The following is a 144179-nucleotide window of genomic DNA, read 5'->3' on the forward strand; positions in this document are numbered from 1 at the left end:
CTTTATAAATGGAATAATTAAATGAAAATTTAAAGGCATATCATTCAGATGAATATTATTTTCTATCTATTGCAAAACAAGAATGTGGGGTGGCAGTGTGCTAACATACTTAATGGAGGAAAAAAGATGAACAGCTGTGAATAAGTCTATGATAAAAAATATGCAAAGAAGGCAGAGTGCGTTTAATTCAGACCTAAATCTGCCAATTTTAATTCACAGAGAGCACAACACTAAAGGCAGCCAGTTAATGGGAGCGTTAAGTGAAGTAACACTTCCAGTGTTTGCTTACTTTGAAAAAGGCATTCTGTCTATTGTTGAAGGATATAGTGGTTTGACACATGGCTAGGTAAACATACAGCAATTCTAAACAGAGTAGACTAGTGTAAAATCAAGGTCAATTTTTACAAATAAGGAATATCTATAGTCTGTCTAAAGTGGCCTTATTTTAACTAAGTTGAAAAGAAATCAGTGTTAGGGGCATTACAGATATTCTAGAACTTGTCCTACTAGCCTGAGAGCAAGAATTCATTGGGCATACTTTCTGAGCCTGGAAACTAGTGTAGGCTCATTTTTCTTGCCCTTTAATTAGAACAGGACCCATGCTTTCTCCATTGGTTACTGTAACCCTGCGATCTAAGGGCTAAAGTGTCAGATTACAGATTAAATTCTTAAATGTCTGGTTGAATTGCCTCAACATTCAATGTAGTTAAAAAATAAAAGAATATGAGATACTTATGATAGAAGTAAACTTGTGAACCTGGTAATGATCTTAGGAGTTAGTTGGACACTTAGGTATCAGGGCCAGTGTCCCCCGTAAGAAAACATGGAGTTGGGACAGCTAAGACAAAACAGCACTAACATCCTGTTTTGCAGTCTAGACAAGTCCATCAGCACATGAACATTAACCTAAAAGGTAGATGGATGTGTGATCAAAGCCCTGATTGGCACGCCTTAGCACACCCTGGTTGCTTAAGAGCTCATAAAAACCCTTAGACCCAGAAACTCCAACAGCAACCCTCTTGGGTCCCCCTCCCTCTTTGGGAGCTTTGTACTATCACCCAGTAAACTTTGCTTTGCTGTCCATCACTCTTCATCTGGTCTACCTCTTCATTCTTTGAAGCTGCATGACCAAGAACCCCAGGCACTAAAGGAAAAGAAATTCTGAAACAATGTGAGGGGCATCAAAACAAATGTTTTGCTTGCTTATTTACTTACTTACTTATTTATGACCTACATAATTGGATTGTACAAATCTTAAAGTTAGGTATTCCATCTTATACTTTTGATTTTATGTTTTCTTTACTCTAATAAGAGGAAAATCATAGAGTAAGAGTTTACTGAACAATTCATTCAGAAGATATAAGAATTTTTCAAATCAATTTATACTTAGAGAAATACTAAAAGGGTTAGTTTTTAAGGCCAATGCATTTAACTAAACACACGTACATGGAAAGATCAAATAAAAAATATATCACGTATTTGCCATTCAACCCTTTGATTCTCAATCTTTTAGTAGTCTTTACATGACTGTTGGAACCTGCCAGAAACAGGGGCAAGAATAAAATGCTATGCCAGTGTTGTTATTTGTCAAGATACTTATCCAGAGGGGCACCTAGGTGGCTCAGTCAGTTAAGCATGTCTTCAACTTAGGTCGTGATCCCAGGGTCCTGAGATGGAGCCCTACATTGGGCTCCCTGATCAGTGGGGAGTCTGCTTCTCCCTCTGCCTCTGCCCCTTCCCACCACTGGTGCTCTCTCTCTCTCTCAAATAAATAAATAAAATCTTAAAAAAAGACAGATACTTATCCAGAAAAGTAATTAAATAGGCCAAACCTAGTGACTTCCATAAAAGCTTGAGAGATTCATGTTTAATTATAACACCCCAGTCTTATTGCCCAACAGAATGCATCATTATAACTTATTCATCCCTTTGTCGAATAGTTGTTTTAAAGGAATGTAGATATTTTTCCTGAATTATGCACAAAATATTAAGTAATCGTACAGGATCTTTAAATGCTAAACATGAACAGACATTTTTCCAAAGAAGACATCCAAATGGCCAACAGACACATGAAAAAGTGCTCAACATTGCTCGGCATGAGGGAAATCCAAATCAAAACCTCAATGAGATACCACCTCACACCAGTGAGAATGGCTAAAATTAACAAGTCAGGAATTGACAGATGTTGGCGGGGATGCGGAGAAAGGGGAACCCTCCTACACTGTCAGTGGGAATGCAAGCTGGTGCAGCCACTCTGGAAAACAGTATGGAGGTTCCTCAAAAAGTTGAAAAGAGAGCTACCATATGACCCAGAAATTGCACTACTGGGTATTAACCTCAAAGATACAAATGTAGTGATCCGAAGGGGTATGTGCACCCTGATGTTTATAGCAGCAATGTCCGCAATAGCCAAACTATGGAAAGAGCCAAGATCTCCATCAACAGATGAATGGATGAAGAAGATGTGGTATATATATACGATGGAATATTATGCAGCCATCAACAGGAATGAAATTTTGCCATTTGCAATGACATGGATGGAACTGGAGGGTATTATGCTGAGTGAAATAAGTCAATCAGAGAAAGACATGTATCATATGATCTCACTAATATGAGGAATTCTTAATCTCAGGAAACAAACTGAGGGTTGCTGGAGTGGTGGGGTTGGAAGGGGTGGGGTGGCTGGGTGATAGACATTGGGGAGGGTATGTGCTATGGTGAGTGCTGTGAATTATGCAAGACTGTTGAATCACAAACCTGTACCTCTGAAACAAATAATACATTATATGTTAATAAAAAAGAAGAAGACAGCAGGAAGGGAAAAATGAAGGGGGGAAATTGGAGGGGGAGAAAAACCATGAAAGACTATGGACTCTGAGAAGCAAACTGAGGGTTCTAGAAGAGAGGGGGTTGGGGGAATGGGTTAGCCTGGTGATGGGTATTAAAGAGGGCACATATTGAATGGAGTACTGGGTGTTATATGCAAACAATGAATCATGGAGCACTACATCAAAACCTAATGATGTAATGTATGGTGATTAACATAACAATAAAATTTAAAAAAATGCAAAAAAAAATGCTAAAAATCAAAGTCCTCTCACAACACTGTTTTTAATTGAAATTACAAAGAAGTTGAGTACCAGAGATTTATTGTGTTTACTTTCATATAATTATGCATAGAGGTACTTACCGAAGGAGAAAAAGGAGACACTAGGACAAAGAAAGAAAAAGGAAAAGAGTAAGGAGAGAGGGAATAAAAAAGGGAAGAGAGAGAAAATTATGAAGTAAAAATTATTCAAATTTGCAATATCTTTGTGTTAATAAGAATATATATTATAGGAGCTTCTGGGTGGCTCAGTCGGTTAAGCATCTGCCTTCAGCTCAGGTCATGATCCCGGGGTCCTAGGATCAAGTCCTGGGTCGGGCTCCCTGCTCAGCAGATAGACTGCTTCTCCCTCTCCCTCTGCTTACTGCTCTGACTACTTATGCTCTCCTATCTCTCTGTCAAATACATGAATAAAATCTTTAAAAAAAAGAATATATATTATAAACACAAATATTGCATACAAAAATTAGGTAGCTCTAAGAGCTAATTCTTAGATATTATATTTATTTGCCTAAATTATTGAATATTAAAAAGTGTCAGGATTTATGTGAATCAATAAAATAAACCCCTTTTCTGCATCCATTCAAATCTGATTAGTATTTAATAACAGATAGAAAACCAAAATATTAAAAAAAAAAAGAAAATCAAAATATTACACTAATTTTTGGTGATGATATTTTGGTTCTGATACCAAAAGCAGAGGTAATAAAAGCAAAAATAAACAAGTGAGACTATATCAAACTAAAAAGCTTCTGCACAGCAAAGGAAACCATCAACAAAACAAAAGACAACCTTCGAATGAGAGAAGATATTTGCAAGTGATATATCTGATAGGGGGTTAAAATCCAAAGTATCTAAAGAAATTACACATCTCAATGGTAAAACAAAAGCAAAAAAAATTCAATTAAAAAATGGACAGAAGATCTGGGGCGCCTGGGTGGCTCAATTGGTTAAGTGACTGCCTTCGGCTCAGGTCATGATCCCAAGGTCCTGGGATCGACAGTTGCATAGGGCTCTCTTCTTGGTGGGAAGCCTGCTTCTCCCTCTCCCACCCCCCCTGCTTGTGTTCCCTCTCTTGCTCTCTCTCTCTGTCAATCAAATAAATAAATAAACTCTTTAAATAAATAAATAAATAAATAAATAAATAAACAATGGACAGAAGATCTGGATAGATATTTTCCCACAGAAGACATATAGATGGCCAACAGACACATAAAAAGACGCTCAACTTCACTAATCATCATAGAAATGCAAATCAAACCCACAGTGAGATATCACCTTATACCTCTTAGAATGACTATTATCAAAAAGGCAAGAAATAACAAGTGTTGATAAGGATGTGGAAAAAAGAGAATTCTTATGCACTGTTGGTGAGAACATAAATTGGTGCAGTCAATATGGGAAACAGAATGGATTTTCTGCAAAAGATTGAAAATAGAACTACCATATCATCCAGCAATTTCACTTCTTGAAATGAAAACACTAACTTGAAAAGATATATGCACCCCCATGTTCATTGCAGTATTATTTATAATAGGCAAGATATGGAAACATACTGTCCATTGATGAATGAGTGGATAAAGAAAATGTGGCATATACATACAATGGGATATGATATTAATTAGCCATGATAAAGAATGAAATCTTGCCATTTGCAACAACATAGATGAACCTCAAAGGCATTATGCTAAGTAAAATAAGTCAGAGAAAGACAAAAACTGCATAATTCCACTAATTTCACAATAATTATTGAAACATGCCTTAAATAGAAAGAACATAATATTCCTAATACTGAATCACAGAATTTATGGAACCTGTTTTGTTCTAATGACAAATAGGGATCATTGCAGCTATCCCTTCCCTTCTTGCTGAATGTGTATAAGTCAGCTTCTTAAAATTTAATAGCTTAGAGAAAAGCAATAGAACGATTCACAGATCTTCTTGCTCTTCCTTGAATTTCCTGGCTAGGATTCCATTGTAAGGCCTTTGTAATTGTTCTTTCCTTACCTGGAATATTCTTCCCATGGCTATACATATAATTTGCTCCCTCCCCTTAAACTTTTGGCTCACATACCACTTTTTCAATAAGAATTTTCCCAACCATCGTATTTTCTTTTAAAGATTTTATTTATTTATTTGACAGAGAGAGAGCACAAGTTGGGGGAGCGGCAGGCAGAGGGAGAGGGAGAAGCAGGCTCCCCACTGAGCAGGGAGCCCAACATGGGGCCCAATCATATGACCCTGGGACCACGGCCCGAGTTGAAGGCAGATGCCTAACTGACTGAGCCACCCAGGTGCCCCCCTAACCACTATATTTAAAATAGCTACAAACTCTTCACATGCATGAAATCCAATCCCCCTTCCTGCTTTATTTTTTTCCATTGCATTCATCACCATTTGAAATAGTTCATATTTTACTTCTTTATTTTGTTACCATCTTTCTAACTCTACTAGAGTATAAGTTCTATGAGGAGTAGGATTTTTGTCCAATTTACTCAGTGCAGTATTCCCAATAATAAGTATAGTATTTGGCACATTGTAAGTATTAAATAAATACTTGTTGAATGTATAAAGGCTTTCTGAAGGCAGCCATATCTGGAAAAAAAAAAAAAAAAGAAGAAGAAGAAAGGAAGAAAGAAAGAAAAAATAAAATGTCATGGTTCTTTCCTCACATGAACCATTAGGGTAATTCATTCCATCTCTACAGAAAAGAGAAATAGTTCAGGCAAAGTTCCAGGGATGTTTAAAGAAAATCCCTCTTCCCAGAAGCCAGAAGAATTTGAAGTGTTCCCTTCACATTCTCCACCTCTTTGTTCTCTTAAGTCATTAGGCTTATCAATTGGTATCTTAAACTATTTTTTTTTTTTTTTATGTTGTTAATCACCATACCATACATCATTAGTTTTTGATGTAGTGTTCCATGATTCATTGTTTGCATATAACACCCAGTGCTCCATGCAGAACATGCCCTCTTTAATACCCATCACCAGGCTAATCCATCCCCCCACCCCCCTCCCCTCTAGAACCCTCAGTTTGTTTCTCAGAGTCCATAGTCTCTCATGGCTCGTCTCCCCCTCCGATTTCCCCCCCTTCATTCTCCCCCTCCTGTTATCTTCTTCTTCTTCTTTTTTTTTTTTTAACATATACATTGGGCAGGGTATGTGCTATGGTGAGAGCTGTGAAGTGTGCAAGACTGTTGAATCACAGATCTGTACCTCTGAAACAAATTAAACTATTTGGTTTAATGGCAGAGGGTTTTTTCTCCCTCACAATCTGGTGGAAGATACAGTGGTACAATAACTATATATATGACACTCAGCTTTCCGGCAAATCTTCTAACTGAAATAGAGATGAAAACCAGAAAGTTATTTTTAAAATCTTCTCAACTATTCAAAATGTGTCACTAATTTGTCCTGTAAAAATAGTATTTTGTCAAAAGTGAGCCTTCACAGAATATCATTCATCGATGTTTACTTTATACAGCATTATAATGACAGTGTTGTTGATTTTACTCATCCAGAGCAAATTAGAAGTAGCACAGTTGAAAGAGTAAGAATAGCTGATACAGATCAATAAACACATTAAGGGTGACAATAAATGGCTCCCTCCTTCATGGCTCTACTGTACCTTGTAATTATTTCTTTTACAACAATTATTTTATTTGCTTACCTGCCTTTCCTCTGCATTAGACTGAGTTGCTTCAGTAGAAGGGTGTATTTTACACATTTTGCCTATAGTATATTTACTGCTTAGCCAGGTGCTTATCAAATGGTGCTTAGTATATTTCATTTAAGTGGGTTTTAAGTAAATGAATACATTTAAACTGTAAATTGATAATTGTCTCTGCACAGAGACAAGTTGATTGACCTGACAGAATGAGAAATACTTCAAAAGAGCTGCTAACAAATGGGTCGGCTGTGGGGCACATTTCAGTGGAAACACAGAACCTTAGAAAAACTGCCCAAAGGGACAGACGGGAAAGAAGTTACCAGCTTTCATCATTGAAACTTTTCCTTGTCAAGGAAACATTCTCTGTCTCTTGAAACACACACACATACACACAAATTAACTAGAATTACTCATTCATTTCTAAGTGCAATCCTGATAGATGTGAAATTTAGACCAACTGGCCTCCAGTCATGAATTAACAGGACCAAAAAACACCTTAAGTTTCAAGTTATTTTCTTCCAAAAAAGTTGATGAAGGTTACTTATAGTGTTCTTTTAAAATTTTTACTGAAAGTAAAAATACAAAGTACATATCTAAAAGAAAATTTACAAAAGCCAAGTAAAATACAGTAATTATCTTGTAACCTCTGTTTCTTTCCAACTCTTTCAAGATTGTTGATAACCTTTTGCTTTATAATATTAGAGAAATTTAATGAATATGTATAGATGCAGATGTTAGAAAATTTCTGCAGCAGTGGGAATCAGATACATTAGACAAACTAATTTGCTTTTTTATTGTCAACTGAAATGTTGTTATTTTACAAGAGGATGTAACTATATAAATTCAATCAATGATTGCTTTTTAAAAAGAAAAATGAACTTGCATGTTTTGATTAAAAAGAAAAAAGGAGTTTTAATGAGTAAATAAAATATATCAGGCAGGAGGCAAAATCTAATACATACCTATTAAGTTTTTCACCTTGATCATGAAAAATATTTAAATAATATACTTATAAACAAAATAGCTATTTATTGAAAAATTAAACTCAAACCTTCAACTTTAAAGTTATTTACATGGCATGGGTGAGGTATAATTAACCATAGTGAGTCAAATTGAAACAATGTAAATGCTGAGACTCAGCCACTAGAAACTGGGATGGCATACTGGTTGCACTCTATTCTGATTGGTCAATTCACATACTGCTAGTTGCTATCTATATGGTATGTCATCTGGCTTACAGAATTTAGTAAAAATGGACTGGTGGTCTGCCATACTGTCTGCTTGAAAAGGAATTCTGAATTGTCATAATATGCATTGACTAGATAGAGAATTATAAAATTTAAATCAAGAAGATTTTTAGTATCAACCAGTCTGGTCATTAATTTGTCATATTTATTGAACCATATAGTTTTCAGCGTACTGTAATAAGTATAGCTGACTTTTTTCTTTTTTAATGAGACACTGTGAGAGAGAGAGAAAAAATAAAGCATTTTTTCACTGGGTAATTTATAATCCACTACAATGAAGATGACAATGACAAATAAATACTTTATTCAATTTTTAAAATCAATCTACTATGTATGTACTATAGTATATCTACTGCTTAGCCAGGTACTTATCAAATGGTGCTTAGTATATTTCATTTAAGTGGGTTTTAGGTAAATGAATACATTTAAACTGTAAATTGATATGTATGTACTATAACAGAGACAAGTTGATTTTGTTATTTGTTAATTGTTAATATTTAATATTCATTAAATATTAATCAAAACATTACTTTTAGGTAAATGCATTCAGTATGGTATTAGGGAATAGAGAATAAAATCTAAGCTTCTTAATTTTATGTGAATTTTAAAAATTATTTGATATCAATCAGATCCTCATGGGCCATCAAACTGAATAAATAGTTCATTTCCCCAGAATATACTCTACGCTGTCTTGCCTTTCTGTCTTTTTCATTCCAGTTATTTTTGTGCACTGAACTGTTCCAATGTCTGCTTTTTCTCTACATTTCCAATCTTAATTATTCTTCAAAGGCCAGTGGAAATGCTGCTTATAAAGGTTTTCTGGTCCCTCAGCTGATAATGCTCTCTTATAATTTTGATCATCCAACCCACTTGTACTCTTATACTATCTACTTTACACTAACTAAATTTTTTGAAAAGTCATCTTTCTTACCAGAATATAATCTCCATATTGGCATGAAGAGTTTATTTTCTGACTTTGTCTCCTACATAGCCACACCACAATGCCATTATCCGTATTTAATGAATATTTACTGGAAGAATATCAAATGAGTATTATGATATATAACCTGAAATTTAAACTCAGATTCATTTATATACTGTCTTCTTTAATACCTTATGTAAGCTAACCTCTGATTAGATTTCATGGAAAAGAGAGAACTAGGATGAGCATCTACATATACATTGCACATGCAGTAGACATATATTTAGCCTCAGTATCTTTAAGTGTTCCTATATTTAGTGTTCTTTATAATTTAGTAATTCAATTAACAGATCACAAATATCCATAATCCAGTTAACGCCATGCACATAAATAATAAAAAAGCACTATTATCCTGAAATCCTTACATTTTTAATATTTGACATTGAGTGAATGAAATATAAGAACACTAATCAAGGACTATATGTTCTGACAAATGAGACATTCATGTGAAAGAAAAAGGAGAAAAATAATTAAAATGAATAAATACCTATATTCATTTGGAAACCAATTACTTTCAATCATTGTTTTAACACAAAAGTCCATATTAAAAATTAAAAACAGTACCATACACTCTTTCTAGGAATTTAAATATTTTAAAATCTGCAAGTCTTTGAGAAGGAATTCTATTTGCACCTATATCTACATTTATACACACACATAAACATATATATATTTACCTCATTTATAGTAAAATATGTTTTAGATAACTTCTGTACTATAAGAAACACTTGGTTATAGGTATTGTGAACTAACAAAATTGAAAGATCAGTTCAATTGTGAACAATGTCCAGAAAGTTGGCAATCAATGGAAAAACGCGCCCTAATGAAAACACAAGATAGTTATCTAACTAAGATAGTTCTGACTATATCTGGGGATCCAGAGACATTTCATAAACTAAAATTCATGTGCATTATTAATATTTTGATTTACAGAACTCATCTATTTCCCAGGCCCCCAGGCACACGTAGTACAAGAACACCAATTTAATTAAGATAACGTTTGAAATTCAAGAGCTAAGTTGGTCCCTTTTACATTAATAAGTTTTCCTTAAATAGATGCTATATATCAATTTGTGAAGGTTTACAAAGACAGAATTGTAAATGAGTTGCAAATAACTGAGCCTGGGATGAAAAACATCATTGTCTTTGGGTGCTTCCTAATACTCTCATGGAGGAAGTTTCCTTTCTCTCAGGTGAGATGTATCAGAGGTTTAACATCCTATAATAAAACTACCCAGCCATAGTCACTCATAATGAAGGAGAATACTTGGTTATATAAGAATGATTAAATTATTTATTTGCCACTTGGGTTTTAGCTGTAAAATATGACAATTCACACATAATCCAATGCAAATGGTTAGTTGGAAGGTGAATTAATATTCACTAAATTCTTTGAGATTCAAGAATTATGTTTTCAAATAATCTATATGTAATATATAGTATGTATTTATTATATATTTTATATATGTATATAACGTTTAGAGAATATGAACTAGGGTTAACAAAACTGTTGTATTGAGTCTTTACTTTAAAAGTTCAAATGAAGTCTTCAGATGATCAAGACACCAACAGTCTATAACACATTTTGTCCAAAAAGTGATGTTAAATAATACTTGAAATCTAGGAAATATAAACACAACAGTCTTAGTGATACTTTGGTACACACAATAGAAATTAAAAGTGGAATTAATGCTTAATAGACAACACAAGATTAATTTAAAATACTCTATTTGTTATGTGGCAGATACAGTTTTAAAGAAGAATAATCAAAAACTCTCAGAGTAGCAATCCATATCATGATAATGCAAAAAAGCATTTAAATGAGAAAATTTTATACAAGCAGTATATTTATATTACTAATAGGAATAAGCAGATGCTTTAAAACATAAAGCATTTACTAAATTATGGTTTCACTTACCAGTCAATTCTAAAATCAAACACTCATAACCTGATTCAAAATTTTATTATCAATATTCTTAACAGAATATCAGAGAGCAAAGACAAACATAGAAAGACTTTAAAACTGATAAAGGCAATAATCAGACTACTTTATTTTTATTTTTTTTTTTTTTTAAAGATTTTATTTATTTGACAGAGAGACACAGAGAGAGAGGGAACATAAGCAGGGGGAGTGGGAGAGGGAGAAGCAGGCTTCCCGCGGAGCAGGGAGCCCGATGCGGGGCTCGATCCCAGGACCCTGGGACCATGACCTGAGCCGAAGGCAGACGCTTAACGACTGAGCCACCCAGGCACCCCTAATCAGACTACTTTATATCTCACTGAAAGTTAATAGAAGTCTTTGTGTTTATTCTGGTATATCTATCCACTAAAAAGAAATGAGCCATCAAGCCAGGAAAAGACATGGAGGAAATTTAAATGTCTATTACTAAACAAAAGAAGTCCATCTTAAAAGACTACATACTGATGACTGCAACTATAGAAATACTAATCTTTTTACTGTTTCCATAGTAAAAATAGACCCATTGAAACAGTAAAAAGACCAGTGGTTGCCCAGACTTTGGTGAGAGGGAGGGAAGAATCAATAGAGCACAGGGAATTTTTAGGTCAATGAAACTGTTTTTTATGATACTATACTGGTGGACAGACGTCATTATGCATTAGTCAAAGCCCATAGAAAGTACAACACCCTAATGTAAATTATGGACTTTGGGTGGTAATGGTGTGACGTTGGTAGTTCATTGATCGTTAACAAATGTTCCACTCGTATGTGGGATGTTGATGGTGAGGGAGGCTGTGCATGTGTGGCGAGAGAGGGTATATGAGAACTGTCTACTCTCTGTTCAGCTTGCTGTGACTCTAAAATTTCTTTAAAACATAAAGAAATTATTAAAATAAATAAGCAAAATATAATAATTAAAGCCGATTTTACAAAGACATGTAGCCAGAAAATGATACTGCCATCAGAGCTACATAATAAAAATTGCATGTAAATTTATTGATTCATCTTTCCCTGATTTCCTATTTTAAGGTATACACATAGATGGTTGGTAAAATGTATAGTAGGTACTTTATAATTTACAAATCCTAAATTTGGTGGGACAAATGTATATATATTTTAGGTAAACCATCCAAGCAGTTTTTATTCATTAATATTTATAAATACAACAGTCTCATCAGAGATTTCAGTTTTCCTCTTCTGTTCAAAGGTGGAGTGTCAGGACAGCCTTTTGCATGCCAAGGTAGAGGAAGCAGAGATCACCCCTGCACTACCACCTACATTTACCTGCTAGAAATAAAAATTAGTTAAGTGTTGGGGCGCCTGGCTGGCTCAGTCGTTAAGCGTCTGCCTTCGGCTCAGGTCGTGATCCCAGGACCCTGGGATCGAGCCCCACATCGGGCTCCCTGCTCTGCGAGGAAGCCTGCTTCTCCCTCTCCTACTCCTCCTGCTTGTGTTCCCTCTCTCGCTATGTCTCTCTCTGTCAAATAAATAAATAAAATCTTTAAAAAAAAAAAAAATTAGTTAAGTAAAAATGATTATCGTATATATCTTCTCTCTTTCTTTTGAATGAAGACAATGTAACAAGAGTGACATACCTGAAATTACAACCTCCAAACGAACCCAAGATAGTTTTTGCTCACTTTCATTGGCGAATACAGCATAGATCACCTTGTGAATCAGGATGTCATCAAAGTCAAGGTGGTGGAGGCTCATTGCCTTGATGACTCTGTTTTAAACGTAGGTTTTCTGAAGCAACATCTAAAGGTACAAAATCTTCACAGCTCGGAGCACCCAAATCTGCCGTGTCTCTGCATTCATCTTCCTCTGACGACCAGGTCTCTTTCCTGGCGGAAGTGGACAGAGGAGCTCTCGGACCACCGCGCTGTGGTCTGCACGCTCACTTTCTTTTTTTTTTTTTTTTAAAGATTTTATTTATTTATTTGACAGAGAGAGACACAGCGAGAGAGGGAACACAAGCAAGGGGGAGTGGGAGAGGGAGAAGCTGGCTTCCCGAGGAGCAGAGAACCCGATATGGGACTCGATCCCAGGACCCTGGGACCATGACCTGAGCCGAAGGCAGTTGCTTAACAACTGAGCCACCCAGGCGCCCTGCACGCTCACTTTCTGTGCACTGGCCGTCTGTTTCAGACATTTTAGAATCGTTCAACTTTGTTAAAAGAAATTGGGCATTCTGTAGTTTCCTGACTGCTTTCCATGTTGGCTGTGTTGGTTGTCGCTGCGGGTGGCGTGATGGCAGTGGTGAGGCTGCTTGTGTTACTCTGCGGGGCTGCATTGTTGCTGTTCCAGCTGCCGCGGGCTGAGCAGGTGAACCTGAGAAGCGGGAGAATGAAGCTGTCCTCCTGCGAAACTGACCAAAGGGCTATAAATGGTATCAAGAAGGCATTAACTCCAAACATTTATATTCAGTTAAGGTTATGGCAAATAAATTATAAAATATACTCTCTATAATTTGTGGAGAAACGTCATGTAATTTCCAAATCTACATGTGTTTAGTCCAGGAAAGTATTTATTCTCCCTTTAAGGAATCCCGGAAGAGGGTCATCTCTCCCTGAGAAGAATTTGCTGTAGTGGGGAGGTATGGTCAGTAGGGGAGGAGGGAACTATTGATATAATTAATACAGTTATCCCCACATAGTTTCATAGCTCTTATGGATTTTGAGAAACGCTGTAGTCAGCTAACTTGTACAATTACGAGGAAGATTGTCTTTCACTGATACAGGGATAGCCTCTGAATTATTTGTAAGAAAGACTTAGCCAAATTGGAACTAAAATCTATTCTTAAATGTTCTGTTAATTCTCTGTCCAAATTAAATTTTTATATGTATATAAAGGTATTGATGTGTATTGTGTGTGTGTGTGTGTTTCTCATTAGTCCTAGGAAGACATGAGTAAATATAGAGAAATTATTTGATGTCTATTGTGTAAAATCCCACATATATTAATACAGCTTAAAGGGCAATTGAAAATAAGTAATTATGAATAGGCAAAATTAGCAATATCCAAGGTAATCCAAAATTATATCCGTGTTTTATGTTCAGTTGATTATTAGTCTTAATTGCATCTGAGAAGCATTTACAGCAGTACATAGATCAGTGTTTGACTGAATTATGGTGGGCAGAATAATGGCCACCCGAAGGTGTCCATGGCCCAATCCACAGAACCTGTAAATTTGTTATCTTACATGGCAAGGGGAATTTTGTAGATGTGATTACATTAAGGTTATTGAGAAGGGGAGATTATGGTGGATTATCTGGGTAGGGTGAGTATAAGGACAAAATTCCTTATAATTCAAGGAAGAAACAGAGGGTCAGAGTAGGAGAGAGAATGAGAGGTGCCACACTGATAGCTTTGAAGAAATGCCAAAGCCAATCAATGCAGGTGGCCTCCGGAAGCTGGGAAAAGAAAGGAAATGACTCTCTCAAGGACTCTCTCCTGGAATCTCCAGAAGGAAGGCAAACACCTAAAATCAAGGTCCTTAATTTTAGCAAGTGAAAAACATTTCATACTTCTGATCTCCAGAACTATAAGGATAATAATAATTTCATGTTGTTTTAAGCCACTAAATTTGTGGTAATTTGTTACAGCAACAACAAGAAACTAATACAAACGTCTTTAGGATGTTGCCTCTACAACAATGCTGCTCCCGTTCCTCAAATTCATTCCTGGTGGCCAGTGATCTTTTTTCTGCAGATGATCCAATATGAAATACAGCAAAACAAAATAAATCTAGTTATTAACACAGTAATGGCAAATTTAGTGTTCCAGGCACTGTACTGAATGTCACATGCAATATCTCTGTAAATTATAGGTTAATTCCACTTTCACATATGAAAACTGAGGCTCAGTAACTAAGCAGTTACTCCTATTCACACAACTAATAAGTGAGGGAGCCAGGATTTTTAGCTCAATGATCTAGCTCCACATCTAAGCCGTTTTAATTATGTAGCATAATCCCTGTGGCTCTCTTGCTTTAGACACTAACCATTTTTGGCGGTCTCTTGAGGAATTTAAAAATATGCCCTTATGTACTAGACAAAAGCAAACATGCATATTCCCTTGTAGACAAATTAGAAATTTAACATATACATGTCTAAAAAGAAATTAATTGATATTGTTGTCTTAGTTCTGCTTTGATATCTATCAGAGACTTCTGAAGGGGATGGTAGGACTGAAAATAATAGAATTAGTTGAAGTTCTGCTTAATGAATAGTTAGATAATCCAATGCCCTCCTTAGGGCAGTGCAGTCAAGCAACATGCCTTTTTACTGGACAGACAAAAATTGATTTACCCTGGGAGGATATTAACCCGAGAGGATCTGAACTTGGGGCATCAGGACCAATCAGCCTCAGGAGAGAAAGGCTGGGCTGGATATCCTCGAGGGTATCCATTTTCCCAGTTTCCTCCCTTCTGAATAGTGACCAGTAGCATATTGACCACTATGGAATGGATCTTTCCATTCAAACCTGTTGGGGTTAATGTAGAGCATGAAATCAGCCATAATACCTGGCTTGCTAAAATGTAACACAGAGGCCACTGGGGGTGAGGGAGGGTTTCGGAGAAGGGTGTGGGCCTTTGGAATGCCGAGGCCTGCGTGACCACTCTGCCGTTGGAATGCCGCAGGGAGTTACCTTCCCTGAAGCTCTCTTAGCCCAAACACCCGCCATGTGATCTAAGAGATGGATGCATTGTCCCTTAGGCTCTGTTTAGTAGAACTCGCAGATTAGCATTTTATCTTTCCCTTAAATCCCCTCAGTTTCAGTAAGACCCCTTGTCACACATCACGTGCTTGAGAAACAGTGATAAGGACATCCTGAAGGACCAATAAAAGCGGGAGCAAAGAAGAGCAAAGGGTCTTCGTCTCTGAGTGTTGACCCCCTTGCCTTCTTCTCTCTTTCACAGCAAAGTTTGGAGTCATCTCTCATCCGTCGGTACAGGGATTGCTGGCCATCCCAACACAAACCTTCACGTCCGAGTAGCTGCTCTCTTCCCTTGCACACTGAATCCTAGGGCTAGTAAAAGCTCTCTACTAGCCACCGGTTATTTGCTTTTCTTTGTTTAATGCCTGTAAGCCTGTTATGACAATGTAAATAATCTCACTATTGAACTCTTTTTAATTTATCCAGTTTGAGTGCTCCATCTTTATTTCTTTTCCCCAGAGCAATGACTGATAAAAATTTACTAAAGGTATGAAGTTTAAGTCAAAGTCAGCCTGCTGTGAATCATTTCCAAAACTGCCATCAAGATCTACCAGAGACACTAATAAAAAAATAAATAAATTTGTCACTTACATACATGTACATTTATTTAAATCACCATTTAAATGACCACGTAGAAATTTTTAAACTTTGTTCACATTCACACAGCATAGAGAGTAATCAGATTTTCTGAAAGCATATCACTTTCCGAGAATATTCACATCCTGGGAATGTGATTCTTATTAGGTGAAATTATATATAAAGAAGTATATATTTATAATGTATATAACTACATATAAATATTTGAGGTTTAATTAAGGTTTAAAAATGCACATCTTTCAAAATTGTCTTTTTTTATTTTTTTTATTTTTTTTATTTAAATAAGAGATTTTTTTTTTTAAAGATTTTATTTGACAGAGAGAGCACAAGCAGAGGGACAGAGAGGGAGAAGCAGGCTCCCCGCTGAGCAAGGAGCCCGATGTGGGACTCGATCCCAGGACCCTGGGATCATGACCTGGGCCGAAGGCAGCCGCTTAACAGACTGAGCCACCCAGGCGTCCTCAAAATTGTCTTTTTTTTTTTTTTAAAAAATATTTTTTATTAAGTCACTGTCCAACCTTGAACAGCTTACTAGTTTTTCTGATTCTACTTCCTTTTACCTGTGAAAGTGAAATAATAACGTGATTTGTTATGGAGACTTCTCTTGTCCAGGCAAAACCTCCATTTCCAGGAACACCTCCTCATGCTTTATAAATTAACTGGTTAATGGATGATGAGAGTAAGGCATGTGGTCACTTCTGACCCAAGCATCTAATTGCTGGTGTGAAATGCTAAAGCGCTCTATTATTGTGCTGTGGCACCAGGAAAAGCACTTCCTGTTGAGATTTTGGAGTTGAAGATCAAAGTAACTAGGTTCTTGGAGCACAATGGCCCTAGGGAATCACCTGGATCTGTGTCAAACTTTATGTGAACGGGCAGTAGATAACAGGGCTCATAGAGCCACTATGATTATTTTTACCATTACGTAAGTTAGCCAATATTAACTAAAAAGTTATCATATTTCATAAATTTATTCTATAAATCTAGTTTAAATATTTACCTTGATTTCTTGAATTCTAATGGAGTACATATTTTCCTAAACAAAAATAGAATTACTAAACATAAAGAGGAAGATATTTTCATTAGTATTTCGTCAAGCCTGTCTACTTCATAAACAAGAAAACTGATGTTTATACAGGCAAAGGGATTTTTCCAACTTGGCATAAAAAAAAGAGACACGCAGGAAGACAGGAAATAGAGACAGAACATGTAATGTCATAAAGGCTGTTTTATAAACTGGACCATGTCAAAATTTCTCCACATACTCCTGACATTTATAAACTTTTCATTAACTTCTGTAATTGGTTTTAATGCGATGAAATGAGAAAAAAAAATATGTACTATGTATGGAAATATGATATATATTTTAGTTATAAGTATAGGAAATGTATGGTCATTATCATAAATATAAATTTTCATTATAATTAGATGTGAATTATTATTATTTTGTATATCAGTACTGAAGGAGGTTGAAATGATCAAATGAATAGAAGGAAAGACTGGCATATTTTTTCATATATTGTTGAAAACATACTAAACAATATTCAATGCAAAATATTAATACTCATATAATTTCTGTCCAATCCATTTTTATTGTCAAAGAGTAAATTGAATTACATATGTAATATAAGTTTGCAGGATGTTAAAGTGACTTGCTAGAATGCTCATTAAAATGAAAAGCCAAAATGAATTAGAAGACATTTAAAACCCTATTTCATCAATTTATTTTAAATTAGGTCTTGAAAGCTAACAATTAAGAAACTTTGGATCAGAGGTGAAGGAACTATTGTTGTTGACCTTGATTAAGTTTGAAAATATTTACTGGGGTTAGGAATAAAAGTTCTGAGACTCTTTCTGAGCAACTGATTATTATCAGTATTTTTATAAATATTCTCCATAAAATTAGACAGATTAGATATGAGTTTAGCATTTCACATAGAAAAAGGGCATTTGTAATTAAAATAAGTGAGATTCTCTATAGAACAATTGGTTTAATGTCAAAGAAGTTTATGGAAAATTCATTTTTTCTGTTAGAATTAAATGAAGTTGACATTATTCTTATGAATTTAGACAATTATGTTCCTAATATGAAAATGATTGAATTACATATTTCATTAGTGACTTTTACTAAGTACCTTCCATATTGTAGTTTTCTGTTCAACATTATTCTCAGGAAAGTCTTGAAATAATTCTTAATCTATGGGTTCTTACAGTTCATCAAAAACTGGTAGTAATATCCCATAGAAAATAGCAAAAGGAGTTTGCTTTTAAGAAATCCAAGACCAAGGATGAAATTACTTTCTTAATGCTTGCTGTTGGAAAGCAGCCTGAATTTTTCCTAATTCAATTTAGACATGAAACAAACATTGTTCTGGGCCTAAGAAAAAAATAGCCTGGGTCCAAATGAAAATCCATTTTCTTCTAAAACTACTCTTCTACTTTTAAAATGATTTTCCAAGAAGCATATCTGTTTGAGTGAATTTTAAAATGTGCTACTGTATCAGAAGGTCTGGTCATTATTTTAAAATCTCCTTGAAAATTAGACACTTGGAAAAGACCAAATATAATTGTGAAAAATCATAGTTAGGAAATTCTACATGACAAATTCTTCTCTGCAGTTCAGTAAATTAAAACATTTACATTAAATACATAATTGTATTTAATTTCCAAAGTCATAGAGGTAAATAGAGAGACGCCTGGGTGGCTCAGTTGGTTAATCGGTTAAGCCTCTGCCTTCGGCTCAGGTCATAATCCCTGGGTCCTGGGATAAACTGGAGGGGCTCCTTGCTCAGAGGAGAGCCTGCTTCTCCCTCTTCCACTCCCCCTGCTTGTGCTCAAGTGCTCTCTTTCTCTGTCAAATAAATAAATAAAATCTTAAAAAAAGAGAGAGAGATAAATAGAAATTTAATTTTAGTATGAAATTTTTAGATCCTACATTTAATAGTCATTGGATTTTAAAAATATGTATTTACACTATTAAATACTGTGTTTTTAATTTTTAGATTCGTAGACCCCCAAAATCTTCATCATTTTAAATAAAGTATATCAGTGATTTACATTCATATTTTTCATCAGACATATTTACATGTAATATATTTCTTGTTTCAGGTAAAGGAACACAGCATGTTTGTATTTTTGCTTGGATGATTCTATCAAAGTACCACAAACTGAGTATGCAGCTTAACGGAAATTGATTATGTCACAGTTCTTGAGACTTAAAGTCTGAGATCAAGCTACTGACAGAGTTGATTTCTACTGGTGGCTTATTAGGGAGAATCTCTCCATGCCTCTCTGCTAGCTTCTGGTGGAATGCTGGAATTTTTTGGCATTCCTTGGCTTGTTAATGTATCATTCTGATATCTGCCTTCATGTTGACATAGTTTTCCCTATATGCATGTTTCTCTGTGTCAAAATCTTCCCCTTGTTTGTAAGGATACAGTCTTACTGGATTAGGGCCAATGTTAACGGCTCCTCTTAACTTGATCATTTGCAAAGACCCCATTTTGAAATAAGGTCATAATCACAGTTACTGGGGGTTAGGACTTCACATCTTTTGAGGGGGGCACGATTCAACCCATAGCAATATTTAAAAATGACTAATCAAGCAATCAGTTAGGAACACTGTCTTTAAGAGCTCTAGGAAAAAGAAAAATATATATAAAATATGACCTTATCACTTAGCACAATTATAATCTGAATTTGAAGGTAGGAATTGTCTGCATGTAAAATGAGAACTCAGGGCATAATGACTTAAAGTCAGTGGGAAAAAAAGTTGGGGGTGGAGTTGCTTCTGTGTCTTTCTACCTGTCTTAGCTTCCATAAACTTATGTTTACTTATAAATGTAATGCAAATAATAAGAGCACCAGCCTTATTGTGCTGCTGTGATATTCAAATGCATTAAGCATGCAAAGTTTTTAGCAATATGCCTGGGACATACTAAAAGGTTTACTAAATAATAATAATAATAATAATAATAATAATAATAATGTAGTAATAATAATAAGTAATGTTAAATCAAGAGCAACCCATGAGTACCAAATTTTAGGTGGTTAAGTCATTAAAAATTAGACATCAGTGTGCAGTGGCATATTTCACAAAGACTTCAGAGTAAAAGGGGTTAGGGTATTAACTGTGTTGATAGTTACTAAAATCAATACAAATTCAGAATCCAGCCTCTCTACTTGGTTTTTCTCACACCCTCTGCTTTGCTTTTGAGTGCAGCAACCTATGAATCATCCTTACAAGTTAACGAGGTTTTCTGATAAATCACTGAGGGCATATTCCCCTTGAAATACCGCTGCTCATATATGCAGCTAGTTTATTTGGATCACATAAATTCCTTGGTCTAATTGGATAAAGGGTGAAATATTACTCAAAATCAGAAGAAAATATGATTTTTTTATGCATCAAAGAACAAAATTCAATGTGGTATTCAATATAATGTTTAAACCAATTTTACTGATAATTTGAAAGAATATTGAATGTACTATAGGTGAAGAACTCATTAATCCATCAGTTCTTTATCAGAGCAATATTATAACTTTCCATCTGTTCAAATTTGTCTTTTACTCAGACATATTATCTAATTAGTTAGCAATTACACTCTGGTCTGTGGTGTCTAAAAGTGCCCTGAAAAAAGTTTAAATAATTCAAGTTCAGTTGTAAAATTGCAATAAACCAGGGTAGATTTTAAATTTGAAATTCAATTTCAACCTGGTCACAGACTGTAAGAGAGCATAATGGAAGTGCTATGACACCAGAGATGTTTTATTATTTATCATGGAATGTAAATGACATGCTGCACACCATCAACATAAGCAATTCACAGAAACTGTATTATGGGCTTGAGAGTTATTTATTAGAATAGGTGTCGGACTAGCATTGAAGGGTGAGAGTTTGCACTGCTCTGTGAAATTTTATTTACTCTTTCTATCCACAAAGGTCACTCCACATGTTCACTGTTTTCAAATGACCTGTTAGTATATAATATACACATTTCACTAAAAGTTGATTTTCCTCCTGCCTCTCCTTTGTACACATCCCTTACGATGAAGTTTCTTACAGTCCTGGAAGCAAGTTCAATGAACCATCCCTGGATCTAGGCCACCACATTGAAGTTTGAAAAGGCACAGTAGTAAGTTTAAATATCTTGTGAGGAGGACTACAGAGTTCACTCCAAATATGACACAGCCTTTGTACATGTATCATTTGTAGTCTGAACAGTAGTATTTCTATAGTCTAGAAATGATTATGCTTTGGGAGGAAACATAGCAATAGAACACATTAAGAGACTAAAGTACATAACTGTAATTGGTATTTCATTCATTTAGAAGTAAAAATAAACTTTTCCACAAATTGCAATTCTTATATTATCTAAATTGGAAGATCTTTCTAATGTTCCTACATACGGAAAACCAAATAATAATTAGCAGGATTCTTACAAACCATCAATCTTACAAAGCATCAAGGGTAAGAAGAAATGACTACTTTAGAGAAATATTCCACTCAGGCAATTATGAAGCTTGTAGAAGTAGTTCTATCCTTTTTCCTGAGAACACAGTGTCTCTTTACCCTGAATTTTAATGAATAAATTGTTCACTTTTGACCTGAGCCTTCCATTTTCTGATTCATCCTGACAATCTCTTTTAATCACATATTAATTTCTGAATCAGGGTTTAATAGGATAAATTAAATTTCCTCTTATGACATTATTATCATACTCTAATTGTACATTTTTATGATTAAAATTAGGTCACTTTGACTAGAGTTTTGGGAATCCAAGACTTTAAAATTTCTTTCATTTAGTCAATTGGATGGCTAACCACATTGGTGCATGGACTTTAAAAGTTTAAACCTCAGTGGTCATCTCTTACCTATATAACAATGAAAATATTTGTCTGCAGGACCACAGATTGAGTAAAAACAAAATGTATTAGTAGTCCAAAACCTTAAACATAATGAAAATTTTAATGTGTCCTAGGATACCATAAAAACACAAAAGCCCATCAAAAGACTAAAACAAAGATGAAAGAAATAAGAATTTACAGTGCAAGGCAACACAACCTCTATAATTATAAGATTTAAAATATCCAGCAGTTTATAATGAGTTACAAATTAAATAAACATAATTTCACTTCTGAAATAATTTCATAATGGAAATTCAGATTCAGTCATGTTTGGATTAGGAATAGAGAAGTCACTCAGAAAATATATCCACACATCAGAAAATGATTATTCCTTAGGATATTATATATTAAATTTGTAAATTACTAGATCTGCCATAGTCTTTAGGACAGATTAAGAAACAAATTCTTACTGCATTGGATAGAAGCAACAGCTAAAACATTTTAATTTAAAACCATCTTTTTCATCATTCTTCTGAAAATTTTCTTAATGTTTTAGACAAAAAGACTTCCCACAGTCATCATATACTCTTTTTTTTTTTTTTAAAGATTTTATTTATTTATTTGAGAGAGAGAATAAGATAGAGAGAGAGCATGAGAGGGGGGAGGGTCAGAGGGCGAAGCAGGCTCCCCACTGAGCAGGGAGCCCGATGCGGGACTCGATCCCGGGACTCCAGGATCATGACCTGAGCTGAAGGCAGTGGCTTAACCAACTGAGCCACCCAGGCGCCCCATCATATACTCTTTTTTAAATTAAAGTTAAGCATCAAAATAATCTCAAATCTTTAGCTTAAATACCCTATTATATATACTACATTATTTACTACATGCTCATGCCAATGCACATACTTAAAAAAATTATATAATATTAAAACATATGTTACAGTGAATATTGTAGGCGTATGATTATGGAACAGACAAGAAAGTAATAAAAAATACAAGGGTGGGTTTTTTTAAAGATTTATTTATTTATTTGAGAGAGAGACAGCGTGAGCAAAGGAGTGAGCAAGGGAGGGGCAGAGGGGGAGGGAGAGAGAGAATCTTAAGCAGGGTACACACTCAGGGCAGAGCCTGACATGGGGCTCGATCTCATGACCCTGAGATCATGACCTGAGCCAAAACCAAGAGTCAGACCCTTAACTGACTGAGCCACCCAGGTGCCCCACATGTGTGTTTTAAGGTAGTATTATATTTAATATAAAGAGAGGGGACATTCTACTTTAGAGAAAACTGAAGGTAACATTTTATGGCATAGACATTTGATCACTTATAAATAATACCAAATGTAGTAGTAGCTGAGGTTTTAAAAAAATTGTATTCTTCAATTTCCCAAAGCAGTCCTTAAGTCAAGCTCCGTCTGTGTATACATAAAAAAAATTTTGACGTAGCAATATATATGTGAATATATATATAACACAGAAACACATATTTATAACATAACTATATCTATATGTTAAATATAGTTTATTCTCTAAACATTAATGTGGAATAGTGAATTGATTTAAATAGTTCTACCTCCCTACCTCTAATTCCTATGCATCAATTTGCTATATAGATAAACCGTGGATGGTAAACTGAGTCTACTGTTTTGAACTGGCAAGGATGCTAAAGAATATTTAAAAGTAGATGCAGTGCAGAAATAATCTTTCTTAATTTGCTCCATCACATGTCAAGTAGGATTAATAAGCTATGAGCCTTTGCATTTATTATAATGCTCTGACATTCCATCTATCACATTTGAGTTTCTTCAGGAAGGTGAAAGCGCATCTCCTTCAATTTATCTTGTGATATAGTATAAGATGGCAAGTTGCTATTTTGTTCATTAATTTATAAGAGTTAAAATTTCTGTAAATAGAAACTATAATGAATATTCAAGATCATTTCCCGTGCTGAAATGAACCTACATCCCAATAGCTGCTCCGCCTCCAGATATCACTAAAACTTTGAAGATTGATAAGGGAAAATACTTGAAGTTTTTTTTAAAGTATTTTCTTCTCAGGTTAGGACGTACCTATTAATTAAGAGCTATGTACCATGCTCAGTATGAAGTAAAAATGATAAAATGAGTAGTAAAAGAAGCTGGTTTGGGGCGCCTGGGTGGCTCAGTCATTAAGCGTCTGCCTTCGGCTCAGGTCATGATCCCAGGGTCCTGGGATCGAGCCCCGCATCGGGCTGCCTGTTCAGCGGGAAGCCTGCTTCTAGCTCTCCCCCTCCCTCTGCTTGTGTTCCCTCTCTCACTGTGTCCCTCTCTGTCAAATAAATAAAATCTTTAAAAAAAAAAAAAAAGAAGCTGGTTTCATGTTCAAGTAATTTATTCTGTTTTTATTTCACTTATCTCAAAGTTTAAAAAAAAAAATACTATATTCAGAATTAACAAAGAATAGAAACAGAACGATACCAACTTTTGTTTGTAAACGGATTTCCAACTTTTCTTTTTAACTAATTTATGTATCATCAAACATGTATTAAGCTTTTATGATGTGTTAGGACAGAATCTGGCCATACACTGACACATGCAATAAAAAAGTATAAAGCATGCCCGGGAGCCAGAGAGTGACCAGAGGCTGTGGGTGACCCTGTCGTTAAGGTTGTCAGAACAGCTCACATTTGAGCAGAAGCCTGACTGGAATGAAGGAGTTAGAAATGAGACTGTCTGCCATGAGAGTGTTTTGAACAATAAGAAGGGCAAGAGCAAGGAGGGGGTAGGGGCATAACTGACACATTTGAAGATCAGCAAAAAAGCCAATTAGGGCAAGAGTGGGAAGGGATTAGATTAGAGAAGTGGCTTGTGTTTTGTTACCACAAAATAAATTGTCTGTCAGATTTTAGTCAGAATTACTCTTTTTTTGTATCAAATAATTTTCCATGTCAGCTAGTTTGGAATGAATAGGACTGTAGATAAAATATCCAAAAAGTAGATCGTTATAAAATTGCTTAACCCAAACAACCTACCCATTCAGTGACTCTAGGAAGCTTGACAATTGATCTAATAAACAAAAAATAAAAGTGGAGTAGGATCAGATCAGTAAGAAATGAATTTTGCTTCATTCTTGAACTAGTACAGTGTGAAATGTCTGAGTTTTGGGGGGAGCTTATAAAATTATAAAAAGTCAAGAGCAATCATCGCACTACCCTCCTTAAAATCCTTCAGGGCTGGCATTCTCCTTTCTCTCAACTCCCTAATCTCATCTCACACCTCTCACACCATTTTTACAAAATGCTAAGCTCAAATATAAAAGATATATCAATGTCCTTAAAAAAAGGGATTATGAGGAACACCTGTATTTGAATACAGTGATGTTTGTTGATTCATTGCTATGAGGCTGAATGCACACCTTTCCAGTAACAGTCTTTGCTTACATGGTAATTGTTTTGTGTTGTGGGATTTTTCTGAAGATTTAAGAAAGTGGGGCTTTGCCCTAGATTAAATACTATCAGGAAGTGGAGATAATGTTATTAATTGGCATCTTAATATTTCTTATCTAGAAAATAGGAAGACCAATATGAGGCTAAATAAAGATAAAGAAGCAGCAGTAATTTGTATTAGCCAGAAATGGGACTGTTTGGCTATTTTTGTAGTTTGGACAATATTATTTCTTTTTCTAAATTTATACATGAATAGGGAGTGGTCTTGCTTTATCTTGATCCATTGAATTTCCAGAGAGCCCTCGTCTGATTTTTTTTTTTTTTTAAAGATTTTATTTATTTATTTGAGAGAGGGAATGAGAGAGAGAGAGAGAGAGAGAGAGAGCACATGAGAGGGGGGAGCATCAGAGGGAGAAGCAGACTCCCCGCTGAGCAGGGAGCCCGACGTGGGACTCGATCCCGGGACTCCAGGATCATGACGCCAGCCGAAGGCAGTCGCTCAACCGACTGAGCCACCCAGGCACCCGGCCTCGTCTGATTTTGATGTTAAATTACTTATGAAGAAGAGCGCCATGGTATAGCTGTGGGTGCCATACAAGTTCTCAGCAACGCCAAAGCCTTGGTGAATGTACGGGGCTGGCTCCGGGACAGCTCCTAGCTCTCAGATGCTACTTCTCTATTCTTTTAATGTACTTGTCAGGTTTGGGAAATAAAAGTGTCTGGCTTCATGGAAATCCTCAACAATTCTTCTTCCTATTTTCTAAGAGACTATTTAAGACCTATATTAAATGCTTAGAAGAAATCATTGAGGGAGACATCTGGGCCTGGATATTTATTTGGGGAAGGTTTTTTAATTACAGATTTATTTTCTTAAAATTAGTATTGAAAACTCAAATTTTCTATTCTTTCAGTTTTTAAAACATGCATTTCAATAAATGTGTCCATTTCTTCTAAATTTTCAAATTATTGGAAAAATTGTTTCAAACATACTACTGTATTTAGTACACATTTGTTATATTTTGGTGATATTTCCTTTAATATTTTATATCATTTTTTTTCTTTCTTTCTTTCACTTTTTCCTCTGATCATTCTATTAAATAATGTTTTCAGTCTTTTCAAGGAATCAGCTTTGGCAGTGTTGTTACTTCATGATATGTTTGTTTTCTATTTTATTATTTCCTTCTTCTAAGTTCAGTGGGTATAATTCTCAGTTTTTTTGTTTTCTAACTTCTTGAGATGGCTATCGAGATCATTTTTCAAGCCTTTTGGTTTTTTTCCATCTTATGCATTCAGGCTATACATTTTCCTCTCAGTTTACCACAAGTTTTGATTTAATTTTTATTACTTAATTCAGAGTAGTTTATAATTGCCATTGGGTTTTCTTCTTTGACTTTGAGTTATTTAAAAGTGTTCTTAATTTCAAGTATTTGGTGATTATTCATTTAGCATGTAATAAAGATCTGGATTAATTTCTCTATTGCCATTGACCATTTTGTCTTCAGGCTTCAGATTTGTTGAGCCTTATCATCTACTATGTGATCACATGAACATTGCCAGTTGCAGTGTTTTACATATGTCAAATAGAGTTTGTGTTATTCAGAACTTCTATAACTTTGATGGTTTTTTTTGTATTTGTTCTATCCCTCCAGGTGTGATGTGGATTTTGTTCTTTTTCTACTTTTATTTTTATTGATGTTTTTTTCTTAAATATTTTTGAGATTGTGATAAGGTGCATGCAAATTTTAAAATATTTTCCAGGTTGATTGATTCTTTTGCCCTCAAGCATCTTTCTCTACTTCTGCCATGCCAACAAGTGGTCTATTTCTAGAAATACATTGTGCCTTAAAGTCTTTATCAACTTTTCTGCATATAGTGATTTAAAGAAATACATTTCTCTGTCCTTTATTTTCAAACATTCTTTATCTTTACATTTAAGATATGTATCTTGTAAGTAGCATATATCTCTTTTATTTATTTATTTATTTATTTATTTATTTATAATTTAAATTCAATTAGCTAACATATAGCACATCATTAGTTTTTGGCGTAGTGTTCAGTGATTCATTAGTTGCACATAACACCCAATGCTCATCCCATCACATGCCCTCCTTAATGTCCATTACCCAGTTACCCCAGCCCCCAGCCCCCTCCCTTTCCACAACCCTCACAGTTTGTTTCCTGGAGTCAAGAGTCTCGCATATGCTTCTTTTAAACCAGTCTGAAAATCTTAGTTTTATAATACCTGTTAGTCCATTTACATTTAAAGTAATGACAAATATAAATGGGATTTATATCTATCAATTTACGACTGATTTTTATTTGGATCATCTATGTCTCATTTTCTTTTCTCTCTTAACAACTTTGATTAATGAAGTATTTAGTTATTACCAAAATTACCAAATCATGCTTGATTTACTAAAATCAAATGCATAATAGATTGTGGTTGATAGAGTAAAAGATAGTAATTATCAATTCATTTTCTTCTCTTAAACACATGCCATTCCACACATCTAAACGTCAGTTTAGCCTGTCCTAGTGACTTACCTTTACTGTACAATATGGTGGAAGTGACACTGCAGTTTCCAACCTAACTCCTAAGAGCACTGTGAGATTATACATTTTTCTCTTAAATCTGAACACTGACAACACCAAATATTGACAGTATGTAGAGCAACAGGTATTCTCCTTCATCACTGGTGAGAATGGTCCAGCCACTTTGAAAGAGAGTTTGGCGATTTCTTACAAAACTATATCTACTTTTATCACATGATCCAGTAATTATGTTTCTTGCCAGGGGTTGAGGGGATGGGAGGGATAAAAGGGCAGAACACAGAGGATTTTATTATAGTCTGTATAATATTATAATGATGGATATGTGTCATTATACACTTGTTCCAACCCATAGAATGTACATTATCAAGAATGAACCCTAAGTTAAATTATGGACTTTGGATAATTATCATATATTAATGTAGGTTCATTAACCATAATAAATATAGGACTCTGGTAAGTAATGTTGATAATGGGGAGGTGCAGGGGCAGGGAGCATGTGCAGGGGCAGGGAACATATGAGAAATATCTCTACTTTCCTCTCAATTTTGCTTTGAACCTAAAACTGTTCTAAAAAAAAAATAAGGTCTTTAAAACTTTTTGGAATGTCTATTAAAGAGAAATGGTTGAAAATTAATGGTGGGTCTTTTTTGGTACAGTAATCAACACAGTTAAAATATAGGAAAAAATTCCCCCAAAAGTAAGACAATCTCGTCCCCTACGTATTTTCCATCAGACACTAAATGAATGTCTGTCTCTGGTATTGAAAAGGGATCCTATATTCAGTGGCCAGAGGCCAGAGGGGTACCAGCAAAATCCTTAGCAACACAAACAGACCTTCTCAATATTGAATTATCTCTATATAACAAATGTGTAATATAATTCTTTCAGCTAGAGTTTTTTAATTTTGTCTGGAAGAGACTGGTAAGTAAATAAGAAACCATAGCAAAATGCAGAATCATTTCTACAAATGCATCGCTGAGATATTTTTAACTGTGACATTTTCATTAATCTATGCTATAAATTAAGCAAAGGTAAGGTATAATGAATTTTATACAGCATGATTAAGTACCAGGATTCAGGATTAAACTCATTAAATTAAACTAATAATTTAATAACTGTTAATATAACTTCAAAAGAAAAAACTTAAATAAGATTTACAATTTTAGCAGCACACAATTTAGAGAATGTATTTTAATACATTAACATTTTCTTTGTAACAGTTCTAGATATTCATTTATATACTTTTTCACATAACACACTGTAATTATAGTAGTTTGCTTTTTGTCTTCAATCTGTTCTTTCTTGTATTTTCACCAAATATTTTTAATTGAAATATAATATATAGAACATTAGTAATCATTATTATGTAATATTAATAAAGCAAAAAATGTTCATAATGTTTTATCAACTATCTACATTCAATTTTACATTCAGCTTAAGCATAGGGTGAGTTCCACATTCAGGTTTCTATTTTTACTTATGATTTATATTTAGGATATAGAAAATCTTAACTCACAACTTTGGATCACTGGTAAAGATAGAAGAGTGAGCTGACACCATCAGGGGCTCTGGATCTTTAAATCAAACTGATAGTAAAATTATGGAGAGATTTGTTCTCACTTTCATCAAGTAGTCAATCTTTAATTCAAGCAGTATGATTTAAGCTTGAATGTTTTGTTGGGAAATAGCAGGTAATGGATTTTTAATTAAATTTTTCTTTGGATCTAGAAAATATTTATTTTCTTATACTTTATTGTAGAAATAGCATATATTTGTTTAAGATGCCTGAGAACATATTTATGAGTATATATATGTTTTGTTTTGTTTTTTTTACCTCCAATGCAGTTAATATCAAGTACTGGAAACATTATGTGTTGTATTTTGGATTACTACCTAGTCTTTTTTTAAAAAAAAATCCTGATATCTTAAAAGTTCAAGTTTTCTAGATATCGAATATATTTCTGAGATAAGATACTTGAACAAAATTACCTGGAATCACATTACATATATCAATTTTCAGTCACAAACTTCTGGTGTGTGAAATATAATTTTATTTTTCTCTCTACCTTAAGGTGCTTTCTATCTTGAGCTCCTATTTCTCCTAGTTTGGTATTTAAATGATTCACTTTCAGAAAAAACAAAACAAAACAAAATCTGATTTCAGTGATTGCAGTAATCTTAGGTTTATAACTGAGTCACATTCAGGTATAAAACTCATGTTTTCTGGGCACCTGGGTGGCTCAGTCAGTTAAACGGCTGCCTTCGGCTCAGGTCATGATCCTGGGGTCCTGGGATAGACTCACACATTGGGCTCCCTGCTCTGTGGGGAACCTGCTTCTTCCTCTGCTTCTCTCTCTCTCTCTGTGTGTCTTTCATGTCTCTCTCTCTGTCTTTCATGAATAAATAAAAAATCATTTAAAAAAAGAGAGAGAGAAAGCCAAAACCTGTTATTTAATTAGGACAGGGGTTTCTTTTCCTTGAATAAAATGAAATCAGGAGAAAGGCAATACAGGGCTAGCCTGGGCCTTTCATGATGTCTAGGATCCAACTTCCTCTAGACTTGCTACTGCGCCATTCTTGCTGTGTGGCCTTCCACGCTCAAGGCGGCATCCTCATAGCTGAAAATAGCCATTATGGTTTTTGCTATAATGTTCGTATTCCAGGCAGAAGAAGAGAAATGTGGAGAGGAGAAAAAAAAGACCTTTATATAAATAAGTAAATCCTCATTTTTAAGGACATTTGGAAACCATACCTGACTGCATCTGCTACATACTATTGACCGGAACCTAATCTCAAGGATAACCACATATTCTCAGAACCTCGAAAATCTTCATTTTCCAGCAAGGTACGTTGCTGCCGCAGATGAAGTTATGGTTCTGCTAGTAAAGACTTTTCTCCTGAATGCCATACTTTATATCCATCTGCCTATTTGACATTTATCCTTAAGTACAGTAGATATTACCTTTGCACATGTATTTGTAAAACAAATATTTAGTATTTATTATTTGATTAATATATATCACTTAATATATCCAGAGCAGAATTTATAATCTTTCCTCCCAGGCTTCTGTATCAATAGTGTTGTATGTCTCATCAATAGGAAACACCATTATTCTAATTGCTGAAATTAAACAATGGGGAGTTATGACTGAATTATTCTTCTCACATGCTACCTTTACTGTGAACCTCTTGTTTGCTTGACCTCAGTATATATCCATATTCAAATCACTTTCATGAACCCCAATGCTAATGCCCTAGCCAAAACTACACCTGGATTTTACAGTAGAATTCTAACTGGTCTATTCTAACTGCTGTATTAACTGGTTTATTATCAATAGAGCAGCCTGACTGTGTAATCCTTTTAAAGTGCAATTCAGATTATGTCATTGCACAAGCTCTCTCTTACTACCCTCCCCTCACTCATTCTGCTCTCAGCACTCTGTCTTCCTCGAAATTCTTTCAATAGGCTTTCAACAGTATCTATAGTGGAAGGTCTTCATACTGGCAATCCTTCTATTTGAAGTTTTTTTCTCTCAGATAACCCATGGTTTACAGCCCATATTCCTCAAGTCTTGGCTCTGATTTTAATTATCCAGTGAAGCCTTCTCTGACCACCCTATTATTTTTTTTTCCAGGAAAAATACAGAACAATCTTATTCATAATATGTTCCTCTAGATTGCTGTACCTTTTTTTCCCAGATCTCATTTTACACCTAGGTTGAACCATGTGAAATTAATATTTTCATAGTTCAAAATGAGTCAATTATTGGTAATTTCATATGGCTCAATTTATTTTTTATTTTATTTTTTATTATGTTCTGTTAGCCAGCATATAGTACATCATTAGTTTTTGATGCAGTGTTCGACGATTCATTAGTTGCGTATAACACCCAGTGCTCATCACAACATGTGCCTTTCTTAATACCCATCACCCGGTTATCCCATCCCTCCACTCCTCGCTTCTGTAACCCTCAGTTTGTTTTCTGGAGTCCAGAGTCTCTCATGGTTTGTCTCCCTCTCTGATTTCTTTCCATTCAGTTTTCCCTCCCTTCCCCTGTAGTCCTCTGCACTATTTTTTATGTTCCACATATGAGTGAAACCATATGATAATTGTCTTTCTCTGCTTGACTTATTTCACTTAGCATAATCCCCTCAAGTTCATCCATGTCGATGCAAATGGTGGGTATTCATCCTTTCTGATGGCTGAATAATATTTCATTGTATATATGAACCACATCTTTCTCCATTCATCTGTTGAAGGGCATCTCGGCTCCTTCCACAGTTTGGCTATTGCGGACATTGCTGCTATGAACATTGGGGTGCATGTGCCCCTTCTTTTCACTACACCTGTATCTTTGGGGCAAATACCTAGTAGTGCAATTACTGGGTCGTAGGGTAGCTCTATTTTTAATGTCTTGAGGAATCATCTCTAAAGGCAAGAGAAACAAAAGCAAAAATGAACTTTTGGGACTTCATCAAGATAAAAAGCTTTTGCACAGCAAAGGAAACAGTCAACAAAACTAAGAGGCAACCCATGGAATGGGAGAAAATATTTGCAAATGACATTATGGATAAAGGGCTGGTATCCAAGATATATAAAGAATTTCTCAAACTCAACACTCAAAAAACTAATCCAGTCAAGAAATGGGCAGAAGACATGGACACTTCTCCAAAGAAGACATACAAATGGCTAATAGACACATGAAAAAATGTTCAACATCACTAGCCATCAGGGAAATACAAATCAAAACCACAATGAGATATCACCATACACCAGTTAGAATGGCCAAAATTGGGACACCTCGGTGGCTTAGTCGGTTAAGCATCAGTCTTCGGCTCAGGTCATGATCCCAGGGGCCTGGGATGAGTCCTGCATCAGGCTCCCTGCTCAGCAGGGAGTCTGCTTCTCCCTCTTCCTCTGTCACTCCCCCGCTTGTGCTCTCTGACAAATAAATAAATAAATAAATAATCTTAAAAAAAAAAAAAAAAAAGAATGGCCAAAATTAACATGACAGGAAACAAGTGTTGGCAAGGATGTGGAGAAAGGGGAACCCTCTTACACTGTTGGTGGGAATGCAAGCTGGTACAGCCACTCTGAAAAACAGTATGACCACCTCATTTTTAATTATAAATGGCATGCTATTTCCCTGAATGACATTCTCAATTCCTCTCCCTTTTTTCCCTTCATTTCACTTATCACTATTTTATACCAAAATTCATTATTTATCCAGTTTCGAGTATGTCTACTATACTGAGAAGTGAGCTTTATGAGGGGAAGGGTTTTGTGTGCTAGAACCTCAGTGCCTATATTGCTTATCCCAAAATATGTGTTAATAAAATAGTTAATGAATAAATGGATAAATGAATAAAAGTGAACAGATAAAGAAGAGAGGAATAGTGGATATTGTATAACAGCTACCATTCAATGCAACAGTTGGAAATGTATTTGAGATGCCTGTCAGACATGAAGACACTGATATTCTAAATATGAGCCTAGACTCAAGGGGAAAATTGGTGTTGGAATATTTTAGTGCATAGTAATTGGTTAATAGTAAATGCATGTAGAGTAAGAAATTTTACTTTTAAAAAATCTAAACATATACAGCACCCCATAACTCCTGAGAATTCTATTTAAAATCACCTATGTGTACAAAGGCAAATATATATAGTTTTGTGTATCCAGGAAAGGAGTTTGAATCAGGTTATATGTAAGTTCCCACTCAAGTTTCTAAGTCTGTATCTCCAACAAAGACAAATCATCCTCTACCACCTGGTACTGAGGCAATTCTAATCTCTTAGAGACATGTTTTAAAATTCTTATTATTGACAATGTTTAAAGAATATTTTCTTGGATCTTTTCCAAATCTACAATTATATAGATGTGAAGTAATAACAGAATCTTCCAATAGTTGGTGTTTTATCTTTCAAATTCATTCATTTGAAAATGAATATAAAATCAAAGTAACCATTTTTAATTCAGGCTTCTGAGGAGTAGTCTTATCTTTTCTAAGAAACTCCTTAGAGTTAGAGGTTTCATAGGCTATGCGACTATGGGCCCACTTTCTAAAGTATTTATTAATAGAAGTACTTTCACTAAGCAGTAGATATAGCTTTTTCTCTGGCCAGTAGGCAATTTTTATTAAAAATAAAATAAAATACAGAACAATTTTCAGGATTTCTGGCATATGCTAGAATAACCTTACTGATTTTACTAAATTTTATTTCTCTTTCCTTCCCCTCGGAAATACAGTCTGATAAATGCTGGTTGGATATTGCTCTGCCTCATATATTTGGTTTGGATAAGTCTGTCAGTTGACTTGTATACTACAACAAATGGCTGCAAGTACTGACCTGGCTGATTCAGAGAAAATCTTCCACATTTGTGATACTTCCTCATGGCAATTTAAGCTGCTGGATTCATTTAATCAAGTTCTTTACTATTTCATCTGGGGTTGTATTAAAGTTATTTCCCTCCCAAGATACTCTTCGTGGGGCTCTGGTAATTTTTCTAATATCATCAATAACAGTTTCTCAAATATAACTAAAGGGACCCAGAATCAGGATCTTTGTTGGATTCCTCTATCTATCACTGGGAGTAGATAGGTATAGTACATTTTCAGGAGTGAAAGCAGAGCAAGAGTGACAATGGCCCGGGGCAGCTCTAGCTGCATCCTATTAAGCCTGCTTTGTGTATATGTAAATTTAGCTTTGATTGACATTTTCAAAAAGATTTTATTTATTTATTTGACCCACAGGGAAAGAGAGAGAGAGAGAGAGAGTGAGCACAAGTAGGGGAGTGGCAGGCAGGGGAGAAGTAGGCTCTCTGCTGAGCAGGGAGCCCGATGTGGGGCTTGATCCCAGGACCCCGGGATCATGACCTGAGCTGAAAGCAGACGCCTAACCAACTGAGCCACGCAGTGACTTGATATTGGGTTGACATTTTTGATCGACAGCTAGTGGTTATATCATATTTTGGCCTCTGTGAATGTGCCTACCGGTGATGCATTTTGTGATAATTGTATTTATTTATATATTTTGTATTTATGAGTGTCTAATGAGCTTTTGTTGTGACATTAAAGGTAGTTAAGAACAGGTTGTTCCCTTTGTGCATATGCTCAACTCTTGAAAGTCCACATGTGGCTTTTAAGCCAGCTCTGTGGCCAGGCCTTTGCTGTTCTGTTAGCTCTCAGAGGTGAAGGTGTGGCTGTTAACCTTCAGGAGTGTTAACCAAGGGTGTGGCCAGCACCTGCTTTATCCCTCCTAGCTCATGCCTAATTAACTGCCTAACATATCGATTTCAGATTTCTTTATCAGTCAAAAACTGTCCAGAATTATCATTCTTAAGCTGGGAATGTTGAGTATTTTTTTTTTAATTTTTTAGAATACTATCAATAATTTTGAAAACTTCGATTTTTTTTTTTTCTGGTATCTTGTATGTATATTAAGATCCCAAGTAGCACAGAGAAACATAATTTAGAATGTATAATGGTGACAGGGTTGGAAAACTTGTAAGTCATTTAGTCTATTATATAACTGAATGCAGGCATCATTTCCATAACTTTGCAGACACTAAGAAATCAGCTTTTTTTCCCCCGTCATGAGAAACAGATGGTAACAATAGATTTTATGCAATGAAACATCATTGCAAAACGAAGCACGTTTATCAGGGTAAGATCGTAACAAGTGTGTTCATAATATTGACTGGACAATAAAAAAGTAGGAGCTTGTGGATCTAAACTATTTCCCTCTTATTTGAGTTTCCATAAAACCATTTAATTAAGTTATTTGAACCTGAATCATATGTTTGTGCTATACACTTGCACTTGCTGCTGATACTTGATGTTTCATATTTTTCTACTCCAGTTTAACTTTGTATCTTGTGTATGTTCATTTTATTATTACCAATGTAAATGCAGAATTATACTTAGCCCCCGAATTACCAAAATTCCACCATTATTACCAGTCTTCCATTTGTTTATCCTTTGATTTACATGTTTCAATAAAATTTATGTATAATGTTTATTAATGCTATACCTTTATTGTTAAATTGATAGCTTTTACGACTATTCGGAATGGAGTTTATTTTCCATTTCTGTTTCAAGTTGGTGATTGCCAGAATAGGAATAAAATATTGATTTCTGTGTTTTTCTCTTGCATCCAGCCATTTTATCAAGTTACTTTATTTATTCCAGTAAATTTTTAAAAGTCTCTTGAAATTTCTATATCTCATTAACATGCAGATATATTTTTATTTGTTATTGTATAATTTTACCATCTAAATTTTCAAAAATTCATTTCAATATTGAACTTTCATTTCAATATTAAAAACATGGTAAGAATACATGTCAATGCTTATTCCACATAATCTTGAAAATGATTTCAGAATTTCACTGTTCATATTTCTTGCTGTTCCTATTGCAAATAGTCTTTATCATTTGATAATCCCTTCTGTTTTACTTTAACTTAAAATTTTTATTAGAATGGCTGTTGAAATGATTCAACTTACATTTTAGCACCCATTACTAAAATGATAGTTTTTATTTAATGTGTTAATATAATGAATTTCCCTTCTACATTTCCTAATATTGAAACCTTTTTCTGTTTTTGTATTGTTGATATAAAAGTCTGCTTGGTCATACGGTAGTTCTTTGAATATATGACACTAAATTTTCTGCATATCTAATTGTGGCTGAAAGCCTTCGTTTTTCTTGGGGGAGGGAGTTATTAAATAAACTTATTTTTCAAGAATTGAGGAAAGGCTATAATTTTTTTTAGTTAAAACTAAAAGTTGGCAATCATTTCCAAAAATCCCTTTACTAATACCTATAGTAATGTTTGAGTAAATAGTCCAACCCAACCCTATGTTTCTACATTTGAAACCATATAGTCACATTGATTCTTTCTATAGGCACAGACCTCTAAATCTGAATACATACATCAAACTTTGTTTTCTCGTAAATTTTTAGCTGAGTCTGTATACTTGAAATATTATTAATTAATTACCTTTATTCCTTATATTACAGTTTAAACAGTATATTGATTTTTGGTGTACATAAGTATAGTTTATCAATTAATGAGTTTTATTCTAAAATATTAAAAGGAGCCTTACAAAATATGTGGTATGAAAAGTAGCTGAAATAAGTTTTTGGGAAGAAGGGAGTTGAACACATACAAACACACACACAAACACACACAAAACCACACATATATGGTAGTCACATATAGGACTTTTTAAAACAGTTTTAGAATTAATATTATTCTAATGTTTAAAAATAATTGGGGGAAGTTTTCATTTTTCTATGCTCTGAAATCATTTAAATAATTTTGGGAAAAACCTTCTTTTCTCAGTTTTAAAGCATGTGGTCCGGGTGTCTTTGTTTCAGTAAGTCTGTCCAGTCTCTTTTGTTTTATTTGGATGTTAAAGTTTCTGCTTCTTTGGGGATTAATTTTAGTGATTTACATTTTGCTTATAAATATTTATTTTCTCTAGATTTTAAGAGATGTGCCCTGATAATGACATGAAGTATTTTCTTATAATCTTTCTAATGTCAGTTATATCAATGGTTATATTTAATTTCTCTTTAGAAATGAACTTATTTTTATCTTTTATCTTTCATTGATCTTTTTAAATATTTTCTGATTTTTTCTTTTCAAAACATTATTTCAAAAGTAATATACAAGAGGAATAGAAATTTCTAGAATGTTAAAGAAATGGTTTTATTACTAGAAAGTCTAATCACAGCCTACTTAAATTTATTTGCACTCTTTTGTTCAGCAGTTAATAATTTTCCTTTTATCTTCTTTCCATGGAACTTTTGACTTTATATTTCTAGTTCTCAAGGGAAATGCTTTGAGATAACAAAAACTTACAAGTTCAAAAGGAACTGACCACAGGGTCTTTTGTTTTGTTGCTCTAAGCTTCTTTATTCCTGTTTCTCAAAGGCACAGGATAGGGGTGTGTGTGTGTGTGTGTGTGTGTATGTGTGTATTTCTTAACTCAGACACTACTTCTTGCGACTTGTAGTGCAAATTGACACTGAAATTCAATAACCATCAGTTAGGTAATCATTTAAGCAGCAGAATATAAAATGCTTAATTTGAGGTTTATTTCATTCCATATAATTTCAGAATCTGCTAGCAATTATTATATTCTGAAATTCAGATGAAGGAAAAAAGTTATTTTCAATAATCTTACATTTACATTTAAATCTATCTTGGATAACATGGTTTCATTAAAAATGGCAATGATTTTAACTTCATTTTTGTTTTTGTTTTTTATTTTCATCAACATAACTAGTACCTTACTTTTGTGTCCTTGCAACCAGATTTGATATAATGGCATAAATGAATGTAAATCCACCACCAGATTTGTTTAAAAAGTGTTTCAGTACATTGGAAACTAATGGAATTCTCCATGATGTGTCTTCTGGGTGACATTTTAAATATTGACAAATAAGGATGAAGTAAAAGAAGGACTTAATTTAGAGCAATTGGATAAGTTGATCAGGGACTGGCAATCATTTTCTGTAAAGAAATATCTGAAAAATATTTTAGGTTTTATGGGTTTTAAGGTCTCTGTTATAACTTCTCAACTCTACTGCTATAGGATGAGAGCAAGTATAGAGATCACTTAAAGAAATGGTGGGCTGTGTTCCAGTAAAACTTTACATAAAGAAACAGACTATGGACCAGATCAGATGACCCAAACAACCTTATTACTGAAACAAATGAATTGCTGGATTAAAAAGGATGTTGAACAAGGACAACAGGATGGAATTACAGAACACCAGTTCCCCAAATTAAGAGAAATCAGAAATCCTGGAGATAAATGTTAACAGAGGTTTTGTTTTTGAGAATTTCTGAGAAAAAGCTATTGTCCTAAATCTCCCTGGACTACTGATCCATTTTTTTGTTCTATTTCACTTCCTATATTCTAAAGAAAGTTTTCTATTGTCTTCATTATATACTTACCTATTCTCATAGTCTCTCCTTGAAATATTTCAATTTTTTTCATTCCATTATGATGAATCTCCCCTTGTGAAAGGCAAAATGACCTTCATACTGTAAAATGCAAATGCCATTTCTCTGTTCTTATCAGACTTTTTATTTTAGCAATATTTGACAAGAAAGATTCATTCCATTCTTATCCAAGCACATTTTCCCCTTCCCCTTGGGACATCCATGCTCCAACATGACTGGACTGTCATTGTCTTTTCTTCATGATTCCTCTGGAACTTCTGAATGTGGTTGCCTGAGACCTCTTTATATTCCTTATCTTATAAATTATGTTGAAGAAATCCCACCTAATTTCATGGATTTAAAATGCTATATACAATCTTACAAATGCAAATCTTTGCTTAGATGGATTTCCTTGCCTTGACTTTACTTTCTACATCTAGTCAATATCTCTGTAACTTAAATTCCTAATAGGCATATTAATTTTACATGCTCTAACTATGAAAGTTTACTCCTATGCAGTGCATTCCCACAGACACTCACTTACCTTCCTTGCTGTTCCTTCAGTCTTCCTCACAATAATCTCCACTCCTTAACCAACCAACCACTCAAACAAAAACATAAAACATATTTTTGATTACCCTATTTTCTCATACACATACCTGTCCATTAGGTTTGATTAATTTATCATATGCTTGGGGCACATACTATTCTGTCAATAAATATTGGCAGTATTATGTATAATAATCCCCAAAATTGATCAATACAAACCAAAAACTTAATTTAATAGATATACCTAAGCAAAGCTTTAATCTACAGTAAATTGTAGACATATTCACTTAACTTTGTATTTGCCATTTACATATCCTCCCTTTCTCAAAAATAATCAGACTTAATTAATTTTATAATTAAGAGAGAGAGCTTTTATAGTAACCTGAAGAGCATTTGATTAAGAACACACATTATGACACAAAATGAGTCTAATTACATGGATTGTTTCATAAAGAAAATATCCTTAAGCGCTTACATGTCTACACTCAGCTAAGTATAGGAGGAATACTTTGCAATCACTTTAGAATGGACACACATTAGTAGACAAAAAGTTGAAATTACAAAACCCAGGTTAACCATAGGTATTTTTCTTAATATATATCCTTAATATATTTATGAATACAACAATTTTTAAAGATAGCAAAAACAAATACATTTCTACATACTGGTTGAAATTAATCACAACCTATGTTAAATACAGTACTAATGACCAGTTTGTCTAATACTGAAAATATTTTCAAAGTATGAGGCAACACTCTGCGAGGTAGAAGATTTAATAATTTATTTTATTTGAACTATTGCTAAAGGCATTTATTGACATTTGAATTGTTGCATAGTCCAATGAACTAATTGGTAGAATAAACTACTCCTTATAGAATGCTGACCAATTACATTTTAATTTTTACATTGAGATTACAATTTTAAAATTCGTTTTTGATTAGTGGCTTTTCAATTTTCTTTCCTGTGTAATAAGTTGTTTTTGTTTTTTTTTTTTTAGAAAATACAATATCTCTTTAAAACATTTTTAATTTAAAATATGGCCTAGTTAATTGAAGCAAATTATAATGTCTCATGATATTTATCTATGCTATATGAAAGAAATTATTTTTATTTGACATAATGAGGGGCAAATTAGAAGAGCTTTTTTTTGTCTTTAAAATTTTTAAACAATATAAAGATAAAATGTGGAATTTTCATACCAAACATAGAGACACTAAAAAGAAAGTGAAGGATCATGAAAACAACATATGAGGTAAAGTCAACAACATTATTTTAAAACTCAGCCATTTTCTACAAAACTTCTCAAAACTAACTGTTAGTTTAATTTTCTTCATATTTATTTGCTCTACACATTTCCCCCCAAACTCTCACAGATGCTATCATCTTCCCAACGTTAAAGCATTCTGCTCAATTTAATTGTTTCAAATATTCCTCAGTGCTTTCCCAAGTTTAGCTCAGCTAACTTGTGAATCAATTATCTAATGTTTTCTAATGTGCAAAACAGAGCTTGGAATTGAGACAAGCGATCTCTACACCATAAGGACAAAATTCAGCTATAAGAGGCCCTTTTAACCAAATGAAGTTTTTGATTACTTTAATTAGAAAAGTAAGTTGGTCCAAATTTATGTATACCATGCATTTGAAATACAGATGTCTGTTTCTCACCAATGTGGAAAGATTTAGTTTCATGGAAAGCTCCCATAAAAAAAAGTAAATTCCAAAAAATAGTAATCATTTGATGATTCTGTCTCAAGATTCTCAAATTATCTGAACCTCCCAAATATTATTAAAAATTAAAAATGTCACTTTGGAAATGCTGGATTTAAGCAATATCAAAATTATAGTCCAGAAAAATTATCAAAGTTCAGTTAGAAAAATGGGAGAAAGAATGGGGACAAAACAAAAACAAATTATTTCACAGTACTAAAGAGTTTCTCTAGCTCTGTTAAATTTCCTTAATATTTGAAGGAAAGAATCAGCCCATTTTAGAAAAAATAAAACAAAAAATTTTGTAAACTAAGGGTTTAAACAAAAATACCTCCCAAAGACAACAGATTTTGATGTCATAGCTTAGATGAAAAAAAAATTATTTTTATAAATCAAAGGAATAATTATCAGAAAAACGTCTTTTAATGCATACTGTAGAAGGATAAACACATAGCCTTCTTTAAATGAACCTTCACCACTTCTAAATTACTTTATTTCTAAGGATTTAGCACACATAAGTTAAGTGTTTACTATGTTCAAGAATGGGAACCAAGTTCAAAGTAAATAGAAATTTCATATGGGAGAGAAACGAGCAGAGAAAATAAATGGTATATGTTGAGATAAATTCAAACTAAGGGATGCCTGGGTGGCTCAGTTGGGTGGGCATCTACCTTTGGCTCAGGTCATAATCTCAGGCTCCTGGGATGGAGTCCCATGTCGGGCTCCTTGCTCAGCACGGAGTCTGCTTCTCCTTCTCCCTCCATGCTCTCTCTCTCTCTCCCTCTCTCTCTCAAATAAGTAAATAAAGAATCTTTAAAAAAATCAAACTAAGAAATTGCAGCAGTAGTACAAGAAAATCATGAATAGCCTTTATACACATTCACTCATTGTTCATATTTGGCCGTCCAAATGTAGTATAGTACATATATAACATAAATAGCCCTTCTAGTTGAATCACAGCATAGAACCTTAGGATTTGGGAGCAAATCAGGCCATTTTCTGGAGATAACTACTCTCCTTTTGAGAAACAGCTTTTGTCCTCTGGGCCTTAGTAGAGAATAAAATATTAACTCTGAGCCCGTTACCTTGTGATCTGAGCATTATGAATTGTGTGCCATCTGACACAGCTAGCAATAAAGTTTGGGCATGCACAGCAACACTTCACCAAATACAAGGGGGTATAATATAAAACTGGACTACAGCAGGCTCTGAAAGCACAAGTCAATTACTAAGAAAGTGGCCCAAATGTCCATGTCATTCCTGCTACATTACCTTCTCTCTCCCAGCCTGCACATATAGCCTCAAGGAGAACTCCCTACAATCAATTGACTGAGGAAGAGAAAACTTGGCAGTGGCTTCCAGGTAGTTCTGTGGGTTATGCAGGTACCACCTGAAAGTGGAGAGCTCTAGCACTATAAACTACTCTGGTGACATCCCTGAAGGACAGTGAAGAAGGAAAATCCTCCCAGTGGGCAGAACTTTGAGCAGTGCACATGATTTCTCGTTTACTAGCAAGGAGAAAATAGTCAGATGAGCAATTGCATACTTACTCATGGATTCAGGCCAAATGGTTTGGCTGGATAATCAAGGTCTTAGAAGGAAAATAATCAGAGATGACAAGAAGGTCTAGGGAAGAAGTATGTGGAGACACATCTCAGAATGGGCAAAAAATGGAAGATATTTGTATCCCATGTCAATGTTCACCAAAGTGTGACCTCAGCAGAGGAGGATTTTAATAATCAATTTCATAGGGTGACCCATTTTGGGTATACAAGTCAGCCTCTTTCCCCAGGCCCTTGTATTATTGCCCAGTGGACTCAAAAACTAAACGGCCATGAGGGGAGGTTATGTATGTGCTCAGTAACAGACTTCCATTCACAAAGGCTGACCTGACCCGATAGCCACTGCTGAATAACCAATCAGCCAGCAGTAGAGACCAACACTGAGTCCCCATTATGGCACCATTCTTCAGGGCAATCAGCCAGCTACCAGATCTACAGGTTAATATCTTTGGATGGTTTCATCATAAAAGAGACTAGTTCAATCTCGATACGGTTTATCTTCCCTACGTGCAATGCTTCTGTCAAGACTACTGCTTGCTTACATGCAGAATGCCTTATCCACTGTCATTGTGGCACTGCTTCTGCTGAAAGAACTCACTTCACAACAAAAAAGTGTGGCAAAAGGCCTATGCTCATGTGATTCCGTGGTCTTGCCATGTTGCCCATCATCCTGAAGCAGACGGTTTCATGGAATGGTGGAAGGGCCTTTTGAAATCTCAGGGCTAGCATTCCTAGCCTTCTGTGAAAAAGTAACCAATTTAAGCACTAATGTATAGGGGTCATTTTTGGTCATTTATATAACAACTCCTACCTGAGTTTCCAGGGTGTTGGATTTGCCTTACAGATTTTAAACCTACTAGCGCCAGTAATTACATCACATTAGCCACATGTGTGCTTGTGTGTGTGTGTGTGTGTGTGTTCTTAAATAACCTCTAAGGCCCTTGTGTCCTATTACCTGCCCTGACTTTAATCAAACATAATAATTTCCCTTGATCCTTTACCTAAGTAAACTAGCCTTCTTGCAACTTGAAAACATGCCAAATCTGATCTTGCCTTAGGATTTTGCACATGCTGTTCCCTCTGCTAATAATGCTCTTTCTACATATATCTGTATGGATCATGTCCTCACTTCTTTCAGCTCTCCCTTCAGGTCTTACTAAATGTTTGCCTTCTCATGAAGTCTTCTTTCAACACACTCCCAAACCTTATGCCTTTTCCTTGCTTTATCTTTTCTTCCTTAGCACTTATGTTATTACCATAAAATTTTCTAGTTTGTCTCATTTATCATGTGTCTCCCTCATGAGAATACAAGCCCAGGAATCTTTGTATATTTTGTTATTTTCTGTTTCCTAGACCCTTGAAACGTGCCTGATACATAGTTGATCAAAAATATTAATTAAATTGTACATTTTTACGACACCTTGCTGATTCATCAAGAGTTGGTTATTTACATGCAATTGTAACAAAAAAAGAGGGAATTAAGAGGGATGAGTTAGTTGTATGGAAATTATTAAGATGAGAAATCATGGAATCTGTAATAAATAAGAAGAAAAATGTTCTCAGGGAAGAGCTGATAGATAGAGTGTCATAGAACTGAGTTGCTATGAAATCCCTGAATTTTATGTATGAGGAGAACCAAGGTCCACAGTTTTATTTCCTTGCTAAAGTTTATAGATATAAGTAGGGATAGCGTGGAAAAGTGACTTTTGTATCCTGAATCCTAGGACTAAAACTTAAAATGTACAACCTCTTATTTTCCATGCTCAATCAGCTCTATAAATATGAGCGATGTAAGAGAGAGAAGGTGCCAATGAGAAAGAAATTTCATTCAGGATTTTACTCCTAAAAATTAATAATAAAATCAAATTCTCTTGCTATCATATGGGCTTAAATACCAAATAGATATTTTATATTAACTTTTAAGTCAGCATCAGTTCTTAGAGGATAATGTCCATATGCTTTTATTTATTTAGGATAGTAAGAACAAGAATATGGCATTAAAGTTACATAAAAACAAACGAATTGTAGAATTTTTTATTTCCTTTTGCCCATGTAGGCAGATGCAATATGACATACATATGCTTCACCTTTATGGGTTCTCTGTATTCTATATGTAATGAAATTTTCTTAAGAAAGAAAGTAAAATTGCAGGATTTTGGAGACGGAGAGTAAGTTCTTTGTCCTTCTTATTTTTTAAAACATACATCCCAGGAGCATCTTAACTGCTGTGGAACAGAGTACCCTCTATGTGTGGAGGGGTAGAGGGTCGGGGGGAGAGGTCATCTACCATATCCTGGATTTCTGCCTCACTTCATTAGAAGGCCATATTTTCCTTGAATGATAAACAGAGTTCATTTTGCATATTTTTCGCCTTGTCTTTAAACCATTTACATACTCTAAAAAGTAGTGTGAGGAAATAGTGGTTTGACAGAGAAGTTCTTTTAAAATTGACAGCTTTTGGGCACCTGGGTGGCTCAGTCAGTTAAGTGTCTGCCTTTGGCTCAGGTCATGATCCCAGGGTCCTGGGATGAAGCCCCACCTTCAATGGGGAGCCTGCTTCTCACTCTTAAATAAATAAATAAAATCTTTAAAAAAATAAAATAAAATTGACAGCTTTTTCTCAATAAGAATATTGGACCATTGGTATAATATTGGCTCTTTTATTTTCTATTCTACTATATATTAACATGAAATATTGTTTATTCAAGTGACAGTTCAGTATCCTAAACTTCCTTAATAAACATATGATCACTAGTGCCTAAGTGACTTGTAGTAATTCAATCTCTAAAATACGAATGGTTCCATTGTGCACTGGAAGAGTTAATATGTCTTTTCAACTGAGTTACTTACTCCCAGAGAGTGACTTATGGGGTCTATTAACTTCAACGAGATTACAAATGAACAAAAGGAATTGACCTGCCTTGTTTGAAATATATCCTAATCTGTTCCATTCAAGTAGGAAGCATGAAATAGATTTGTATGTAATTTATAGATCTCAAATTATCTGCATTTAATCAATAGTTATAGAACACCTACTATGTGAAACACATGAGATAGTCACATTGGAGATTACAACTATATAAAACACACTGTCATTCTCCTGGATGATTTATACAGTTAGATTTTTTCAATAATGTCTGGGAGTTTACTAGAAAGGTGTAAGAAAACATTAATTCCAAAAGAAAGAGAAGGGAAAAAGGAAATAGACAATGTTAAAAGCACTGAACTAAGTATTTTAATGAACAAAAATATAATACATTTAAATATCCTCACATTTTATGGTATGCTTATAATTATTCAGTACTGTTTAAGTTTGTATACACTACTGTAAAGCATTGAACTATATGCATTTTCCTAACATATAAAGGGTACAGATAATGTAATGAGTTTTTTGGGGGGGACGTGAGGAGGAAAGGAGGTGCAGGGTATAGTATAATGAATTTTTGATGAAATTTTATTTTCTCTCAAATCATAAGAATAGTAAATAAGCGCTAAGTGAATTTACATCTATTTTAATACACATTAATATTTTAGGCAATTCCTAACTGTGTAGATTCCAATATCTTGAAGAATAGGTAGCAGTTAGGAAGTTCTGTCTGAATTTTTATTCCATCTTTAAAACTGAATTTATACTATGATAGTACATCTCCAAATAAACTATTTTTTCCTTCTGTATCTCTGGTATTAATTTTTAATATATTTTATCATGTGAGACATATTCTAATTTCAACCTTTAATGATTTCAAATATCTTATTCTTTCTAGAGATTGAATGTCTTGCATACTATATATCTCTTTTCCCTGAATTTGAGCGGAGTATACCAGACCACCCTGAAACGTACAAATGTAGTTAATTTAAGAAACTGTTTAATTTAGAAGTTTAAAGATCAATAATATTACTAATATTGAATTATAGTTATTTTAGAGCTCCACTTCAGGAAATAATATTAATACAAGTTGGCTGTTGAAACTGTAGGAATTATGAGAATGTTTAAACATATAGAAAAATATTCATAAGTCAACAAGCTCAAATTATGAACATTTACACCTTTCATTGCAAGTCTTTTTTATTTTTTATTTTTTTAATGATTTTATTTATTTATTTGACAGAGAGAGACACAGCGAGAGAGGGATCACAAGCAAGGGGGAGTAGGAGAGGGAGAAGCAGGCTTCCCGCTGAGCAGGGAGCCCGATGCGGGGCTTGATCCCAGGACCCTGGGATTATGACCTGAGCCGAAGGCAGACGCTTAACCGACTGAGCCACCCATTGCAAGTCTTTTTTAAAACAATTTATTATTAGCATATTTAAGACCACCATAGAGGTTTATAATTGTGTTATATCATTTGATCAGTTTTAATGGTTTCTAGTCATTAGCGTGCTATTTCATAATCACCTTAAGTCAATATCCAGCATAGTACTCATTGAGAAAACATTTATATCATCATTTATGTAAGAACCAAGTAAGGGATTATTGCTTTTATCAATATTATATAATATTTGTTCATAAACTTTGGGTTGAGAAGACTATTACATCCTTCTGGTTCAATTTGGAAACTGCACATTTAGAAATAAATCCATAGAAAGTAATCAGGGATGTGCAAAGATGGTTTATCATACGTACTAATTCAATCTAGATGGATTGTCAAAGAACTTGTTTAGTCAGACTATGTAATGACAATTATGCAACATTAAAAGACTAAAGTCTCAGAGCATATATATTAACTATTATATATTAATGTTTCTATATTAATGTATTGACCTTGAGACATATGAAATAATGTGATTAGCAGATTATCAATTATAATAAAAATAACAAAGCTTTATTTTTAATATAGTAGCAAATAGTTTGATAAAGACAATAGCTCACAAATTTAATGTATTTTAAATATAGTATATTAGAAATAGATTAGTTACTAGGACATGGCAGATGCGATTAGAGGCCTGCTTTCTTTGTGGTAACAGTGTATTTCTGCTTCAGCTAGATTAGCCATTGACCACACAATGTACTGTCTTTTCCTGGAATACTGAAAGTCTTGGGAAGTTACACTAAAAAAGACAATGCAGGGCATGAGGTCTATTACATAAATGCAATATTTGCATTAGGAAAATACTGGAGGAAAACTGTAGTAGTCAACTCTGTGTTATTTGTATTGATGTTTCTTAGGTTTGAGGTGCTTTTTCATATTTAATATCAATAGGATTATGTGTGGCTCTTCTTTGAATTAAGTTATTTCATAATCCTGTTGTGTTCAGGAAATTAATATTACAGAGAATACTAAAAATAAAGTTAACTTCTTATGTGCATCTACTAAGTTTTACTTTACAGATTTTACAGAAATAATTAATATTTTATTTATCTTCATTATTAAATTTGTTTATTCTAGGATTTATTTGGTGTGATTTCATTTTAAAAGAAAAAAATGGACTTTTTTCTGTGATTTGGAGATTTTCTATTTGCACTCATTTGTTCTCATTTTTCTCAGACAATTCCTTTTCCATTATATATTAAATATTGTCATACTTTTTTCTTGACGAATACTCAATACAGATACTCAAGTAACTTATCTTCAGCTTCATCATTTTCTATTTTTATCCCCATGTTTTATCTGTTTATTCTGGGAGGGATTTATTTTCTGGCTTAATTTTCTTCAAGCTCCATTATGAACTTCATTCATACAGTGTATTTTGTTTCTACATTTTAATTTACTGTCTCTCTTATTTATCTTCCTTTTGATTGATTTAATCCCCTCTTTGTTTTACTTAGAAATTAACACTTCTGCCACTCAAATTATAATTTCCTATCACTTCAAAAATCTGTACTGTGTTTGCCTCCACTATTTGCTGTAAATATGCTTTAAAATTGTATCACTTCTAAATCATTCTATGTTATCTAAGAATGTCCCTCCTTACCCAAGGAACACCTCCAAAGTCTCCGTTCTAATGCTCACCATGGATAGCTGGTGCCCAGTCCTGTTGCACTTTTCTCTCCATGGAAGTAACACTGTCAGCTCTCCAGGGCTGGAGTCTTCATTTTCTGAACAAATTATATATTTTTCCTGTTTTATTTCCCAATTTTAAGGATAGGATGTCATAAATATGCTAAAAATATTTGCATCTTTAAAATCTTTACATGTTTAAACATATACATGGGCTGAAATAAGGTTTTTCTCCAAATTTGAAAAGTAGGTGAAAGGAAAAAGGATTCTACCTAGACACATACACATTTTAAAATATTGCATGTATAAAGAAAGTAACACAAAAGCTTTTAAAGTAAAAATTTTAAAAATCACATAAAAGGGAATGGGAATTACAAAGGCAATGAGAACAGTCAATTCAAAAACTGTAAACGTTGAAACATTCTTACAACCAAATAACAAAATAAATTGTGCACTGAATGATGAGGTTAGAGGCAGAATTTGTATTCCGGTCACGAAAGATGATATGTATACTCCACTTTGTGTATAATTTTAAGATAAGATTGACATTTAGTTCCCAAATATAGTGCACATATTACACAGCTTACTCTACATGGGGTCTTATATAGAGTTAAGATCTAAGAGTAGTTCACAAATCCTCTCCTAATCTCTTGGCATTATAAACTTTCCCTCTTTAATTCACTGCTCCAATTTAACATCCCCAGTGCTTTCTCCAGCCAAGTCCCCTGAACCTTGACTTGGATAACCATAGTCATCATACCGAAAAAATTATTTTCAGCCTGAATGCTTTCAACGGCTCTGCCACATTCATCAGTCCCCCTGTGCCAGCCTTACTTCCTCTAACATATTTCAAATCACTAGAACATAAGCATTTGATTCAGAAAACAAAACTAATAATAACCAACAAACTTGCATGAAATCTAAGCGTGGCAAAGCCATTAAAAAATGACAGTTTCTAAAATATATTCCATGAATTTAACACAAATTTCAAAAATTTCTTTAGTAATGTGTTTGTTTTGGCATCATTGTTTTTTGTTCTTTGGTGTTTGTTGTCTTTTATACCTAGAGTAGATAATCCATCGCCTAAAAATTTAACAAAACCACTCTGTCAAATAGTCATACACTCTAATGACCTCCCTTTGATTGAATTTTTAGAAAAGGCTTTTCTCTAATTAGAGGTTACTCATTTTTACAATCTTTTCTTGTGTGCAAAGTATAGACAAGAGTACCCTACTGGATACATTTTTATGAGTATTCATTAATTTAACAAGTAATAATTTCAAGCCTTTCCCTTCCTGAAAGGTTTGATGATATAGCAATCCAAAAAAGTACACATTTTAAAATAATTCATAGCATTTTAAAAACAGGAACTACGCCACTTGCTGGGAATATTAATCTGAAGTCTTATCAGTCACAGCTTATTCTCCTCCCTTCATTCCCAATCCTTTCCATTCTTTCTCTTCACCCCCTTCACTTGATTCACAAACTAATCAAATGCAGCTTTTCATCACAAACTTGGGAAACTCAATTTACAAGTTTTTATATAACGGCATTCAAATTCCTAAGCTTCAGTCTGTAACTTATAATTATCTGCCTATTCAGAAAGTATTAACTAACATCAAATTCAAAGTCATCTACATCATACCCGATCGTCACTCCATCAGATTAGACTTTTGTATATGTAAGCTTAATTTTTGTTGACAGGGCTAAATTGGAATTTAACTTGTAGCTGTAGCAGGAGAACATTTAAATGTAAATTTACTTTTTCAATGATAAATTTTGAGAACTTAGCCTGAGAATGTGAATCTAATCAAGGTATCTGCACACACAATTTCCTGTGCAAAACAATCATGGGACTAAATTAGCAAGCATGTAATGCCATCAGGTTGCAAATACCTTTAATACTATGTCTATAGGATTCACATGAAGTAAACTTTGAATAAAGAAACATGATAAGGAGAAACAAATGGGTATATGATGCAAGTGTCCTGGAGAAAAAACAATTGTTTATTTAGCTATATGTATAATATAAACAATATGCATATATACAGTATCAATCCCCAAATACAAAGCCACCATCAAGTCTGTAACAGATTAAAGAAAATATGACTTGCATTAATAAATAATATTTTCCAAAAATATTAATTTTGGTGTTTAGAAACATCCAAGTAAAATGAAGGGATACAATCCCAATAATGATTATATACTAATGAATTCTCTGATAATTTGCCATTTAAATTTCAGCATACAAATTAATTCAAAATTATGAACTATAACAGAAACAATAACACAAGTTAATACGTTTCTATACCACCCCAGATGATTAATCTATACAAATTTAGAAATAAACTATTGAGAGGTGCCTGGGTGGCTCAGTTGGTTAAGTGTTGGACTCTTGATTTCGGCTGCGTTCATGATCTCAGGTTGAGAGATCCAGCTCCACATCAGGCTCCATGCCTAGCATGGAGCCTGCTTGAGATTCTCTCTCTTCCCCTCCCTATGTCCCTCCCCCCGTGCACATGCACTCTCTCTCTCTCTCTCTAATTAAGAAAAAAAGCAAGAAAGCAATATTGAACACATCATGAATGGTTTTGTCTATTGAATATGAGTAAAATTATTTGGATAGAAAATGCATATATGGTTTATTAATTCCAGGTTTATACTGAAATTATATATTGCATTTCTATTTTAATTTAAATATAGGATTTTGACTTTTATCAGTTTAGAATAAAAATAACCAGTGATTGTTCAATTAAATAAAAATTAACAAACCGAAGAAACTACAAATCTCATTTAATGTCACAATGACCCTTCACAAAATACTAAGCATTTTTAAACTCTTGAACAGGTGATTCCTTTTTTTTTTAAAGATTTTATTTATTTATTTATTTGACAGAGAGACAGCGAGAGAGGGAACACAAGCAGGGGGAGTGGGAGAGAGAGAAGCAGTCTCCTCACTGAGCAGGGAGCCTGATGTGGGGCTCGATCCCAGGACCCTGGGATCATGACCTGAGCTGAAGGCAGACGCTTAACCGACTGAGCCACCCAGGTGCCCCGAACAGGTGATTCCTATGACAAAGATAATTCACACCATTTTATTAAAATATATTTGAGAGTTACACTAAAATTTCCAGCTTTGTATAGTTCTATCTAGCTTAAAATAGAAAAAAAATTCTCTACTAATATTCATTAATTTTCTATAGCTTTTTCAAGAACTAAAATTTAAGTTTAGCACACAAAAGATGACAGTAAAATCTCCAGAAAATGATAAAAATAGTAAGTACTTCTTATCAAGAACTTTCTTTCACTAGATCTTACACAAGATTTATCAATAATTCTGTTCAATCTATAAAGACAACAGTCGATCAATTTTGAATATTGAAATTATGAAAAGTTTCCTGCCAAGTCAGTTAGTTTGTTAATATCAAAAGAACTCTTTCAAATCATTACCACAGATAACGTAATGAAGGCAAAGGGCATGGATGAACAATTTATAAAGAAGAAATACAGTCAGGCAAGTGTGTTTATTTGTATTCAAGATAAAAAGAGTAAGTGGCATGTTAATATTTTGGAAATATTGAAAAATAAATGCTTATAAAATTAAGAAAGATGGTTGATTAGTCTTGAGCACAGCTTTTGGGAGCATATATTTCTAAAGCTTTTAATTTGCGAGTGTACAGAACATTAAAAATTAAAACTCATAAAAAAATTAAGAGGAGGATGAAATAATTCTTGTTCGAGCTATTAATCCCAAAGAGATATTTTTTTAAAAAATAATCTATATTTATAATATTCTTCACAGTAGTGTACAGAATGGTGAAATCTTAAAATTGTTCAACAATAAAGAACAAGAGTAAATTATTTCATATCAGTATGGTACTAAATAGAGGTACTATTCATGGTAAACTGTGAGGGTGGAGCTTACCTGGTTTCTCTACTTCTTTTCTTGGTTTTCAAAAATATTTCTCTCTTGCATCTATTTACTACTTTTCTCCTGTGTATGAGCCATACATTCTGGGTTTTTGGCATCTCTCATAAGTGTTGTGTTGTGGTTGAATACTGTACATTTTTTTAAAAAGATTTATTTATGAGAGAGAGAGAGAGCATGCAATGGGGGGCGTAGGGGCAGAGGGAAAGAACCTTCAAGCAGACTCCCCACTGAGCAGGGAGCCCAAGGGGGGCCTCCATCTCAGGACCCTGAACCTGACCTCAGCTGAAACCAAGAGTTGGCTGCTTAACCGACTCAGCCACCCAGATGCCCCTTATTGCACATTTTAAATAAAGTGGCAAACTGTGCATATCAGACTCTTCCCACCCTTAGGTTTTTTTGTTATTGTTGTTGTTATTTTGTATTTATTTGGTTAATAACTTCCCTGACCTAATTATGTTAAGTTTATTTTTTGTCATGTGCAGCCACTGAAGTCTCAGAGGAGGTTAATGGTCAGCTAATGGCTGAACAGATACTCTCTAAATGTGATTTTCTTTCCATGCTTTAAATACATCTTCCCAGCATAAACCAGTATTCATTCTCAGATTTCAGATGACTTTCTCTGTATTCCGTCCCAAAATGACTTTATGGAGCACAATTTTCCTTGCCACTGTGATTCCCTCTAGGGCTTTGAAAAGAACTGGATTGCTAAAAACAGGGTAGAAAATTGAACCAGTAGCTTCTGAAGACTGTGCCTCCACCATCCAGCCCCAAGGAACAGAGCAAAAACTGAAGCTAGGGCCGAAATGAGGCGCGTTCTGGGCCATCCACAGTCGTAGCACCCAGGCAGGAGCCTCAGGAGTCCCAGCACCCAGTTTCCCAGAAACCTCCCAGGGCATCCAAATTTCCCGGCAATAGTAGTGGTGGACCCAGCTGACTTGTTCCCTTCACAACCTCCCATACCTCCACCCTTCCGCACCTCCCTGCATCTAGAATAGTCCTTTGGAAAAAAAAAAAATCATACCACTGTCCTCTTGATTTAAATTAAAATTGCTTTCCACTAAACTTAACCAAAATCTCTACCAAAATAAAAATGACCTCTATGAAGTTTTCAAGTTCTTCCTGTTCCAACTTTAATATATGTAAATCCCATTTCACTTCCCCTAGATTCTCCTTAATACTGTTCCTAAAACAACCAATACAGTGCCTTTCTTAGTGCATTTCCACTTGATATTCCTTAAGCCCAACATCTTCATCCCACTACCTTTCCCAGTGCTGATTCCATTCATTGATGACTCACTAGGCCTAACTTACTCTGAAAATCCTTCTCTCAATGTGTAGAGGTCTCTTACCAGCAGTTATTTACATACCTACACATAATCCTGCATGATTATGTGTACATATTAATATTAGGTAGGTATTAATATGAATATTATTCAAGCACATACTGCTATTTATTTATTTATTTATTTATTTAAATGTTTTATTTATTTATTCATGAGAGTCAGAGAGAGAGAGAGAGAGAGAGGCAGAGGCAGAGGGAGAAGCAGGCTCCCCGCCTAGCAGGGAGCCCGATGCGGGACTCGATCCCAGGACCCTGGGATCATGACCTGAGCCGAAGGCAGACGCTTAACCATCTGAGCCACCCAGGCGCCCCAGCACATACTGCTATTTAAAATTATTTTGGTTATCCTTTTGCTTTTTCACTTAACTTGCCTTTCTAGTATATGTATGGTTATTTAAGCAGAGAAACTGCTTTTATTCCACTGCTTAATCATTAGAGTCTAGTTCATAGTAAGAATTCAATGATTGTTGGCTAAATAAATTTGAACAAAGTTTATTAGAAAACTACATATTGGAAAGATTTCTGCATGGAGCACTGGGTGTTATTCACAAACAATGAATCATGGAACACTACATCAAAAACTAATGATGTAATGTATGGTGATTAGCATAATAATAAAAATAAATTAATAAAAAAGAAAGATATTTGTTGATCTAAGTGATTTTACTTGTATGTTTATTTTCCATGTATTTATAGCTATGTTTAAAAAAACACTATAGATTTATATTGAAGCAAGTGTGATAAGCGGCAGCCTTCTACTCAAAAGTATTTAAAGAAAATATTAAATCCAACGTTGTGTAAATAAGAAATAGTATGTTACAATATGCAGAATTTTTAGAAAATTCAGAAATATAATAAGGATATGGGATGAGCTCCATAGATACACATAACTAAAGTAACCACAACCTAGTAAATGTTCTCAAGAGAGAACTACGGAGATTAGAGTTGGTTCCATTGTTAATATTAAAAAATCAGTAAGCAAGAGTACTTACTGTAATACATCAGTAATATAAAACAATAGGTACAAATGGATAGAACACAGCACAACATTATGGTGGTAGTGAAGATGGCACTAGAGATATTTTATTTTCTACTCTGTGTTCTGTATTTTAAAATGTTTATCTTTTATAATAATTTATAATTTAAAAATATATTTATGAAATGGTGCTATGTTTAAACTATTTAAATGACATAAAACAGAGAAAGGGCCCCTTGAACTTGACCAATTCAACAGTGTCACTAGTAAACTATGTCCATCAATCCATTTCAATATTATGTGGTATACATGCCCCCAATAAATGACAAGAATAAACAACCTGTAGTCATTTGTCCTATAACGAACAACTCTTTAGCTGAATTAATGTTGTCCTCATAAAACAGATATCACTCCTACATCCTGATCAAAGAAAAATGAAGAAAATTTAAGGATGCAATGAACCTTCTGCTGTAGTGTATCTTAAGTCTAGAAAACCAGTAAATAAAATTATAGTTAACATTATATAGAATATTAACATTAAAAGGAAAAAATGGTTGTTTATTAAGTGGTGAATAAAACCATAGTTAATATTATATAGAATATTATAGACTATGATAGGACAGTTAATGCTTTATAAAATATAGCTAATATGATAGGGAAAAAAAGATTTTTCTTTATTATTAATACCTGTAAGAGAGCCATCAAAGGTCAAATTCAATTTATTAAAAAAGTAAAACAAATGATCTTTTATCCTTGGATTTTCATCCAAACTTGGCCAACAATAATAAAGCATTAGTGTAATCATCAATAAAAAAAATAAAACAGATACCTGAATTGTTTCAAGGATTATTAAAACCTGAAACTTTTAATATACTACTCCCACGCTATTTCTCATCAATTCTTTTTTTATTATTTATGATGAATAAATTTTTTTTGATGATGCATGAAAAACAAAGTAAAAATGTTTCATTCTATTATCATAGAATTTAGATGATTTTAACATAGATTTTTCATATGATTTTGGTATTAAAGAAAAATACTGTTAAATAAATTTACTAAAATAAAAATTTTACTGAAGTAAACAATAGTTTATCTATCCCTACATTTGAAATGGCTTTTTGTTTGTCCTTATAATGGTCTAAAATTGCTTATCCACCATTCAATTCTGTTTCAAGTTTCAAAGCTACTTTAAATCCTACTTTACTTTGGTATTGATAAAGGAGGAAACTGAACTTTCCTTTCATTTACTTATCTGTTGAGTTTCAAGAATGTAGATACAACAAAAATTGCATGGATTTATTGGGTTCATTTGCTAATACTATATCAATAATGACTCTACTTTACTTGTTATAAGCCAGAACAGCAAGTTCTTTATTAGTCTAGCTTACATTTAAATGCAATGAGATAAATATAGCTGTTTATTCTAAAGGGTGTCTGCATATAATTCCATAGAAACTAGAAGACTTATAATGATATTTAGAAAATATATTTTTAAAGTTTTATTCATGTCATTCTTTTAACACATTTTATTCATGCTCAGCTTTTAAAACATTAAAAAAAAAAAAAAAAGCAAATCCTGCCATTTCCAACAACATGGATGAACCTGAACCCGGAGTGATTTTACTTTATATTTATTTTCCATGTATTTATAGCTATGTTTAAAAAAACACTATGGATTTATATTGAAGCAAGTGTGATAAACTGCAGCCTTCTACTCAAAAGTATTTAAAGCTAAGTGAAGTAAGCCAAACAGAGAAAGACAAATACTGCATGGTCACTTACATGTAAAATCTAAAAAAAAGTAGAAAATTGTTTCCAGGACAAGAGAGTAGGGGAAATAAGGAGAGGTTGGTAAAAGGAAATAAACTTTCAGTTGTAAGATGAATAAGGTCTGAGGATCTAATGTATAACATAATGACTATAGTTGATAACACCATGTTGTATAATTGAAGTTTGCTAAAAGAGTAGAACTTAAATACTCTCCCCAAAATATATAGAGAAATATATATAGAGAGAGATATAGACACACATATACATATGTATGTGAGGTGATAGATGTATTAACTCAATGGGGAGAATCCTTTCACACTGTAAATCAAATCATCACATTTTATACCTTAAATATTTTATAATTTTATGTCAATTATACCTTAGTAAAAAATGAGATAAATACATAAATATATGAACTTCATGAATACATACAACATAAATACATTTTATATGTGTATTTGAAGGCCATATAGCAGTTAAGATTAGAGGCTTGGGAAAGACAGTATCTAAAATATCTTGGGAAGCAGAATATCCAAAATACCACTGTAAACTGGATTTAAAAGAGCTATAGGTGCTCAGGTTGAATTACCAGCACCATGAACTGTTAGAATCCTGAATCTGCCATTTCCTAGTTTTGTAATCTTGGCATATAGCTTAATGTCTCTATTCCTTAAGATTTTTTCAGATGTCAAATTAGGATGGCAACAATGCTTATATCATAGGGTTATTTTGAGGAGCAATGAATTAATAGAAGTAAAATGACTGGAACAAATAATAGCAACTGGTAATTGCTCAATAAATGTTAGCTGTTTTTGGTATTAATATCAATATTATTATTACAGAATAGCTTTCTTAAAAGCAATTCAAATAGCTTTGACTTCACAAATAGGTGGAATATGTGAGTGTCTAGTGAAGGATTTGCAGCCAGGAGTAATGACTCCATGACAAGTCTTGCAATTTTACCCCAAGAACTTGTTAGTCTGGATTTGAAGCCTCCAGATCTATATTTCCTTAATAAGATGTCATGTATAAAACAACATAGAAAATTATCAGTTATGCTTTCACAGGGATGAACTGAACAAATCACCCAAATCCATACGTGTGCCAGGGGAGGACAGGCATATTGAGTGCCTTGAGGCAAGAGCCCTGAGGAGTGAAAGGGAGCTAAAGACAAAATTAATCTAGTTTTCAATTTTGATTTGAACTTTCTAGGATGGGTAGAGTTTCTCTAACATTGTATACTTTTTTAAATGAACCTGCAATTGTTCAAAGTACCAACAGCCCAAGTTCATATTCGATTCTCCTTGGGTCAACATCGGTGAAAGATCCCTAGGCTTCATTACACTTATGAGGGCTAAATGACAATTGGCCAAACAATAATTTCATTAATTATCTGGCATCATTTGCTCACAGAATTCCAGAACAGCAATTTCCTTATTAGTTTAACTTATATTTAAATGCAATGAGCTATATAGCGGTTTATTCTAAAGACATGGATTTCTCAGATAATGCTTGAGTTTGCATTTCAGGAAAGAAATGATGAGTAGGAGTGTTGGTATTAATGCAGTGTGTAAATCTCAAAGTCCACCTTATTTCTCTTAACATAGACCTACTTCAGGCATTGTGAAGTTCCTTTTCCTTCCTGAAGTACAATAGTAAACATTTAATTTAATCAAATACTCAATTATTTCACTCTATGTATTAACTCACTTTGATTGCCACTCATCCCTGGAGAAGCCAGTCCTCTGGATATATAACACTTAAAAAACAAAAACAAAAACAAAACTGCTTTTACTTTGAAAACTTCATACTTTCTATCAGTTCGTGCTAAGTTCACAGTATTTTTAACTGAACTTATTTTTTGCAGCAAGCTCATACTTCAGGGCTATGACTACCTGCCTGGCATCAAAAGCTTAAGTAACAAGTAATAGTGGTTGAGTTGCAGAAGCAGAAAATGAACATAGAGCAGCTAAAGTATTAACATAAGCTGCGGGTAAAGAGCTGAACGTGTTCAAGTTGAATTACTTGTATCATGACTTAGAGCAGAAGGATAAATCCTACCTAATTTTCACTGAAAGCAGCAATGGTAATATATGACCTGTATTGGAAAGAGTCTGTAGTTCTCATGAAAATCAAGCAAGCACAAGAAATTGAAGGAATTAACCAGAAAAAGAGAAGAGATATTTCACTTCTACCTTATAAAAGATTGTTTTCTCTATTTGAGCAATTAATGAAAATAAAATAATTTAAACATTTTTACCAAAATAAGGCAAGCAAGAAGAACATGTCTGATTATTCTTAACCAGGTTGGGAATCATATTATAATCATGCCTTCAAACTCTTACTTTCCTCTCATCTGAAAGAAATTTAGACAACTTTTTCTCTTCCTTTTTTATATCTCACACATACTTATAGAAAGGAGATTTGTATAATTCTCAGCTGTGCTTGAATGGGAAATATATTAAGAATTATTCATTAAGTGGTAAGATCTGAACATAAACTCTGTGATGTAATAATAGATTTTATTTATTTATTTATTTATTTAGACGTTATCTAAATAAGAAAAATCTTAAGATAGTATTAAATTTCAAGTTGAAAATTTCCTTTGATAATTCTTGTATCAAAAACATAATTTTCATATAGCACCAGTATGTATATGCATGGGTCATGTCTGTTTTTACATATAAAAACAAAAAAATAATTTTCAAAGTAGAACAATTTATGAAGCAAAATTCTCCATTGGCATTATAAAATGAAATCTGTTAACAAATAATGTTAATACCAACACAAATTAATAACCATGCATTGATATAAATTACTGATATTCTTTACAATGACTTACTTATTACTTATAATTACTTTCTTATTTTCCCTTTCACACAGCTTACCCTAAAGACATTTTAAACAGCCTCTCTGACCATACAGCAACCAAACTGTGCTTTTCTAAGGTCTCCATCTCATTGGCATAACCAGTAAGAATCCCAGCCATCATCTTCACCATCATGTTTATTTTTTCTTAAAAGGGTATCATACAAGGGTCATATTCCTTTTAAAAAAATTTCTTTCACTAATATTATATACTAAATCATGTCCCCTTCAAACTTGGATGTTACAGCTCTAACCACTGATGTGACTCTATTTGGAAAAAAGGCCTTTAAGGAGGCAATTAAAGTTGAATGAGGTCATAAGAGTAGGACACTAATCCTATGGAACTGGAAGAGGCACCTAACATTTCTTTGTCTTTCCACTGGGGAAGAGAGGAAAGACGACGTGAGGATACAGTGAGAAGGCTGTCATCTGTAAGACAGGCCATACCAGAAACCAACCTGATGGCACCCTGATCTTGGTTTCGAGCCTCTAGAACTATGAGAAAATAAATTTCTGCCTATATGCTTCAGAGTGTTCACAACAGCCTTAAAACCAGTAGGAGAATGATGGATTCGAAAAGAAGCAGTGATAATTGATTTCACTACATGTACTCCTATATTTAAAACATATTTGAATTCTTTTTTCTTTTTTTAAAATTGTTATTATTATTATTATTATTATTATTATTATTATTAGTTTTAGAGAGGGAGAGAGAGAGAGAGAGATTTGAGCAGAGGGAGAGGGAGAGAGAGAGCCTTAAGCAGACCCCACACCCAGCAGGGAGCCTGATGTGGGGCTCAATCTCATGACCCTGAGATCATGACCTGAGCTGAAATCAAGACTGTGGTGCTGATGCTGCTTAAGCACAGCCATGTTTTCTGATTTTCATATGGTTAGTGATAGCACTATGGTACTCAACAGTAAATAGTAGTAATCTAGGCAATTGTGAGCAAACATGTTTTAAGTTACATATTCACCAAAAACTTTATTGAGCAGTGGAAATTCAGGTCTTAGTTTTTGAATAAAGATACATGTTTCTCTTTATCAGCTCAGTGATAAAAAAAAATGGCTTACTGCAAAATAAGTGAGCAAACAATAAAATACCCCTCCCCCAACACACACACACACACACACACACACACACACACACAATGCACAACTGATTGCTACACCAAGTGGCCAGATAAGAAAGAAAAGTGGAGATTTCAAGAAGTCTCCAGCCTCTGTTGGGGGCACTTTGTTTTACCAGTAAGATCCGTGCATGCAGTGCTGGGGGAGATGGCAGTTAGGGTGTATCTGGAAAGGGTCAGAGAGAAGGTTATTCCTGTTGGTCTTCCTGTTTCAGTCACCTGTCAAAGTTGAGAACATTATGAGCTTTGCACCTGCATTCCTACACCATCAGAAACTGGAAGCAAAAATGGAGCTCTATCTAACTCACTCTGATTTATTTTAAGGCAACTCTTAATAGCAGTAACAGTAATTATAATAGTAAAACACATTAAAAAATGACAAGCTTGGACTTGGGACACCAAGACTAGACTGGCACTGCCCTGGACAACTGGAGAAATATGAGCATTTTATTAATAAATGACATTGTATTTTGCCTTACTGTAAATGGATTCCTTACATTGAAATCCAATAACTTTAATAGAATTTTTTATGTATATCATTCTAAATTATTTTTTCTGCTGAAAAATACTTTGCCCTTTCAAGTGTTTCTAAAATTTGATTTAAATTTTAAAAATGCTTGTATTATAACATGTAAATATTTGTTGTTTTTCATTTTTAAGTTTTTATTCTTTGGGAAACACCTTGGTAGGGATGTTGGATGAAATTTTCATGTACATATATTTGTTCCTTTACAGAGTTTATTTTGTTCTTTATTATTCTTCCTTTTCCCTGTATTTTTAGATTTCTCTTACTGTGTTTTCATCAGTACATGTTTTTCCTTATATACCAAATTTTTCCTTTATTTTTATATTTTAATTATTCCTTCCATCTTTTCTGCACTCTGTTAAGGCCTGTATCACCCTGTTTTCCTTTATGTTGAATCTTACAACATAAAAAATTTCATAAAATTTCATGAAATTTTTAAATAAAAATTAAAAAAAAAATAAATTTAAATAAAATAATTAAAAAAATAAAAATAAAAAATTTTAACTATATAGATTTTTAAATATTTTTTTTAAAGATTTTATTTATTTATTTGGAAGAGAGAGAGAGCGAGAGCAGGAACACAAGCAGGGGGAGAGGGAGAAGCGGGCTTCCTGCCAAGCAGGGAGCCCGATGCCGACGGGGCTCGATCCCAGGACCCTGGGATCATGACCTGAGCCGAACGCAGACGCTTAACGACTGAGCCACCCAGGCGCCCCAATTTTTAAATATTTTAAAGTACTAATTGTTTTCACTGAACCAGTAGCAATATTTGGGGAAGGGTAAGGGTAATGCTTTAGCATTTGCACCTTCTGTTAATCCTCCATGTTTTTCTCTATTTTTGCATACATACTGTTCTCTTTTCTATTTAATTATCTTCTTAGAAGAAGGTGAGCATGTTTGTGTTCTGCAAGAGTGATTTAGAGCAAATTTATTTTGTAAGTGAACACACACAATACTGTTCAAAACTATATAAACTGTTCTCCAAAACTCAGGGTTTTTTTTTTAAATGTGAATTTCTTTAACTGTTGTATCTCACTACCAAATGGAGAAAGAAACTGAATTTTTCACAATGGGTAATTTCTTTTGTGCCCCATAGCCACTGAGAAAGGTTAATTCATGCATATGTGGCTTGATAAATGTGTGATTCTATGTAGATCTAGGGAAGTACCTGCTGTTAGGCTTGACATTCCATTCTTGCTGTTAGGAATAAGGATTTGGATTTTGCATCTGTGTGTATACCATTTAGGTTTGACATGTACTTTTTTGGTTCTTTTTATGATTTAAAATTGTAAATTTTCCTTTTAGCCTCACACTTTTGACATCTTTCTGTTTGGTTTTCACTGCTTTCTGAAACTTTTTAAGAAAATTTTCCTTTGCATATGGTTTTTGTTTTCTTCTAGTTTTCTAAAATATAGTTTGTACTTTTATTTCTTGTTCTCCCAGTGTTTTTGGTTTATATTCATGAACAGAAATGGAGAATTCTGGCATTATTCCACAAACTTCTAACTCATGTCCTTATTTTCTTGTTGTTTCTTAACAAAATGTCCTTAAAAATATTAAAACAAAATCCTGGCATTCTTAGGGATTGTTGCTAAATGGTGATTCTTACAATTGAGAATTGCCACCCAAGGTTCTGAGGAATATCTTCCAGTAAGAAATATTTGATACTTGCTCTTTCATGTCTACCATTTTCTGAGTTTTTAAAATTATGGGTCCTCTGAAAAAGTGACACAAATGTGTGCATACAATCTAGATCCAGAAGGAACTCATTCATTGAGGAGTGGGTAGGAGAAATTTCAGATAGTGTTAAGTATTATTAATAATTTAAATATACAGTACCAGCACTTGTTTTATAGTAAAGCACATCTTTTACTTGAATACTATACAGAGATAATTGGATTTCAAAAATGCATAATCGAGTTTTATTTTAATTCTTAAATACTGACAATTTTTATAGGATTACATTTTTTAGATTGTGTTAGATTAAAATCATACAGTAAATTTCAAATTCCATGGATTTTATAACTTTCAAAATACGAAATTTTGAAGTTAATATTTTCCTTCTCTTTCTTCATGCAAGGTATAAAAGAAATAAAACTTAAAATTTATTTTGTTAACTTACATACCTGGTGTATCAGTTTTTGCTATAATGAATCTTTCAAACTCCATTGTTCTTTTGTGTTCATAATGATACTCCATGATCATCAAAGGCTCTGAATAAATTCTGAAAGACATCTATTTAATAATTTAAGCTGAGTTTCTTTGGTTTGCAAGATTTGAGCCTAATGAAATATAAAAATAGCTCAATTGGTTGCGTAGTTTTATAACTAAACCCCCTTAAATATCATGAATATTTGAAATAAACATTACTCTCACTGTCATACTATAAATAATATTTTAAAACTATGAAATTCTAAACAGTATTATGTTGATCATGAAAACAGTGGAAATGTGGACTCTATAATGTCTTCATACAAAATATATGTAGGGATATACTTGCTTACCAAAATTATTATTTAGTCATATAATTTTTCAAAATCTGTGTAAAATATGGCATTAAATTATGGTCAACATATAAATTTAGTGTTAAATTACTCTTAGCATAATAAATTCAGAGGACAAAATATGTAAACATGCATTAAATATAGAAAACATAACTTAAAATGCAGTGAAATCATTATGTCATTATGTATAGAAACCTTAGAAATAAATTTTAAAAAACTTGTTTTGCTTTATCTAACCAGACACACAGCCATATTATGGTAACTTACTATTTTACTAATTGGGAATACCCATGTCGTAAAAAAAATGAATTTATGCTTGACTAAAAAGCTGAACTGAAATATCTGTGAAATAGTCAGGGTTTTTTTTTCCACTCTGTACTTAAGTTAAAACATCCACTCTTAGCTATATATTCAAGGAGATTGACAGGCAAAAAATATTTAGGAAGGTATGTGGTATAGTCTAGTATAATGATACAAAGTGTATTATTCTACACTTAAAAATCTTGACACTTTTACACATGAAACAAATAAACAAAAGACAGTATATGGAAATCAAAATGTATAATGAAATACTTTCTTTTTAGAAAATATCAAAGTAATAATAAACATTCAAAGTTACATTTGGTCATTTCTTCCTTTTTCTTTAATGATACTTAATTGCTTTTTTATTTATTTATTTATTTATTTATTTATTTATTTATTATTTTTTAAGATTTTATTTTTTTGACAGAGAGAGACACAGTGAGAGAGGGAACACAAGCAGGGGGAGTGGGAGAGGGAGAAGCAGGCTTCCTGCCGAGCAGGGAGCCCGATGCGGAGCTCGATCCCAGGACCCTGGGGTCATGACCTGAGCCGAAGGCAGATGCTTAACGACTGAGCTGCCCAGGCGCCCCAAATGACACTTAATTGCTTTTTAAAATGTCCCTTAGTCCTATTTAATTTCATCACTAATATTCAATAGCCTTTAAATTCACCAAAATTTATATATCTCTCTTTTTATTCATTGTAATTGGAATAAGAAAATTGAGATCTAAAGTAAAAAGACTCAGTACTTGCCTATAAAATATCCATATGGAAGAAAGCTATTACAACTTCATCAGAGTCATAGGATATAAAAACTTCATTGTTTTGTAATATATTTATATACATAGGGTAAGTGGCCAATCTTTCAAAGTCAAAATATACACGCGTTATCTTTCTGAAATATTACCTGTGAGTAAAAATGAATGTGGCTCTATGCATGTATCCTTATTCTTCCTCAAACACTTTATATCTACCTTAAAGATAACCTAGGCCAACCTATAGTATTATGTCTCATCTTTATTATGAAGATTTCCTGATTTATATACATCAGGAAACTTGTATGATGTTATAGTAAATCTAGTAGTGCTGAAAAATATGTGAGTTAATCAAGACATATGCTTTCTGAGTGTAATTTTATTATAAAAATGTTAAAATTTGACAAGTACATGTAGGAACTGGAAACCTCATATACAGCTGGTGAAAATGTAAATTTGCAAATAGCCTGGGAAGTTCCTCAATTTTTTAAACATAGAGTTATCAGCAATCCTACATTTAGGTATACAGACAAGATAAATGAAAACATACATCCATGCAAAAACATGTACACAAAAATTTATAGCCACATTATTTATGATAGCCAAAGAGTTGACACAACTCAGTAGTTAATCAACCGATGAACTGATTTTGAAAAGTGGTATACCCCATACATTAGAATATTATTCACCAATAAAACAGAATGAAGTCCTCATACATGTTACAGCATAGATAAATCTTGAACCCAATATGCTAAGGGGAACACACCAGTCACAAAAGACCACCTGCTATATGACAATTCCATTTATATGAAATATCCAGAACAGGAAAATCTATAGAGACAAAAAGAAAATTACATTAATGAATAAAGGAGATGTGATACACACACACACACACACACAAACACACACACACACACACACACACACACTGAAATACTACTCAGCCATAAAAGAGAATTAAGTTTTACCAATTGTGACAACATGGATAGACCTTTGGGTATTATGCTAAGTGAAATAAGTCAGAAAGAGAAAGACAACTATAGCATGATTTCACTTATCTGTGGAACCTAAAAAACAAAACCCAGATTTATAAATACAGAGAACAGTTTGGTGGTTGCCAAAGCCAGATGGGGGGTGAGCTGGGCAAAGGGAATTAAGAAGTACAAACTTCCGGCGATAAAATAGATAAGTCAGGGGCGTCTGGGTCGCTCAGTTGGTTGAGCATCTGCCTTCGGCTCAGGTCATGATCCCAGGGTCCTGGGATGGAGTACATCACTGGGCTCCCTGCTCAGCAGGGAGTCTGCTTCTCCCTCTGCCTGCCACTCTCCCCTGCTTGTGCTCTCTCTCTCTCTCTCTCTGACAAATAAATAAATAAAATATTTAAAAAAGTAGATAAGTCATAGGGATACAGTGTACAACATGGTGAATAAAGGCAGTAATATTATATTAACTTTGTAGGATGACAGATGGTAACTAGACTTATTGTGGTGACCATTTCACAGTGTATACAAATGTCAAATCACTATGCTGTACACCTGAAAATAATATAAAATTGTATGTCAATTATACCTCATTAATATAGAAAAATATAGTAAATTAAGGGTTGCCTAGGTCTGGGGTTGGGGATCAGGGGGGGATTAGATGGGGAATAAGGTGCAGATACTAATGGGTATACACCCTCTTTGAGGAGAGAGAGGAGGTTCTAAAATTAAATTTTGATGGTAGTTTCACAACCCTGGGAATTATTTTAAAGGAGAAAAAAAAAAACAACATTAAATTGTGTACTTTAAATGGGTGAATTGTATGATATGTGAATTATATCTCAGTAAAGCTAATAAAGATATATGAATATTTTCCCTGGAGCCATTTATTTTCAAAATCATTATATTTTATACTTCATTTAATATTAGATAATATATGAAATTCTACAGAGGGTTAAAGCTTCTTTGAACATATGGAAGATGATAAATGAAAGACATTTAATCCAATACCCAGTTAAACTGATAGAGATTAAAATAAAAATTCTGATACATTCCACATATTGCAGTCTTTAATAGGTGAGCTCTCTAATACTGAATTTATACTAAAATGGTAGAAACACCAATTCAGAATTTTATTATGAAATATACCCAACTATTATACTAGAATTATTTAATGTTATTATGATCAATACTTTAATCCATTTAAAAAAATAAAACTAGTCCTCAAAAATATTAGAGCCATCCTTACCTGCAACTATCGACTAACAAGCTAAAATCATGTAGGTTTGATTTGTAGTTGGCTATTTAGCCATGCATAGTTACCTACACCACACACACAGAACATCAACAATGCAATTTGAAGAGTCTTACCATTGATAATTGAGACGTGTCTCATATTGATTCAGGAAGTACTTTGCCTTATCATTTAACATTTTCAGCTTGATGTAGCAAAATAAGCATTCAATAAGCTGTTCACCTAAACAGAGAACCATGCTACTTCAATTACACTCAAGTTGATTGAAACCAATTTAACGGTAATTAGTAATTTACAAGGTCAAGAGGCTCACACTTCTCTAACTCCATGCTAGTTAAATGGTCACAGCTCATATGCGGATGAGAATGCCAAGTGAAGTAAACATATGAAAACTGTTTAAAAAGGGCCAGTATTTTATGTGTCTAAGTCAATAAATTAAAATTAAAATTGGCTGCTTTTCATAATATTCAAGGATTTGTTTTGGCTATTGACACATTTTTGCTTTTATAATTATTTTTAAACATAAATTCAAAATACCTCTGATTTATTTCCAGAAGAGCAGAATCCATACCTTTAGTTCATTTTTGGTCATTATAACTCTGCTCTTAGATTTGGTACTAAGTTTCTTTTTTAAAAGCAAAGAAATCATACAACTTTCTGTTGTATAGATGTTTTCTTAACTATAAAGGTCTTACTTTATTGTTGATTTCATCACTAAATTACCCAAAGACCAAAATGTATTTATATGTAAACACATTTCAAATTATCACGTAAAACTCAGAAATCTTAAAAAGGAGTGAGCATGGGACGCCTGGGTGGCCCAGTCGGTTAAGCATCTGCCTTCAGCTCAGGTCATGATCCCAGGGTCCTGGGATTGAGTCCCGCATTGGGCTCCCTGCTCAGTGGGGAGCCTGCTTCTCCCTCTGCCCATAACTCCCCCTGCTTGTGCTCTCTCTCTCTCTCTCTGACAATTAAATAAATAAAATCTTTTTTTTTAAAAAAAAGGAGTGAACATTACAAAATGAAACAAATATCAAGGGAAATTAAGTTGTCCAAGGTCACACAGGGAGTAACAGAACTAGAAATAGAATTTAGCTTCTTCATTCCCATTATGTTATAACAAATATTAAATATGTAGTATATTATTATAAAACAAAACAGTCTATCTCTCTTTTCTTATCTCATATGTACAGTGAACACGTATACCTACATACACGTATACAGGCACATAATATTAGAAATCATTCAATATGATTCATTAAAATGGTGTGTATCATCCAGCATATGTTTCAATGACAAAAATGGGTACTTACTTCAATTTCATCAATGACAATTTTGCATTGCATTATCAAAAATATTGATAGTGAGATAAAACTTTTCATTTGAAAAAATAGGACATAAGCAGGTGCAAAATGCTTAAACATAAAACTTTCCTTCAGATGGTATAACACATTTTAAGTATTTTCTAAGTTATTTCTGAAGAAGCAAATAGGTTTCTAAATTTCTATAGCTTTGAATGACATTTGAAGCTGATTTGACTAATTGGACATTAGTTAGTCTTTGTTGCATATCTCACAAAAATGCTTAGTGATAGAAGACTCACTCTGACCTGATGATTTTAAATACAAAACATTTAGCTATCTCTTTAGACCCATGCTCCATTTACAAGCCCTCTTCAAATTCAACAAATCTTAAGTTCAAAATTAGCCCAGCCTTGTAAATGTTTAGAGAGCCCTTCTTTAAAAGTTGTTTTAAATTCATCATTTCAATCAGAAGACTAAAATTTTCATCCAAGATTCCTTGAACATGAGATGGATATTTGAATTCAGATTTGCTGTCCTTTCCTTCACAGACAGACCTGAAGAAACTTTGGGCAGGAGATTTGGGTGTGAACATAAAACATAACTATAAAAGGGCAAATATTCTCACTTCAAATAGGAATGTTGACTTACTTTAAGCTGTGTCCGTGAACATGTTACCTAAATATTCTTTTCTGGGAGAAATAGGAGCTTTAAAATCACATAAGTTACAAAAGAGATATATGGAAGATTTGGGGAAGAAAGTATTTTTTACCCCAGCATATTCTTATTATTAAAGAAAAGAAAAAAAAGAAAAGAAGAGAAAACAAGTACAAGCTTTGTAAAAAGAGTAAATATTCCAGACTTACTTTTCTATGTTCTTTATTCACCAGACTACAAATTTCTACAACAGTACTTTGGTTCTTAGAAATAAAGACCTTAAAAGAAAAAAAAAATGTTCTTTTATAAAGATTTTCCTGTGATTAAACATGAATATAGAGAAAAGAGAAGGCAGAAAATATCTTGAAGTAGAAAATCAAAATGGAAGCATTCTTCTAAACTGCTTTTTGATGCATTTTTTCTTCGCATGTTTTATAATTAAGCATTGAGAAATAGCTTTTAAAATTTATTGTAACAGTGCTGGCAGATAAAAGCATACATTGAATCATTTTCCTTTTTTCACTCTAAGCCCACGGATTTTATCAGTTCAGATTTTCAATGGTTATTACCTCAACTTAATTTGAGTCATTTTTCGTATCAATATATATAATAAAGTGCATAGAAACTTGTTTAAATGAGTATTTGATGAAATAAAGAGCTTTTAAAAGAGTTATGATCCCTATACACCATCTTTAGAAATGGTCCATGGGTAATGATTTATTCTTAAAAAGGAACATATTACCCAACAGTCAGTTAGGTAATGTAAGTATTATAAGTTACAACATGTAGCATAATATGAATAATGAATCGAAAGCAGTGAAATCTAATCATATTTATTAGCTTAATTTTCTTGCATGTGTTATAGGAATTCTCAGCCATGCAATACATGACAATTGAAGCACTAACACTAGGAGTCCCAGTGCATTCTATCATAGATACACATCACTAACAAAGGGAATGACGCTGCTAAGAGAACGGAAGGACAAACCACCCACTGGGAGTAAATATTTGCAAATCATACACCTGATAAAGGATTTATATCTAGAATATATAAAGAACTATCCAACTCTATTAACAAAAAAGCAAAGAATCCAAAAAATACACTGGGAAAACATTTGAACATACAATTCACACACACACAAAAAAAAGAAGAAAGATTTCTAGTAATATATCACAACATGGATGTATTTCAAAATATGATGCATAAAAGAAAGCAGACCAAAAAATTTACTTACTATATAATTCCATTTATATTGAACCCTTGAAAATGCAGACAGATTTATATTGCTGAGAAATTCAATCAGTGGTTTTTCCGGGAAACTGATATTACAAAGAGGCATGAAGAAACTTTTGTGGGGGGAAGAGATTATGTACACTATCTTGATTGTGGTTGTGGTTTCACAGGTACATAACTATGTCTAAATTTATCAAAACAAACCATTTATTTACAATTTTGTTGTATGTGGATTATACATTAATAAACCTGTAAACATGTTTGGGAACTACAAATTTAAAGTTCAGTGGGTTTTTCTTTGTAGGAATTTTTAGAACTTATAAAATATGGTTAGAAAAATCTGACTGGAATAAGGTCAAAAATTATTTTCACTGTCAGACTTTTCAGAGTTTATAGATATCAACATAAATAGCAAAACTTTATGCAAACGGCTATTACATAGATGATTTTATAAACATTGAAATTATTTTTTATTCATGAATTATTTTACAAGACAGAATCCTTGGAATATATTTTGCAAAACACTATATAGTAATGATACCCAATATTGCTAGTTGGCCTTATAGTGTCCTATAGTGGCTAAGATGGACACCAAGAGATGACCAACTCTACATCAAAGATATCCCATTCAAGAATGTAGTGGGAAGGGAATGCTTGACCTGACTAGAGATTACATTTTCAGCTTCCTTTGCATCTAGTTGGAGTCCATATTACAAGTTCTTGCAATTGGTATGTAAGCATCACATCTATTTATGTGCATCACATCTGTGAAAAAGTGGTTAAGAAGGAGTATCCTTTCTGTACATTTTTTCCCCCTGTCCATTAGCTGAAAGAGAAGGTCTCTAAACCCTAGACTATGACCCTCTTAATTTCTAAATTGTAAGTCTTAACTCCAGTGAAAAATAAGTTCTCTAAACTTTTGGAGTATCAATATTACCATGAACAATAGTAAAATTTTGTCATTGAAAGGATTTAGTTCTCATTGCTCAACTTCTATTAATACTTAGAGAATTTTGTGAAGGTGTCCCACTACTAATTACTGTAGTACAAGATTTTTTACTCTATATATTTTATGTACCTATTTTCCTCAATATGCAACATCAGAATATAAAAGATAAAAAATGTGATATGTATCCCCAATAGGATTTGTAAAGCTTAAATTCCAATCAAATAATTCCTTTATTTATAATCATCATATGAAGAGATAAACCTTACTCAAATCCAGCTTGATATCTTTGTCATTGTCTCTGACATTGATTTTACACCTTTCATTAAATGTCCCTGCTATCTAGACTGAGATGTACTTTAAATCAAATATACATTGTGCAAGACACCCATCACAGCAATATCTCAATGAGCAACATAAATGCTAATCTGTTTTAAAATGGTCCTAAATATTTTCCTAAATAGTATTTTTGCTTTGCATTATGTAATTATTCTCTCCACCATTAGTGAAAGTTTGATAGCTGATTTGATATAAACCTGATAGCAAGACTTTTTTCCTATTATTTTTAGGAGACAATGTTCTTCAGAAAGCTTTGGAAATTACATATTTGTATAAATAAATAAATGTGCCATTCATAAGACTAAATTCTTATCCTCCAAGTTTTCATTACATTATACAACTTGAACTCTATGGCCAAATTACTCTTAAATTTCCAAATAAAACACATTTATTTTTACTTTTGCTAAAGGTAATATTTTAAATACTGTAATTTAAATATTGTAAATTTTTACATTTGATAAATGTAATTTTGTAAATTAGGCTTCACATTCTGAAGCCTAAATTAAGACTCATACATATAGAAATGATCAAATTTTGATAGTGAATATTTTTTTAAAAAATCATACTTGCTTTAACAATGTCAGACAGAGTTCAACAGTTAAAGATATAGAGGATCCAAAATGACAATGCTTAAAAACCTGACATTTATTGCAGGAAAAGACACAATGTAGCAATAGTATTAAACTAAGGATACACATCTCAGCCACAGGCTGCCCCACAGTAAGGGTTCAGAGGCCACAGCTGAGCTCCTGTTACCTTCTTTCTCTAAGGGACTTACATGGACAAGGTTTCCCTTTTGGACCAGAAACCATCACCAAGTGCATGGAATACCTCAGAATCCCTCAGAATCAAGAAGTCCAATGTGGAGTGTTTGATGTTTATTTGATGTTTATGGTTCAATCTCATCACATATTTTAATTCCATATCTTTCACTGTAGGAGAGACTTGATAGGAATACCTACATTCTTAATATATGAATTCTTTTAAGGAGCCTCATTTATATTGTTCTCAGATCTTCCATTCTGTTTATTTCAATCCAATCAAAATTCCAAAGGTAAACTCAGTACAACCTACAGCTGAAAACAGAGAACTCTAACAGCTTTGCCTTCAAGGTACATATATTACGTACATATATTATTATAGGAAAACTAGCTCAGTAATGCTACATATTTAAAACTTCACTTTCTTGAGGGATAAATTCCAGATTCCTTAAATTGGCAAATCAGTTCTTTCACAATCTGACTCCAGTCTATTTTTCTACAAGGGCAAATTCAGACCCAACCAAATAAAAATCCTCATTATTGTATTGTCAAATCTGTGACTAAGACTTCTTGTTCTTTGTATGAGCCACACACAGAGAGTTGTTCAGCTCATGCACTCCTACTTACCCTTAAATGGCATGTTTGATGCCAGTTCCCTCTGATTCCTCCCTAAGTGTCCCTGTATTTCTAGAAATACCTGGAATGTAATTATTGTAACCTGCAACACAGTGAGATCCTAAACCTTACTCAAGTAGCAGTGGTTTTGAAAAATTCATGATTCACCTGACCTGTATTGGGACTCAGAAATTTCCATTTTAAACATGTATTCATATTTTGCTGTTGCTTTTATATGTTTTGGGTTTTGTTTGTGTTTTCCCCTGCATACTTTAAGAAACATTATTCTAAGTAGGTTTGCTTAAAATTAGTATTTGAGTACTAAAACCTTAAGGGAAATTTTCAGTAAGTGTTCATACATTCTAAAGAGCTAACTAAAACAACATGTAAAAAGAAAACCCTATAATTAGGAATTCCAAAAAGACTAGTAATATGTTAGGTGTATTCTTCACTATTAATAGATATTGTATAGTTTATTCTTGATTTACTTATGAGAACAATATTTATGAAGGATAAGTTATATGCAATATTCACTGGTACTCATTTTAAATTCCCCAATGCTATAAAATTGTCAATTTGTCTAAGGAATCCCTTCTCTCCTGGCTCAATCTGGATGACTGCCTTTTCTTTTCTTCAGGATGTGATGATCCTTTCCTCCTGTATAAGCCACTCTTGTATTAATCTCTCACAGCTGGGGAGGAATTTACTGTTTCCCATTTCACTCCCAATTTTGTTTACAATTTAGCCAAGGTCAGTGAATGTAGTCCATGTGAATGAATACATTTAAAATAAAATGACTGTGATGTGATTATCTGATTTATATAAGAATAGCCCAGGCTTTTTTTAGTTAAAATGCATATTTGATGACTTTTCACTCTCCATCTCTATATTCTTTAATAATGCTTTAATTGTTCAAAGCTTTTTTTGGCACTATTTTTTGTAAGCCTTCATTTAACAATCTGTTACACATATGTTTTGAATGCCCACTTGAGGGCAAGGAAACTTGAAAAATTATTTGATCCAAAAACTTCAAAAAACCATTTGATCAAGGGTAGTCTAAATCTAGGTGACTCAGTTTACCATTAATTCAGTTTGTCAGAGATTTATGCATGCTATTATTTAGCACACCGTATTAGTTTGTAGAACTGCTGTAACAAATTCCCACAGAGTGGCTAAGAACAACAGAAATTTTTTACTTTAAAGTTCTGGAGGTCAGAAGTCTGAAATCAAGGCCCTGTCAGCAGGGCCACACTCCTGAAGGCTCAGGGGAAGAATCTTCCTTGTCTCTTCCAGCTTCTAGTTATTTCAGGCATTCCTTGGCTTCTGGCAACCTAACTCTGATCTCTGCTTCATTCTTCACAAGGCCTTCTCTGCGTCTCGTTTCTCTCTGCCTTTTCTTATAATGACATCTATCATTGGATTTAGGGCTTATGCTAAATGCAGGATAATCTCATCCTGAGATCCTTAATTTATTATATCTGCAAAAATCCTTTTTTTTTTTTTTTCTTTCTAAGTAAGGTCACATTCTCACGTCCCAGGGATTAGGATTTAAACATAATTTTGGAGGCCGCTGCTCAACCCACACCTATAGCAAAACATTCCAAATATGAAGGCTCCCTGAAATAGTTTTAACAGTAATTATTCGATTTATTTACAATTGTTCTCTCATCCACCCCTTCACACACACACACACACACACACGCACACGTACACACACATCATTCTGTTATTATTTTCAGAAACAGGATTAATCCCATTGCTTTAGTTTTACTTCACATATCTAATTAACTCTGTTTTCAAACTTCAATGATTATCATGGAAATAACAATTAAAAGATGCAAGTATTGGGGCGCCTGAGTGGCTCAATCGTTAGGTGTCTGCCTTGGCTCAGGTCATGATCCCAGGGTTTTGGGATCAAGCCCTGCATCGGGCTCCCTGCTCAGCAGAGAGCCTGCTTCTCCCTCTGCCTGCCACTCTGCCTATCTATGCTCTCTCTCTCTCTCTCTCTGTCAAATCAATAAATAAAATCTTAAAAAAAAAAAAAGATGCAAGTATTTAAAAGGACCAGAAAGAAGACTCCGTGGCCATGATGGACAATAGCAGAAATGTCTGAAGAACTTTCTGTAGTGACTGGCAATTCATGAGTATTTCCCTTTTATGTTCACATCAACTGTAAAAGAGGAAGAGCAGGCATTTGAAGCTCCTTTTCATAGGTGAGGAAATTTAAGTTCATAAGATCATAGTTTTAGCAAGATTGGATGGCTGATGCCGTAGAGGGCATAACAAAAGGGCATAAACAAGCTCTAGTCCAGAGCTGTACTTCAAGCAGGATCACCTCACTAGCAAGCAGAATCTTGAGATAATTCCTATACAGAGTCTTGCTTCCTTCACCCCCACCCCAAACTCTGTGCTGGGTCAGTCCATTTTTATCTCAAAGACATTGCCTTTTCTTGAAAAACTACTCCTCTCCTCCTATATGTACTCAGATGGTACGCTGTGCCTGAGCTTCTGGAATAAATACATTCTCCAGGTTTGAAGTTTTTCCTCTTTAAAAACCGAAGTCTCCTCAAACATAAACAATACTGTGAGATATTTCAGGCTTGATCCTTAAAAGGATAGGTGGTTTCAGCTGCTAAGATTCCAACAGATGAGAGGAAGTATTAGGGGAAAACAGTTTCTCAAAAAATAATACCAGTGATACATGCTCCTAGGGTAATCTTTTCTTGAATTTTTCTTTTAATATAAATACTTTTATTGACATCCAATTTAGATATATTTCCTTTTTTTAAAAGATTTTATTTATTTATTTGATAGAGAGAGGGAGAGGGAGAGAGAGAGCACAAACAGAGGGAGCTGCAGGGAGAAGGAGAAGCAGGCTCCCTGCTGAGCAGAGAGCCCAACACAGGGCTGATCCCAGGACTCTGGGATCAGGACCTGAGCTGAAGGCAGATGCTTAACCAACTGAGCTACCCAGGTGCCCTTAAATATATTTCTTTATAGCTCTTTTTAAAGTTATTTAGATAGACTACTATATATATATATGTATGTATATATCTTTATATACGTGTGTGTGTATAAAGTGATGCATATCTTAGTAATGTTAATACTGGAAGCTATTATCTACCTGTTTGTTACGAGAATTTTCAACTGAAAGAATATATTTTAAATTTAATTAGAATAAGACTCAAACCTGCCTGCAGGTTTATACTATTTGAGAACTTAGGAAGATTTTCACTTTGACATTCAGTTACCTAAATGGAAATAAGCATGTACAATTTGGAGACAGACAAAGACACAAAGAGACCTGCAATTTTCAGAAATACCACAATTTGTTAAATATTACATTCTGTCTTTTGTCTTCTGGAATTAATTCAATAAGTGTTAATAAAGTCTTAAACTAAATAAAAGCATATTTTAATTAAATAAAACAAACAAGCATTTATTATCACATCAATAAATAAAAGAGTTTAAGTTGTATCCTTTAAATGGCTATTACTTCACTTAGTTAGACCTGAGTATTTTACTAAAGGGAAATGATATTTATTGGAAGGTATTTATATGACAAATTAAATTTGTCTCTCATAAATCATTTTTAAATATATTTTAACTTCATGAAATACATATTACTTTGTATAAACAGAGTACAAATAGCTATTTGATGAACTAGTTTACTAAATTAAATCAAGGCACAATGTGAAGGATGTCAGAAAATGTTACCTTCTTGAATTAAGTGTTTATAAATCATGTACTAATCTAATACAATCATAAATTAAATAGGTAAACATAAGAATTACTTTTTTTCTGACCAAATAAATCTGCTACTGAAGCTTTTATTTAAGTTATTTGAAAATAATGCACAAAATCTTAGCCAGCATGTACAGCAGGGTTTTTGTAATAGAAAATATGGCAGAGATTTAGTTAATAGATAGACACCTTTCATATAATTTGAAAAATACCCTCTTTATGCAACAAGCATTCATAATAGAAAATGGTAGACAATCTATTATATAGCTTTATATAAATAAGCTTAGTCATAATATATTTCTCTAAATAGGAAGTGAAATGGAGGCATTTATAGAGTCATAGTTTAGGTTTTCCTTAGAAGATATAAAAGGCTTTACAAAGCAGAAGCTATATCATGCACATATAAGTGTAAAAAATGATGATAATTTTGCATATGAAAGAACATGTATTATTAAAACATACTTAGAAATCATTATTACTTTAAAGATTTACTTATTTATTTGAGAGAGAGAGAAAGCGGTGGGGCTGGGCAAAGGGTGAGGGAGAAAGAAACCTAAGCAGACTCCGCACTGAGCGTAGAGCTGGACACAGGGCTGGACGTGGGGCTCCACGCGGGGCTTGACTCCGGGCTAGATCTCATGACCCTGAGATCACAACCCTGAGATATCAACCTGAGCTGAAACCCAGCATGGGATGCCTAAATGACTGTACCACACAAGCCCCCTAGTTAGAAGTCATTCTTACCATCTCTTTCAACTTCACATAAATCCAAATGCTGTAAATAAGTTTTCAGTTGAGTCCGAAATAAAGATAAACCAATGACCTGGAATGGAAATCTGAATTTTCTTACATTATTTTAGATAAAAATATCTCCAAACACTTTCCTATTACTGTTTTCTGTGATTTTTCAGAGTAGATTGAAATACACAATCTAATCTGTATAATGTACACAGGATGCACATTTTAAATTAAGGACAAATAATGTTGAAAATAAAAGTATGGAAAAAGGTATTCCTTGAAAACACTGATTAAAAGAATATAAGATAAAGCTAAGATAAAAGAGTATTACAAGGAGTAAGAAACAACATTATGGAATAGTGAAAATCAATTCAAGATAAAGGTATCAAATTCATAAAGTTTTATAAGCATACACATCTTCAAATTTTATAAGACAAAAGTTGATAAATCATCAAACCTATATTCAGACTTCAAAAATAGAACACATTTTGAACCATAACATAACTCTCAAAATGTTTTAAGGATTGAAATTACATGTGTAGGTTGTCTAAGAACTACGACATTAAGTTAGAGCACAATAATATAAAGATAACTAGGAAATCCCCAAATGCTTGAAAAGTATTCAGCACTCGTTTAAATCACTCAAAAAAAGGAAATTATAATGCAACATACATTATACTCTAACTGATAATGAAAATATAGTTACCAAAAATCATAGAATGTGGCTAAAGCACCTTGAAAAAAATTAAATATATATTAAATCTAAATTTATGTATTAGAAAAGAAGAATATTGAAAATCAATTATTTTAGCTTCCCACTCAAAAGCTATAGAAAGAAAAGCAGAAGGATAAATTATAATGAAAGTGGAGAATAAAAGCAGAAATTAATAAATATAAACCCAACCACAAAATAAAGAAAATCATAAAGACAAAATTGATTTTTGAGAGAGACCAGTAAAATTGATAGAGAAATAGTAAGACTGATCCCTGAAAAGACATACCCGATAACACAAATTTTCAACATCAACAGTGAAAGAAGTGTCATTATTCTACATTTTCCCAACATTATGTAGGAAATTAGAGTATATTATAAAGAAATTTATGTCAAAAAAGTTTGTAAATACATGAAATAGAAAATAAATTTAAAAATTCAACTTATAAATATTAATACAAGAAAATATAGACAATCTGAATAATTGTATATATGTTAAAAACTTGAATTCATAATTAAAAACCTTACCAACAAAAATATCCTGGACCAGCTAGATATACAGGTGTATTCTTCCAAACCTTTAAAGAAGAAATACAACTAATTGCAGCAATTCTTCCAGAAAATATGAAAAGTAACACCATTCCCAACTCATTGTATTTGGCTAAGCATGAGTGTGACAGCAAAACCTTGCCAGTACATTTCAAGAAAAGGAAATTTTTTCTGCACCAATATGTTTAATGAATTCAGACATAAAAATTCTAAACAAAATATTGACAAATTTAATACAGAGATTTCTAAAGAAGATAATATGATCAAGACTGGGTAGCATTTATTCCAGAAACGCAGTGTTGATTCAAAAATTTGAAAACTAAGCAATGAAATTCATCATATTAACAAAATAAAATATAGAACAATGTAGTAATCTCAATATATTATAAAATCATTTGACAAAATGAACACAAGTTCATGAAAAAAATAACTATCAGCAAACTAGGAATAGGAAGGAAAATCTTTAATTTAAAAAAAAATCTTCAAAAAACCAATAGCTAACACTTAATAATGAAATATTGATACTTTCCCTTCAAGACTGGGAACAAGGATATTTTTTATCAGTGCTTTAATTCAGTAGTTTGTTGGATATCTTTGGCAGTGTAATAAGTTAAAAAATGTCTTAGTGAGTCTTATGATGGAAAAAAGCCCTCATTTTTATTTTTTCATATTTTTCATATTTTTATTTTTTTAATTATGTTCAGTTAGCCACTATATAGTACATCATTAGTTTTTGATGTAGTGTGCAACGATTCAATAGTTGCATATAACACCCAGTGCTCATCACAACACATGCCTTCCTTAATACCCATCACCCAGCTACCCCATCCCCCCCCGCCCAAAACCCAGAGTCCATAGTCTCTCAAGGTTTGTCTCCCTGTCTGATTTCCCTCCCTTCAGATTTCCCTCCATTCCCCTATGGTCTTCCATGCTATTCTTTATGTTCCACATATGAGTGAAACCCTATGATAATTGTCTTTCTCTGCTTGATTTATTTCACTTAGCATAATCCCCTCCAGTTTCATCCATGTCGATGCAAATGGTGGGTATTCATCCTTTCTGATGGCTGAGTAATATTCCATTGTATATATGTACCACACCTTCTTTATCCATTCATCTGTTGAAGGGCGTCTCGGCTCCTTCCACAGTTTAGCTATTGTGGACATTGCTGCTATGGACATTGGGGTGCATGTGCCCCTTCCTTTCACTACATCTGTATCTTTGAAGCCCTCATTTTTAGATGACATGACCAGGTTTATAGAAACTTCAAAGAATCAACACGTTATTTTAAAAAATGTAAAATTAGAATATTTGCTGAATAGATCCAACATACAGAAATTATGTTTTCATGTACTAATAGCAAATAACTGAAAAATTAAATTTGAAAAAAATGTACAATAACATCAAAAAGACCAAATACATGGAATAATCTATGAAAAGATGCAAAAGATCTCTCTAGTAAAAATGACATATATTACTGAGAAAAAGTAAAAAAGACATTAATAGATGTGAGGATACACTATATTCATGTATGACTCAATACTGTCAGGATTAAAATTCTTTTTTTTTTTTTTTTAAGATTTATTTATTTATTTTAGAGAGAGAGAGCACAAGTGGGAGGGGCAGAGGGAGATAGAATCTCAAGCAGACTCCAGGATGAGTGTGGAGCCTGACATGAAGCTTGACATCATGACCCTGAGATCACAACCTGAGTGGAAACCAAGAGTTGAAGGATTAACCAACTGTGCCCCAAAGATACTTTTGTGAAAACTTACAGGTTGATTTAACAACATATATGGAAATGCAAAGAACCTAGAACAGTCAAGCAAATTTGAAGAAAAAGGAATAAGCCAAAAGAAATTTCTCTTTATATAAAATTTTCTATGATATAAAATAGAATTTAAATCTATACTAATTAAGACAGTATGGCACTGGTGCTTGATAGGCAAAAAGATCAAGGTAATAGGGGCGCCTGGGTGGCTCAGTCGTTAAGCGTCTGCCTTCGGCTCAGGTCGCGGTCCCAGGGTCCTGGGATCAAGCCCCGCATCAGGCTCCCTGCTCGGCGGGAAGCCTGCTTCTCCCTCTCCCACTCCCCCTGCTTGTGTGCCCTCTCTCGCTGTGCCTCTCTCTCTGTCAAATAAATAAATAAAATCTTTAAAAAAAAAAAAAAGATCAAGGTAATAGAACACATAATTCAGAAACAAACACTTACCTGTTTAGTCAATTCATTTACAACAACTGTCTCAATTCAGTTTAGTGAGGAAAAAGTCGGGAGTCAACAAATAATATTGGGTGACAGATATGCATATATAAAAAGTCAACCTTGACTCTTACCTAATAGTATAGACAAAAATTAGTTCAGAATGGATTATATGACCTAATTGTAAAAAATTATTTAAAAATTACACATTGGGGTGCCAGGGTGGCTCAGTTGGTTAAGCGTCTGCCTTCAGCTCAGGTGATGATCCCAGAGTCCTGGGATCAAGCCTCCCAATGGGCTCCCTGCTCAGCAGAGAGTCTGCCCCTCCCCCTGTTCTTTCTCTCTCTCTCTCATACACTCTCTCAAATAAATAAATACAATCTTAAAAAAACCCCACTCATTTATAAAAAACAAAATTACACGCAAAAATAGATGATAGATAAATGACAATAGATTAGATAGATACAGATAGAGATCCATCATTTCTGCTGCTTCATATATACCTCATAGTAATGCAGATGCATATTCATTAAAACGTTTAACATGTCCACAACATGATTTGTAATAGACCTATGTTGGAAAAAGACCAAACATCCATAAAGAACAGAATGGGTTAATAAATTGGGGTATATTGATAGAATGTCAGACATAAAAGAGTCCATGTTTTATGACTCAATTTATATTATGTTCAAGGTAAAAACTATATGTTCAGGCAAAACGAAACTATAATGAGAGAAGATCTAGTTTAATGTGGAAAAGTTTTAAGTGAAAGAGTCTTGTTATTTGGTGAATACTTAATTGAAAATAACTGTTTTGATAGGACAGTGTTCCTGACAAGAAACAAATGTTATGGTTTGATTTAAAGTGATTTTATTGCTATTTTATAAACTTACATATAAGCTTCTATAAACTCATGGATTTTACAATTTCTTAAATGTGAATCACTCAGTAAAAAAACAAGATTATCTTAAAATTTTGTTTACGTCTCTGGAATGGTACTTTGTGAGAGTTCTTTTAAAATTTTACTGTTAAACTAATATATAAATAAAATAATTTCAAGTTGGAAATAAAATATATTTTTATGTCAAATATTTAATTATAAATTATAATTACTTTAATAGAACATTTAAAACTTTTTCTTTTTGTTTGTTTATAGTTATTCTTTTAAACATTTTTTATTTGCATAATTTTATATAGGATTGTGATTTTAAAAATTCATATAATATATATGTATATATGTATATACATACATATATTCAGAGTTTTCAATGAATGAAATTGCTACATATATTTCTCATTTTGTTACTTATTTTTGTTATTTTTGACACAGTAATATTTAAATTTTATACAATATAAATTATCAGTCTTTAGTTCCATATATATATATATATATATATATATATATATATGTATATGTATATGTATATATACTCATCACAGCCTTACCCTGAAAGCAGAAAACACTCTATATTTTATTCTAGTTTATTTGTCCATGGCTTAAGAATATTGATATATGATGGCACCAATTATCAGTACTTTATTTACAAAATATAAGGAAACTGCTAAATTTCATTATTAGATATAATAAATATCTGTTTCTAGTTCTATCCCTTTCTGGAAGTAATTAGTTATCCAGCACTCCTAAACATTCTAATCCCTTTCAATTTAATAGGCAAAAAAAATCAATTATTTTTTTCATACTCTTGGGTATTCTTGGCCAGATTCAAAGCAAGTGAGATTGTAGCAACACAATACTATAGGCAAGAGGGAAGCCAAGATAAGACATAAAAGAATATAAAACATTAAATCCAAGGGCAGCCAAGAAGTCCAATGAACAGTATCCAAAGGACCTCAAATCTTAAAGTGCTCAAGGACAATTGTAACTTCATGACCTGTGCACACCAATGGTAGTTTCCAGTCCAAATGTGATATCTAAATTCAGACTGAAATTAATGATTTGGTTCAATGCCCTTTGTCCATTTATAGAAATCTGGCCAGTGATGAACATATATTATACACAACATTCAATTTTTGTGAGACAGAAAAAGCAGCGGTGGTTACTTTTGAGAGTTTTGAAGGAGAATCTGTTCCATTCCTATTTCCTACCCCTGGGGACAACTGGCAATCATGGGCTTGTAGATGCATCCTCCAATCTGTGCTTCCACCTTCACATGGCATTCTCTCTGTATCTCTGCGCCTTCATGTGTCTGGTTTCCCTCTGTGTTTCCTCCTTTTCTTATAAGGACAACATTCATATTGGATGAAGGGCCCACCCATCTTCTGTATGACCTTGTCTTGACTGATTACATCAGCAATAATCCTGTTTTCAAATAAGATAATATTCTGAGATACTTTGTTTTAGAGCTTCAACACATCATTTTTGGGGGGGTCACGATTCAACCTATAACAAAGTGTTTCGCTTTGTGTATTTTGTCTTGATCTCTCTTCCAGTTGAGTAGTTCTATTTTCTGCTCTTTAAACCTGTCAATTATAGTTCTTGAAGTTACTTTTGATTTTGTTTTAATAGATTCTAATTCTTTAGTAAAATTCTCCATACATTTTATCATTTCTTCCCATTTTTCTTCTAATTTTTTACACATAATTATATTTATTTTAAAGTACTTGTCTGCTAATTTCAAAACATGGATCATGGGCACCTGGGTGGCTCAGTTGGTTAAGCAACCACCTTCTGCTCAGGTCATGATACTGGAGTCCTAGGATCGAGTCCCATATTGGACTCCCTGCTCAGCAAGGAGTCTGCTTTTACCTCTGACCCTCCCCCCTCTCGTGCTCTCTCTCTTTCTCATTCTCTCTCTCTCAAATAAATAAATAAAATCTTAAAAAAAAACATGGATCACATTTGTTCTCTGCTTTTGTTTTGCTTTTTGGTTTGTATCATACCAAGCCTTGCATTCTTGGTGATTTTTTAAAAGATTTACTTATTTATTTATTAATTTTGAGAGGGGGAAGGGCAGAGGGAAGGCGGAGAGAGAATCTTAAGCAGACCCCCCACTGAGCATGGAGCCCAACGAGGGGCTTGATCTCACGACCCAAGAGATCATGACCTGAGCCGAAATCACAAGTCCGATGCTTAACTGACTGAGCCACCCAGGCACTCCTTGGTTATTTTTTAAAAAATCCAGAACACTGTAAAAAAATTTTAGAGTCTCTCTTAGGGTGAGTTCTCTAGAAATAAAGCTTGAAATAGAGTGCCTGTCAAGAAAATCCCATAATGAAAGCAGTACGTAGGATAGGGAAAGAGCTGAGCAAATATATAGCTTTTAATGATGTCCAATCTTATTTTAATCTATGGGGATCGGTCTCAAAAGTATATTGCCTAGTACCATTGGACCCACTTGAGGAAACAGGCCTGCCTTTTGTACATTTGTAAAATACAATCATTGGCTATGTTTTGACCCCCTCGTAAGGGAAGGTAACTTCCCAGAAAAGGAATATCTCATTAGCCAAGGGAAATACTTTGGAAAATTCTTTGGGCTTTCTGTTAATTATTAGCAAATAATCCTATTAGCAGCTAGGGATGTGGACATCTTGTTGAAGATGATGTGACACCAAATATCACCTATTACAGAGACTAAAGGCTATATTATTATCATTCAAGGACAGTTTATTCTTTTCTCTACAAGACAGACAAATTGGGGTCAAGTCAGCTCCGGGATCTAGCGGAGTTGATTTTGAAATTGCAGTTTTAATAAGTCTCAGTGTGTCTCCAGTTTGCCTTCTTCCTAGTGCCTACACCTTAAAAGATTCTAGTTAGGACCTTTACTTCCTCTGAAGGTCTTACCTCTTTGTCTAGTCCTGAAGTCAACTCTTTGTCTCCTCAATACAATCAGACTTTAGAAAGCCCCACTTTCCTTTTAGAAGTTTTAAGTAAAAACTTGTATCTCCCAGCCACATGACTTCAGAATTTGGCAAATATCTTAAGAAGGGCATGTAACACTACATATTGGAATTCTCTAAAATTCCTTTTACTTCTCTCTCTAGCCCATGAGATGAACAAAGCCCTGAATGTTGTGATCGCCTACAAAAGTTCCACTCTGCCCGGGCAAATTCATGTTTTAAGCTTCTTGAAAATGACCAGGATTCACAAATACCCTCAGGAAAAAATGTGTCCTGAAGATTGTCAGCTCATCACTATACAATTCTACACCTCCAGAAACTTAATTCCTCTCATCCTCATACTTCTGATATCTTTATTTAATTTTCTAGTTTTTCTATTGTTCATGAGAGGAGTATTGGTCTGCAGCAAATTACTCCATCCTACCCAGAAGTTACTGTGCTACATTATATTCCCTATTTTATCATACGATAGGGTAAATCAGTAAAATAAATAGCAAAATAGAAATACTACAGAGTTTCAGAACACAGAGATCAATTCTTACTTAAGGCAAAAGAAAAGGTGACAAATAAAAACTAACATTTGTCTCAGCCTTTATAGGTTTGGAAATTTTCCAATAAAAGTAAAAGTAAACACTCTAAGCAAAGAGAACAGTAGAAGTAGAGCCATAAAGGTTAACATATAGAGTTATGGATTTAAAGAATGGATGGGCAACAATAAAAGATAAAGCTAAAATTTGGTGGAAGGATTAGACTGGCACCAATAATTTAATCATGTTAAGTAGATAAAAGTTTGCTGAACATTTTGTAATACTTCTTAAATATAGTCAATACATTCCAAAGTTATCCTGTAGAAAAATTAACCAGCCCTAAGTATTCAAGTAGGTTAAAAAATTATTACAATAACCTTGATGTCATTAAGGAAGTCTAGAGGATTAGAAATGATTAAAATATCCAACTGAACCTGTAGACAGAAGGAATTAAAATTGCTTATACAATGTTTGTTTAAGAAAGAAAATCAATATTATATTACTCAAAATTTTCTAATTTTATATAGCACATTGCTAATGTCCACCCAAAATGTGTTATTCCCTTTGTATGTGATACTAGAGAATTGTCTGGGCATATGGTCACCCAGCTGACCTATATTCCCTGGTCTCTCTTGTGCACAGCTTTTTACGGCCATTTGTCTAAAATCTAATAAATACAAAGCGAGGGGGAGTTTTTTAACTTTCTTGGTTTCTTCTTTGAAAGGCAATTGCTTGCCCTAGACTTTCACTCTCTTTTTCTTCCTATAGATTGAATGGCCAAAATAATGGTAATTATTGCTCAATCATGCAAAGGAAGAATTCCTCCAGCTCCAGCATGAATGATTACGTGGAGCTGAGCTTCCCTAAGAGCTTGAACCACTCACCTCAGGGCTTCTAACTAAGAGTGAAATAAAATTGTCTCACCTAAGCCAGGGGCTCTATGTATAGCGGCTTAACCTGTATTCTAAAATATACAAGGGTAACTGAAGAAAAAAAATGTTTCAATTTATAGAATAGAGATAGATAACAGAAAAAGTAGAGAAGGTTGATATATGGTAAAGAGCAGGGTAAAAAAATGGATCCCACAGCTCAGGTTTAAAGATTGATGTTTATGCACATACAAAAATCCAAGTAAAAAGTAGTTACCAGATGATTAATGAGAATAAAAAAAATTATGAAAAAAATGGAAAACAAGGTAAAATTCAAATGGGAAAGCCAAATTCAATTAAGAATTAATTCTATGTTTATCCACATGATGTATTTTTACTTTTAATTAATTATTATATTGAGTTTAAATCACAGCCTCAGCAATAACAAGCAGAAAGAAAAACTGTAATCTCTTTTTTTAATTAATTAAAAACATATTAACCATGTCTTATTTTCATTTTTCTGTTCATTGGTTTTTTGGTTTTCTTGAGCCCAAAGGGGACTTTTCGAAACAAAGATATTTTACCTTGGCCTTATGATGGCTATATTTCATGACAGATAAACATTTTATTAGAAATGAGAAATAAAAGGATTTTCTTTACATTCACAATAGTTGATTAATGCCATTGTATTAATATTTGTCATTACAGCACAATAAAAACATCAGAAACATTATGAAATATTAATTATTCTATCTCTATTAAGACATTCTAAATATCTATCTCTTTGTTCTAGAAATATATTTGAAAATCTGAACTTCTCTGTAGATCATTTCATAAAACATTGCCCATTTTTATGCTACTATAAAAAGCATTTTATTCCACAATACACAGAAAGAGTACATTTTTTTTGAGAGACATTATTTACAAATTGTTGAATCTGTTGCTAAACAAGCCATTTAGGAATTACAGATACCAATGTCCTCTGATAGCATTGACAGGCAGAACAAATTACCTCAGAATCATCCCTTGGGCCGGAAAGATGAAGCTGTTTTAAAAACGGCCTGCAAGATAAAAGCTTCATTATTATCTATTTGAAATAGAACTGTAGTTTACATTTTGATAAATACTATCCAAGATATATACTAAATTTTAATGTATACTTAATATTAAACATACAGATGGGTCATATTAATATAAATGGATTAGAAAAAAGAGAAAAAATAAGTGGATATCTTGAGGCAAAAATTATCTTTTTATTCATTACATGTTCTTGGTTGTAAAAAAAAAATCCTCACTCTCACTTTTTATCAACCCTGAAAAAAATTTGGTTATCAGAATACTAGTTTTTAAGAGTTCACCCAATTAATTATGCCTGGAGGAAATACTAGAGCAGTGCTGTAATGGGGACAGCTGTTCCCCTGAGAATACACTTTTTTTGGGTGAGCTCCTTGTAGAATACTTTTGCCTAAGGTATTGGACCCTCACTCCTCTAAGAAATAATTATAAAAAACCCAAGAGAAAGAGAGAATGGCATGATTATAGAGGTCAACAGCAGACTGGGGATAGCTTACATCATTGTTAAGACTTATCCTATCTTAAAATATTCTAGCATTTTTGAAAAATACATTAACTGATTTCCTGAGAAATAAATAAGGAATTTCCCCAAACTTCCTACATACTTTTATCAACTTTTGCCAAAACTCAGTTTTTATGTTATAGAATGATAAGATTAAAAGCTGAAAGGAACCTAACAGGAAACATCATATTTATTTTTTTTTCAAATTATATTGCATTGAGCTATAAATATGCAAATCATATTTATCCTAAATTGTTTAAAGAACTTAATTCTACATAAAATTAATCAGTACATTATATACAATGAAATACTGCAGATAAAACATTAGTTGCCATTTATGTATAATAGCATTCTTCAGAAAATCAAGATCTCCCACAACAAGCAGAATATTTTAACAGATATTTACCAAAATATTTTTGGTATTTCTTGTTAAGTAGTGAGTGTGAGGGAAATTGTAAATAAATAATCACTGTAAATTTAAGGTAAAATTTAGTACAAGCAATCTAGAATAATGAGTTAAAAATCATATAAATCATAAGGCTTTAAGTAATTGGATGATAAGAGTGCATGTTTATAAACTACCAACTATAGTGCTACTAATAATTACCAAAGAGAAAAATAATGTATTAGGCATTATTTTCTTTGAAAGCTATTTGATTTTTCACATATTATAAAACCAAAAATAAAAACTTATGAAATGTATGTTTATGGCATAGATTATAGTAATGTTTTCTTGGCAGATACCTATCTCCTAACTCATCAAGTTGTATACATTAAACATGTACAGCTTTTTCCATGTCAATCACACCTCAATAAAGTGGTTTAAGAAAAAAAAGAACACACAACTGGGTGACATCACCAAGATGGTGGCATAGGTCATTCTTGACTTTGCTCCTCATCACAAGAAAAACTAACAACCATTCAAGAATAAGACACCAATGAGAAAATCCTAGGACATGGGGGTGAGGGTGATGCAACCCCCATAACATAGAGACAAAGACTGCATTAGAAGACTAGGAGAAGCAAGTACATATTGACTGCATTGTCCTTATCCCAGAACAGCAAAGCAGTATGTGGAGACTTCAGCTTCTTCAGTGGATAAAGAGAATCCAGGAGGGACAACCAGCCCCCTGCACCACATTGTGAGTTGCTTTGCAGGAGACCCTACTCTGATCTCACACCACAGGGATTGCAGGGGAATATTCAGGGCTGAACCACTAGTAGTCTGACTGTGATGGTGAAGGCGGGGAGGGACTTGAAACCCAACACACAGATCTTGTCAAACCATGTTTATACCTGCAAGGGCACAAGTAGCAATCCCAACCAGAGATTTTGCTCATCTGTAGAACAAAGATGGGGGTGCACTCTGGCCAGGGAACCCTGTGGTGTGCAGATCTGCCTGATTCAGATTGTCAAATGGGGAGTTTTGCTGACCCTAGAGCCTGGTTTGCCACGCCCAGGCAAAGAGCTGAATCACAGCAAGTTAATGTAATAAATCACATTAGAATGAAAGAAAAGAATCACACAATCATCTCATTAGATGCAGAAAAGGCATTTGACAAAATTCAAGATCTATTTATTTATTTATAAAGATTTTACTTCTTTAGTTGAGAGAGAAAGAGAGAGGAAGAGAGAACAAGCAGTGGGAGCAGCAGAGAGAGAGGGAGAAGCAGGCTCCCCACTGAGCAAGGAGCCCGATGCAGGGCTCAATCCCAGGACCCCAGGATCATGATCTGAGCCAAAGGCAGATGCTTAACCGACTGAGCCACGCAGACGCCCCTCAAGATCCATTTATGACAAAACTTCTTAACAAATTAGACATAGAAGAAGCATATTTTAACATAACAAAGGCCATATCTGATAAACACATAGCTAACATCATACTCAATTGTGGAAAATGGAAAACTTTTTCTCTCAGATCAGGAAAAAGACAGGATGTCCAATCTTACTGCTCCTATATAACCTAGTACTACAAGTCTTAGCTAGAGCAATCAGGCAAGAAAAAGAAAAGTTATCAGAATTGGAAAGGAAGAAGTAAAATTGTCTCTATTTGCAGATGACCTTATTTCATATACAGAAAATCCTAACGATTCAACCAAAAAACTGCTAGATCTAATCAATGAATTCAGCAAAGTTGCAGGATACAAAATTAATGTATAAAAATATTAGCATATATACATATTAACAACAAATTTTCTGAAAAAGAAATAAATCAATATGATTTACAATAGCATCAAAAATAATAAAATACTTAGGAATAAATTTAGGGAGGTAAGAGATCTCTACACTGAAAAGCTATAAGACATTGATGAAAAAAATCAGGAAGACACAAATAAACGGAAAGGTACCTTGTATTCATGGATTAAAAGAATATTGTTAAAATGTCAATACTAGCAATAGCTGTCTATAGAATCAATGCCATGCTTATCAAGATTCCAATGTCAGTTTTTACAGAAGTAGAAGAAACACTCCTAAAATTTATATGGAACCAGAAAAGATGTCTAATAGCCAAAGAAATCTTGAGAAAAAACAAAGCCGGAGGAATCATACTTCCTGATTTCAAGCTATGCTATAAAGCTATAATCATCAAAACAGCATGGTATTGGTATAAAAACTGACAAATAGAACAATAGAACAGAATTAAGAGCCCAGAAATAAACTCAAACATATACAATCAACTAATATTTGACAAGAAAGCCAATAGTATTAAATGAATTAAAAAAAAAAAACTATTTTCAATACATTGTGCTGGGATATTTGGATATTCACATATAAAAGAAGAAAACTGAACCCATATTTTACACCATTCACAAAAATTAACTCAAAATAGATTAACAACTTAAATGTAAGACTTGAAACTCCTAGAAGAAAACACAGAAATAAAGCTCCTTGACCTGGGTCTTGGTAATGATTTTTGGATATGACACCTAAAGCATAAACAACAAAATAAAAAGTAAGCAAGTGAGACCACATCGAAATAAAAAGCATTTGCACAGCAAAAGAAACAATCAACAAAGTAAAAAGAAAACTCATGGAATGGGAAAACATATTTGCAAACCATATACCAACATACAAAATATATAAAGAACTCATGTCACTCAATCGCAAAAAAAACAAGCCAATTAAACAATGAGCAAAGATCCTGAATAGACATTTCTCCAAAGAAGATATATGAAAGGCTAACAGATATATGAAAAACTGCTCCACAAAACTAGATGTTAGGGAAATGAAAATTAAAACCACAATGAAATATTACCTCATTCCTGTTAGAATGGCCATCATCAAAAATTGAGAGATAACAAATGTTGGCATGGAGAAAGAGAACCCTGTGCACTGTTGGTAGAATTATGAATCGGTACAACTACTATAGAAAATAGTGTAGAGAATTCTCAAAAAGTGAAAAATAGAACTACTACATAATCCAGTAATTCTACCTCTGAGAATATATCCAAAGGAAAGAAAATCACTAACTTGAAATATGGCTGCACCACCATGTTCATAGCAGGATACTTAAAACAGCCAAGAAATGGAAACAACTCAAGTGTCCACTGATGGATGAATAGATAATGAAATTGTGGTACATATATACAGTAGAGTATCATTCAGTCAGAAAAAAGAAATTGTGACAACATGGATGAAGTTTGAAGGTGTTATGCTCAGTGAAATAAGTCTGACAGAAAAAGACAAATACTATATGATCTCACTTACATGTGCAATCTATAAAAGCAAAACCAAAACCAAAAACAAACAAACCACACCTAACTCTTAGAAAAAGAAGTCAGACTTGTTTCACTTAGTATAATACACTCTAGCTCCCTCCATGTTATTGTAAATGGCAAGATTTTATTCTTTTTGATGGCTGAGTAATATTCCACTGTGTGTGTGTGTGTGTGTGTGTGTGTGTGTGTATGTGTATATATATATATATATATATATATATACCACAACTTCCTTATCTATTCATCACTTGATGGACATTTGGGCTCTTTCCATATTTGGCTATTGCTGATAACGCTGTTATAAACACTTGTGGTTACCATAGACTAAGGGTGGAGGAGGGGAGTTGGAGAAAGGTGGTCAAGGTACAGACTTCTAGTTATAAGATAAATAGTGCTAGGGGTATAATGTAAAATAAGATGACTATAGCTAACAGTGCTGTATGACGTATAGGGAAGTTAGTAAGAGAGTAAATCCTGAGAGTTGTTATCACAAGAAAAATTATTTTTTCTTTTTTCTTTCTTTTCTATTTTATCTTCATGAGGAGATAGATACTAGCCAAACTTGTTGTAGCAATTATTTTACAATATATGTAAATCAAACCATCATGCTGTATGCCTGAATCTTGTACAGTAATGCATGCCAATTATTTCTTGATAAATTTGGGGAGGGGGGAAGAAGTTACCTATACAAGAGGTGGGAAAGAGTGTCTCAACCAATGGGATGTAGATTAAGGTCCTGAAATGACAGCCCGAATGGGAAATGAGAAGACTTTGTGTATTCCTGGCTAGCAGGTTTTGAGATGGGTTAGAGAAAAATCAAACCACACAGACACAAGCCAGATAAGAAAGTCTTATAGAATGGTTATTATTAACAGCTAGGGGAGATGGACAGGGGGAGTTGTTGTTTAATGGGTACAGAGTTATAGGTTCGCAAGAAATTTTTGAAAAATTCTAGAGGTCTGTTGCACAATAATGTAAATATGCTTGACACTACTGAACTGTACACTTAATAATGGATAAGAAGTTATATTTTACATTATGTGTTTTTTTAACAAAATTAAAAATAAAAATAATTATTGAGAAAAAAAAAGCTGGTGGTGGTGGAAGCAGTTAACTCCCTCCACACATTTATATATCACAGATCTATTTGATTCACTAACAAAAATTGTTTAGAATCATAGAAAGGGATTATATTTGAAATTTGATGTAAATATTTTCCTCTACGTAGCTCACCTTTTGAACAGTTTGAGTGTCCTGCAAATTATGAGACACCGTTTCTACATTTCTCTGTGCATGTGCACATTTCGGTATTTCTGTTAACAAACCAAGGTTTCAATAAAATAGTGAGCAAATCATCTGGCAAATACTAGTTAGAACATATGGTATATCTTGGCAAATAGTTTTTATTAAAATATCAGATTAATTTTACTGCTTTAAATTTAGTTTTATCTCTGGCCTCAGGATTTTAAAATTTTCTCCTTTGTTAAGTTAGAACATTTAACAGACACAGGAAAAAAAATTGATGTTTATAGGATATAACAAAATGTACATTAGAATGCCTTCATAAACTTTTCACTACAAAAAATAGTATGTAAACGTTTAAATATAGTAAATCTACAAATATATTCTGAGAAATAATTGGATATAGATAAATCAAAAATTATGTCTGAGAATGAATCTCAGTACTGTTACCTATATGAGAGCATGATAAAAAAATGTCATTTCCTTTTATTTTTAACAAATGAGTTATAAAATAGCAAACACTGGTATCAGATTTTTGTTCAAGTAATCATTCATTATTGTAATGTATTTTCATTTTCTGACTGGGATATTTCATAGTTTTAGTCATATACTTCTCTCAAGAATTTAATTATTCTATATCTTTATTATAAGAGATAATATTGCATATATTTGGCTAGAAATGATTACATTGCTACTGGAAAAGTTATAGTCAGTAATAAAAAAATTACTCGTTACCTTATCACAGTCTTAAAAATCCTCAATTATAGGTGGAAATTATCATAAATATCTATATGTGTACACATTTGTACAAAATTGGTCATTCTTTGCATTGCATCTTGTAGGATTTCTCTGTTAAAATGATATCATGAATATGAGCATGCTTATAAACACATTTATACAGTGTTATTGTAATATTTGTTTAGTCAACAGTAAAATTTATCCAACTAATCCTATATTGTATTCCTTGATTATTTCCAGTTTTCAGTATTATTAAAAAGTAATATTACCACAGTTAAATCTTGGTGAAGGTTTGACGTTCACTGTTAACTGTTTTACTGAAGTGTTAATTTTAAATAAGAGTTGTAGTTTATGTAGGTAGAGTTATACTATTTTTATGGTGTGTTCATGTATGTATGTATGCATGAGATAAAGAAAGACAGAGACAGAGAAAACATTAATTAATCACTTTATTTGAGTCCAAAATTATTGATCTAAAAATATTTTTTCCTTTAAAATCTTATTGCATTAAATAAGGCTAAAGGAGTGACTATTAGGTTGGTGGAAGTAGAATTTTTCTTTAAGAAAAAATATTTGATTTCTAGGAAGACAAGATACAGATTGTTTAAAACATATGTTAGGTATTCATGTTTTGGCAGTTTTTCAAAATTTATCTTCCGCTGGAATTATTTTTTCTGATTAAAGAAATGTAGTCTTGTGGATGTGTGGAAGATTTCTTTATAAATAAATGGATAAAATGTGATGCCTTTGTAGGCTTATGAGTAATTATAGGATTAATAGTAGTAATTAAAAAAAAGAATGGATATTATTATGTTTCTTACATGAGACATTCTGGTCTATGATCCGTATCTTAATAAACTTATGACTCTACACTACTGCACATTAAAAGAAAAATGATACTTTTGCAAGTTAATTCTGTCTACTAAAAACTTGTAAAGGGTTATATCATTCCATAAATGTTATGTTTATTTATAATTATTATTCTGTAGTTAGGATTATTTTATTATAGCTTAGAAATTTAGTTTTATAACTTTCCATATGTAAAACAATATTTCATCCAATTATTCATTATTTATATGGATGTCATGAAAATCTCTACTACACTTTCAAATACAGAATGGAAAAATGGACATTTCTTAGGTGCATGGAGCAGTAGAAAATTGAACTTGCTTTGTGCTTCCAATTCGAGTGAATAGAACATACACACACATACACACACACACACACACACACACTTCATAAGTGAGATGTTGACCATCAGGAAGAAACTTGCATATCCACCTAAATCAAAGGTGATTTCATTGATTGGCAAATCAAACAATGAGAACTGTTTTCAACATCAACTATTTCTTTCAGTCAGAGTCCCTACATATTTTTGAGCCATTGATTTCAAAAGAAGAACTGTGAAATTTCATAGAGCAGAAAGAGCACCAAATCATTTTTAAGAATAGCTGCAGTCAAGTTTCAGCTCTGTTCCACATGAGCTTTTAGAGATTGGCTTCAATACATACTTCGTTTTTACAATAATTAAACTAACATAAAATTAGAAAAACTAACATCTCTGTGATTATGATGACATAACGGGTGTGGAATTTAAAATTTTATCTCATTTGGTAAAAATATTATCATTTAAAATTTTCTGTTTGTATATAGGCATCTTGAGACTTTGTTTCATACACAATGTCATTTTTTCTATTCAATAACTAAGCATAAGGACCACCAAAGTCCACAATAATAATAGTTAAAAGCTATTGTTACAGTGTATATCTAGCCACCAAATTCTTCTAAGTTTCAAGAAGATAATTTTTATGAATCCATGGCTATATGATGCAATCAAATAGATATTTTTGTTCACTTATTCACTAAGTGTTACCATCAATTAATCACTCATTGTCTAAAGTGTCACTGTGAAATGGCAGAAATTACAACTTAATTTTTAGTTGATATTTATGATTTACATATGATATAAAGTTTTATGTGTTTAAAATATTTTGTACAAAAAATCTTTAATGTTTATCAATACATAATTTCTATATTTAAGAGCTGTTCTGCACATTGCAAAAAAATTTACCTATACAGACACCTGGCACACAGAAGTAATATTTTCCCTAAATGCTTTCTGCTGGCTCAATATGAATTAATAAAAGCAAAATGCTAAGCATTTTATATTGACTTCCAAATAAAAAGGGCAAGTCAGTTTTTATTAAATTGTCCATAAATCAATCATAGACCTGTATCACAGAACTGTACCTCTGAAGCCAATAATACATTATATGTTAAGTAGTTGAATTTAAATAAAAAAATAAAGAAGTAAAATAAAATAAAAAAAGAAAAGAAAATAGAAAAATGAACAAAAGACTGGAATAGACTCTTCACAAGAGGATATTCAAATGCATAATATATATATTAAAAAGTGAAAAAATAAAGAAAATCTACAACATTCAAAAACAATTTGCAATGTTAAAATATAGTATGCAAAATTATTTGACTATCCATAGCTATTCAAATGAAAATAATCCATGTGCACAATGCTAATTTTTGTTTTTTATGTATATGTATAAATATATAAATACACACATAAAATGCTTATATGTACTTATATATATCCACAAAATATACCAAAATATTTTAATTTTTCATAATTCAAATTATAAGGCAAACACTAGTAATTTAACAATTTAGTTCTTTTTTCTTTATTAAATATTATTATTTATTTATTTGAGAGAGAAAGAGAGAGCGCGTGCATGCAAGCAGGGGGAGGGGTAGAGGGAGAGGTAGAAGCAGGCTCCCCGCTGAGCAGAGAGCACATGTGATGAGCACCAGGTGTTGTATGGAAGTGTTGAATCACCTATTGTACACCTGAAACTAATATAACACTGTATGTTAACTAACTGGAATGAAAATAAAAACTTAAAATAAAAAAAAGAAATAAATTGTTGGTGTGCCTGGGTGGTTCAGTTGGTTAAGCATCAATCTGCCTTTGGCTCAGGTCATGATGCCAGGGTCTTGGGATTGAGCCCTGCATAGGGGCTATTTTTAGATTAATTTTAGGGAGAATTTAAATCATTCTAAATATATCAAAGTTATTCCTTGGTATTTCCAAATTATTAATATTCTAAAATTGTATGTGAAAAGACATCATGGTCATATCACTGCTATAAAAGCAACACTTGTTAGCTATCCCAGAGATTAATACATATTGAAAAAACTCAGGATTATTTATTCAAAATTCAAATAATTATTCAAGAATTCTTAATGACCTCCATTTAAAAACATATAGATAATATGAAAATAGTTAAATTTCTGTTTTGCACTACATTGTTATGGCTGTGTTTCTAGAGAAATTACAATCTCAGGTTCAATAATTTCTAGTTTTCCCTGCATCAAAAGTAATTTGTAATTATTAAGAAAAGAGAAACAGTAAAGTTTGGTACCTATTGAAGAAATTCTCAGGAATATAGGCTTAGAGGAATGAGGTTGGCTGCAAATTCAGACTAAACAATTTCAAAGTGATATCATTAAATTATTGAGGAATCTTCCCATTTGGCAGTTATAAACTATTAGTATTATTTCTTTATTTGTAGAATATAATTTCATGAAGAACAGCAACAACAACAACAAAAGAAGACAGTATAGTCATGTTTAAGTCTCTGAGGAAATCCAAAAAAGGCAGAGTCAAAGCACTAAAAACCCTGGAACTCTAAATTGCATCCTTTAATCGCTGGTTCTTTTCATGGAACTTCCACTCCTGATATAGGTATGGACTCCTGATATGTTGGATTGACCATCCTATAAGCAATAGCTATAAACTATAGTCAAAATATACACACGTGCACACAAAACCTACTTGAAGGAAGAGGAAAGCATGGAAAATAGTACAGTTAATTGAGAGTAGTAAGCATTTAAAAGGAAATGGGCTTGGGTTAGATTGAGTTTTAATGCTTTTAGCCTGAAGGAAGGCATCGACTACACAGAATAGCTAGAACTCTGGCATGAAATCCATAGATGTTGTGTCTTGAAGAAAGAGTGGACAGAGTTTGGGAAAATCACAGCCAATGGAAATAGACAAGCACATAGAAAAGAGCCCTGTGTTGTCCATTTTTTTTGTGTATAAACTCTACCCAAATATCTGGATGACTCCTTAAATATGGAAACATAAGACAGAATCCAGGCATTTTGGCTGAAGAAGAAATAACTGAGCTAAGTAGAAATAACTGAGATCTGAGATGTTATTAAAGAGAGAGTTTATATTTTGAATTCAACAAAGGCAAGAGTTTTCTGAAATAACAATAAAATAAAAAATGTTCAAATCTAAAATCTCTACAACATAACATCTACAAAATGTCCAGGATACAATAAAAAAATATTTTGTAAATGAAGAAATATGAAAATGTGACCCAATGTCAGGAGGAAATTCAATCAACGGAGAGCAATTCCCCGGCAACACCGATGCTGAATTTGCTGACAGGAATTTTAAAACACTTTTTATAGAGAAATAGAAACTTTGGGGGGAGGGAGCAAATAAAAATTCTGAAACTAAACAATATTGTCTGAAAGAAAGTTTCTATATAATCCGTTATAATAGAAGTGGTCCCTACAGGCTGTATAACAGTTTACTCATGGTAGAAGTGATGATATGTTATAAGTATTCAGTCCTCCATGGTATTCAAACGTGTGCTGAATTGTGATGCAGCACCTCAGTAATGGTATTCACCATTGGCATTTAGTCACCAAGTTCTTTAAAATGAAGGACTTTATTGTGAATAATAGATAATAGGGAATTAACTGTTCTGGAAGATTCTAAAGCTGTTTATATACACAGCTTTATTTGATATTCTGTATTGATTCTAAAGGGAAAAAAACTCTACTCAGAGTTATCAATTTGCCCCTGAAATTGTACTACCTTGGTTAAGTGTTGCATTCTTTTAATAGAAACTCTGTGAAATTGATATGCATCTTCAGGAGGTAGAGTAGAGACCCTCAAATGTTCAGCACTTAACAGAGATCTTCTGTGAAAAGGCCTTGATGAAAGACCTTATTTGGAAAATGAGGACAAGACTATCTTTTCTAAAATGCTTTTGCAGAGCAAAACAAAACAAAAACAGTCAAAAAATGAAAAAGTAAACTGCATAATGGGAGAAAACATTTGCCAACCACAAATATATTGGGTAAGGGACAAATACCCAAAATATATAAAGAACTCATACAGCTCAATAACAAAAACCCAGATTTTAAAAATTGGCTGAGGAAGTAAATAGACTTTTTTCCAAAGAAGACATACAAATGATCAACAGATGCATGAAAAGATGCTCAACATCACTAATTATCAGGACCATCAAAACAAAATCACAATGAGATATCATCTCACACTTGTTAGAATGGCTATCATCAGGAAGACGAGAGATAACAGATGAAGAGGTAGAGATAAAGGATCCCTTCCCCACTGTTGGTGGGAATTAAAATGGGTTCAGACACTATACAAAACATTTTTAGGTTTCCTCAAAACGTTAAAGATAGAACAACCATATGAGCCAGCAATTCTCATTGCTCTTGATCCTCAAATGCTGTGTAGGAAAGGCCCTGAGTTGATGCCAACTTCTGATATTCACACTGTTTTGTAACATCCTCCTCTTGAATCTGGATGGGAACTGTGGTTTTCTTCTAACCAAGAGACTATGGCAAAAGTGATGGAAGGGCACTCCCATAATTATGCTATATTATGTAAAATACTATAGTGGTAGCAGATTCACTGTATACACTTTCTCATTTATCAGCTTTGTAGAAGCAATCTACTTTGTTGTGAGTGTGCCTAAGGAGAATGCCCCATGGCAAAAAAACAAAAAACAAAAAACCCAAAAAACAAAAACAAAAACACAAGTGGTCTCTAATTGAGGGTGGGTTCTAGTTGTAGAGTACAGTGCCCTCAGCCACAAAGAATAATTCTCCCAACAATCCAAGTGAGCTTAGTAGTAGATCCTTTCCTAGTCCAGTCTCCAGATAAAGGCTGACATGTTGGTTGCAGTCTTAGAAACCCTAAACAAAAGATGGAGCCAAATAATGTTCAGACTCTTCACCCACAGAAATTGTGAGATAATAAATGTGTTGTCTTAAGGCACCATTTGTGATAATTTGTAAGACAGCAATAGATACTAACATAAATGCTGTTCCTTACACATTTGCATTATTCAATATCTCCCCTGGTATCTTTCAGTTTTCACATATTTCACTTTCTTATATTTTCTACCTGCCTCTATAAGCAGATTTAATTTTTCCTGGATTTGTTTCAGGTTATTTCAATAAAATATAATTTATTTCATGAAGATATTGTTGAATGATTTTTATGTTTTCACTTCTCAAATAATTTCACCGACATGGTGACATAGCATGACTTTCCATCTCAATGCCACCTCCACTCACCTGTAGATGTAGCTAACTTTCTACTCTGCTGATCAGTCTTCTAGAATAATCTAATTTTCTGCTTTGGTGGATGAGCAAACTAAACAAATTCTTACCTTCACAGACAAGCTTTAAAAAGCAGCATTCCTGATGAAACATAATCAAAGATTCAACTACTACCCAAGAAAGTGGGAAAGTAACTACTTTTTCAGATTTATTCATTCTATTCATGTCACCTTTGATAACAATTTATTATAAAAAGAGACAATGGAAGAAATAAGACTCAAATATATATCTTTTTATATCTTGCATTAAAATTTACCGGAAATATCTTTGGGGTAAATACCCAGTAGTGCAATTGCTGGATCATATGGTAGCTCTATATTGAAACCTCAAAGGTTTGCCACCCTTTTTAAAAAATCAAACAATAATTATAGCCAGTTTTTTCTTTAGTCTTTATATCTAGAAAACATAGCACATACACAGTAAGTACAAATTAATTAATTTGATAAATATATGTAGGTATAGGATGATACAGGAACTATTAACACAACATAATTATCACCCTAAAGAAGTATACAGACTAAGCGGAAAACCATGACAAAATGATGGCAAAGTATACACCAAAAGTAGATGTCTCAAAGCAATTATAAACAAAATTTTATAAAATTTCATAGATTAAAAATAAATCTAATTATATATAAAATTATACTGTAAAAAATAATTAACAATGAAAATACTGTTGGAGAAGCAAAAATACACTGTAATTGTGAAAAATATTTTTTGAGAGTTTAAGAACCATTCTACTATTTTCCATAAATAATATGTAAGATATATATAATAATAGCACTATGTTTATCATAAAACCTTATTGTGAGTGTGAGTGTGTGTATTTCAATTTTAGGCAATAGATGTACAGTATACAACTGTTGATTTTTTTAGAAATAACCAAAATGTTTGAATGATTCCATAAACAATTTAAATTATTTTTGCTAAATTGCCATAACGTAGTTTAAAAGCCTGCCTTAATAACATGGAGAGGCACACGTATGGTGCAAAGAATCAGTATTATATGTTCATATCCAAGGTCCATTTTAATTGACAACTCCTCATTACTAATCCATAAGTACTCACCCAACTTTATAAAATGCTTATTGATTAAAATTAGTTGTTTGGTTGATGATCTTTCTTTGTTTCCAAGATGGTTTATCATAGTCGTGGTTGATTGATTGATTGACTGATTGATTTTAAAGTTTAAGTACCTAACATACAGTGCAATATTGGCTTCTGGAGTAGAATCAGTGGGTCATCACTTACATACAATACCTAGTGCTCATCATAACAAGTACCCTCCTTAATACCCATCACCCATCTAGCCCATCCCTCAACCCATCCCCCTCCATCAACCCTAACTTTGTCTTCTATCGTTAAGAGTCTCTCATGGCTTGTTTCCGCTCTCTCCTTTTTTCTTTTCCCTATTCCCATATATTCATCTGTTCTCTTTCTTAAATTGCACATATGAGTGAGATCATATAGTATTTATCTTTCTCTGACTAACTTATTTCACTTAATATAATACACTCTAGCTCCTTCCATGTCATTGCAAATGGCAAGATTTCATTCTTTTTGATGGCTAATATTCCATTGTGTGTGTGTTTGTGTGTGTATAGATATATATATATCTTCTTTACTCCATTCATCAGTCGATGAGCATTTGGGTTCTCTCCATTGTTTGGCTACTGTTGATAATAATGTTATAAACTTTGGGGTCCATGTATCCCTTTGAATCTATATTTTTGTATTCTTTGGGTAAATATCTAGCAGTACAATTGCTGGATCATAGAGTAGTTCTATTTTAAACATTTTGAGGAACTTCCATACTGTTCTCCAGAGTGGCTGCACCAGTTTGCATTCCCACCAACAGTGCAAATGGGTTCCCCTTTCTCTGTATCCTTGCCAACATCTGTTGTTTCTTGTGTTGTTAATTGTAGCCATCCTGACAGGGGTGAGATGGTATCTCATCATTGCTTTGATTTGCATTTCCCTGATGATGAGTGATGTTGAGCATCTTTTCATGTGTCTGTTTGCCATCTGGATGTCTTTTTGGAAAAGCTTCTATTCATGTTTTCTGTCCATTTCTTAACTGGGTTATTTGTTTTATGGGTGTTGAGTTTGATAAGTTCTTTGTAGATTTTGGATACTAACCCTTTATCAGATATGTCATTTGCAAATATCTTCTCCCATCCCATAGGCTGCCTTTCAGTTTTGTTGATTATTTCCCTTGCTGTGCAGGAGGTTTTTATCTTAATGAAGTCCCAATAGTTCATTTTTGCTTTTGTTTACCTTGTCTGTGGTGATGTGTCTAGTAAGAATTTGCTACAGTTAAGGTCAAAAAGAGTTTTGACTGTGTTCTCCTCCAGGATTTTGATGGTTTCTTTTCTCAGTAATAGTAGGGGACTTTAACATCTCACTTCCAGCAATGGACAAATCATCCAAGCAGAAAATCAACAAGGAAACAATGGCTTTGAATGACACACTGGACCAGACGGACTTAACAGATATATTCAGAACATTTCATCCTAAAGCAGCAGAATACACATTCTTCTTGAGTGCATATGGAGCGTTCACCAGAATAGATCCCATACTGGGTCACAAATCAGCCCTCATCAAGTACAAAAAGATAGAGATCATACCATGCATATTTTCAGGCCACAGCACTATGAAAGTAGAAGTCAACCACAAGAAAAAAATTTGGAAAGACTACAAATATATGGAAGTTAAAGAACATAGTATTAAAGAATGAATTGGTTAACCAGGAAATTAAAGAATAAATACATGGAAACAAATGAAAATGAACACACTACAGCCCAAAACCTTTGGGATACAGCAAAGACAGTCCTAAGAAGGAAGTATATTTCAGTACAGGCCTACCTCAAGAAGCAAGAAAAGTCTCAAATGTACAACCTAACCTTACACTAAAGGAATAAGAAAAGGAACAGAAAATAAAGCCTAAAGCCAGCAGAAGAAGGGAAATAATAAAGATTAGAGAAGAAATAAATGATACAGAAACAACAACAACAACAACAACAAAATGGTAGAATGGACTGACAAAACTAAGAGCTGGTTCTTCGAAAGAATTAATAAAATTGATAAACCCCTACCCAGACTTATGAACAAGAAAAGAGAAAGGACCCAAATAGATAAAATCACAAATGAAAGAGGAGAGATCACAACCAACACCACAGAAATACAAATAATTATAAGAGAATACTATGAAAAATTATATGCCAACAAATTGGGCAACCCAGAAGAAATGTACAAATTCCTAGAAACTTAGAAACTACCAAAACTGAAAGAGGAAGAGATAGAAAATTTGAACAGATTCATAATCAAGAAAGAAATTGAATCAGTAATCAAAAATCTCACAAAAACAAAAGTCCAGGGCCAGATGGCTTCCTAGGCATTTAAAGAAAAGTTAATACCTATTCTTCTCAAATTATTCCAAAAAATAGAAATGGAAGGAAAACTTCCAAACTCATTCTATGAAGAAGTCAGCATTACCTTGATTCCAAAACTAGAAAAAGACCCCATTAAAAAGGAGAATTACAGGCCAGTATCCTTGATGAACATGGATGCAAAAATTCTCAATAAAATACTAACAAATCAAATCCAACAATACATTAAAAAAATCATTCACCACGATCAAGTGGGATTTATTCTGGGGCTGTAGGGGATTGTTCAGTATTCTCAAATCAATCAATGTAATACACTACATTAATAAAAGAAAGGAGAAGAACCACACGATCCTATCAATAGATGCAGAAAAAGCATTTGACAAAATACAGCATCTTTTCCTGATAAAAACTCTCAACAAAATGGTAATAGATGATTTATTTTATTTTAACTGACATTTGGCAGATTATTTTTTTGTTACAATAAATATCTTTTAGGTGAGCAAAAATTTCCAAACCTTTAGGTTTTCTAGTATTAAGGACTATGATTTGGTTCTATCAGATTAAGAAAGTTTCCTTTATTATAAATTGTTTTATTATGTAATATTTATTTTCTGAGAAAGAATTGTCTTCTACCTCTCTGCAACACAAACACATATATCTTTTAATATTTGATGACTATTCACCATATTTCTCAAGCAACTGAGTGTTGGTATTTGTGTGTATAGAGATAACAATGAAATTTGGACCTTGAAAAATTAAAACATTAAATCAAAAACTAAAATTTTTGATTCGTATTACTTTTAATACTGTTGATATTCAGTTTTTTCAAGGAAAGAATTGAGGTCATAAAACAAACCAAAGGTTTATGTGGGGTCTTTAGGATTTCGAAACCAGGAAACAGATTCCAGAAGAATGAGCTCTGAGTGGGAAGGAGAAAGACAGAGTTTATAAAGGCAAAAACCACAGACTTATATAAGTTGGCTTTAAAGAATTAATTATTTAGATGTGGACATGCATAGAACTAACCTCCCCAATGGCCTGCAGGCCCTGTTTTAGTGTCCCTTAAGTACTGACTTCATTTCAGATGTTTCTGTTCACAATTCCAATGAGAGGAACTATTTTTCTGTTGTCTTTGCTCCATATTTCCCAACATATAGAAATTCAATTTAACATGTCTTTATTTTAACTATTTTCAAAATAACTAAATGAATTTTCCCAATTATTTTTATACCCCCTCACCCCCTCCACCCCCACAAATGACTGAGGAAGCAGGTCAATTAGTCTGCCACTTCAGCAACTACCCCTAGGAGGAGCCATTCTAGGAAGATATCTGCTCTCCCTTGCACCTGAAGAGGGCCCAGCATTCATCTGACTTCCCAGAAGTTTACCAGGCTGCACAAGAAGGGCCCCTCTTCTGATGATGTGAGTCCTGGGGTTTGGAGAGAAACATGGGGAAAGAAGTTGATCCCAGCTTGAAGCAGAAGTAGGAAACTGAACTTTGACCTTTTGGCAAAAGATGTGCAATTCCAGGCAGGCATGCAGTGAGAAGTGATTGGAAGAAACAATAATAATTACCGGCATTATTATTTATTCAGTATGTGTCCTGTGCCCGGCTGGTGTAATCAGACTCAAGTTCTCTTCCTTAATATCCAAGTAAGGGCCTTGTGCCTGTAGGGTGTTTCTGAGGGCTCTCAAACATGCATGGTCTCCAGGTAGCTGAAAATCATCTCTTTCCCTCAGCTGCAGTTGTCTCCATTTCTTCAGCACTTCCTGGGGCATCCTTCATGCTCCTACCTTCTTCTTGAAAGGCAGCATAGCACAATGATGACGACTGGAAGACTTGGGAGCCACATTGCCTAGGCCAGAATCCCAGCACTAGTGTCGGGAGCTTGGACAAGTTATTTAATCTTCATGTGACTCTATTTCTTCATTTGAAAATAGTACACCTGTCTCATTTGGTCAACGTTTGGAAAGTGATAATAATAGTGAATGGCATCTAATAAGCACTGAAAGCATTTGGGAAATAAACATGGTTGCATACCCCCCTAAGAAAACAAACAAAACCTTGTTGAGGAAAAAATATTAAATGCATGTCCATGTGAGTAAATGGAAGAGCCAAGTTACTAAATGCTTTTTCTAAGTTCACTATCCTTTCAAATACAGGTTTTCTGACTACAAATCTTGAGATCTTAGTAGAACACCATATCCTTAATCTAAAGGAGATCCTCCTAAGCAACTCCACAGGCAAAATAGAAGACACAAGTCTTAAAATAGATAAATCTTGTTAAAGAAGTTAATTTAAAACAAGATTGTGTGTTAGAATTTGAGACTTGGTAATATGGGGCAAACTGGTAGAGTTTCAACATCAAATATCTCTTAATTAGTTGCAGCAGATTGTATTTTCCAAATATGTAGTTGTCAAATAAACTTATTTTCAGATGTGCATCTTATATCTTCTTAAAAAGAAATGCTGATTCTCCTCCTTAATTTGGTCAGAGTCTTAAGACATCCCCAACCAACAGAGTATGGTGGAAGTGATAGCATGTGACTTCTCAGGCTAGTTTATTAAAAGATTAGTGCTATTTGTTGGGTCACTCATTCTCTTTAAACATGGATCTTGGCAGCCTTGGGTTGATAAATAAAAAACTTGTCTACATTAAAATGTCATATTGGAAATAACATGTATTCAGAATACATAGAAATGGACGGAGAGCCCAAGGAGTCTTAGTGAGGTGCTCAGTTTATGAAGTTCTCAACCTTGAGATAAATCTAGCCCCCAGCCTTTGAGCTGCCCCAGATGATGCCATATGATGTAAAGACAAATTGCACATATGTGAACAAAATAAGGGCTTTAAAAAACAGCTTTATTGAGATATATATAACATGGCATATAATTTATCCATTTATAAACTGAACATTTCTAGGTTATTTGCGGTTTTCACAGAATTCTGCAACCACCTCACAATGAGTTTTAGAATATTTAGAAACTCTGGACCATTAACAGTTGCTCCTCATTGCCACAACCTCCTCCCACCCCCTAGCCTTAGGCAGCCAGTAATTTATTTACTGTTGCTATAGATTTGCCTATTCTAGACATTTCATATAAATGGAATTATGCAATAGTCTTTTGTGACTGCCTTTTTTCACTTAGCATAATGTTTCTAAGATTCATGAATCTTGTAGTGTCTATCACTACTTCATTTCTTTTCATTACCAAATAGTAATCAATTGTATGTATATGCCACATTTTATTTATCCATTCAGTAGTTGATGGACATTTGGGTTATTTCCCATATTGGGCTATTATAAACAATGATACTATAGATATTCATGTGCAAGTTTTGTGTGGACATAAATTTTAATTTCTTTTGACTATACACCTAGGGATAGAATTGCTGTGTCATAGAGTAACTCTATGTTTAACTTTTTAGGAATTGCCAAACTGTTTTCCACAGCAGCTGCTCCGTTTTACATTCCCACCAGCGGTTTTGAGGATTCTGCTTTCTCCACATCCTCACCAATGCTTGTTTTCTCTCTCTCTGCTATTACAGCCATCGTAATGGGTGTGAAATGGTGTGTCACTGTGATTATATTTGCATTTGTCTGATGGCTAATGTTGAGCATCTTTTCATATGTTTATTGGCCATTTGAATCTCTTCTTTGGAGAAATGTCTATTCAGATCTTTGGCTATTTGTTAATGGTAAAATTTGTCATGTAATTAATAAGTTGTAAGTAACTTTTTATAACAGATTTCCTGAAATATCATTCACATATCATGAAATTAATCCTTTTGAAGGGGTTTTAAGTATATTCACAGAGTTGTGCAACTATTACCATTATTTAACTTCAAAACACATTCATCACTCCTAAAAGAAACACTATACTCATTAGCAATCACTCCCCATTGCATCTGTCACCCAAATATGTGTTTAAATTCCACATAATTGTATTCTATAACTATCTATAAGGTCTAGTTGCTTTATGATGTTGTTCAAGCCTTCTAATTGTTGTTGATCTACCAAGTACTGGAAGTGGAGTATTGAATCCCCAACTATTGCATAGTATTTAGTTGGATTGTGTTTTCCTCCTCTTCCTCTTCCCCCCCACTCCTCCTTCCCCCTTCCTCCTCTTCTTCTTCTTTTTATTCTACTAATTTCCATCTTTTGATCTGAGTGTTTAATCCATTTACATTTCTTGCATTTACTTACAAGGAAGGATTTAGACCTGCTATTTCTCTATTTGTTTTCTATCTGTCTGTCTTAGCTTAGGTTGCTATAACAAAAATGCCATTGACTGGGTGGCTTATAAACAACAGAAATTTATTTCTCACAGTTTTGGGGGCTAGAAGTCCAAGATCAAGGTACCAGCATAATCAAGTTCTTGTGAGGGCCCTCTTCTGGACTGCTGACTTGTCATTGTATCTTCACATGGCAGAGAGCAGAGAAAGGAAGCAAGCCCTCTCATGACTCCTATAGGGACTTATAAGGATTCTCATGATCTCATCTAATCCTAATTACCTCCCAAAGGACCACCTCCTAATACCATCACATGGGGGGAGGTCAACATATGAGGGTTTCAACATATGACTTTCGGTAGGACACAAATATTAACTCCATAACAATGCTTTATGTCTGTCTTGCTCCTTTATTATACCTTTACTGTGTATTATGTATTTATGTAACTTAGCAGAGCCAAGACACAAAGAGATCTTACCAAACAGTAGGAACAAACCCTAATCAAAGATTTGGGAAAATGTTCCATGCTGGACCCATGACTCTTAAATGCCTTCAGTTTCCCAGCTTTTGAACTGGAGGATCTATAGCAGCTTTCCTTTATCTGTCCCATCATTGTATGTAGGATATGTGGGGACAGATAACTTTTAAAAGGACTGTGTTCAAGGAGCTATAGTTGTGGATGCTCTGGACATCCTAGATAATGCCATAACAAGTGAGACTTGGGAGTTTTGGTGGAGGGGATGACTATTTTCAATGTGAGATGGTTTTGAGTTATTATGACCAGACAGAGGACCATTTCAGACTGTATTTTCAAAAACAGATATATCAATAAATATTTCATCACACATCCTCTTCCTATTATATGAAATTGAAACTCCTCCATCAAGAGAGAAGATTCAGATGCCCTCCTCTTGAACTTTGGCAGACTTATGTAATAACCTTGACAAATAAAATGTGTCAGACATCTCACTGAGTAATTTACAAGTGTAAGTCATAAAATGTGATGTGGCTTCACCTGAATATCCTTCCTGAGACACATGTCTTAGGTGTCCTGAGATAACATATAAGAAATATGAGTACATGGAAGACACCATGCTGGAGATAACATTTTGAGAGATCACACAGGGATAGAAAGATTTGCTTGAGAAGCTGTGCCAGGCCCCAACTCTTTGAATCTTCCTAGAATCAACTGCCAGCCATCTGAGTGCAATAGCCTTCAAATATTCCATTCTCACCCTTTGAGACCTCCAAATCTTATACTAGACATTGTTAAGTAGGGATAAGCTGTCCTTACCGTGTCAGGTCAAAATTTTGTCACACTCATGACATAATGTATTGTATTATACAATGACATTTTGGGGTAAGATGTTATACAAAATACCAATTATTTTAACCATAAATCTAGGATAAAGTATAAAACTTTTGTTAAACTTAAATTAAATATCAGGGGAGTAGCTGGGTAGGCGTTAAAGAGGGCACTTGATGCAATGAGCACTGAGTGTTATATGTAACTGATGAATCACTAAACTCTACCTCTGAAACAAATATTCCCCTGATATTTTTTTTTAATTTAAAATCAATTAAATAAAAAAATCAGGGAATATTTGGAACTGAATTAGCAGTCAGAAAGTAGTTACAGTCTGGGCCCTACATTAAGTAACTTGTGACTTTGGACAAGTCATTTAATTTGGAGGATTTTGCTATCTTTTCTGTAAAAGTAAGAAAATGGACTAAATTCTTAGAAGTCTTTTTGTAATGGATATTTATATGAATCATTCCCAATTTTTTTAAGTTTAACATTATACATGGCCTATTATAGAACGGGACGCTGCAAAAACATGGATATTATTTGGTAAGACTATGTGATTGACAAAAGAAGTAATTAATTTATAATTATGGTAAATGCCAATCTAGATAAAACCACTTAGATAAATTTATTGTAATGTAAGTAATGGTTATGTAACTAAAGATCTGTTCAGTTATACAGAACTTAATGTATGCTTATGTCCATGTCACTAGTGAGAATGGACATTTTAAAACTTTTTTTTACGGTTCTTCAGAAGATCCAGATTAATACTTGGTTATATTCACCATATGATTTAGGCAAGGAAAAGAGATGGATTGGCTTCAACAGAGGTCCTTTTCCCAATTGGATAGAAAAGCATTCAGGTAAATAATTCATTCTATGGGATGAGTCCACATGGTTCAATCTGAACGTCCCACTGTTAAAAGGGAAAGGGATTTTCAATACAATTTAAGGTATTTTACTTAAACATCTACAAAATTAGTGACCATGTGACAGTAGCAGCTCTCATGCATGAGCGACCAAATTTTACCTAGTAGTAATGGAAGGGGTGCAAGTGAATGGCAAATCATTGGCAGGGATTCCTTTGTAGAATCTTTTGGGGGTAAACACATCAAATATCAACACAGAGACAAGTACAAAAGGTTGGAGGAGATAGAGCTAAGAGGAATACTTTCGTTTTCAACATAATCTTTTGTTCTCAGTCCAGTGTTGTCCTGGGAAAATTTTTTCCAGATAGGTTTGATTAAACAGTTATTAGAAACTTTTCAACTGATGTCAAATAATTTAACATGTTTCAATTGATGGTTGTTAATTTCATATAGCTAAACATTCTCTAATCTTCAAGTCAAAGCTCATGTTAAACAAATATATATATGTATACATATATATGCATTATATGTATGCATATGAATCTATCTGTAATTAGTACTTTACTGTTGCTATGATAGTATTTCTTTTTATTGTTCACAAGATCCCAAATATTTCTATTCTTGAGATATCTATAATTACTATAAATTTTATAAAAATATTTTAAGTACTTGACATGGTATTTTGTTTAAAATATTTCTATTATTCTAAAGCTAGTGCATGGCTGTTCACATTGTATGCTTAGAGCTCTGGAGAGTAGCATGATTGAACTACCTATTTCAGATGTCTATAATAGTTTTGCTTATCTGAAACATACTAATCAATCATGGCAATCTTTTCCACTGAGCCTTGAAGAGGCTTCACAATACTTCTCAAAATACCACTCTGGGCAATTGCTATCAATCTATTTAAGCTAGCATTGGAAATGAAATACATTTTTCCATCTCTAGGTTAGAGCTACTCTACAGTAATAGCTACTCTCCTGATTTAGCAGTGCAGATACAAGAGTTACTCAGAAAAGGCAAAAGAATGCAAATCTTCTAGCCTGTCTACTTCCTAACATGAATGATTAAATAAATGAATTGCTAGAGTTCTGGGAGTATATTTCCACTATTCTTGCTATAAGTTCTCCTTTTCTCAAGAGTACCTGGTTGGATTGCAATTTCCCCTTTTGAAGTTGGTTATGTACATGTGACTTGTTTTTGCCAATGGAATGTAAGCAAAAGTGGTGTATATCTCTGAGCAAGTAAGTCCCCATGCCCTTGTCAATTTTGAATTATTTGTTGCTATGGAACCTCCATTAGCTTGAATCTAGAATGGCTACCATGAGAAGAACTCCTCCTGCCAACATACCTTGGGGGAAGTAGAAGAGAAACAAAAAATTGCGGTTTCATGCCATTGAGATTGAGGATCATTTGTCAAGGAAAATAACTTAATACGGTATCTGTTATAACCAATTCAGAAACTGGTACCTAGGAGTGAGTTGCTGGTGCTAAAAACAACAACAACAATGTTTATAACTAAAAGGCATACTTTTGACTTAGGAGCTGAGCAGTTGGTGGCTTATGAGCTACTATCAGAGACTGGAAAGATGGCAACCCATAATACCCACTGGAGAAATGCTTAAAGTGTCACTCATAGTAACTTTGGAGGTAGAATGTATGATGGATGAATTTATATGTCTAGAGGAATGTTAGGAAGCAGATTTTTTTAGCATATTTCTGGTTTATGACCACTATATTTGGCAAAGTATTAGAAAAAAGATTACCAAAGTAGTGTGGGACCTTCAGAAGTTGAACTAATGACCTCTGTGAATTTACTCTCTCACATAAGAAACAAAAATACTGCCAAACTATGATAATCAGACATTTTAGAACTTTTGCAAATAACCAAAGGCACAGAAAAAAAGTTGAAAAGCATTTATCAAGAGAAACTAGTGAAACTTGGTAAGAACTTGGTAAGAAACTTTGGCATTTTGCTTGGAGTTATCCATATCTCCTTTCCCAACTCCATGGTATAGTAGTCAGGAGGGCTGGCAGACTCACAGCGAACAGAAGGATTTACCTCTTTGGGAGCTTGTTAAAAACCCCATCCTCAGAAAATATAGTATTTTGATCTCTTTTGAAAAGCCTCATTCCCAACCTTGTTGCTATTTGATCTTATTCTAAGCTCTAGTTTCCGGAAAAAGTCCTATCCTCAGGCGCTTATTGAACACAGTAATGATCACCTGGAATAGTTAACATCTCAGCTGAAAACATGTTCACACAAAAATCTGCATGAAAATGTTTATCCATAATTGGCAAAAATTTCAAGCAACCAAGCTTTCCTTGAATGGGTGGATGAATAAATAAACAATGGTACATTTATACAGTGTGTGTTATTTAGTGAGGAAAGGAAATGCCCTTCCAAGCTGCAAAAAGACAGTTTGATCTGTAATGCATATTGCTAAATCAAAGAAACTAGTATATAAATGCTACATTTTATATTATTATATTATGTCAATCTGGAAAAGGCAAAATTATACATGCATTTAAAAGATTGGTGGTTTGCCACAGGTTCAAGGTGAGAAGGAGGGTAGAGTAAGTGAAGCACAAGGGATATTTTTAGGACAGTCAAACTGTTATATGATAGTGTCATGGTGAGTATATGACACCATGCCTTTGTCAAAACCAATAGAACTTTACAGTGGATAGAATAAACCTTAATATATGCAATTAAAAAATCATTTAGCAGGTCAGCAGATCTCAGTATGGAATGCAGAATATGACAAAAGATTCTAAATGCATTACAAATATAGGAAACAACTTTACTGAAGGAAGTGGGAGAAGCGATACTGAGCTAAATAACTTCAGAACGTTTAGATCCTTGAAAGCCAAAGGTAAAGAGAGACTACAGACTTGTATTCTACATAATAAAGTTGTTTCCTACTGGGTAAAGGTTAAGAATTCTGAAATCATTATATATTTATACCAGAATTAAACAATTAAGTAAATAGATGGCACATGGTGAGAGTCTGATTTTTCACTATTGGAGTGAGAAGTTATAGATAAACAAGGGGAGGAGGCTAGAAAGATCCATGTTGAAATAGGTTAAAGTTGGATGCATCAATATGAATTTATGTTTAGCTTAAAGTAGATGCAGATGATTACATATACAAGTGTTTGTGGATATATATGTACACACAAGCTAGTACACACACACACACACACACAATTACTTGTCCTGTCAGTTGAGTGGCCTAGAAATAATGGCACTTCAGTAGCAACTAGCACCATATTGTAGCAATCATCTTAGCTTCTAATACTATTTTCCAATAAAAGGAACCAGAGCTCCTTGAAGAAACTGACAATTCTAGGAAAGGGGCAGGAAATATATAAGTTGAGCCTGGAGCAACTTATGTTGCCAGAAAGTAAGTGCTGAGAAACATAACAAACAAATGCAAAAAAGAGATGGAAATATGTCAAAGGGACACAGGAATCAACTGAAAGAACTCCCAATGGCCAAACCCGGAACAATATTAATAAGGAAATAAAGTAGTATGGGATTATAATCCAAAGTATAAAATAAATATCTGCGAGGCCATACTGATTAAATGAATGATTGAATAAATAAATGGGAAGAAGAGACAAATTAATTCTTCATGTAGAATTCCAAATAATTTATGTAGATATGCTGCTTTTTAAAAATCTTTTTAAATTTTTTTAAAGATTTCATTTATCCATTTGAGAGGGAGAGAGAGAGAGAGAGCATGAGCGGGGCATGGGGAGAAGGAGAAGTGAACTCCTTACTGAGCAGGAAGCTGCCACAGGGCTTGATCCCAGGACCCTGATATCCTGAGATCATGACCTGAGCCAAAGGCAGATGCTTAGCTCACTGAGCTACCCAGGTATCCCAGATATTCTGCTTTTAAGAATGTGGAGCATATCTCCCTGCTTCTTAAGTGTGTCACTTCCTTCAAAGAGAACAACATAGAAACCAGAAAAAAAAAGTGGAGAAATCTGATTAACACTATCTCAGCCAGGTGATCAAGTTTAACATCAACAGTGATGTCATGTTGAAAACTCTTTATTATGTGATGAAAATGTCCATTTTACTTCAGTTTTCTTCTTCCCAAAGCCTTAACCTCAATCTAATCATGAGAAAATTATTAAACAAATTCCAGTTGAAGGAGATTCTACTAAAACCAATAAACCATAATCTTCAAAACTGACAAGATCATCAAAAACAAGGAAAGACTGAAACTCAAACTATGGGAAACGTTACAAAGACCTGACTACTAAACGTAATGTGGTATGTTGAATTCCAGGTCAGAAAAATGACATAAGTAAAAGCTAAGGAAATTTGAATATAGTATGGACATTAGTTAGAAGTAATATGTTATATAAGTTATTTACTTGTAACAAATATACCATATTAATGCTAGATGTATAATGTAGATCAATAACAGATGAAATTGAGTGTGAGGTACATGGGAATAACTGGTACTATTTTTTTTAAGTTTATAGTATTTTAAAAATTTAGTTATATACACATAACAAATGCAACATTTCAAAGTATACATTTCCATGGTTTTTAGTGTATTCTATGTTGTGTAACAATCATCACTATCTAATTCCAGAAAGTTTCTACGAACAAAAAATAAACTATGTACTTATTATCATTTAGTCTCATTTTCTCCTTTCCCCATCCCCCTTTATCCCATGGCAGTCACTAAATGACTTTCTGTCTCTATACATTTGCCTATTCTGGGTATTTCATATGAATGGAACCATATAATATCTGGTGTTTGGGGTCTGGCTTCTTTCACTTAGCATAATGTTTTCAAGGTTTATCCATGTTGTAGCATGTAACAATGCTTCAGTCTTTTTATGACTGAATAATATTCCATCATAAAGATATATCACTTTTTGTTTATCCATTGATCAGCTGATAAGCCTTGAGATTGCTTCCAACTCTTTATAAATATTACAAATAAAATAATACTGCTATGAAATTCGTCTACAAGTTTTTGTGTGGACATATGCTTTCATTTCTCTTCGATACATACCTAGGATTGGAATTGTTGGCTCACATGATAATTCTATGCTTAATTTTTTGAGGAACTTCCCAACTGCTTTAAAAGGTGACTTTACCAATTAACATTCTTAACAGCAATGTGCACAAGGATTCCACTTTCTCTGTATCCTCACCAGCATTTTTTATTATCTGACTTTTTAATTCTAGTTATCTTACTGAGTGTGAAGTAATCCCTCATGTGAAGTAGTTTTGATCGCATTTCCCTGTGGAGTATCTTTCCATATGTTCACTGGCCATTGTAACCTCTTTTGGAGAAATCTCTAGTCAAATCTTTGCCCTATTTTTTAAAAAATTAGTTGACTTTCTTTGGTTGAGTTGTAAAAGTTATTTATATATTCCAGATACTAAGACTGTGTCAAATATATGATTTTGTAAATGTTTTATCCCATTCTATAGGATTTGCCCCCCCTTTCTTCATAGTGTTCTTTGACACACAAAATTTTTAATATGATGAAGTCCAATCTATCTATTTTATCTTTGATTGCTGTGTGTTTGGTGTCATATCCATAAAAATTTAATTAATCTAAGGTCATGACATTTTTCACATTTCCTTCTAAGAACTTAATAGTTTTAGCTTTTAAATTTGGGTCTCTGATCCATTCTGAGTTATATTTATATATAGTGTACTGTAGGGGCTCTAAATTTATTCTTGTGCTTATGGATATCCAGTTGTACCAACACCATTCATTAAAAATACTTTTCGCCCCACTGAATTGGCCCACCTTGCCAAAAATCAATGAACAACACTGCCCTGGTTTGCAATATTTTGCTAGATCTAAAACTGTACTAAAAGAAATAAAAAAGTTATCCAAAAAAAGCCCCCATGGGGCTTTTTAAAAAAATTTTTAAATTTCTATTGGAATTTACCTACAAGTCAATTTGGAAAGAATTGACATAGAAATGTTAAGCTTTCCAATTCATGAACATGGACTAACTCTCTATCTACATAGGTTTTTAATTTCTCCCAGAAATGCTATTGTTTAGTTCTGTATATAGAGAGGGGGTCTAACATTTTTTTTTTTTTCTGTTTAGTTTATTCGAAGTAGTTTAAGTTGGTTGGCATCATTAAATTGCTTTTAGCATGTCATTTGAATTAATTGATGCTACTAAAATTATATCTGGTAACTACTAAATTTACTTAGTGTTTTGAGATTTCCTTAATATTTTCTATGTAAACAATCAGATATTTTGCAAATAAAGAAAGTTTTATTTCCTTTTTTCAAGGTATCATGCTTTTTCAAAATTTATCACTTTATTGTAATATCTAAAGACTCTAAGACAATGTAGAATAGTTTTAGTGACAATAAGTACCATTGACACATTCCTGGTCTGAGAAGGAAAGTATTCAACATATAAATGGTTAACATAATTTAATTGTAATTATTCAGTGTGAAATTCTGATTTAAGATCATTAAAGAAATATTAAAAGTTCACATTTAGAGATTATCAGATAAAACTTCCAATTAAATATTGGAGAAAATATCACTTCAGTTTGGCTAGATAAGTTAATGAAGATCTGAGAATTCTTTAAGTGAAAATTTCCTTTTATTGAAATATGTATATATAATATAATTTCATAAGTATAAACAATCAAATGAAACATTACAATTTTTTAAAAAAGGAAAATTGAATTGTACTTTTTTTTTTAAAGATTTTATTTATTTATTTATTTGAAAGAGAATGAGAGCAAAAGAGCACAAGCAAGGGTAGCGGCAGACAGAGGAAGAAGCAGGTTCTCCACTGCGCAAGGAGCTCCACACCAGATTCGATCCCTGGACCCTGGGATCATGACCTGAGCTGAAGACAGACGCTTAACCAACTGAGCCACCACGCACGCCCAATTGTACTTTTAAATGTGAATATTAATTCCTCACAGTTAAATTTATAGGGAATTCATCTCTAAAATTGCACTAAATTTGATATAATATTACATTGAAACTTAAGTTATAAGTTCATAAATTATATACATGAATTCAATATGGTTTAAGCATACACTTAAAATGTTATTCTAATGGTTAAATATCTTTACAGATATAACACAGGCAAGATACACAAAAAGGTAATACAAAAATAGAAACCTAAAATGTGCCAAGCAGGGACTGTAGATCAATATAGCCTTGGTACAAATTTCCCTAGTAAACTTGGGCAATTTACTTCCTCTATGTCTGAATTAGATCATTATAAAATAAGATAAAAACAGTTTTATGTAAAGATAATCATTGCTTTAGTTATTAAGAAAATTAAGTTATGTGTGTGTACACACCTATATAAAATACTGACAAGAGTAAATGATACATGCTAATTACCATATAAAGGTGTTAATTATTAATATTCTTAAAATATCTACATACTAATTCAATTATTTAAATCTCAATAAGTATCAAAGGCATTCACATTAATATATTAAATGCCAAGTTCTCATCCACAGTTGCAAAATTTCAAAATGCAGACCATTCTGTATATAATTTTGAATGTTGCTGTCAGCACAAATCATACTCATTTCATCTTAGTTTCTTCCTATATTCCATGACTATTGTTTTATATATGTGCCTTCATGATCTTTGATGACTAAAATATATTTTGTTATTCTGTCGATTCAATGTATTCTACTTCTACCAAGGAAAAGTAAGATGCAAAGCAATCACAGACAGGGATAATGTAATGATAACTCCTTAAAAGTTACAACAATCACTCCATGATTTTTAGGATGATTTCCTGGTGTAAATTACATCACACTGTATAGGTTCTATTTTCTCTTTTATATTTGATAAATACATTACAGCATATTATATTAAACTCCCAAAGTTTATAAGAATATAAAATGTTTCTCTACATATCAGTTATTTATTTTCCTCTGATTGATTTAAATATTTATATTATTTCAAAACCATTTGGATATGAAAAATTAAAGTATTCAACACTTTGTAAATGTAACTAGTGGCACAGAGAATTAATACGAAGATAGCATTCAGCAAGGTAGCTGATCTTGACTGTGTACCAGAATTGTGGTGAACATAGTGAAATAAAATTTGCTCAGGCCATTTTGTCAGTATTTTTCAAACCCTGGGTTGTGACTCTGTATCAGCACAGAATGCGTGATCACAATTTTTACATGAAATTATAGTTACTATTTGATTAACTTTGTCCACATTCTGTGGATAGGGAATAGTGTTGAGGGTAGGGAAACCTGGGGAATGTGAATGTTTCCTAAGGGCTTATTTTGCGTGGGGTTATTGGATATGGATATCGATATTTTTAAAGTGGATATCATTATGATCATACTATACCTTAAAATCTACTCCATTAGCTACATTTCAAAGGTGTTTCAATAAATACAGATTATATGAGATAACTTAATCTTCATTTATGATGTCAGATAAATACTTGGGTTCAACCTTTTTTGTTTGTTTATATTAAAAATGAAAGAGAATTAGATCAGATTATTTTGAATTTACTATTATTTTTTGGCATCATTTTAATCATAGCATTCTGGAAACAATATCATATGTGAAGGAAAACTGCAATTATTTGAGGGTTGAGAGGATAGTGAGAAGAATAGCATAGCCATCTTTCTTCCTTAAATATTTTCTACTGTTCTGCAAGATTGAGATTCAGAAATGTCCATCTGATCTTTTTATTACTTTTTTTCATGTAATACAAACTCTCTTCTTAATGCCCTAGCATATGAGACAAATATCATCTCTTACCTATCACCCTTGTCCCTAACACTCAGAGACACACACGCTCATTCCTATGATGTGACTTCTGTGGTCTAATCTCACTGAAGTCTTTTTTTTTTAGGGGAAAGCAAGAACACAGCCCCCCATTACCACAAATTACGCAGTTGACTTTCCCCCATTTGGGGAAATTGCAGGGATCAGCACAACCAGAGTGCAATGAATAAGCCTTGCCCTGGGAAAACCATCTTCTTGATCATGGTATCTCTTCAGTGATACTTACCTGTATCACTGAAGACTTTTTATATTATATTACTTTGTCCATGCATTGCCCAAACTGTTCACTCTGGAATATCCTTTCCCCTAGTTTTACTTAATGATGACTTCTCCGTATACATCTTTGAGAAATTCTTTCAATTTTCACTTAAAATATGATGGCATGTTGAGCATCTGCGCAATATTTCTGCTTGTTAAATAATGAATAGCAAGATGTGTAATTTTCTACAGTTTACTTCTGTAACAGGCATAGGGAGTGTAGTAGAAAAAGCATTTCAAAGTTAGATACAAAAATATATCTAAATACCCTTCTAACTCTCTTCAAAATTAGATAGAAAAATATGTTTAAATGCTTCTTCTAATCCATTTAACCACCCATACTAACCCTATATAATATTGGACAAATTCATTAATTTCTATGAAAACCATATCCTCATCAGTAAATGTTAAATTATAAAAGAACAAATAAGTAAGAATTAAAGTAAAATTTGAAATTGATAAATATGCAGTTATAATTTTCAAATATATTAATTAAAATATTGCAACACTGTCTCTTTCTTATACTAGTCTGAATGTTCAGAGAATTTAAATACACTTTCTAAACCAGTTGAAGCATAAATGGTTTAATGATAGAAATAAATGATCAAATTGAAACCACTAAAATTGATTTTAATAATTAATAGTTGTGGCAAACATATAATCCTTAAATTAAACTATTAGGAATTTGATTCCAGTGATAAAAAGGTCGATACTTGTTTTTACCTTTTGAAGCAAAGGATATTTATTTATTTACTTATTTATTTCAAAGTGAATTAACATTTCACTTTATTAAATAATCATATTTTGTTCTATATATTATATATGAGAATGTAACTCTATACTCTGTAAAATGATTATGACTTCACTGAAATATTATTCATGAACACTTATTATTTTTCTATGCATTTACACTGTTTTTTGTAAATGTGTTAACTCAAACCTCCTGTTTCAATTTGGGGCCTGCTGGTCAGTTCTTAAACTATCAGCATACATACAGTGAAAACCATCCTAAATACTATACTGTAGTCAGTAAATTCATTTGTATTTAATTCATGCACAACATATTTCTAGAATGTGGGTTCTAATTAGAAGAAATGCAGACGATGAATACTTTGTGATTATTGATTATGAAGGTATTTAGTTAAATGTGGCCTATGAAATGCTCATTCCCATTGTAAACAAAAGTTCAAAGAAAGGTAATTTAGAGTCAAGAGCATAATTTATTTTTGTCACCAGTGTTTTAACTCCTTCAAACTAAATTAAAATAACTCTCTTTTAGAAAAGACTTCATATTTTAAGAACTCCTTTTGAACAATCTAACAACAATTAGGAAAAATATTTCTTGGAAACTGTCCAAAGTATTTGTCCTTAGAGCTTGTTGACATAAGTACCAAGAGAAATATTCCGTATTCTCTATTCATATCCTAGTGGATCCCTGATTGTAATGTCTGACAAATATTCCTGCCAACTTGCAATCTTGAGAGGTTCAAGGATGCTAATTATTTGTGTTTGTTATTTTTGTATAATGAAGCTATAATTTTGTATTGAGTTGAGTAGCTAAGAAATAAGAAGACTCAAACCAACCTATATAATTATGATTCACACACACACAATCTTATTACTAAAAAGGTATTACTAATATTTTTTCGAGCACAGTCTCACACCTTAAAATGTTGTCTTGAATTCTTAGAAGAATGTATTTGTTATGGACAGTTACAACTGAGGTTTAGCTAATCGATACTGTTTAAGTGATGGTAGGAAATTGTATAGGCGGTAAAGTGGCATATTTCAAGAATATGCTAAAAATATAACAAATATATCAGCTGAGACTAATGATCCATCTAATCCAGTATCCTCTATATTATAGTTACTAAAGGTATTTTAATTGTTTTATGAGTTCTAAGCTAAATGATCTTCCCTGAGTATCTGTTATGGTAATCTCTATGCACAAGGCAGGACCAATGTGCATTAATGACAATTCTTATGTCCGGAATGGTTGTCAAATTCACTTATTCAATGAGGATCTTGGATCGTCTAGTTGAGTCTTTGACGAAAAGATTTAATTTTGTACACTAAGAACCTATTTTTAGCCAGCAATGTTATCTTCAAACCAATGGTTTTCTTTTTTTCTTTTTTTAAAGGTTTTATTTATTTATTTGAGAGAGAGCATGAGAGAGAGAGAGAAAGAGAGAACATGAGCGGGGGTTGGGGGAGAAGGGCAGAGGAAAGGGTAGAAGCAGACTCTCCCACTGAGCAGACTCTATCCAAGGACTCTGGGATCATGAACTGAGCCAAAGGCAGACTCTTAATTGACTGAGACATCCAGGCTCCCAAGCCATTGGTTTTCTTTAAATATTTCCTCCAAATTGCCATTGTTTATTTGATTCATAAATTTTGTTTCTTGCAATTTTACCACAATAATTACATTTTGTTAAAAGCTTCTTACATTAGTTTGTATTTATCCATTGAAGGTTTCTTTTTGGAGACCTTAATATCATTTTTTCCTGGTTGTTCCATTCCAATGAAATGTATATTTTTCTGTATTATAAACATGACTGAATATAAAATGAACTATTAAGCCTTAAAATAATGCTCTTTTGAGGAGTAAGTTTAAAGTAAAAAGTTTAAAAAGGCAGAAAAGGATAGATGGATAATTTGATGATAGATTTGATAGATAGAGGAAAGAGGGAGAGAGAGGAAGGAAGGAAGAGAGGGAGGAAGGAAGGGAAGGAGGGAAGAGAAATTCATTATGAAATTAATTTTAATTGTATTCAGGTAATGGGTAATAAAATATTATGGTGATTTTGCTTTTATTCTTACTTTGCTATTTTTCCGAATTGGATGTCATCAGCATTTTTATAATTTGTACTTCAAACTAAATGCTACAAAGCACTACTTTTGGATATTAGGGCAAAAGTAAAAAAAAGACAGGGCATGTATGTATGTATTAAAAATAATGAAAAAATGTCTAATGTCCAACATTGTAAGGTTCAAAAATAAACTGAAACACTTTTATATTTGAGTGTAGGTAAAATAAACTAAAACTATTAACTTATCTGGCATCTGATAATTACTGTACATACAAGGTCCTATTTTTTTTTTTTTTAAAGATTTTATTTATTTATTTGAGAGAGAGAGAATGAGAGAGAGCACATGAGAGGGGGGAGGGTCAGAGGGAGAAGCAGACTCCCTGCCAAGCAGGGAGCCCGATGTGGGACTCGATCCAGGGACTCCAGGATCATGACCTGAGCCGAAGGCAGTCGCTCAACCAACTGAGCCACCCAGGCGCCCCCAAGGTCCTATTTTTATGAAAGAAGTAAGCAACAGACTTTTTAGAGATTTTTTTAAAAAGAAGCCAGATGAATCTGGGGTTCAGACACCCAGATATTAAAATAAACTCATTAAAATGTTTTGTATGACCACGACTACAAATAAACTTCCCTGAACCTGAGTATGGCAATTAAAAAAAAAAAAAATGAAAAATTGGACCAAATGACTAACGTTCTTTTCAGTGCCAACAGTCTCATCAAGCAGTTATTTCCAGGATTCTGATTCTATGCTTTCAGTGTGATGGTCCAATATCATCCTGAAAATATCTCAAAGTAAAATTTACCAAAGAACAAAAACGTCTGCACAGTACTATGAAAATGGATATGCTCTAAGACAACTACAATATCTCACCCTGTAGGAACTGTGTACTTTGACTAAAACAAATGTTAAACTTAATGAAACAATGTCAGTATTCATGCTGTGGTAAAACCTGATGATGCTACCCTGGCTGAGAGAATGATGGACATGGCACATTATTATAATATTCATTTTGATGTTAAATTTTCAGTTTAGGTCTTTAAATCAGGTCAGAGACAATTTATGCACACCCATGTTTCTCCATTCTGTCAGTCATTATCTCTCCATTTTACTGTGCGGCATCTAGCATTCAATTGAGTTTCTAAAAGGGACTAATTAATCATGAAATAGGTTTTAGCCAGGTTTTCAGGTTGAAAGTCATTAATACCATATCTACTTGAAAGCAAAAGATTATACCTGACTGGAAAATGAACTACACTATTATCTCACCAGAGAATGATGCAGCAAGAGTCATTCTCTTGAAACAGTAAGGACTCCTTCAAACCTATGTTCATGATTAAAATTAGGTTCTGCTTAGCATGGAAACTGTGAATGATGCGTTAGCACTCTGTTCTTTGTAAAACAATCCAACTCTCATGTTTAGGATTAAGGAATATTTTATTTCAGGAGATTATATTTTTATTAAACTACATTGTTCTGATAAAATTAAGAGGTTTTGTTTGTAAGGAAGAGTATCTGTCCTGGTTTTTAAATACGGAGGTATAAATAGAATACAAATAGAATTGAATGGACCTATTTTTCCAATTAGAAGGTCTAGTCATACTTTTCTTGCATGTGTGATTGTGAAGCCCGGAGAAGAGCGTTAGCTTTCCGTGTTCCTTTCCATGAACTGTAGAGAAGCATGAATCTCAAGGTGATAGAATTTCATTAGTTCTTTATTTCAGACATTACATAGAAATGTTACATTTCAAGACTCAGTTTGCCCCTCTACCTGTACTCCCTCAACAAAAAGAAGAGCAGGAGGAATTTTGTGTAAATAATTAAATTTTTAAATTGCAATTTTTGCTTTGAACCCTGTTTCCTAATTAATGATTCATATCCAGTATTGTAAACTTAGCAAATACAAAACTAAAAAATATTAATAAAAAGATAATAAAGATAATATAACAATAATAAAGAGATCGAAGAAAAATCAGCAATATGACTAACTGCCAAAATTGCTTATTGTTAACATCTTGTTAAATGTTATCACTACTTTTCATGACTTGCCTTGGAAATAATTTTGTTCATTTACAAGGATACGATTATTCTCTTGTTGATATTTAGTAGCCTGTTTATTATAATTTATATATATATATATTCCTTAAAACATTTTCTATATTTTGTAGTCTGTTTATTATAATTTATATATATATATATATATATACACACTCCTTAAAACATTTTCTGTAAGACGATTTTGATGGCAGCAAAAATTCTCCAAAAGCACTATTTAAAAATTTACTTAAAGATTTCTGCCATATTTTTAGATATGCAGAAAGTTTTATTTACACACTACTAAAACATAACAAACGTAATGTCTCTGATTAATATTTTAGGTTAATTTTTATAAGTAGTATGGCTGTGTCTAAGAACGTACACATATTTGATGATTTTAATATGTATTTGCATTTATATTTAGAACATATTTTAGTCTCACTTTGACGTTTGATTTTTTTTATTATGTTATGTTAATCACCATACATTACATCTTTAGTTTTTGATGTAGTGTTCCATGATTCATTGTTTGCGTATAACAACGAGTGCTCCATTCAGTATGTGCCCTATTTAATACCCATCACCAGGCTAACCCATCCCCCCACCCCCTTCCCCTCTAGAACCCTCAGTTTGTTTCTCAGAGTCCATAGTCTCTCATGGTTCGTCTCCCCCTCCAATTTCCCCCCTTCATTCTTTCCTTCCTGCTATCTTCTTCTTTTTTATTAACATATAATGTATTATTTGTTTCAGAGGTACAGGTCTGCGATTCAACAGTCTTACACAATTCACAGCGCTCACCATAGCACATACCCTCCCCAATGTCTATCACCCAGCCACCCCATCCCTCCCACCTCCCACCGCTCCAGCAACCCTCAGTTTGTTTCCTGAGATTAAGACTTCCTCATATCAGTGAGATCATATGATACATGTCTTTCTCTGATTGACATATTTCACTCAAAATAATACCCTCCAGTTCCATCTACATCATTGCAAATGGCAAGATTTCATTCCTTTTGATGGCTGCATAATATTCCATTGTATATATATACCACATCTTCTTCATCCATTCATCTGTCGATGGACATCTGGGTTCTTTCCATAGTTTGGCTATTGTGGACATTGCTTTATAAACATAGGTGTGCACGTACCCCTTCAGGTCCCTACATTTGTATCTTTGAGGTAAATACCCAGTAGTGCAATTGCTGGGTCGTATGGTAGCTCTATTTTCAACTTTTTGAGGAACCTCCATACTGTTTTCCAGAGTAGCTGCATCCAGTTTGCGTTCCCGCCAACAGTGTACGAGGGTTCCCCTTTCTCCGCATCCCCACCAACATCTGTCAATTCCTGACTTGTTAATTTTAGCCATTCTGACTGGTGTGAGGTGATATCTCACTGAGGTTTTGATTTGGATTTCCCTGATGTTGAGCAATGTTGAGCACTTTTTCATGTGTCTGTTGGCCATTTGGATGTCTTCTTTGCAAAAATGTCTGTACATGTCTTCTGCCCATTTCTTGATTGGATCATTTGTTCTTTTGGTGTTGAGTTTGGTAAGTTCTTTATAGATTTTGGATACTAGCCCTTTATCTGATATGTCTTTTGCAAACATCTTCTCCCATTCTGTCGGTTGTCTTTTGGTTTTGTTGACTGTTTCCTTTGCTGTGCTAAAACTTTTTATCTTGATGAAGTCCCAATAGTTCATTTTTGCTCTTGCTTCCCTTGCCTTTGGCAGTGTTTCTAGGAAGAAGTTGCTGTGGCTGAGGTCGACAAGGTTGCTGCCTGTGTTCTTCTTTAGGATTTCAATGGACTCCTGTCTCACATTTAGGTCTTTCAACCATTTTGAGTCTATTTTTGTGTGTGGTGTAAGGAAATGGTCCAGTTTGATTCTTCTGCATGTGGCTGTCCAATTTTCCCAACACCATTTGTTGAAGAGACTGTCTTTTTTCCATTGGACTTCTTTCCTGCTTTGTCGAAGATTAGTTGACCATAGAGTTGAGGGTCCATTTCTGGGCTCTCTATTCTGTTCCATTGATCTATGTGTCTGTTTTTGTGCCAGTACCATACTGTCTTGATGATGACAGCTTTGTAATACAGCTTGAAGTCCAGAATTGTGATGCTGCCAGCTTTGCTTTTCTTTTTCAACATTCCTCTGGCTATTCGGGGTCTTTTCTGGTTCCATACAAATTTTAGGATTATTTGTTCCATTTCTTTGAAAAAAGTGGATGGTATTTTGATAGGGATTGCATTGAAGGTGTAGATTGCTCTAGGTAGCATTGACGTCTTCACAATATTTGTTCTTCCAATCTATGAGCATGGAATGTTTTTCCATTTCTTTGTGTCTTCCTCAATTTCTTTCTTGAGTATTTTATAGTTTTCTGAGTACCGTTTCTTTGCCTCTTTGGTTAGATTTATTCCTAGGTATCTTATGGTTTTAGGTAAAATTGTAAATGGAATCGACTCCTTAATTTCTCTTTCTTCTGTCTTGTTGTTGGTGTATAGGAATGCCACTGACTTCTGTGCATTGATTTTATATCCTGCCACTTTACTGAATTCCTGTATGAGTGCTAGCTGTTTTGGGGTGGAGTCTTTTGGGTTTTCCACATAAAGTATCATATCATCTGCAAAGAATGAGAGTTTGACTTCTTCTTTGACAATCTGGATGCCTTTTATTTCTTTTTGTTGTCTGATTGCTGTGGCTAGGACTTCTAATACTATGTTGAAGAGCAGTGGTGATAGTGGACATCCCTGCCGTGTTCCTGACCTTAGGGAGAAATCTCTCAGTTTTTCCCCATTGAGAATGATATTCGCTGTGGGTTTTTCATAGATGGCTTTTATGATATTGAGGTATGTACCCTCTATGCCTATACTCTGAAGAGTTTTGATCAAGAAAGGATGCTGTACTTTGTCAAATGCTTTTTCTGCATCTATTGAGAGGATCATATGATTCTTGTTCTTTCTTTTATTAATGTATTGTATATCACATTGATTGATTTGTGGGTGTTGAACCAAAATTGCAGCCCAGGGATAAATCCCACTTGGTCATGGTGAATAATCCTTTTAATGTACTGTTGGATCCTCTTGGCTAGTATTTTGGTGAGAATTTTTGCATCCATGTTCATCAAGGATATTGGTCTGTAATTCTCCTTTTTGATGGGGTTTTTGTCTGGCTTTGGGATCAAGGTAATGGTGGCCTCATAAAATGAATTTGGATGTTTTCTTTCCATTTCTATATTTTGGAACAGTTTCAGAAGAATAGGTATTAATTCTTCTTGAAATGTTTGGTAGAATTCCCCTGGGAAGCCATCTGGCCCTGGGCTTTTGTTTGTTGGGAGATTTTTGATTACTGCTTCAATTTCTGTAGTGGTTATAAGTCTGTTCAGGTTTTCTGTTTCTTCCTGGTTCAGTTTTGGTAGCTGATACATCTCTAGGAATGCATCCATTTCTTCCAGATTATCTAATTTGCTGGCATATAGTTGCTCATAATATGTTCTTCTAATTGTTTGTATTTCTTTGGTGTTGATTTTGATCTCTCCTCTTTCATTCATGATTTTGTTGATTTGGGTCCTTTCTCTTTTCTTTTTGATAAGTCTGGCCATGGGTTTATCAATTTTATTAATTGTTTCAAAGAACCAGCTCCTAGTTTCATTGATCTGTTCTACTGTTCTTTTGGTTTCTATTTCATTGATTTCTGCTCTGATCTTTATTATTTCTCTTCTCCTGCTGGGTTTAGGCTTTATTTGCTGTTCTTTCTCCAGCTCCTGTAAGTGTAGGGTTAAGTTGTGTATTTGAGACCTTTCTTGTTTCTTGAGAAGGCTTGTATTGCTATATCCTTTCCTCCTAGGACTGCCTTTGCTGTATCCCAAGGATTTTGAACAGTTGTGTTTTCATTTTCATTTGTTTCCATGAATTTTTTAAATTCTTTAATTTCCTGGTTGACCCATTCAGTCTTTAGTAGGATGCTCTTTAGCCTCCATGTATTTGATTTCTTTCTGACTTTCCTCTTGTGATTGAGTTCTATTTTCAAAGCATTGTGGTCTGAAAATAGGCAGGGAATGATCCCAGTCTTTTGGTACTGGTTGAGACCTGATTTGTGACCCAGGATGTGATCTATTCTGGAGAATGTTTCATGGGCACTAGAGAAGAATGTGTATTCTGTTGCTTTGGGGTGGAATGTTCTGAATATATCTGTGAAGTCCATTTGGTCCAGTGTGTCATTTAAAGTCTTTATTTCCTTGTTGATCTTTTTCTTAGATGATCTGTCCATTTCAGTGAGGCGGGTCTTAAAGTCCCCGACTATTATTGTATTGTTGTCGATGTGTTTCTTTGCTTTTGTTATTGAATGGCTTATATGGCTGGCTGCTCCCATGTTAGGGGCATAGATATTTACAATTGTTAGATCTTCTTGTTAGATACACCCTTTAAGTAGGATATAGTGTCCTTCCTCATCTCTTATTATAGTCTTTGGTTTAAAATCTAATTTGTCTGATATAATGATTGCCACCCCAGCTTTCTTTTGGTGTCCATTAGCATGACAAATGGTTTTCCACCCCCTCACTTTCAATCTGGGAGTGTCTTTGGTTCTAAAATGAGTCTCTTGCAGACAGCATATTGATGGGTCTTGTTTTTTTTTATCGAATCTGATACCATTTGTCTTTTGATTGTGGTATTTGGCCATTTACATTCAGGGTAACTACTGAAAGATATGAATTTAGTGCCATTGTATTGCCTGTAAGGTGACTTTTACTGTGTATTGTCTATGTTCCTTTCTGGTCTATGTTACTTTTAGGCTCTCACTTTGCTTAGAGGACTCCTTTCAATATTTCTTGTAAGCCTGGTTTCGTGTTTGCAGTTTCCTTTAGTTTTTGTTTGTCCTCGAAGCTTTTTATCTCTCCTTCTATTTTCAGTGACAACCTAGCTGGATATAGTACTCTTGGCTGCATATTTTTCTCATTTAGTGCTCTAAATATATCATGCCAGTCCTTTCTGGCCTGCCAGGTCTCTGTGGATAGGTCTGCTGCCCTCTGATGTTTCTACCACTGTAGGTTACATATCTCTTGTCCTGAGCTGCTTTCAGGATTTTCTCTTTGTCTCTGAGACTCGTAAGTTTTACTATTAGATGTCGGGGGTTGACCTATTTTTATTGATTTTGAGAGGGGTTCTCTGTGCCTCCTGCATGTTGATGCCTGTTTCCTTCCCCAAATTAGGGAAGTTCTCTGCTATAATTTGCTCCAATATACCTTCTGCCTCTCTCTCTCTTTCGTCTTCTTCTGGGATCCTAATTATTCTAATGTTGTTTCATCTTATGGTATCACTTATCTCTCAAGTTCTGCCCTCGTGATCCAGTAGTTGTTTATATCTCTTTTTCTCAGCTTCTTTATTTTCCATCATTTGGCCTTCTATATCACTAATTCTCTCTTCTGTCTCATTTATCCTAGCAGTTAGAGCCTCCATTTTTTATTGCACCTCATTAATATCCTTTTTGATTTCGACTTGGTTAGATTTTAGTTCTTTTATTTCTCCAGAAAGGGTTTCTCTAATATCTTCCATGCTTTTTTCAAGCCCAGCTAGTATCTTTAAGATCATCATTCTGAGCTCTAGTTCTGACATCTTACTAATATCCATATTGGTTAGGTCCTTGGCAGTCGGTACTGCCTCTTGTTCTTTTTTTTTTGAGGTGATTTTTTCTGTCTCATCATTTTGTCCATAGGAGAATAGATGAATGAGACAACAAAATGCTAACAGGGTAACAATGTCCCCAGAAAAATATACACTAAACAAATCAGAAGAGACCTGAAACTGGGGAAAAAGAAAGGGAAAGAAAGAAAAAAGAATAAAAAAAGAAAAAGAAAAAGATAAAAACAAACAAACAAACAAAAAACACCAGAATATGATCAAATATGATCAGGCTGGTGCATAGATCAGTGCCACACACTAGATTTGGGGCATATTTTGGTCTGTTAGAAGAAAGTGCCTCCCAAAATTTTAAAGAAAGAAAAACTTATATATGTTCAAAAATAAGAGTAAATACAATGAAAGGATGGAATATGATTGTAAAGATGAAAATTATAAAAGATTTTATAAAAGGAATTGATAAGATAAGAAGTTGGTTGAAAAAATAAAGAAGAGGATTAAAAAAAAAGGGGAGAGAATGTGATCAGGCAGGAGACTTGAACAAAGCCATACACTAGAGATTTAGGGTATATTTTGGTCTGTCAGAAGAAACTGTATCCTAAAATTTTAAAGAGAGAACAACATATATATATATATATATATATATATATACCAAAAATAAGGTTAACTACTATGAAGGGGTAGAACATGACTCTAAAAATGAAAAATAAAAAAGATTTTTTAAAAAAGGGATTGATAAGATGTTGGTTGAAAAAGGGAAAAAGAAAAATTCAAAAACAAAAAGTTAAAAAAAAATTAACTTTGAAAGACTAAAGAATCATGGGAAAAAAGCCATGAATTCTATGTGCAGTATTCCCCTAGGTCTGGAGTTCTGCTGTTCTCCTTGATTGGTAAACTTGGTCTTGGCTGGCTGTTCTTGCTGATCTTCTGGGAGAGTGGCCTGTTGCTGTGGTTCCCAAATGTCTTTGCTGGAGGCAGAATTGCCCTACTCTTGCCAGGGCTGGGCTAAGTAATCTGCTCGGGTTTGCTCTCCATAACTTTTGTTCCCTGGAAGCTTGCGTACAGCTTTGGAGGACAAGATTGAAATGGAGGCCTCCCAATCTCTGCCCCGGAGGAGCCGATAACTTGGGGCCCCACTCCTCAGTGTGCCCCCAGTGAAAAGCAGTCAATCACTCCCATCTCCCCAGTCTCCCACCGCACTCCGTGCTCACCCAGTCTGTGACTGAGCGTTCCTATCTCTGGCACCTGACCCTGTGTGGAGTCTCCAAACCCAGCACATCCCTGTGATGCGCTCCCATGCTGCTTCTCCCGGGGGAGGAAGGAGAGTCTCCCGGATCTGCCGCTTGTTGGGTCCCTGCTGGAAGAGCAGTGGCCCGACTGTGCCGCGGATCACAGTTTATGGCAACCCCAAGCTGAGAGCCCACTCCTCAGCTCCATCTCTGCAGCTGGCTTCCCCACTCCGATACCTGGGAGCTCTGCTGCACTCAAGGACCCCCATCTTTCTGTGACCCCGAGGGTCCTGAGACCACACTGTCCCAGCGAGGGTTCCACTCCCTACTTAGCCACTGGAGCGACGTCCCTCAGTGGAGCAGACTTCTAAAATTTCTGATTTTGTGCTCTGCTGCGCTATCACTTGCCAGTAGCGGCTGATGTAGGCCCCCTCCCGCACCATCTATCTTCCTGAATATCGCCTCAGATTCACTTCTCCGCACATCCTACCTTCCAGAAAGTGGTTGCCTTTCTGTTCAGAGAGTTGCTGCTATTCTTTTCTTGGATCTCCTGTTGAGTTCATAGGTGTTCAGAATGGTTTGATCCCTATCTAGCTGAATTCCTGGGACCAGGTGAAATTTACGTCTCCTACTCCTCTGTCATTTTGCTCCTCCCCCTGACGTTTGATTTTATGCTTTCAGTTTGTAGAGCCATCTATATCATGGATTGTGTATTACCGCACCTTCTTCTAAGAACTTCAGTCTCCTTTGCCTCTCAAATGACTAATCAAAGGCCAGACATATTCTCAAGAATTAACATAAATTGAACCAATGAGCTCTTATCTAGATCATACTCCTCAATGCCTTTCTTAGAGTTAGCTCTGAAAGAAAATAGCTAATTGAAATTATTTCATTAGGCAGACTTTGGAGTAGTTTAAAAGGCTGAACAAAGAAGTCATTCTATTGCTGGGAAAATAAATCCACAAGTGAGACCCACATAAATCTACTGTTCAAAAATCTGTTGTACTAAGTTGCAGTATAGTTTCCAAAAAAAAAAAAAAAAAAGAAAAAGAAAAAAGAAAAAGAAAAACAGATGCTTAAAATGTTAGTAAATTTATATTAAAATTTAATGAAACATTAATAACTAGGTTTCTTAGAGGTTGGAACAATGTGAAACTAAAATACAAAATAATAATAGACGTAAAGTATTCTTCATATACCTCCTCAGAATAGAATAGCAGTATTGATTAAACTTGGAGACTTAGATATTTAACAATCATGTTAAACATGATTGTTTAAATTTATTATAACCACTAAAAATAGCAGGTATAGTACATAGTGCTTGCTTCTGCTTGAAATGCACTTTCCACAGATTTAACATGACTCACTCTCTTTTTAAGGTGTTTTCCTTGAAGTATTCCCTGACCATCCTAACTTTAAGTAATCACTTACTATTCTTGGTCTTCTTTACATACTTTATTTCTTTTCATAGCACTTACTACCACAAGAATTTACATCACATATTCAGTGGTTTCTTTCTTTTTGTCTACTTCAGGAATGTTAGCTCCACCAGTAGGGGAATTTTGCATTTGCCATTTTGTTTTCTACTCAAAATAGTTACAATATTTCAGGGCAAATAACAAACGCCCAATATAAGTTTCCTGATTGAATCAAAGAATGAGTACATAATAATTAAATAATTAATCTCTTTAGTCATATTGATTTTTTGTCTTTCATCTCTGATTTCTGAAATTTTTTTTTCTCAAATTTGCCTTTCATTATACAGAATCGGAATTCAGCAGTGCTAATATGGTTGAAATCTTTTTCTCTAAATTTGCAATATCTCATTTACTTTTCTTGATTTGTATTGTAATTGACTATTTTAAATTTACTTGACTATCAATTGACTATTTTAAATTTAGTTTTGTTGTTTGACTACCTCAAGTATCACAAAACTGATTCTCCCACATTCCCTTGTATTGAATACTTGATATATTTTTGGTCTTTTTCCTGTTTCCTAGAATAAATTTGCAAACAATTCTTTTGCAAATATTTTGAATGATTAATTAATATTTTAAACTTTCATTTCATAGGACCATTTATGTTTTATGAACTGATGTTTTTTGGATCCCTTTTTTCTTTTCTTAATATAATGCACAAATAAATTGCTATACTAAAGATAAACTCTAAAATAAATAATAATGATAAAAATAAAAAAATAAAAAAATAAATAAAATATCAGGTATCATAATTTTTTATTCAATTGTATTTATTTCTCATGTTTCATAGTTATACCAGAAGTTCTTTTTTTTTTTTTAAGATTTTATTTATTTATCTAACAGAGAGAGAGACAGCAAGAGAGGGAACACAAGCAGGGGGAGAGGGAAAGGGAGAAGCAGGCTTCCCGCCAAGCAGGGAGCCCGATGTGGGACTCGATCCCAGGACCCTGGGATCATGACCTGAGCTGAAGGCAGATGCTTAGTGACTGAGCCACCCAAGCACTGTATACCGGAAGTTCTTATTTGATATGAATGATATGAAAGGAATGATATGAAAGGAAACACTCTATTATCAAACTATAAGGACAGGACAAATTTATTGATAATAGTAGACTTATTCATACTCCGAAAACACTGAGAGGTACTTTTATTTCAGATTGTTTAAATAAAATGTCACCTATTGAAGTAAAATTAGTAAAGTATTATACCATGTGAGAGGTAATCATAACTAACAAAAAAATATACTGAATTTTGATGATTTTATTCTTTAAAATTATTGAGTAATACTTTATAAATGGTTTTAAAGGATGGATTTGATCATTTCAGTTTAAAGAAAACCAAATAATATTATGATAGACAGGATTTCTAGCTGTCCTGCAACCTTGGAACACTCTAGCCATATTCGGAAATTTGGAAATTTACATCTTTCTCCCCAGAATTGTTTATTTTTTTCCCCCAGACTTTTCTAAAATAAATCTGTTCTAGACCTACTATCAAGGTAGAACCCAGAATTTTAAAAAAATTGTATTTCCCTACTTCCTTCCAGTTAGAATGTTGACTTATTATGTAGGCTCTACTCATATGATGCATTCATGCAAGACTTCCACAGGAAGAAGCATAGACTTGAAACTCATTTTGCTTGTGAATTTGACAGCAAACATATCTCACTTTCAGGAAATGCTGTGTTTACAAACTCAATTTCTCAGTGCAAAGTGCAATTAATGGACAACAAATCATTTTTTTTTTTTTCCCTGATGTTTGGTGGAATTAAAGCAGTAAAATTTCCTAAGGCCATTTCTTTTTTTTTTTTTTTAAGATTTTATTTATTTATTTATTTGACAGAGACACAGCGAAAGAGGGAACACAAGCAGGGGCAGTGGGAGAGGGAGAAGCAGGCTTCCCGCGGAACAGGGAGCCCCATGCAGAGCTCAATCCCAGGACCCTGGGATCATGACCTGAGCCGAAGGCAGATGCTTAACGACTGAGCCACCCAGGCGCCCCCAAAGGCCATTTCTATACAAGGTTTTGTACATTATTCCTAAAAATTTAACCCAGAACTTCGTTCTCTTGCTTTTATAATTCTCTGAGAGACCCAATATGATGTTTCTACTTCTTAATTAGTGTCAGCTTTTTCTTCCCTTTCATCTAAATAAAAACCTAAAGAAATTATGTTCCTTCTCTTTTCATATGCTTTTCTATTTGGGGATATTTTGTTCTGTCAATATGTCTGACTTGTACCTAATTGTATTAATGATTACTTTGATCATTTTGTAAATACTGGTGGGACAGTGGAGTTTACACTCTTGAAAGCTTCTGGTATTACTTCAGGGTGGCATAACAGAATATGTAATAACTATACTTTTAATAAAAAGTAAACAGAGGTGATAAACATGAACATAATGATTGGAAAATATTTTCAGGAGAATCATCTGTAAATGGCTAATCACAAAGAGAATGGAAGCAACAACAAGCTCAAAGAAAAGTTCTCATAATCATTATTAGTATCACATTTATTTGTGTGTATGTTTCTCTCTTTTCCTGTCAAATATAAATCTAAGACGACATGGGAAACAAATTTAAAAATATATATATATTTTTAAAATTTGTATCCCATTTGGAGTGCATTATTCTGGATACATTGCAATCACTACAATATTTGTTACATGAAGGAAAACAAATCTGCTCTAGATCCTTCTTCAGAGTCTTAATTATACTCCTGTAATCCCAATTGAATAACTTATTTAATGGTACCAGCTGTTTCCAGAACCTGCAAATCTTTGGTATACAACTGTCTGTGGCACCTAAGACTGAGACAGTCCTTCAAGGCCAGTTCTGAGCAACTGTAAGTCGTAGTAATTGCTTTATGAAATAATACAAAACCAGTTTAGTTTATTATTTTTTATTTTTTTTATTATTATTATTTTTAAAGATTTTATTTATTTATTTGAGAGAGAGAATGAGAGAGAGCACATGAGAGGGGGGAGGGTCAGAGGGTGAAGCAGACTCCCTGCCGAGCAGGGAGCCCGATGCGGGACTCGATCCCTGGACTCCAGGATCATGACCTGAGCCGAAGGCAGTTGCTTAACCAACTGAGCCACCCAGGTGCCCCAAAACCAGTTTACTTTAGATGTTCAGCCCACAGCACTTTACTCTTCTGGAATATTGTAAGATGACAAAGGATTTTTGAAGGCCTGAGAAAAATCCAGAAATAGTATCAACAACAGCACAGTTGTTGGAAACTTTTAGAAGAGAAATTTTCAAGTAAAATAAAGCAAAATGAATGTCAAATCATCTTACTATTGCAGTTAGATAAGAAATTATCTAAATTGGATTATAATATCATAAAATATTAAGTAAATAAAATAAACTTAGATTTTGTAATTAAACTGACAGTGTTTTAATTCAGCAAAATCACATTAATAAGGGGAAGCATGAACTATTGATACTTTTTTATAAAGTATAAATTTTAGTCTAAAGCAGGTTCAGTGGTCCCATAGACAAGGCACTGGAATGATGTTTCCTGGCTTAAGCAAGAACAACAGTTCACTTTAGATCAGTCTATATGAAGATTAATAATAGCAGAAGAGATACGATAATCAGTTTAGCAACTTTTTTTTTTTTTGCCAACAGCATTTGCCTTTTCCCCCAGACTTTTCTAGAGTTTTAATTTTATTTTTTCTTTACTACATTTGTAATAATGTCCACATAAGTTACTTGTTACTTACAGTAACAAGACACCTAAACTTTCAGAAATGGTTTCATGCATAATATTATATTAAATAGCATGGATGACCACAGGGGAAGGGAGGGAAAACTGAATGGGAAGAAATCAGAGAGGGAGACAAACCATGAGAGACTCTGGACTGCAGGAAACAAACTGAGGGTTACAAAAGGGAGGGGAGTGGGGAATGGGGTAGCCGGGTGATGGGTATTAAGGAGGGCACGTGTTATGATGAGTACCGGGTGTTATATGCAACTAATGAATCGATGAACACTACATCCAAAACTAATGATGTACTATGTGCTGGCTAACTGAGCATAACTAAATAAACACAAATAAATAAATAAATATCATCATCTATTTAATTCTTCTACTTGTAGTCAGTATTTAAGTTGTTTACTTATCATTAAAACTATAATGAACTTCGCAAATTCCCTCACATGTTTAGGATCATTGCCTCCAGTCTGATTTCCAGATGTGAAATTATTCTACTAAAAAGATGCGAAATTTTTAAAAGTGCGTATTGGTAGATTGCTTTCCAAAAGGGAAGTGAAGATGCACTGAACCTGAAACCAACCTCACATTGAGTCATATCAGAAATGTTTCCCTTAGGAAATTTTTCTACATATCCAGACTAGTCTTAATGCTCCAGATCATGTAGTGATTATTTTGAACTTTATACAATTAACATCTGCCCCCAAATTCTCCCATCTAAAAAATATTGGTTCATTAGTGACACTTAAAAGGAAAAAAAAAAAAAAGGAAAATTTGACATTTATGGTATAGTGTTTGTTCCCTAACCTTTAGTCCTCACAAGAGACTGAAGAGTTGTTATAGTTGTAACCATTGTACAGAACATGAAATTCTTGGTCAATGAGACTACATAGATTTTCCAAGAAAGCAACTTGTTGGTAAATGTCAAATCAGGGATTTGTACCCAGCCTCTTGTGAAGATCTCCTTTATTTTCTCTTCATTATAATATACCAACTACCCTTTCTTTAAGGTCCAGCTTCTTGATAAATCTTACAAATGGATCTCTCACCTCCTTCAATCTCTCTTTTTTCTTCGATAAATAAAAATAACAATTTTCATGTACTATTATATATAGACGTAAGAGTGATTCTGAAACTTGTGTGCTCAAAAGCCATATTTAATAGCTCTGTGACAATTAGTGAGCAATCTGAACCTCATTGGGCCAGAGCTTATCTAAAAATTGTGGTGACAATAATATATCTGCCTCACAGGGTTATTATAAGAATTAAACTGTTAATATATACAAAGTATTTGGAATAATATCACATATATAAGTGTTTGTTATCATAATTATCATGTTGTTTTTTTAATTACTTCCATCTTTTGGGTTGCAACATTTTAGACCTACTTCATCAGCTTCAGACACCTTGTCTTTGCTATCTATAGAACAAATGAAATCATGACCCTCCTTTTTCATAGAGAATCCAATACTGAGTTGAAAAATTCAGTAATAATTTAATCTTTTGAAAGGCAACAAACAAACAAACAAAACAAAACAAAACAAGCAAAAAAACCCTTATTCCTAGATATACTTCTGTTTTTAAAAATGTCAATTTCTCCCCTTTTAAGAGTAAGAATTGGTAAAATGAATAACCGGCCTCAGCAAAATTAGGCGTTGGCTTTTAAAACATCAGGAATGTCAAGAAAAGTTTAGAGTGGAACACGTGAGACTTTGCTATTTTGGAAGGCATCTCAAATATAGATTTGAAGCTATGGAAAAAGATAGTGAGTATAAAATATTCAGTAGTCAAATATATGTGGCAAGTTCAAGGTCAGAGTTATCTATTAAAGTAGACACAGGAATAAAACAAGTTATGTCTAAAAACCAGTTCTAGAGAAGTCTGTCTAATATCAAGTCAGTATTGCACATCTGCAGTACCTGCAGCAGTCAGGTGAAGCAGGGCTTTTGGAAGAGAAAATGCAGTTGTTGAAACTGAGCTATCGGTAAGGTAGCCAACCAGATGTTATACAAAAGCCAGACAAACAAACAACAACAAAAATCCCTCTTGTAAATTAAAACCTACATTTTACTTGCATAGATGGGTTAACAAGTTACCCAAAATTATAAACGACCAAACATGAAGAGGAAACTGAAAGGCAAAGGCCATAGTGTCTCAGAAGCCAAGGCTGCCATGAAGAACATAGAACCCTAAAATTTAACCAGAAACAGAGGGAAAAAGAAAATCCACAATGTGATAAATAGGAACTGAGTGCCCACATAATGCTAGCACACTCAAAGTGCAAACATCTCAGTGAAAGGGAAAAGTATTTAATAAAAGAAACAAGCCAAAAACCTGCTTTCAAAAATGACTTACAAAGAAGCAATTCTCATTTGAATGAGATAGCAGGTGGACAAAATAGTACATCGTAAACATTTGATTAAAAAGTGTTCTCTTGGGGCGCCTGGGTGGCTCAGTCATTAAGCATCTGCCTTCGGCTCAGGTCATGATCCCAGGGTCCTGGGATCGAGCCCCACATCAGGCTCCCAACAGGCTGCGGGAAGCCTGCTTCTCCCTTTCCCACTGCCCCTGCTTGTGTTCCCTCTCTCGCTGTCTCTCTCTCTGTCAAATAAATAAATAAAACCTTAAAAAAAAGTGGTTCTCTTATATTACTTAGCCATAAAAAAGGATGAGATCGTGCCATTTGCAACAACATGGATGGACCTAGAGGGTATAATGCTTGTTGAAATAGGTTAAGAAGAGAAAGACAAATACCGTATGATTTCACTTATATGTGGAATCCAAAAATAAATAAATAAATAAAACAAATTAATAAATACCTAAAGAAGAAGCAGATAGAGACCCATAAATACAGAGAACAAATTGATGGTTGCCAGAGAGGAGGCATGGGCAAAATGGGCAAAGGGGAGTGGGAGATACAAGCTCCAAGTCATGGAATGAATAAGTCATGGGGATAAAAGAGACAGCTTAGGGAATATGGTCAATGATATTGTAATAGCACTGCATGGTGACAGACGGTAGCTACACTTGTGGTGAGCATAGCCTAATATATTTACTTGTCAAATCACTATGTTGTACACCTGAGCTGTAATGTAATATTGTGAGTGGACTATACTTCAATTAAAAAAGTATTCTTGTTCCAGGAGTTTTATATTTGAAATCTGAAGCTAACTAATAAAACTAAAATACTTCCATATTGGAAATAATCACAAGAGCTTTTGGGAGGAATGGACTCTAATGTAAACTCACAGAATTCCCACCAATATCCATACAACATAAGTCCATATTAAATATAATGGGCTTGGTGAGCACTGTGAATTGTGTAAGACTGTTGAATCACAGACCTGTACCTCTGAAACAATTAATACATTATATGTTAAAAAAAAAAAAAAGAAGAAGATAGTAGGAAGGGAAAAATGAAGAGGGGGGAAATCAGAGGGAGAGACGAACCATGAGAGACTATGGACTCTGAGAAACAAACTGAGGGTTCTAGAGGGGAGGGGTGGGGGGGGATGGGTTAGCCTGGTGATGGGTGTTAAAGAGGGCACGTACAGAATGGAGCACTGGGTGTTGTATGCAAACAATGAATCATGGGACCCTACATCAAACACTAATGATGTAATGTATGGTGATTCACATAACATAATAAAATAAATAAATAAATAAATAAATAAATAAATAAATATATATATATATATATAAATATAAATAAAACAAAACAACCCCCCCCAAAAAAACAAAAAACCAAAAACATTTGACTCCTGGAAAGTAAGCTTTGTTTATAATGAAAATCACTATAGAGGCTTTATGTCCAATAAATGTTACTAAATGATTGGAATATGTATGGATTAATGTTAGAAAAAAATAAATTATTTGGTGTGGAAAAAACAAAAGAAAAGAAAAAATAAATACAATGGGCAATTAGTATATGAACAGATGTTTAAATAATGGAGGAGAGAAGGAGAAACATAGGGAAAGGATGGAATAAAACTTAAATTGAAAGTGCATTTTTGATTTTAGAGAATACTTATTATTCATGCCTGTGTAGTTTTAATGAGGGACTCTGTTCCAGAATTAAAATTTCAGTACAGTTACCACACAAACGTTAATATGCAATGTGAGTTTCTTACTGTTATGCTATCAGGTACACCTGCAACTTCAAAGTCTAGCTCAATAGATCCCACGTTGTTGAAACAAACGTCTTTTTTTTTTTTGTAACAAATATTATGAAACAATTTCTTCACTAATTAAAATATAATAAATCCATAATTCACATTTAAAAATATATATCTGTAAATGCACATATATATGCATATAATGCTTTGCATTATATAATGAAAAAATTAAAAGAAAATTAATTTTAGTAAAATTATATGTAGCTCAACATGTAACTACTGGATCACATTATTAGTGATATTATGATGGTTCATAATGACGGTTCATAACGTACTTTCACCTTGAAAGTACAAATCCAAGTGTAGCTGATACAGGTACATTTTTTTTTAAGATTTTATTTATTGATTTGACAGAGAGAGTGAGTGAGAGAGAGAACATGAGAGGGGGGCAGGGGCAGAAGGAGAGGGAGAAGCAGACTCCTGACCGAGCAGGGAGCCCAATGCAGGGCTCTATCCCAGGGCCCCGGGATCATGACCTGAGCTGAAGGCAGATGCTTAACTGACTGAGCCACCCAGGTGCCCCAATACAGGTACATTTTATTGGCAACTCAAATCAAAAGTACATCTGCCACTGGTGATATGATTTCTTGAAGCTATAAACAACTCTTGGTTAAATCCAAACACAAGAAAGACACTTTCCTCAGTATTAATCATTGTGTTTCTCAAATTACTTTCACATAACAAAATCTGATTTTTCATTCAAAATCAGTTATTTATTTTAAAATATTTTGTTTACTAAATATGATTAAAACAAAAATCTCCTTGACTCTCCTTGACAGCAATAGGCATGTTTCAAATAACTGTTAATTTCTTAAAACTTTCAGCTACAGAAGAATATGTTTGCTACTTAAATAACAGCTTTATACTTTAGAATGCACCAAAGCTAAAGCACAGTTTTATTCAGCCAACCAAATAGTTTCCTGGAAGTTGGAAATACAACTGCAAAGAAATCACACTTGGCTCATGTTAGTTTGGAGTTTATAGTCTAGTGGAAGATTGAGGAACAGAAATTAAGATACTTGAAATAAAATATCTTATTCTTCATCTAATCAAAACATAGCACTAAAATCATATTGGTGCATAAAACAGATATGAGCAGGTATTGTAGCATTGGATAATTTTTTTTTTATATTTGTGTAATTTTTTTAATTTTATTATGTTATGTTAATCACCATACATTACATCATTAATTTTTGATGTAGTGTTCCATGATTCATTGTTTACATATAACACCCAGTGCTCCATTCAGTACTTGCCCTCTTTAATACCCATCACCAGGCTAACCCATCCCCCCAACCCCCTCCCCTCTAGAACCCTCAGTTTGTTTCTCAGAGTCCATAGTCTCTCATGGTTCGTCTCCCCCTCCAATTTCCCCCCCTTCATTTTTCCCTTCCTACTATCTTCTACTTTTTTTTTAACATATAATGTACTATTTGTTTCAGAGGTATAGCATTGGATAATTTTTGTAGAGGTCAGAATAAAATACATTTTTGGTGGTAGAGAATAAAACATTCTGAGTTTTTTTTGTGTGAACATACATGTACAAATACACTAATTAGTAAGTAAATAAATAGTTGAAGTGTGGCTTTTAAAAATATCTGCACAAGTGAAATCAACCTCTTTAGAAATGTCAGAAGTAATTAGATTGATGTTTTTGATACATATAAATGACCAATCCCTATTTGTCAATTCAATTTACTTATTCATTTATGAAAAGCTCTTAATACTATGTTCAATAATTGTGCAAGACAGTATACCCATGAAAAAAACACCATGTGCAATCACATCAAAGTTTCACAAACGAGGATATGCAAATTATTTTTTAAAGATAGAGAAGGTGGATATGGAAAGTGGAGAGAAAAGAAATACAGGGAGAATGAGGTTCTGATCATAATGGATTCTGTATGTCATTTTGGGAGTTGGAAATTTATCCTGAAAATGCAGAGGGATTAAGAAATTTTAATGAGAATAGCATGATCAAATTTTTATTTTAGAAATATAGCTATCAGCGATATTTGCAAATGACATTACAGATAAAGGGCTGATATCCAAGATCTATAAAGAACTTCTCAAACTCAACACTCAAAAAACAACACAGTCAAGAAATGGGCAGAAGAAATGAACAGACACTTCTCCAAAGAAGACATACAAATGGCTAACAGACACATGAAAAAATGCTCAACATCACCAACCTTCATGGAAATACAAATCAAAACCACAATGAGATACCACCTTACACCGGTTAGAATGGCAAAAATTAATAAAACAGGAAACAACAAATGTTGGTGAGAATGCCAAGAAAGGGGAAACTTCTTACACTCTTGGTGAGAATGCAAGCTGGTACAGCAACTCTGGAAAACAATATGGAGGTTCCTCAAGACATTAAAAATAGAGCTATCCTATGACCCAGCAATCACACTACTAGGTATTTACCCCAAAGATACAGATTTAGTGAAAGGAAGGGTACATGCACCCCAGTGTTCATAACAGCAATGTCGACAATAACCAACTCTAGAAGGAGCCAAGATGCCCTTCAACAGATGAATGGATAAAGAAGATGTGGTACACATATACAGTGGAATATTATTCAGCCATCAAAAAGGATGAATACCTACCATTTGCATTGACATGGATAGAACTGGAGAGGATTATGCTAAGTGAAGTAAGTCAAGCAGAGAAAGACAATTATATGGTTTCACTCATATGTGGAACATAAGCAATAGCACAGAGGACCATAGGGGAAGGGAGGGAAATCTGAATGGGGAGAAATCAGAGAGGGAGATGAACCATGAGAGACTAGGGACCACAGGAAACAAACTGAGGGTTCCAGAGGGGAGAGGTGTAGGGGAAGGGGGTAACAGGGTGATGGATATTAAGGAGGACACATATTGTGATGAGCACTGGGTGTTATACATAACTAATGAATCATTGAACACTACATCAAAAACTAATGATGTATTATACAGAGGCTAACTGAACAAAAAAAAAAAAAAAAGAAAAAAAAAGAAATATGGGTATCAGCCATATGGAGGATAGGGAGGATGGGGGATAATGTACATAGAAAAAATCATTTTCCCCATGTTGAAATTTTAGGAAATGGAGACAAAATATTCAGAACCAGCGAGAGGAAAAGAGGAAGAAATTTGTAATAGAGCCAATACAGGAGAATCTAAACTCTATTTCCTGTTATTTACAGAAATTATAGCTACTATTTTAACCATAGTGTAACTATGGCTGTTCACTGGTTTTAACTGCCATGTATATAATTAGATTCCATATATCAAGTCTAAGATGCTATAAGTTATATTGAATCATGATTTTGTGTTGCTATTTAAGAAAAATAAATAAATTGGGGCACCTGGGTGGCTCAGTCGTTAAGCGTCTGCCTTTGGCTCAGGTCATGATACTAGGGTCCTGGGATTGAGCACCACATCAGGCTCCCTGCTCCACAGGAAGCCTGCTTCTCCCTCTCCCACTCCCCCTGCTTGTATTCCTCTCTTGCTGTGTCACTCTCTGTCAAATAAATAAAATCTTTAAAAAAAAAAAAAGAAAAAGAAATGAATTTCCAGCTCAACTATTACATAATGCTAAATTGCCATTGATTGTAGAATGGATTCCAATTCCACAGATAATAAAATGAGAAAAAATGTGTATCTTAGAATTGATAAAATACATTTTTTTCATAACGTGAGTTCAGGTCTTCTCAAAAAACATTTTGCTTTTATAAAGCTCATTTGAAAGAATACATATCTGGAATGAATAAAAGATGTTACAGGTTTAGGGAGATCTATGGAATTTTCAGACACTGAAATGTGCAGGTGAGTGTTGCCAAGAATAAGAGAGCTAGTGCAGGATTCCTTCCTCTGTTGATTCCACATGGTCAGGGTAATAATGGCCAATTATTACCACCTTTGTTTGTAAAAGATACTAGCATCCTTAATTTCATGTTTCTCAATTAAAAATCTTTGTTCCCTTATATTTCCACTTGCCCTAATTTTGACCATTTTCACCTTTGAGGTCATTGTTTGTTTGTTTTTTTAAAATTTTATTTATTTGAGAGAGAGAGTAAGCTAGAGAGAGAGAGCACAAGTCGGGGGAGGAGCAGAGGGAGAAGGAGAAGCAGACCCCTTGCTGAGTAGGGAGCCTAATGCACAGTATGATCCAGGACCCTAGGATCATGACCTAAGCAGAAGGCAGAATTTTAACCGACTGAGCCACCCAGGTGCCCCAAGGTCATTGTTTTTTTGGGCACCAGTGTATTACACATGACTTGATACATGTAAATGACCAATCCCTATTT

General features: G+C 33.7%; 1 non-coding gene across 1 annotated transcript; it reads right to left on the reverse strand.

Annotated features, from left to right (window-relative positions):
- Positions 1-118615: 118615 nt before the first annotated feature.
- On the reverse strand, positions 118616-118777 carry LOC118523478 (U1 spliceosomal RNA). The gene has a single exon (XR_004911125.2). It is a non-coding gene; the product is annotated as a U1 spliceosomal RNA (small nuclear RNA).
- Between the last annotated feature and the right edge of the window lie 25402 nt (positions 118778-144179).

Source organism: Halichoerus grypus, chromosome 1 (genome assembly GCF_964656455.1).
Source record: "Halichoerus grypus chromosome 1, mHalGry1.hap1.1, whole genome shotgun sequence".
NCBI classification, from domain to species: domain Eukaryota; kingdom Metazoa; phylum Chordata; class Mammalia; order Carnivora; family Phocidae; genus Halichoerus; species Halichoerus grypus.